General features: G+C 39.0%; 4 protein-coding genes across 9 annotated transcripts in view; 2 read left to right on the forward strand and 2 right to left on the reverse strand.

Annotated features, from left to right (window-relative positions):
• Positions 1-7,529: 7,529 nt before the first annotated feature.
• Positions 7,530-10,821, forward strand: si:ch1073-398f15.1 (cardiomyopathy-associated protein 5). The gene is made up of 2 exons (XM_053477964.1): positions 7,530-7,742; positions 8,535-10,821. The coding sequence occupies exons 1-2, from the start codon at positions 7,618-7,620 to the stop codon at positions 10,642-10,644; spliced, it is 2,235 nt and encodes a 744-aa protein (XP_053333939.1). The 5' UTR covers positions 7,530-7,617; the 3' UTR covers positions 10,645-10,821.
• Positions 10,822-12,962: 2,141 nt separating this feature from the next.
• zgc:86839 (Cyclin-dependent kinases regulatory subunit 2-like) lies at positions 12,963-16,922 on the forward strand. Its single transcript, XM_053477965.1, has 3 exons — positions 12,963-13,110; positions 15,212-15,339; positions 16,091-16,922. Exons 1-3 carry the CDS (start codon positions 13,052-13,054, stop codon positions 16,129-16,131), a joined length of 228 nt encoding a protein of 75 aa, XP_053333940.1. The 5' UTR covers positions 12,963-13,051; the 3' UTR covers positions 16,132-16,922.
• A 7,081-nt stretch (positions 16,923-24,003) lies between these two features.
• On the reverse strand, positions 24,004-84,406 carry sema4d (sema domain, immunoglobulin domain (Ig), transmembrane domain (TM) and short cytoplasmic domain, (semaphorin) 4D). 6 transcript variants are annotated; one of them, XM_053478545.1, is made up of 17 exons: positions 84,315-84,406; positions 64,437-64,553; positions 56,386-56,457; positions 39,324-39,457; positions 36,117-36,262; positions 35,048-35,110; positions 34,828-34,926; positions 32,434-32,527; positions 32,209-32,325; positions 31,582-31,733; positions 31,261-31,436; positions 30,847-31,003; positions 30,482-30,704; positions 30,265-30,380; positions 29,346-29,521; positions 27,916-27,962; positions 24,004-27,042 (listed from the first exon to the last, which is right to left on the reverse strand). In XM_053478545.1, the coding sequence occupies exons 4-17, from the start codon at positions 39,418-39,420 to the stop codon at positions 26,078-26,080; spliced, it is 2,628 nt and encodes an 875-aa protein (XP_053334520.1). In that variant the 5' UTR covers positions 39,421-39,457; positions 56,386-56,457; positions 64,437-64,553; positions 84,315-84,406; the 3' UTR covers positions 24,004-26,077. The 6 variants fall into 6 exon arrangements, with proteins under 6 accessions (XP_053334520.1, XP_053334522.1, XP_053334523.1 ...); XM_053478547.1 differs by lacking the exon at positions 84,315-84,406 and adding an exon at positions 72,935-73,131; XM_053478548.1 differs by lacking the exon at positions 84,315-84,406 and adding an exon at positions 68,758-68,793.
• A 16,899-nt stretch (positions 84,407-101,305) lies between these two features.
• The window catches only part of LOC128507156 (synaptic vesicle glycoprotein 2C), a 43,401-nt gene continuing 527 nt past the window's right edge, over positions 101,306-144,179 (reverse strand). The window contains exons 2-13 of the mRNA XM_053477827.1: positions 132,766-133,483; positions 123,566-123,746; positions 120,715-120,866; positions 113,528-113,661; positions 113,236-113,325; positions 112,057-112,167; positions 111,620-111,708; positions 108,269-108,433; positions 106,481-106,614; positions 105,011-105,214; positions 104,709-104,868; positions 101,306-104,052 (exon numbers count right to left, since the gene is read on the reverse strand). Of these exons, the coding sequence (XP_053333802.1) occupies positions 103,869-104,052; positions 104,709-104,868; positions 105,011-105,214; positions 106,481-106,614; positions 108,269-108,433; positions 111,620-111,708; positions 112,057-112,167; positions 113,236-113,325; positions 113,528-113,661; positions 120,715-120,866; positions 123,566-123,746; positions 132,766-133,348 (2,187 nt within the window). The 5' untranslated portion in view covers positions 133,349-133,483 and the 3' untranslated portion in view covers positions 101,306-103,868. The remainder of the gene's footprint in view (positions 104,053-104,708; positions 104,869-105,010; positions 105,215-106,480; positions 106,615-108,268; positions 108,434-111,619; positions 111,709-112,056; positions 112,168-113,235; positions 113,326-113,527; positions 113,662-120,714; positions 120,867-123,565; positions 123,747-132,765; positions 133,484-144,179) is intronic.

Here is a 144,179-nt window from a genome sequence, read left to right on the forward strand (position 1 = left end):
TTTTTTGTTTTTTTTTTATTTTAGATCACAGGCGGTGATCATCATACTGTATATGATATGCATTTCACTGCATATCATACCGTGTATGGCTGTGTACATGACAAATAAAATTTGAATATGATTTAAATTTGATTTTTGAATATGACTAATCCCCTTTAAGTAAATGCGTTAATATAGAAAGTACCAAAAAACAGAACTAAAAATTCACTGGAACTTTTAAAAACATTTAAAAGTTTAAAAACATTTAAAAATCTTAAAAACTTAAAACAATTTGCAGAATATGACAAATCCTCTTAAAAAAATGTGTTACTATAAAAATACCAAAAAAAAAGGAAAATTTTCAAAAAGATTTTTAAAAAAGGTGTCAAAAAAGCACTCATTATAATATTTGAGGAGAAAGGCTCTGGGTGGCACAGTGGCTTAGTGGGTAGCACTGTCAGGTCCTCCAGGGTCCCGCCTCGGTCTGTGTTTGGTTCTCCCTCTGCTTGGTGGGTTTCCTCGGGGTACTCCAGTTTCCTTCCAAAGACATGCCATTAGGCTAATTGGCGTTTCCAAATTGCCCATTGTGTGTGTCCTGTGATGGATTTTTTTAGAATTCAAACCAAAAAAATTTTTTTTTCCCCTTATAACTAATTTTATTAATGTTTATATAGCATATATCTGACATCAAAGAATTATAAATAATGTAATTACATAATCATATTATAATTGTTTTATTTAATGTTTTAATTGGATGTTTAAAAAAATGCTTTAAAAAAAAAAAATTAGAAAATATTACAAGTCCCTTAAGAAAATAAACAGGTCAATATTAAAATACAAAAAAATTGAACTCTTTTAAATATAATTTTTTTTTTTACAAATGCTTAAAAAAGCATGAAAAAAAGAACTTGTTATAATATTTAAAAGAGGAAACATAGCTGTAGGTCCCCCGGTTGTTGGGTTTCCTCCGGGTACTCCAGTCCCCACACAAACAGTCCAAAGACTTGCAGATAAGGCTAATTGCCATTCATAAATTGCCTGTAGTGTGTGTGTGCCCTGCAATGGATTGGCACCCTGTCCAGGGTGTACCCCGCTTCGTGTCCTAAGTCTCCTGGGTTATGCTCCAGGCCCCTGTGACCATGTATACAGGACAAAGTGTTATAGATGATGAGAGAATATGTAAGTGACACATCCCCTTCAAATAAATGTGCTAATTTTAAAATACAAAAAAGGTAAGTCTTTTTTATACAGAAATTCGCAAATGTTTACAAAAGCATGAGTGCTCGCTATAACATTTGAGAAAGAAATATGATTGACAGAGAGATGCAAAGAAAGAGATGCAAAAAAAGATAAAAAAGAAATGTTTTTTTTAATAATGTCTGCACTGTATTTCTTTTGCACATTTATACTCCCAGAAAATATATTATGTATCTTGCTTCATATAAATAAGGAAGGGGGGGGCAATTTGGTCACATATTGATCAAAGGTTGTTAAATCATATTGTATTTTAATCTAATAGTCGATAAGGATTATTGCATATATTTTTAGACATCTTCAGCATTGTTTTACATTGGACAAAGGAAGAAAAATCAGGAAGCACCAAGGAGTTATAGGGGTGTCCAAAGATTTAATTGGACCACTGTTTAGAATGTGTCGTCATCCATGCCATGTATCTTACTATCCAAAAATCTGATTAGTGTAAATCAAATTACTATATTGAAATTAATTGAATTAATTAAAAGTAATTATTGAATCAGTGTTTTTTTTAAAAAAAGAATAAGGGCCCTACAACTATACCCCACAGGGAACACAGGGGGAAATTTCAGTTTTTTTTATATTAATTGATTTATATTATCTTATTTTATATTTTTCATATTGTTTCCATTTTTATCTTCCCTAAATGTTTTTTTTAACAAATTAACTTAATCTTTTTTCAAAAATATGAACAAATTAGTAACCACACACACACACACACACACACACGGACCAGGCGGTTACTGTAGATGTAGTGAATGAGTCTTGTGGTGCGGTGCTGTATGTTCATGGTAATAAATGTGTCCTTTATCTGTTTTGCAAGCTTCATATTGTACTGCTTGATTGCTGCTGTATGAAAATAAAACCCTGCGCACTCAGCTTTTTTGTTGTGTCATGCAATAAGTAAATAAGCACCAATAGATTTATGATAAAATCTTAGCACTAAAATATTTTCATTAAAATTAAAAAACAAAAAATTTAATAGTAGTCCTTATTATGACTACTATTGCTTTCTTTCTTTTCAGACTTGATCTTTAAACACAGCTACAAGTGAAACTTCCAAAGATTCCAAAGACTTTCCCAGATTGTTGGTCAGTCTGAGGCGGTGTAGATCTTAAAATACCTCTTACTACTGTTAAGAGTGTGTGTGTGTGTGTGTGTGTGTGTGTGTGTGTGTGGTGTTTGACAAACAATTCATTTTAAAAAGTCTAATCATAAATAAAGAATTTGCCTAGACAATATTTGGTTTTTGTTATTGTTTACATTTTATTTATTTAAGAATAAGATTGTTTGTAATTGCAATTTGTAAATAAGGTTTAGTGTGTGTGTGTGTGTGTGTGTGTGTGTGTGTGTGTGTGTGTATGTGTTTGACAATTCATTTTAAAAAGTCTAATCATAAAGAAAATGCCTATTTTTTGTTCAAATTAGTTTTTTTGTTATTGTTAGTTTAAAAATATATTTCATTTTTTAAAGAATAAAATAGTTTTTGAAGATTGTAATCTGTGAAAAAGGTTAAGTGTGTGTGTGTGTGTGTGTGTGTGTGTGTTTAACAATTCATTTAAAAAAGTCTAATCATAAATATCTGCCTAGACAATATTGTTTGTATATGTGATTTTTGTTTTGTATTTTTTAAGGTATTGTATTTGTTTGTATCAATAATGTATTTCTTTAAAAATCTGATTTAAAAAATTTTATATATAATATATATATTTTTTACTCATTCATGTTTACTGGAATGGAATAACATTGTTTTCATTATATTGCCTGGGTTGTGCAGAGGAAAGGATATAATACACTTTATATTCTACTCTATAATGCTTTGAGTTCTGAGGATGTAACACACCAATGAAGTAACGACCTGGTCAACCTTGGGCTTTCTAAAGACATCTTCATGCTGTTTGAAGATCTGTTGAAAACAGATCATGCCAGTATCATGCCAGTATGCTTTTATCATGCCAGTAATAATCACAAAAACATCCTTGCTCAGAAATGAAACAAAATTTAATGCATGCATTTTATCATAAATCACTGGAGATCTGTTTATTCCTTGCATGTCGGTTTATCTTTTTGGCAGGCGGGTCTGGAGCCTATCCCAGGAGACTGATAGGCCCAATTCATTGTAGGATGCACACACTGTCACATGCACATTCACACACTACAGACAATTTAGGAACGCCACTTACACGCCTAATCTGCATGTCTTTGGACTTTGGGAGGAAACGGGAGTACCCCGAGGGAAACCCACCAAGAACACGAAACTCCATGTACGCAGACCCCAGGTGGGAATCAAACCCAGACCCTGGAGGTGCACAGTGCTAACCACTAAGCTAAATCACATTGTTCATTCCCTTTCATGTTTCAAAATGAATCGATTTGTTCAATCTGTTCGTTTCAAGGAGTCGTTCAAACGGATAATAAAAACAGTGAGAATCAGTGAGCATCAAAACGCGTCATTGCTCAGTAGGTGAACATTCACAGCTGACTGATGCCCACAAAATACTCACTGGTGTTTGTACTTCGCCATTTGCCAGACAGGAATTGGTGAAAACCACATTTCAGGCTTCTTTATCCTTTATTATAATAATCAGGATAATTATTGAACCATAATTTACCTCCAACTTCTTTTTTTAATCTCCCTGTTAGTATCAGTACCCATCATCACATCATGCCAGTTTTAGGGTTGCCAGATTGATCTCAAATCACATCCAATAGGTTGCCATATTCACCTGACATTGTACAGGCATAAATAGAATAAAAATCTAAAAACATAAATATGTTTGTAACATGTTATTAAAAGCATCATGATCTATGGTTCACGAGCAACATCAGCAGCAGCTCTGTTAATTCTGTCGCAGTGAAATTGAAATAAAATCAGATTATTCTAACACTTTGGCTCCTCTGTGACACTGTAAACTCCAGACTACTATGTGTTGGAAATTCTCAACAGACCATGTCATCAAAATGTTACAACAAAAAAGATTTGACCCCATGGATGCTTTGATTGATAAAGCATCAATTATATTCCCTATAATTTATTATGAGCGTTAAATAAATGAAAGTGCTGGATATTATAGCCACATAGTCATTATCATTCTAATTACTAATAAAGGCATAATTTAAACCCCATTCATTTTTCTTTACCTTGATAATTTTATCAAATCTGGTTTCATAGTTAGGGACATTTATATTGTCTTTTAATTTATTGCACTATTATATATTTAGTTATAGATATAGAAGTTAATAAAGATGTAATAAACATGAACTTCATCGTTTCCCTGCATAATTTGTGTTAATTGTGATCTGATTTAGAATCGTCGAATAAGTGCTCAATTTTGGATGACACATGAGGTTAAACTGTAGATATGCAACTAATGAAGGCCATCTTGTGGACTTTAACAGAATTACATCAATAAAGGAACCACCCACCCATCCATCCATCCATCCATGGATCCATAACTTCATAATCTTCTTGCAATATTAATAAATCTCCCTGCATCTTTCCACTTATTTATTACATACAATTTTTCCATGTCAACACTGGCAACTTATTAGAAACAAAAAACAAAAATTACCTTTTAAGCTCATAAAAAATTACAAGTTCAGAAACACACTTCATAAATGTCTAACACCCTTAATTTAAGTTAAGTTCAGCCTTTATTCATCATACATACATACAGTGAAATTCTTTTTATTCTTCGCTTATTCCGGCTAAACAGACAGCGCAAGGTCAGACATTATGCAGAACCTCTGGAGCAGACATGGTTAAGGGCCTTGCTCAAGGCCCCAACAGTGGCAACCTAGCAGAGCAGGGGCTCGAACCGTCAACCTTCCAATAAGTAACTTAGAGCCTTAACACACTGAGACCCACCATCAAATTATTTTATATGTTTCCACTTTTACCAAAATGCAATTAGCCGTTGCAAGAGTTGGCAAGCATCTTCCACTTTGGAACATCATTTGTAGGAGGTCGCATCATTTTTATATTAGATGTAGGGCTGAGGAAAGCAACAAAAAAAAAAAAAGTGTTCCACTGTGACTTTATTGCATTTCCATCATTTGATGATCTTTTAAAGGGCCAGTTAGAACTAGCAAGCTTTTCCTTTTAATGTCTGACCACAAAACCACTGCAGAAGCTACAGAAGGACTGGTTTTGACTGTTGGGGTTATTTTTCACTGGTTGTGTTCTGACTGTTGGGGGTGGAGCTTATTATCTAGGGCAGAAAAAAAACAGAATCTTGCAATGAAAAAATTTGAAGAGATGATGAATAGGAATAATTGAAACTAGAAATTAAACAACCAGACATTTTTATATACTGTATATTGAGAGACTTATTATTTTTCTCCAATAAGATATGGTCTTGGTGCTAAAAAGTGACTCACCTACAGTAGGTGAAAAAGTGAATTTTTAAAATGGATCAAATAACATTTTTCATAATACTTACATAATTCTTATCCTCTAACCATGCTTTATTTTTTAGTAAATATGCATATTTAGCACACTATTGCTAAATACAATTTCAAGCCCTTTCATGTCTGTAGTGTCCGTAACTTCTTTGAATTCAAATCTTTTAACAATCATAATTGTCATTCAGTTGAAACTTATGAAGGCATAACCTGAAAAAGTGTATTATTCTAAAATGAAAAAAAAAATTGTTAACATGAATTTGACATGGTTACGGACACTACAGATTTTTTTTGGTAACCATTTTTACAAGTCATAAATGTTTGCACAACTTTTAGCACCAATAGTCATAACGAAATATGAATAGTTTGCATTTTAAATAATTATCGTTTGAAGTGAGACAGTATATCACTAAAAAATCATCTCCTGGAAACCGGCTAAAGTTAGTACCATGAAATTTTTGGCACACACATTTTCTGTATTATACTGTAACATAAAAAAAATCAAATTAGCCCCAATAGTACATTTGGGCCATATCTTATCAAGAGTTTTCACTTTGTGTATAATCCAGCAGCAGATAAACACTTCCACACTCAGATAAACATATACACACATAGCTTTTGCTGTGTCCTGATTTCTTGCTCTTCTTCAATTACACATTCCCATATCTCAGACGACAGGCGCTAACAGGTGACACCATGAACCTCAGGCTCAACCCGGGCCTCCCGGTTTACAGTTTTGCATCTAGTTCTGACTCTATTAAAAAATCCCCACATGCTGATGTGTTGGTCACCTTATCTTAAATTACTGACTAATACACACTCGATACACCCTGCAGCTGCACAAACAGACACTCTCTACATCTGTGGCATTAAAACAAGTTATTACTATCTGTATATTCTCTAACCACCACTGCACTGGATGTACACGTAGGTCAGGTTTAGATACCGAGGACAGTGATAAGTGATGCAAGACATGCATAAAGGATTAAGTTTCTGTCCTCTGAAGGTCATGTCTCAGCTACCAGAAAATGTTATTGGAATGTTTGAGATGGTTTGAGCTTGCTTGGCGGTAACTTTTAAAGAGGAAAACACTTGGGGGTGTGACGTTATTGGAAAATAATCATCTGTGGATTAGTGTGATGCAACCCAACACGAACCAGAGTTACTGTTACTGGCTGAAATTGATTATTCTCCAGTTACAGCATGTCCTAAAGTGGTTTATTTCTCTTATAACAAGATGACAAATACAAATATTAGGAAAGAAGCAGCAATATTGTAGTAATGTTTATACAGAAACACATAATACAAAAAGAATTCCAGAAGTGTAATGCTGAAAGATTTACTATGCATGAAAGATTTTATGCCATCGGATTGTCTGATGTTATGAAAAATAACTAAATAAATTTTGGGATTTGCCCATTTTGTTGTAATTTTTTTTTTTTAGAATAGCGATGTGGGTTTTTATAGTTCCTACTTAGGTTTTAAAATAAAATCCCATTTTGTTTAATGCATCTGCTTTTTTCGATGTGCCTCTGAAGCCTCGGATAGATGTCCCATTACAGTAATATATTTTTAGCTGCAGTAAAGAAAGTGAGGAATCCCACACTACGCATATGTACGATGATACAAATATCAGAGACTCAAGGATATCTATAGCAACATATCTCTTTTGAAGTGCTTTGGCACACATAATATGTGAAAATAACCTTTTTATGTGCGAGTTATGAGAGCACGGAAGTGTTCACATTAAGGTATCAGCGGGATGTACTTTACAGATGGTTCTGGTGTTGAGATGAGAACTTGCAGGATGCCTATTTGGCTATTTAGAGGTAATGCTGAGCAAGAGAGAGAGAGAGGAAGGGAGGGGGAGAGAGGGAGAGAGAGAGAGAGAAATGGCAAAGACAAGAACCTAGCAACTTGTAGGTCTTCCAAGGGCTCGTGAGGTTATTGAGAAGGTGAAAAAATAAACAAGAAACAAAAATGGATTTGATGAAAAAAATTGATCCTGATAAGCAGGCGACTGGATTAGAAAGCTCAGCCATGGAGGAGGAGGAGGAGGAGGGGGATCAGAATATAAACGATGAATTCGAGGATTTGAGTAACAGGTGATTTACCAATTTGCATTAAAAAAATTAATTCTGTGAATTTTCTCAGATTTTCTAAATTATAAGAATCAAATGCAATGTAAATACAGTATTGTATTTTTACATTTAATCCCTAATATATTTTTCTAAAATGTGCGTATTATCAAATTGGTTTAAGTTTTATTTTCATTGTACTGTACTTGTTTTATATATATATATAAAACAAAGGTAAATTACTGTCATTGAAGAAGAATACTTTTTTTCATTAAGGATAATGTATTTTCATGTTGTAACATAAAAATACACTACTCATAAAAATAAAGGGAACAGTTAGTCCCAGTTTGACTTGAACACCTCTCATATGTGTATGCATGGCTCAGGTCAAACCAGGACTAAGTGTTTTTTTTGTTTTTGTTTTTTTAGCAGTATACTGTATATTGATATAATGTGAAAAAAATCATGGTATAATGTGAAAACCTTTTTATAAATTATTTATTTATTTTTATTTTATTAAAAAACGCTTCCGTAATACATAATTTTATTCTTAAAGTCCACCATATTGGTGAAGGGTGGATACCCAATGATACAGGATTGTCTGAACTGCCATGTTGAAAAGCTCATTGGACCATTTGGATTAGCTTAATGTGGAAAAAAAAAAAACAGCTGCAATTTGAAAGCAAAAACTAGCAGCTTTTAAGAATAATGCAAAAATGTTCATAACATTACTTAGGAACGCCTATCACTTCTTATTGTTTTTGATTTAATTAACATTTTGGTCGTTTAAACTGAATTGAGTTCTTCGATTTCTTCCAGTCTGAGAGCAGTAGTACAAGAAGATATAGTGAAGCCCAAGCTTCAGTGCCTGATGATGGATCCAGTTTTCTCAATGGTAACATTACAGAGCGAGGACAGCGGGATCCAATGGGAGGCGGCGTCTAGCCGCTGCTCTACACCCTGGGCTTCGGAAATCAGTTCTCCTCCTCCGGAAATCCAAAACGGCCTTGTTCCAAGACATTCAGCAAGTCCAGGTACAGAAACGGCGGGCAAGATCATCTTTGTATTGGACGAGGACAGTATGATCAAAAACAAAAAGAGAAAGCGGAATAAAGCACATGAAAAGCTACCAATGATAACAGATAATGTGCCAAGAGAACCAGATAGGCCAGCCATGGTGGAAGTCTCTGTTCCCAATGTGAGGGATGAGAAAGAAAATGTAGACACGGAGAAAGACTCGAAAGAAGCAAGAAAGCAACGTTTGTTCTGTCTGGTCTCTGAGGGATCAGAGATTCTGAACATTGTCGTGCCACCAAAGGTGTCTACAGTGGATGAGGAGGAAAGCAAAGGAATGGTGGATAACTTGTCTTACCTGGAAGAAACGCCTATTATTAAAACCACTGTGATCCCTGAAGAAACTGAAACATCTGAGAAGAGAGAAAATCTAGAACATCTTCAAGTTACAGTCCAGGCAATAGCACAGCCTTTACCTTTGCCCCCACTGATCAAGCCAACACACAAACAAGGTACATGTGAGGACTACTTTGAGAAGTTCACTCTCTTGGACCATCAGGCACCAAAAGGAGTTCCTACAGTAGACTCTATTGAAGAGCCTGAGACCACCACTGATCAAGAACTTTATAAGGGTGAAGATAATGCCATTAATGAAAAACCAGCACCAGAAGTTTCAGACGATTCTGCTTCTATCAGTGAACCGGAGATCACCAGTGAACATGTGGATGAGGTATTTTATGGAGGTGGACAAGATCCAGACTTTCAAAAAACAAGAAATGGGGGCAATAAAGGAGAGGAACAGCCAAGAACACCATTAAAGAAAAGTGGATGTGACCTTTTTGGTAGCCAGGAGACAATACTTACTCCCATTTTTCTGCCTGAAGGGCCTCAGAAAATCATAGATCTGGTTTTGTTGGAAGAACCAAAAGCCATGGCGTTTATGTACTCTGATTTGTATGCAGATGCTGTAGGAAACAGGATTAAGCAAGACGATACAGAGAGCATGACTTCAGAGAAGTCCTTCCACAGCCAAGAGTCTGACATTGAAGACAGAGGCTACTTGGAGAAATTTGTGCTTAAAGATGAAACTCCAGTGACTCAGACGGACGCACTACATGATGCCTGTAAAGAGGATGGCGTTAGGATGTGGTCACAGGATGCATTTGGCTTCACACAAAATAACAAGGATGACACAAGAATGCCGGAAGATGTGGATGAGGTCACTGATTTCTTTAGGGATAGTGCTAACTCTTCCCCATGTGAACCTATCCAGCTACGTCAGGTAGAACCAGAAGAAACAAAAAAGGAGACTAAGACTCGACGTGTGGTTTTCAAGGATGAAGAAATTGAAAGGACACCTGAAGAGGACACAGACATCGCGGAAGCATTTTTACCACTTGACATAAGCATGGATCCACTAGCAATGGAGACAAGCTCTAAAATTAAAGACTACAAAGCTGTCATTACTGAATATGCTGCCAAAACTTGTGCAGCCACACCAAGCAAGTCAGAAAAAATTAAGCCTTCCTCCAAAGCTAAACCTCCAAAAGATGCTTTCATCCCAGTCCATGTTCCTCAAACCGTAAAACCCATAATGCCTCGTCACAAACCCTTCCTGGAGCTGACTCCATTGCTTCCAGTAGAGATGCAGGAAGAAAACAAAGAGAAAAAGGTGAACCCAAAAGAAAGAGAAAAAAGTGATAAAGTTAAAGGCACAGAGGTATCAGTAGACACTCAGGACGGTGGACACTTCACCCAGCAGGAGGCAAGAGAATCTGCCCCCATACTCCAGCAATGCTTATCAACAGGAACAGAGAATACCAACAGCACCAGCCTCGCTACTAACCTGAGTCACCTGGGTCTTTATGATGCTGTCGAAGTTGATAATGAGACTGTAGGTATTCCAGTGCCATAGGTTAAAAATTCATGCTAGAAGAACCTTGATCTGTGTTTGTTCACAAAAACACTGCCTATGTAGAAATAGTCTCTTCTGTATTTACCTTGTAAATAGTTCAGTAACCTTTAATTCTACATGGACTGTGCAAACCTTTTATACAAAATCTGCAAAATAAAACAGAGAATTTCATTAAAATTCTTTTCAAATTTGCAAAATGCTTTGTCTGTTGATGTGAACCAAATTCTGGTACCAATTTCATTCACAAAATAGTTTAAAAACATGTTATTGTACACATAGTTCAGAGGTACTGGTAAGAATTTATTAAAACTACTTTCAATCCTGTTAATTACAATAACTATCGGTCATCAGTTCTGCCAGTCAGGGTTAATTAGTTCAGTCGTGGAGGGATATCTGCTGTGGAGAAGAAAAAAAAAACAGAACAATAAATAAACAAATCATAATCTGTTGATAATAAATTGTGTATGGAACTGTTGTGTAAAAGCAATATTACACTCGAGGTTGTGCTTTTGTACTGAATATGAGCACAGTTGTGATACAGTGGAACCTCGGAATACGAATTTATTTAATAAATAAAGTTCTTAAGGCGAAAGTCTGTATTGCGATACAAGTTGTCCAATACGAAATAATGTAAATAAAGACAATCTATTCCACCCACTGAAAAATATTACAAATATTTAAAAAATTAAATTAAATTAAATTTAAAAAGCGTTAAAAAATCATGTTGCTTTGAAACGCAACATTGATATCATGGGTTGATTTTTTCAACTTAGCTTTCGCTGAATTAAACTGAATTGTTAAATTCGTAAAAACAAGTGTTGAATGGCTCCCGAATGTACACACAACTATAGTCGGCGTTCAAAATTGAAATTCTTAAGGAGCTCTCTCAGAGGGGAGGGATGAGAGGTACTTCGTGCTCCCACATTAATTACGGCTCTACAGCCAATCAGGGGCGTCTGTGAGTTCACGCAAGCGGAAGAGGCGGATAGCACTGTCCGTGAGTGTTACGCGGCCCCAACGGTGCGTGAGATAGCAGTTCAAAAAGATGCGGTTGGCTGGCGTCACATGGTTCGTACTGTAGGTAACACGTGATAGTCTTCGGGGAGGAATTGGACACTGCTAAATTAGGGACAAAATCCCCCCCACCAACCGAAAAAAAAGTTCCACTGTATCTTTAGTGCTTACAACTGCATCTCCAACATCTCTTGTGATATCGCTTAAATATACAACTATATATAATATTTAATAAAAAGATTTTCAAATACATATTCTTCATTTATAAATACATTTATACTACATTTTGCAGCTATAACAGTTTCTACTCTTCTTAGAAGGCTCTTCACAAGATTTCTGTGGGAATTCCTGCCCATTCATTCTGTAGAACATTTATGAGGTCAGGCACTGATGTTGGACAAGAAGGTCTGCCTCGCAGTCTCCGTTCCAGTTCATCCCAAAGGTGCTTGATGTGATTGAGGTCAGGGCTCTGTGTTCGGGCCGGTCAAGTTCTTCCACACCAAACTGATCAAACCATGTCTTTGTAGACCTTGCTTGTGTTGCTCATGTTGGACTAGAAAAGGGTCTTCCCCAAACTGTTTCCACAAAATTGGAAGCATAGCTTTGTCCAAGATGTCTTGGTATGATGAAGTATTAAGATTGTCCTTCACTGGGGATAAGGGGCCAGACTGAAACACCTGAATTTAATATTTAACAGGGCTTAAAATACTTTTGTCCATATAGTGTGTCTGTCTGTCTATCTATCTATTTTACAATTACTTAATAAATGCAATTGTATTTATTGTAAATGTATTCTCCATATTATTCCAAATATATTTATAGATAAAAAAAAAACTTTATCATAATATCTACAAGATTAAAGATTTATACATTTTGCATCAAGTGTTAACGCGCAAATTCTTGCGACATCAACATTTAAGTGCGTTCCACATGGACATTATTTTGGACTTTGACATAGAGTCTTCAGAGATAGTAAGGACATACCATATATTTATGATCATTTACAAAAAGGACATCAGCCTTGACTGTGGTCCCGGGTCCCTGGGATAACGGGTGGGATTTTTTATATATATTTGCGTACGGGTTAACTCTTATATACAAGCATAGTGCACTAAGTAGGGTGTGTTTGCTCGCCATTTTATGCTCTGTAAAGTGCTGAAGGGTAGGAGCGATGGGGCGATTTAGAATTCTGTCGCGTTCCTTTGAAAAGTACGCGTGCTCAGTGGCGGTTTTCTGTCACGTGGTTGCTTCTATCCAATCAGATGCACAAAATCACATTTATTCGCGCGTTCAAAAGTTTTTTTTTTCCTCGTGAAAAAGTGCTCGTGCGGCTTGGGCGAGAACATTCCATCGAAAAAAAGACATCCTTCCAACCTTTGGTGATTAAACCGCCATGGCTCACAAACAGATCTACTACTCTGATAAATACAACGACGACCTCTATGAATACAGGTAATGTCAGAAATAAAGTTTTTTTTTTAAGGAAGAACGGTAAAGTGTGATTAGCATGTGAATGTTGTTAAACGACCCGGAATAGCTAAGGCTAGCTGTGTGAGATTTTCCACCCTGAGAAAGTTTGTAATATCGTCACCAGGTAGCGTTAGTGCTACTAGTTAGCGTCTCTCCGACTAACGGTTAAAGTTGAACTTATTAGTTGTTTGTTAATATTTCTCTTCTCTGAGGTGGGGATAACTCGTTGCTTCTCACAGGAATTAAGAAAAATAAACATTACAGAGTCGGGAATAAGTGTTTTGTAGTTAAATATGTTTAAGTTAAAATATTCTGAAGTAAATTTCGAGGTTAAGCTAAAGGCTAACTGACAGAGTTAAGCTAAACTAATTTGCTGCTGTGATTTGACCAAAACATCTTATCGCGATATGATTTTTTTGATGTGCATCATGATAATATAGATTTTATTTAAGACTGCTGGGGGAAAAAAACCTCTAATAGCAGTTTGATAAACCAGAATTTTAAGTTAAGAATTAAGGGTTGTCAAAAAGGTCAAGGTTTTGGAACAAAAAATGATTTTAATAAGATTAACCTTTGAGATATTTCTTGATTTTGAGAAGTCAAGATTTGAAAATTTGGACGTGTTAGTAGTTTGAGAATTCAAGTTTTTTTTATTAATATTTAATAAATACATTTTTAAACAAGTCAAAACATAGAGTTTTGGAAGATGGGGTGAGTGCCAGGGACCGGTGAGTGCCGGCGCCTGGGGGACGGGGTGAGCCACGGGGTGAGTGCCAGGGACCGGTGAGTGCCGGCGCCTGGGGGACGGGGTGAGCCACGGGGTGAGCCACAGTGCCTGGGCCACGGGGTGGGCCACGGGGTGAGCGCCGGTGCCTGGGTTAGGCTAACCCTAAGTCACAATCTTTAGATTTCAAAACAGTTCTGAGAAGTCAGGAGTGAGAATTTAGGGACATCAGAAGTTTAATGTTTAAGATAAAAATAATAATAATTTAAAGTCAGTATTTTTCGGTAAGTTAAAGCATGCTTTTAAGAAGTCAGGAATTTTAAAAAGTCAAACATTTAAGATGCTAGGCAGCAAGTTAGAAAACTGAGATCATACGGTAACCTTTTTAGATGATAAAAATGATTGCGATTGTAAGTAGTTTGAGTTTTTTTTTTTTTTTTTTTTAGGCGTTTAGTTTTTCAGGCTGTTATCAGATAAAGGCTCCATGGTGATTTCACCCTGGAACATTTTTATTTATTTCTTTATTGTTAATAAATGAAGTAATAAAAATATATACATATGTCTGTGTGTGTGGCACGGTTGCTTGCAGGTTAGGACTGTTGCCTTGCACCTTTCACGGCAGGTTTGATGAATCAGTTTATTGGACACTTATTATAGCTATATTTTAATAGTGATTGCACAAGGCCTTGTGTCCTTGCTAATGAGACTAATCAGAAAGAAGTCTTTAGATTGCTAGGGAGCATAAAGATTGGACAGTAGAGCAATGGGAAAAAGTCATGTGGTCTGATGAGTCCACGACCCCATTTCAGAGCGATGGGTGCATCATTTCTTGCCCTGATGCACTCATTATGCATAATCTGGAGGCGGTGTTGTGATCTGGGTTTCTTCAGTTGCTCAGTTATACACTCAGCAATGTTATGTGGCAATAAAATAAAGTCAGCTGACAACCTAACACGTCAGATCTATTGAGTTTTGCTTCCTTGATGTTACAGCCATATTCCAGGAAGAGTGTTTCTGGGAGTATGTGGAATCCTTTCACGAGTGAACTGGACACCACGTTGGGCACCGTAATCATGGTTTAAATCAGTAAATGCTAGTGTGTGGCTGAGTCCAAAAGTGGCTGTTTGGAACAACAATGGAATATTTCAGCCCCAAATAGTAAATAACATAGCTGTTCAGATTTTCTTCCAAAAGATTTAAAAAAGGCTGAATATTTCTACAGGAGAAAAAATACTTACAATGAAGTCTGAAATCTAACTTTTAAACAGTTAATGTAATCATAATCAGATTGTGATTGTAAACTAAGTTTTTAAATGTCTGTGATATTAATAACTAGTTTTCTGTCATTGTATTTTTTAGGCATGTTGTTTTGCCACGGGAGTTGGCTAAGCAAGTCCCCAAGTCGCACCTGATGTCTGAGGACGAGTGGAGACGGCTCGGCGTGCAGCAGTCTCTCGGATGGGTGCATTATATGATTCATGAACCTGGTCGGTATCACCGTGGCGGCTTTCATTACAACTTTTTTTTTTTTTTTTTTACTTTTTAAGTCAGCGCCACGATACGTTTGAATGGGATGAAACTCGAAAACACTTCGAGTGTCCAACTGTCCGTCACACCCATATGTTTCCTCTTTTGCTATTATACTAAGCTCAACTTTTCTAAAAAGGCTGTGGGGATAGTGCTCACTCTGCATGAACCTTATTGAGGTCAGGCACTGATCCTGGGTGAGGAGGCTTCAGCACCAGTTCATCCCAAAGGGGTCACTAAAGTTAAGGAATAACCACATATGGGTGTACACATACTTTTCCCTGTATAATTTTAAAAATGAGGGGGTAAATAAAATTAGACAAAGTCTGTCTGTTTGTAAAAGTCTTTTTTTAAACTAGCTCAACATCTGGTCCAGCTAATTAAGTGAACTGTATATGAGTGGATAAGCTGCATAAGAGGAAAACAAACAGTGCTGATTTGTGTTTACCGAACTGGAGTTTCTGAACTAAGACCAGTTTATTTATCGTGTATGTTCAACTCTGCTACAGTGAGGTGAAATCATCTCTCATAATAAAAACATTATGGTAATGAAATCCTTACTAAACAATTCAGTTTTAATCATCAGCTCTTACCATCAAATTACTTTTTTCAAATATTGCAATGATTTCATTTAATAAATTTACCCTGGTTTGAATTTGTATTATTTTACCGAATTTAAAAAGTCACTTCCTGTTTATCCTTTTCCTCCAGAACCACACATCCTGTTGTTTAGAAGACCGCTTCCAAAGTAGTAATGACCGTGAGACCCTCTGATTCTCTGGAGCCTTCCTGCGGATTATTCTGGTATTCAGTGAATACTTAAAGTGACCTTTAAGATTACGACCTCCTGTGCATTTAGCTGGATTTTTCTCAGCGCTTTACGCTCAGTCAGAGAATCAACCACGCAAAACTGTATTACATCGTTTTGTTTTTGTATGTTTGTTTTTTTTAAACAAAAATGGGAATTAATGTCAGTAAATGCTTCTATCTAGTTAAAACGATTGTTCTTTGCTGCAACCTCATTATAATGGAGGATTAAAGATGATTGAGAACTTTGTTTTCTTTTGTACCGCTTTGTAGTTAATGACCTGAGGTGCACATTGGCCAGGTTCGGAATAATACTTTAAGGAAGGAAAAGATTTACTTGATCGATTTAACTTGTGATGGATAAAAAGTTCTTGATTTGATTACTAAACAAAGCACTGCATTGTGGCGAGAACTGATTTTTGGAGTAAAACCACATTTTTTTTATTATTATTATAGGAGAAAAATGGTGCCACACAAGTGCCATATAAAAAAAAAAAACTGCTGTAACGTTGTAGGGATTAAACTGTAAATGTTGATGCTTGTGTACAAACCGTTCTACATGCCCAATCACATGCAAAGGTTTGCTGTGTGTAGATGTGCCTTGTAGTGCAATCGGTAGGAATCATTTTAAGGAAATGTTTCAGTAATGAGATATGACTGCATTTTATGTTGCCAAGCATTGTGAAACCAGCATGTCTTGTACAATCTAATAAATATAAATCTTTTTCATATTGAACATATTGTTCAAGAAAATCACTTCTTGTCATTTATCATGTTATTCCCTGCCACACCAGAAGGTGGCACTGTGATGCCACTGATATTAACAGATGAGTTTAGATTATGGGTGGAAACTGGAGATGTCTGGGGTTCAACTTCACATTGGCTTTCTGAATTTACTTTATGTCTTGACCAGTTAGTCCAGATTAATATTCAACTGTTTGGAGATGTCTGTTTTATGCAATGCTGTTAAACCTTTAGTTCTGCTTTCAGTGCTTTTGTTTATACACTATCAAACCTCAATTTTAAAACTGTGGCAATACACATTTTTGGTTTCTTCAAATTGTCATCTAGTAAACCACTCACTCCATTGCAGGGCACACACATACAGTGTATATTCACACACTACAGGCAATTTGGGAACGCCAATTAGCCTAACCTGCATATCTTTGGACTGTGGGAGGAAACCAGAGTACCCAGAGGTACAAACTCCATGCATACTGAGACAGGACTTGAGCCTGGACCCTCGAAGTATAAGGCAACAGTGCTAACCAGTCTTATCTAGTAAACTCATTTTAATTATTTATTAAAAGTGTAATGCATTTCCAGTCTCAGTATTTTCATGGGAACCCAAAGTAAATGCAAAGAAATATTTGTCTTGTTTAAAAATACAAAAAATGTTTTACTTTGTTGCAGCATGTCAAGATAGAATTAGAAAAAAAAAGTAAAGGACAACTCTTAATTGGATCTGAGGAAAAATAGATCCATTAATAAAATTGATTTAAAAAAGTAACTCTGTGTCCAGTTTATTAGATACATTCATTAAGCAAGTCATAATAGTGAAAGATCTACGGATATTTACCCTTTTTATGAGTGTAGGCAGGAAACAGTATAGTATTAACATAGTTGTAAATGATTTGTAACTAAAAACACTTATAAAACAAAATTTGTAAGAGAATATGAAAGTGAGGCCACCCTATACAAGGTTTATACTTGTACTTCCAGGTGGTTAGTATTTTTTATCATTAATAGTCTTCTTGATATATTCTCTGAATGAAAGAAAAAGGCATTAACCCATGTTTTACTTGAGATTTACCAGAAGGACCTTGCGAGTGTAGTCACCAAATTAAATTTTTAAACACAATCTGAATTTTTAAAATAAAATTACACAGTCCTCTAAGATGTCAAGTTTTAGGAGGACATTTTCTCTTATCTTTCTAATCACTAAATCCAACTCAAATCTGAAGTAAAAACAAAACCAATGCCTTTGTAATACTGATTGCGTTTCATGAATGTTAGGACTCGACACAAGTCTAGAGACTAAGTCTAAAGTTATGTTATAAATCTAGATTTATAACTTTTCCACTAGACCTGTATGTGTGTATATATAAAAAAAAATTCTCTCCACATAATTAAAATCTGTAAATTAGCCCCGCCCACTGTTAAAATATATATATATATATATATATATATATATATATTGAAAGGCCTCTTATGATGATCTATTGGAACGGAACATTCTAATTGCAGTTCCCATTCCAAGCAGCAGAGGGCAAACCTGCTCCTAGAACCAAAAACTAAATGTTTGACTTTATCAAAGTATTAGGCCTTTATTGAGATTTTAAAAATACTTTAAACAACTTGAAGCTTAAAAAAATTACATTCCACACAGACATGATATGATGAAAAAATAAACATAAACACATCCTCTTAAGTGCCCTTTTGTTAAATTGCACACAAGTGAATATAAATTTACGGTACCACCTCAGTCAGGGTTCGACCCAAACCGGTCTCTACATCACGGCCTGAAATCATTTGACTTTCTTCATTTCAAATGTCTGGCTCTATGAAAACACAGCAGACTGGAGACTTTTTATTCAGTGCACATCCTCCAGAGAGGAAGAGAGAAAGTAAGTGGATGTGCTGGATTTTCCTGGCTGGAGTAGAGTGTGTGCGCGCACACACACACAGACTCATGATGGTCTGGAAACTCATCCAGAGATAATGGAGTTCGTCAGAGTACACCTTGTCCATTGCAGCTTTCCTGTTGAGGGGAAACACACACACACACACACACACACACATACACAAAAGTTCTATTTGTTCTGGGTATTTTCTGCACTCATTAACCTTTGGTAGAACCTGATCTTTGGTCAAATCTGATTGGTCTTGTTATAAAAATTTACTGAATCTCTCAAGACTCTTAAAACTTTTATAACAAAGAAAAATAAATATATACATTTTTTAAATTCCAGAAGAAAAGTATTTTCTGTGAGAGCGAGCAAATGAGCAAGGATTATGAAGTTCTGAACCGGAGACTTTAAGAAAACACTACCATCTCAAAAATGCGAGCGGGAAAAAGAGTTTCGTGAAGATATTTCGTGTGAAGTCCAGCCGATCGAGTTTCTCTCATTAGTCTCATAAGTTCTCACAACAAGAAGGTAAGGAATTTATTAGAGAAGGAAGAACTGGGGGGGATAAAAAGGAGACAAAAGAAAAAGAAAAACTGACTAGAGCATAAAAAAATTAAAAGAGAGAGAGAGTTAGATGTTCACTGTGTGGCCGTTGTCTTCCACCCGTGCCTGATGGTGGTCGATGGAGGATCACTTTAAAAGAATGCAGTGGGCAATATCAGAGAAAATAAAATCATTCTGTTGATGTTGAATTTTTAATTCTACCGTTTAAGACCTACTGAGCCCTTAAAGGAACCCAGGACGAGAGAAATATATGCAAAAGTAAGAAACATTGTAGAGTGTATGTCCAGGTCAGTAGAAGTGCCACAATCACATCTGGTTGTTTTTTAGAAGAATTTTTACATGTTTGTTTTTCATTAGTTTGATTTAATTAAAGATATTTTCACTTATTTGTTAGGTTTAGTTGCTAGTTTATGTTTCACTTTTAAGGTTTTCATGACATGTAGTATATGTGCAAAAGTCTTGATTCCCCTTAATTTCCTCATATTTTTTGTCTCTCATTTTTAGTTCACTCCCTGTTTGTTTATTCGTTAAGTCGTGACCTCATGGACCATATCACGCCAGACCTTCCTAGATGTTGTCCATGTGATTTTCTTGGCAAGGATAATGGAGTGGGTTGCCATTCCCTTCTCCAGAGGACCATCTACATCAGCCTAATCTTTGGACTGTGGGAAGAAACCGGGGTACCCGAAGGAAATCCGCCAAGCACGGGGAGAACACATGTTCAGTCACGGAAGTTAGATGTCCGGAAGTGAGCACAAAAGCATTGACGATGAAACTGGTACGGCGAAAAAAAAGCACCGAGCAATAACGATGGACACAAAAGAGAAAAGAATTGAGAGAATGGAGCGAGGTGAAAAAATATCAGAGACATCGCTCTGTCTTTTAACATGAATCGTTCAAGCATCGACACGATCGTAAAGAACAAGGACAAGATCATGGAACATGTTAGTTTTATACTTTGTATAGCCAGTTGTGTTAGTATCCTAGTGCCTAGACAATAACTGTTGGACTCACAAACAAATTGGATTTACAAACGAGCTAACGGAACGCAATGTTAAGACTTTTACACAGTACTGTTTGCAAAATATTTTTCCTTTTCTCCTTTCTTCTGCTTTTTTTTCATGTCTCTTCCATTATGTAAAAGCGTTTTGCAGTCCTCCCTCTCCGCCCCTTAAGAGATAAATTAAAAGTTATACAAAACACCATAATTTCTAACTAAAAAAAAAAAAGAAATGCCTCATTTACTCCCAATTTATCAACAATATAAAGACAGTGATAACGTCCCTGGTTAAGTCGGACGCCAGTTTGGAAAATGCTTTGTTTCAGCCTTCCTGCTTTTAGACATGACAGGCAGAAGTTTAACGTGTTTGCCGTCTGATGAATAATTTACTTGCTTTCTCTCGAGCTGGTCAGGATGTCACGCAAAATCAGACACCACTCACTGCCCGCTGCTCTTCCTCTTTTCTCAGCATCGTAAGCAGAAAAATGTACCACACGCACAACCACATGGACACATGACACTCAAATGAAAAAAGACGTCGCCTGTAGCACGAGGAAGACATTATGAAGTTGATTAAATGAACAGATTGTAAAGTGGCATCGCATCAAAGTACTTTGCGTCCTCATGTGTGTGAGAACCTACCCAGATTTTCTTCCAGTTGTGAAACTGTCGCTCGTGTTCGGTGAGGGCGTCTCTCCACTGGTCCAGCTCTTCAGACACGGTGTTGGCTCCATCTGTCACAAAAAAAGCAACACAACAGACTTTAAATGGTGGTTTGATATTGGCTTGGTTTTTCTGACGGCAAAGATCCTCCTGTGTAGCTCCACCTCACTGGCTACAATCTGAATATCAGGCTTCGATCAAGCTGATCACCAATAATGTTTATTGTATTATGCAAGTTTAAAATAAGTGATTGTTACCATAGATTTCCTGGAACTGGAAATGTACAGGGCCAGTATGCTAGGAATTCTTGTTATTCAAATACAGAGTTACGAACGAGTTCCATTTTGGGAGAACGTTTGTAAGCCGGATTTGTTCGTAAGTCTAATACGCATTTTTAGTTGTGTCCAATACGACCAGTATTAGAGTCTGATGTAAAGTCTGGGGAAAGAATAATGATAGTCTGATAAACAACATACTTTTTAAATAGTATAATAGAGTATAAAAAAAATATTCTTTTTTTTTTTTCTTCCAGATTTTCTCCCTAATTTAGTTGTGTCCAATTCCTCCCCGTTACTAGGGGGCTCCCACATTAAGGCTACTACTATCACTGACGCCAGCCGACCACATCTTTTCGAACTACTTGCTCACGCACCGTTTGTGGGCGACGTAACACACTCAGAGGACAGCGCTATCTGCTCCTTCCTCTTGCGTGAGAGCCGTGATTAATGTGGGAGACACATCTCCCTTTCCTGAGAGAGCTCGGCCAATTATCTCTCTCTAGACCCCTGGCTGCGAGAGGTTACAGCATCACCTGGGAATCAAACTTGCGACCTCCCAATGATAGCGTGAGCACTTTACCTTTTCCTATAGCGTTTTTCTTACCTTATGTCCACCGTATGGATATTTTATTTTACTTAATTTATTACTTTATTTCATTGCTTTTTATTACGTTCCTCTCTTTGTCTCTGGCACAAGAACTTCCTATTAATAAGGTTTGTTTTTCTTATCTTTATCAACAGGTTAGCCACAACATTCATTAAAAATTCATTAAGTTTGAAACCACATTTTGGGGGGTTTTGGTTTCCCCTCATCCTCAGCAGGGCCTTTTTGGTTGGGGTGGGGGTGGGGGGTATCTGTGGTGTCTGGAACCAGGACGTTGGCAATGGACGCTGTGGGTTGTGGGGTTGGAGTGTTTGGTGCTCATTCGGATTGTGAAGTTTGGAGCCGGGGTCAGCATCCTTGTGTGGGGGGTAGGGTTGCCAGGTCGATGCCCGATTGTTATACACATTTGGTCCGGGCAATCTGGGAAAACCAATGCATGTCTTTAGACTGTGGGAGGAAACCAGAGTACATGGAGGTAACCCACCAAACATGGGAAGAACTTGCAAACTCCATGTACACAAACACCGAGATGGGAATCGAACCTGGACCCTGGAGGTGCGAGACCACAGTGCTAACCACCATGCCACTGTAAGGAATATAACAGTCTGATACATATAATGATAAGTACAGTACGTTAGAGATTGATACATTTACTGTTAACTTTATATATGCTCTGTGTTTGACCGAGAACCCACAAGAACATTAAATATTCCACACGTTTACTCAGACTCCATTACCTCTGCTACCAAGTTGGAGATCGATGTTGGATGTGTCATTTCCTGCCCCGGACACGGCGCTGCACCGGTATCGGGTGTCTTCACCCAAAGGCTTCTCCTTCACCCAGCTGCTCACCAACACAGCATCGCCGCCGAGGGCGTGTCTATACTCCGAGATGTTCATCATCAGTCTCTGCCCATTCGAGTACCACTGTAGGCTAACGTCGGGAGGACCTGAGGGACAAAACGGCACTTGCGTCTAAACAAAACGCACAAAACACTCGCATAACAAACCCACACGCGCAAACACACTTTATTAACAGGCGCTTTAATTAAAGCCATGCATCGGAGCGAAGCCAACAGCCAGTCATCCCCAAACACACGTGCATCGATACATTCAGGAGTTTTATACCGTTTGTACAAAGTCAGCGCTTCGATGTTATGGCTTAAACACACTCACTAAAACTAGCTTTTGAATAGACAGAAAGAATGTCTCAATTATGCATTGTGGCAATAAAATGAAGTCAGCTGACGACCTGAATGTCATATAGTACGTCATATTCCAGTGAAAGAGTTCTGGATATTATTCTGGATCGTGTATAAAACTTGGGGCTTACGTGTGTTTTGTATGATCGAGCTTTGTTGGTTTATTTATTCCCTTTTTTGGTGAGAGAATGGTGAGAGAACGACTCTTTATAGCGGCCATAACGTAAAAAGTAAAAAAAAAAAAAATTCTGCATATTTTTTACCACATTAAACTTTTATACTTGAGTAAAAAAAAAAAAAATCAATCACAATTTACAAACTACTGTTTTATAAGAATAAAACTCTACAGAATGTGCGGTTATTCAAAAAATAACGATCAATAACGCAGTAACGCTGCTCCACACCACATCCGGATCATTTTCTGGAGAGAGCATGACGCCAAGTGTTTTATTTCATACATTTCACTACTTAACATACGTACATCTGTTTTTCCACTTTTTGCATGAGGATCTGTGAAACAATATTTCTTTCATAGTTTTGCAAACGTTTTCATTTAACTCATAAACAAATGTTAAAACCGCTGCGATATTTATTAAAACATTAGGAAACATAACAGGGAACATTTTTTATATTGCAGATTCATAAGGCCGTAATTTTTTTTTTCTTTAAATAAATAGTTTTAAAAAAATCCAAAAGTAACTAAAATTGGTTTAAGTTTGTGTCAGGTACCTCACAGCTATTTAAAAATCTTTTGAACCTGTAAGAGAATTAAAAGTGTATTATGTTTTAACACAGCCCTGACTTTTCATTGAGACTCTTATAATATAATGTCAGGGATTGTAATTCATAAGTAAAGGAAGGAAACAAGATCTTCAATGTCAGTGAGTTCAACATTTATTAAGGGAGCTAAAATTTAAAGAACAAAAATATGTACAGTCAGAGAATATACATATGTACTTATATTTACACTGTACACAAAAATACAGGGGGAAAAAGTACAAGAACATCATACTGAAACAGGTGAAATATACACTGGGCTCAACATGCAGTCTGACTTTTAAATGTTTTTAGATTTTCTTCTTCTTTTAGTTTTTTTTTTCCCTCCCAGAGGCACGTCCAACAGCAAACTCGGTCTAACATGAAAGAAAAGGAAGTCTGATTTATTTCTCCAAGAACCGTCCAGGTAGAAATGAAATCAATTGTCTGTTGAGGTGTTGTACGGAATGTTCCAGAGTCGTACCGATACTCTACAACACGGAGCGCTCCAGGCACGAATGTGGTGAAGGAGGTAAGAGGATTTTTTATTATAATTTTTTTTTTTTATGCAGAAGATTTGGCAACATGCATCGTCTGTATCGTGTCAATACTCCTCAAGCGCTTCCTCTCCTTTCTAAGGTTTAACAGAACTGATTAATCAGACGGCCTGGAACTCGAGACGGCCGCGCCGAGACACAGATAAAGAGAAAGAAAAATACAGACAGGAAGGAAAGGGAAGCATTTCTGTGGAGTATCGTGACCAGAAAGAGAACAGAGACGGAGATGACGATACTGGAGGGGGGTGGGTGGTTGGGGGGGGGGAGACTGAGTGTGTGGGTGTTTGACAGAGAGAGAAATAAAGACAGAGAGAAAATGATCTTTTGAGGATTAAGTGCGTGGGTGTGTGAATGAGAGAGACAGACAGAGTGAGAAAGTGAGGACAGAAAGAGAGAAATAAGAGAGAAGAGACAAAGAATGGAGCAAAAAGCAAAGAGAGAGAGAGAGAGAGAAAAAACACCTCAACAGCAGGCATGAGGAGACTGCGAGCAGGTCAGGCAGACTGCAGAGGTCAAAGGTCAGAGGTACCACTCACCCACGGCCAGGCAGAACAGGAGGAAGGCCTGGTGGGAGTGAACGCCCCAAGACTGCTCGCTCAGCAGCGGGGGGAGCAGACGAGCACCTCCACCCTCCAGACCTCTCCAGACTGAGGAAGAGGAGGAGGAGGAGGAAGGGAAAGATGAGCAAGCTGTGCAGGAAGAGAGAGAAAGAGAGTGGACAAGGGGGAAGGAAAAAGAGAAAGACAGAGAGTAAGAAATTCTGATTACACACAATCACACACACAGGGGTGAAAAGGAACTAAATTTAGATTTTGTTAGTTAAAAAAAAATTATACTACATAAATTAAAAGAACCCAGGATCTGAGCTGTTAGAGGAACGTTGGAAGCTCTCCCACATCTCGAGAGTGAGTAAGAACCACATGGTAACAACAACCGAGAACCCGGAACACCAATTTTACGAGACGCCCCCAAGACTCACAGTTTGTCCATTTATTAATAAATTTGTGTCTCAATACTGTTTTTAGGCATTTTCATCTCCAGGTCCATAGTTCTGGATCTGCGAGGAACGATTATCCTTCACCGTGTCCATGTTCATTTGTCCATCCGTCCAGCGCTTTGTGTGTTTAAGAGGAGTGCCCCGGTTCTGTCCTTCATTCGTCAGCTGATCTGGAAAGATTTGGCAGAGTACGCTGGACGTCCCTGAGAGTGACACGTGACACCGCGACAAACAGCGCACAACAGGACTGTAGGGAGGGTGAAGTGACGCGGGGGGCGGGAATAATTTTTTAAAAATAAAATCAAATAAAGAGAAAACAGTCTCCGCCCACCTAAAAAATTTTTTTTTTTATTATTGCTCCAATTTGGAAAACATTGAGATAACTTACCAATTTGGTAAACCATGTTTCCAATTTGGAATCATGTGCTTTTTTAAAAAAATCTTAAAAAAAAAAATGTTTGTAGAGATTGAAAAAAAAAAAAAAAATGAGAAAAAGAAAAGGTGAGACAGCAAAAGTACAAAAAAAAAAAGGAGAAAAAAAAAGGTCGTGTTTCAGTACGTGAGGTTTTTGGGATTAAAATCTATGGAAATATCAGGAAAAAAAGTCATTTGTTCAGATTTTTTTTTTTGCTAGTTTCCGTTACGATGCGTCGGCGTCCGCGTACTCGATCGGTTGCGATTCGCAGTTGACGTCGAACGGTCCTTGTTTGGAGGCACTTTCGCTGTCCTGTTCGTAGCTGTTTGATGTCACTTTGCCGTTTCCGCACTCCGGTTCCGTTTCGTATCCCGTATCCCGTATCGCTCCGTTCTGACGCTGCGGTTCGGCCTGGTCCGGTTTGTCCATCAGTCCCGCCTCGCAGGCCGCGTACTCGCGCTGCGGTTTCTTCTGCGAGCCGAGCAGGGCGGCCCGGAGCCTCAGGCATGGACCCGGGAGGTACTGCATGTAGCAGTTGTACCCCAGTCCAAACAGGAAGAGGAGGAAGAAGAGCAGGAAGAGAAACAGCAGCGCTTTACTGTTGTCGTACTGGAGGTACGTCGCATGCGGATCTTTGATCTCGGGTCCTTGCTCTCGCGGGTCGCTGTCGTGAGGAGGTACATAATGTTTAGTGTCTGGTTTCGCGGCGTAGACGTTAGCCGTGGTAGCGGGGCGGGTTAGTGGGGGCGGAGGCACGCTGGACAGGGCGGATGGAGTTAGTGGAGAAGCTCCTGCGGCGTTATTGTTGCCGTTATTACCTCGCGGTGGCGCGGTGGTGGTGGCAGCGGCGGTGCGTGATGTGGGTGGATCGCCGTTTAAGATATCGGACGCGAGAGAGATCTCGGGAAGCTCCAGTCGTAGGTCGTAGGAGGCCACTAGCCGGGTAAAATTCTTCCCAGCGGCAGACTCGACGGTCCAGCACTCGTAGTGGCCCTGGTCCTGTGGAGAGACGCTGTAGACGAGCAACCCCTGGTCGGCCATCAGGAGGACGTGAGGCGACTCGGTCAGGACATTGCCGTTGACCTTCCAAAACACCTGCGCCAGCTGTGAGCGCACGTCGCAACTCAGCTCCGCCGAACTGCCCGGCTTCACCACCATCTGATCGGGCCGGTCTATGGAACGTGGTCTTGCTGTGGGACAGAAGACGACACGAGAGACGGGTTACAATACAGATACGTGCTTGTGTCCAAGTCATGAAATGTACAGTGTTGCATAAATGTCTTAGCGCATACAAAAAAAACTGCAAAGATATCTGTAAAACAGAAATGATAATAAATAAAAAGCAGTAAATGGTAATTAATGGGACAACGTCAATAATTTGTGTGACGACGCTTTGCTTAAAATTAGCAGTCAATCGATAAAATTTTTTAATTCTAGATTTATCACAGTCATAGTCTGATTAATCATGAATTTAAAAATACTGAGATTTACTTGTATTATAATCGTGCAACTTTGGAATAAAGAAATAAATGACACACTGGTTCGAGGAAAGGTTTTATTTTAAATATCTTAAACAGTACCGTTTAACCAATGGTAAATTAAAATCTCTTGACCGGGGTTACCACGCCGCGATTATGGGAAGCCATTAAGGTCAAATTTGGTCATATGATTGATTTGCATAAAAAAGAATGCTGCTCGTGATGCGTAATTGACGTGTACATGACGTTACTGAATTAGTGCGTGCAGGCAAACGCGCGCTGTTAAGAGTTCGCAGTAGTTCTCACATGCAAACACAGCAGATCTAATCTACTCAAACATGACTCTTATCATCATAAAAACCTGCACGTAACTCACACCGGTGCGTCAACCATCGGCCTTAACTGCATTACGATCAGAACGGTTACGGTGACGGCAGTAACTTCAGTCACGTTATAGCGTTGCAACGGTACTGATCTACATCACAGGAAATAAAACTACAGGAAGTAGTTTATATCCTCAGGATTAACTTACACACACACACACACACACACATGATGTGATGATGGTTCATCTAAAGCACCTACCTGATGGACATTCTTCTGCATCTCCTCTCAGGTTCTGAATAAACCTCCTGTTAGAGAAAAAGAGAAAGTAATAATGAATAATAATAATAAAACAGTGTGCATTAAAATGGTAAATGATCTTTGTTCAAATATAAATAATCAGGGGATGAAGATGATAATTTGAGGAAGCACATCAGGTTATTTCTGTTTCACAGAAACGTGACCATGCTAGAGGTCCGTTTGACGTTTATTAGTACTGGTGTAACAAAAATATTATGATATCAGAATTCTATTTATCATCCATCTAATATAATCACACAGTTTGTGCAAATATAAAGAGAGCGAGGAAGCTGGTCACATGATCCTGATATGTTCAGATTACGGCAACCGACAAGTGTTTATATGGATTATAGTATATGCTCACAAAATGGCATAATTATCAATTAAAAGAGAACCTTAACAGCTTTAAAACTGGTTAACCATATTCAAGCTCTATTTCTGGTTAACAATATATTATTTTTTCTGGGGCAGAGACAGAGAAAATTTAAATTTTGAAATGAGACAGAAAATGTATTCATTAAACATGATAATATACAATTCATAGATTTACAGCAGGACCTTGGCATACGAATGTTATTTGTTCTGGAGGCGAGTTCTTAAGGTCTTTTGCGTTACAAATTTTCCCTTAAAAAGTACTCCAAAAAAGAAAAAAAACCTCCACGAAAGAAATCCATAAAACTGTAATTAATTTTTTTGCCTAGCTTTTCAATGATGCGAACAAGTTCGATTCTGATGCCAAAAATGCTTCGTATAGCTGATACAATTCTTTTTGTAAAATCTTAATTCTAAAGGTGAAAGTTTCTTAAGAAAGGGCATTTGTATGCTGAGGTTCTTCTGCAGTGTGTGATTTCTAAGATACGTTAAAGTAAGGTTTGTGTTTAAAATTATTAACCTCACAGTTTGTAGCTATTTATTTATTTAGACTTTTACAGATAAAATGCACATCATTTTAAAAATCTCATTGTAATGAATTAAATCAGCAGATTAGTTTTGTTTTGAATCACTCAGAGTTTAATGTTAAACCTCAATAATTTAGTTTAAATGAAAACCTAGGATGCCGTTTCATCGATTTTAAAATGTTCACTTTATGATATTCCTGTACAGTAAATATATCAGTATCAGGCACAGTATTTTAAAACCTAGTCTCTACATGACATCACTGTTAAAACTAGTTTAGTCGTAGCATTGAGCAGATAGCCTTTATTTCTATGAGCAAATTTTTATTTATTCCTACGTACTGCTGATGAACCGATTTCCAAGAACCATGCCTCAAAAAACCCTTAAATCTAGCGACACTAACATCATGTTCACAAATTCTTAATTGAAAATCTTGTGATAAAGTGTACTGTGATCAGGGTATTTCTGACATCATGATCAAGTGAGAAACTGACCTGTGGTGTCTGTTATCCTTCTTCTGAAAAACGTTAATGCAGGAAACGGCGTGCGTGTCCCAGGCACAATACGGGTCTCGAGCAAGAATGCAGTCCTCGCAGGTCACGTATTTATCGCAGAACGCAGTGGGAGACTGGACCACGCCGGAGTCCGACCCGGCGTACAGGAAGCTGCCCTGGAGAGAACAAAGTCGGGAGTTGGTTCAAGTGAAGAAGTGTTTTTACAAAAAAAAAAAAAAAAAAAGAATTATACATTTTCTTTTCTTGGTGGATCTTTTCTTCACAGCTGGAGATTTTCCTTTTCCTCAACAGCTGAGAACATATGATTGTTATTTCTACGTTACAAAAATAAAAAAAATCAGAAAGCTGGATTTCCTTGAAACACTTTTAATAGAACACAATAGACCTCTATCATTTTTCACTCCATTTACTAAATCTAAACTGGAGTGATGTTGATAAATTTCACTGTGGGTCGTTGAAATAACATCAAAGTAAAGTGTGGTTATAAATCATAGAAGTGACAGCTTTCTGTTATAGACCAACTGTTAAATTGAGATGCTGCTTAGACCAATCTCTAGATATTTTTATGTTTGATTTTGCGCGAGAGTCAAACAAAACAACTCAGTGCAGTCACCACAACAACGTCTGAATTAATTCTGAGATTAAGTTACAACCAGGGTTGCCAGTTCACACTTAAAAAATCCTGCTGAGTCACTGCTGAAACCTTATCCATAAAAAGCAAAAAAAAATTAAAATCTTATATTAATCTCATTATATTATTTAAATAAACATCTCACTGTCTGGAAACATTTACATATACTGTGGTTCTATAATCAAGTCCTCAGATACTAATCTGCACCTGTGTGTGTGTGTGTGTGTGTGTGTGTGTGTGTAGCATTTTTGTCAGATGTGCCTTCACCTCTTGTGTTGAGAGCAGCAGGGTTTTGATTGGCTGTGCGCTTTTCAGCAGCTGGATCTCTTCGATTATGTGTGGCCCGCCCTCATACACCACGGACTTGTGCAGAAACCCTTTATCTGATAACACAAGGACAAGAATTTAAACAACAGATTTCCAAATGACACCTTTAGAACTTTCCGGACCTTTTACACAGAGATATCGGACATCCCATACACACCGGTGGAGGCGAAGAGGACGTCGTAGACGTTGTTGTCGAGGGCGGTGACTCTCTCCACGACGATCTGTGTGTAGTTGACGTTCTTGGCGATGAGGCGCGGCCCGTGGCCGATGGGCAGCACGGCGTCGGCCATGAGCGGGTGGTCCTTCACGAACTGCAGCGTCTTATCGGGCAGCAGCAGGGAGTTGGTGATGTTCTGCATGCGGTTCTGGTTGTTGATGCACTGTGAGAACACGAAGAGGAGTCAGATTTACACAGAACCTTCAGATTTTTTTTTTCATCTGAGATGTTACTTCAAGCTGTGACAGTATGACAGAGTCGTGTGTTAGAGCTGTGTGTGTGCGTGTGTGTATATATATACGCACTGCTCCGGGTCTGGGAGAGGGCGTGATGCCGTTGTACTGGACCCACTTGGTGTGGGATTGTTCCACTGTAGCCTTCTGCATGTACTTCCCTTTAGAGAAGACCTCGTCCACTGATGTCATGTTATACGCACACACGGCAGAGAGGCCCATGTTTCCCCTAAAACACACACACACACACACACACACACACACAGACTATTAGCTTTGTGTGGGAAAAAACAAAAACAAAAACAAACAAATCTCACTTCCTCATTCCAGACGTCTGACAGATGACTAAGTCGGTGTGTGTGTGTGTGTGTGTGTGTGTGTGTGTGTGTGTGTGTGTGTGTGTGTGTGACCGAGGTGGCGATTGTGTGAGTGACAGGTATTTAAAAACAGGAAGAAGCGGATTAGCCTTTCGACATACACACTTACCACTGCGAGGTAAAGACGCCATAGATGACGGTTTCTCTCCAGTCAGAGGTTTTAACGATGAACACATCGTGGATGACGTTAAAGACGAAATTCAGCTCGGGCATGGAGCAGACCAGCTTGGCTTTCAAAAAGGATGTCCACTTCTTCTGCAGAGTCCTCTGACCTCCTAAATCCCCCTGAGGTTCAACAGGATATAAAAAAAAATTATAATAATTACATTTTTTATTAAATTGTAATTAATTACAATTATAATAGATTTGGAAATAAATTGGATATAGTATCCAAGAAAATTTGTGAAGGAAGTAAGTGCTTTCAGCTCACCTTGCAGACACGGGCTATACGGGGAATCAGGAGCTTTCCGAAGAAATCGTACTCCACGGAGACTTCTGTGAAGAAGTAGTAAATCTTGTCGTCGTCCCCGTCCGGACTGTTGCTTCCCTCCCGGATCACGTCTGCAAACACGAAGCTGGGCTCTGCAAGCACAGGACACGCGGCTCAAAACTTCAGCACTGCGTAAAAAATACTGTAAACCTCTGAGTGTCATGATGTTACAGGAAAATAATCAACAGTGTGGGTGGGTGATAAAGAGAACTAACAGCTTTAATTAATACGTTTTATTCCCTTTAAATATGTACATAACGGAACATCTTATAACGAGCTCATACGTTTATAACAACATCTTATAACGAGCTTAAACGCTCATAACAGAATGTCTCATAATGAGCTCATACGTTTATAAAGAACGTCTTATAACGAGCTCATAAGCTTATAACAGTAAGTCTTATATCAATCTCATATGCTTATAACACAACGTGTTATAACAAGCTTGTGCTTAAAACGGAACGTCTTAAACCAGTGATGCGCCTTAAAGCTTGAACTACTGTCAGTGTGTGTCTCCAGAGTGATGTGTAACCGATCAGAACCGAGCTGTGGTGTATTGTGGAGTACCGTTGAGCCAGGATGTGGAGTATTCTGTACGCAGGAGCCTCTGAGGCCACGAGAACCTGGAGATGATCGGCTCGCTGCCCAGGAAGTTATATGCCGTCCCTGAGTACAGCTCACCGTCTGGACAGTGAACACACACAATGATATCCAGATCAACACACACTTACAACCCAGACAATCAGACGTCTTGTTAGGAGAAGATTTTGAACCTGCAGAATGGACACTCACCGACCATGACGGAGGTAAAACTATGAGTGGGGTCAAATGAACACTTCCCTCTGCCGTCGTCCTGCTTCCCCATTAGCGTAAAGTTCTTTAATGACTACAGAGCAAAACAGTGTACAGAAGAAATATAAGATTTAGTCTTCAATTTTTTTTTTTATTAATACAGGTATTCTCCGACTTATGAACAACAAGCATGTTCGTAAGTCGAATTTGTTCTCGAGTCCGACAAAGTGAGTCTTGTACGCTTTTGACACGAATATACAATATAAAACATACCAATCCACCTGACCAAATTTTTCCCCTTTCTCCACACTGCCATCATGTGGCCAAAAACCATAACCGCGCCTAAGGAACTGTGAAAGCTAACAGTGTTGTCTCTGCGCCTTTAAATCACGAGGAGAATCCCGGTTGGGATTTTGTCTCAGAGCTGTTTTCCACTAATTCAGACTGTAAACTTTGCCACACAAACACACACACAAACACACATACACACACACAGCTGTGAAACCACCAGTGAGACCCATCACCCAGCTCTCTGTCCTGCACATCCTTTATGAGTGCTAACAGCGTGTGTCTGACAAACACACACTAATAAACAAATAATAAAAATAAATAAATGTTACAGACAGTCCAATAGGCTTCTCCCCGACTCCTCCGCTGACTCCTCCCTCAACTCTGGTTTTGCAGAACATCTCATATCTTGCTCGAGTTAATCTTAAACTGCCCAAGTTTTCCATTGTGTCACACAAGAGTGTTTTTGGTCACACAGATGAAACCAGGCACTGAGAATAAAAGTCTGAAGAAAATCTCTGCATACAGTCCTCGTTCAGCTACACTTTATAGACTTGTGCAGCAGTTTATTCATGAAGGATCGTTCTGTATGGATGAACTTATTTCTCTTCTGTTTAACCTCGCTAAAGGGTTATTTATTGTTAAAATCTTAAAAAATCATGTAGAAAAGATTGCACAACACTGTTTACACTTTCTTGTTGGTTATAAACAAGTTAGACAATTTTAGTTGGAAAAAACGCTGAAATTTTAAACTGCTGATTAGGATATTTGGACTTTGAGCAAAACTTAAACATTTTTTTTTCTATAAAAAATATATATTTCCCATATTGGGAAAAAAATCGTCTGGTTTGTCTGAATTTTGAAGCAGAATTTTGACTCACTTTTAAGGTTTTATGAGTAAAGCTTATTAACATATAATCTACAGGATACAGTTAAACTCCTTCCCTGATCGCGTAAAATCAGTTCTTAAAAACGCTAAACGTCATGGCAAAGTGGACCGTTTAAAAAAACGTGTTTTTTAAAATAAAACCATGTTTGGTGTGATAGATGAGTGAAATCAGAGAGACTTTATGCTCACTCTGTAGAAATTTTTATTATTATTATTATTATTTTTTACAGGGAACACCTTTGAGCTTAAAGACATGGAACTGTTCTGGGAACTACACATTCAGAATAAACTGCTACAAACAACTAAAGCACCTGGTTGTCATCACCGTCTCAGGAAACAGGTTTGTCGTCTGGTCTGGTCATGATAACATGATATATAAAAATAAAAATTTACGGTTCCTGTTTTAGCATTTTTAAAACATGAAGACGGAAAAACTAGAACCAGAGTAAATTTATATATATAGTGTGCAAACAGGGGCAGTTTGGCTGATCAGAGAGTGGAAATGAAATGAAGTGAAATCGAGCCAGACTCGAGTACTGTTCCCGAATATAAAACGACTGTGTTCTCACTGATCAAAAATAACCAGACTTTGGGGACAAGCATTCTCGAAAATCATCCCACAAACGCTCTGATCAGTTCTCCAACATCAATCTTTCAACCTGCTGTCCTCCATGAACTCAACTACAATTAAAAAGTGTTCGGTGCCACATTAACTGGATCTGTTTCTGTTTAAGTTGTGTGTCTCTCTCTGTTCGATTCCATGTTTCTTCCTCATTTATTATAACGAGTCACATGACTCCAGTCATTCTGATTTGCATTAAAAAAATTAATACAAAGTTCTTTCTATATTTTATTAATTTATTTGTAGGCTTTGTCATCTTATACAAACAGAATAAACAGCTAAAAGCAATCTGAGAGCACTTGTTAGTTGACTGGATGTCTCTGGGAAACGGATTTCTGCGGTGATGCAAACACAATAATTTTTTATTATTTTTTTAACAGTTAAAATCAGGCTCTCACGAGACTACGATCTAAACCATCATGTTTATTATTTGCTGCATTACGAAACCGCAACATCTGATTAAATAATGTTTAGTCTTACAGAGCCTGGGAATTGGTTCCGCCCCGGCGGTCGATCGTAAACAGTTACGAGTGCTCTAGAACCTACAGAAAGCATGCGCTGAATGAACATAACCACACATACTGTACATACGCACCAGGTAATCACAGAGTGGCTGAAAGGCATGGGTTCCACAGACGTACAAGCGCTCCTCGTCTAAAATCTGAAGAACCCGGATGTAGTTTTGACAGTCCGTCTAGAGAGGGGGAAGAAAAAAAAAAAAGTCAGGATAAAATACAAGGTGGATATTTACACACTATATAATATAGTTATTCTATAGTCTTTAATTATCTTTTTTTTTTTTTTTTTTATATTACCTCTGCAGATTTTCCTTTTAAGGTGCACAGTCTCATGTCACCTTCTGGAACCTTCCACAGCACCTTAAAACCACACAAGAAAGAAAGGAACGGTTTAGTTTTGATGAGGAAACATCATAAACCATCAGACTCAAAACTCAGTTTCATTGATGTATTTAAATTACGTCAAGTTTCACGTTCATTCTTATGATTATGATTATGAGCATCGTTCCACTAATTAAATATAGAACTCCCCGACATCTAACAGTCCTTAACTTATTACAATTTTAATCTGCACAGCCTGATTAGGATCTTAATCATCAACATAAATTACAGCAGTATAGAAAGACTTCACTAAAACATTATACAGCGTTGAAATAGGGTACGTTATAGTGTTTCTCCAAACTGATCTACTCCACCTGTATTATGTACATGACTACCTAAAATATTACCTGTGACCAAACCTCTATTTTAAAGTCCATGAATAAAAACTTTTTTTTAGAAACACTTAAAAAAGTTTACCCGTTTAAATTCTTTATTCTGATTCGTCAAGAAGGTGTGCTGTTCAAAATAATTAAATCAAAGGTTGCAGTTAAGTTTTTTTTAACACCTTGTCATTTAAAACCTTATACACACAATGAGTAAGATATTTAATAAATACACACACTAGTTAGGAAAGTATGACTTATATCTGCGTTTCGAGGACAGTTTAAGCACTAAGAGTTTATATCTTAAAGAACAACACATTCATTGTTTTTTTTTTGGTCACATTTTAATTAAGTATTAATTACATGAATTAAATGTGACCACAAACTGATTAAAAACAATGAATGCGTTGTTCTTTAAGACATAAACTCTTAGTGCTTAAACTGCTGTGGTATAAGAGGAATAAAACATTCAGGGAGACGTGCTGCAGTTAACATGACTGAACAGGCCATGTAAGTGTTTTACTTCCTACGCTCTGACCTCTGGACATTTTGTGGTTAGAGCTCACGGATAAGCTGACGGTTCTCAGTAAAGAGAAAATATTATAAGTTTGTTTCCGTGGTAAACCCACACATAATGTTAGAATAGACCTCAGAACTCTCACCTGGTTCTTTTTGATGGACACGTCACTGAGGTCGAGCTGGAAGACGGCCTCCCTGGCTCCGACATACAGCGCGCCACGCTCCTCGCTCAGCAACAGAGTGGAGTAGTTACACACACCCGGCTCGGAGAACTCCGCCAGGCTAATCTCTGCATACACACACACACACAACAGGACAGAAGACAGGTTATAATACAGATAAGCATCAGTTTGTTAAGGGGAAAAAACAAACAAACAAACAAACAAAGCAAACATTGAGAAAACTGATAAGTGACTGTCAGGCATGACATAAATATATGCTGTGTGTGTGTGTGTGGGTGTGTGTGTGTGTGTGTGTCTGTGTGTGTGGGTGTAAGTAGCAATAAAGGTCATGTCAGAGGGTTTATTTTTTACATGCTAAAAGTATCCGCTTGCCTGCTTTCACATGCATATGAACTTGAGTAACATCTGATTCTTAATCCATAGGGTTCAATATACTGTTGGCCCCGCCCCCTTTGCACCTATAACAGCTTCAACTCTTCTGTGAAGGCTTTCCACAAGGTTTAGGAGTGTGTTTAAGGAAATTTTTTCCATGTTGGACAAGAAGGCGTGGCTCGCAGTCTCCGCCCTAATTCACCCCAAAGGTACTCTATCAGATTGAGGTCAGAAGTCTGTGCAGGACAGTCAAGTTCCTCTACACAAAACTCGCTCATCCATGTCTTTATAGATCTTTCTGCACTGATAGCCAGTCATGTTGAAACATGACGTCCCCAAACTGCTGCCACAATGTGGGAAGCATGAAATCGTCCAAAATGTCTCGGTATGCTGAAAAGACATTCAAACCCAACACCAGTTCCGACAAGACCGAGCACCACCGCACAAAGAAACATCCATAAAGATATGGATGAGCGAGTTTGGTGTGAAAGAACTTGACTGTTCTGACCTTAACCTGATCGTAAACACCTTTAGGATGAATTAGAGGCGGAGACTACGAGCCATGCCTTCTCGTCCAACATCAATCTCTGACCTCACGAATGTATTTCTGGAAGAACGATCAAAAATTCTCATAAACACGCTCCTTGTGGAAAGCCTTCACGCAAAAGTTGAAGCTGTTATAGCTGCAAAGGGGGCGGGGCCAACATCATATTAAACCCTATGGATTAAGACCTGGATGTTACTCAAGTTCATATATAGGCAGGGGAGCCAATACTTTTGGCAATATAGTGTGTATTTATGCCAGGACCCAAAACAAACAAACAAACAAAACACCCTCTCTAACGCCTTGTTTTTTTTCCTGATTTTTCATTCTTTCTACATAGTAAAAAAATATTGAAAGCATTCAAAATATACAATAATCTCCTTTGAACAGTTGATATTGAGATGTACTTATACTGATGCTCTGTAAATCCTTCATAACGGCTCTAATCTGAGGTGCATGTGTGTTATTTCAAAGTTTTGAAATCCCCAGTATTGTTGTAGAATGTAGAAAATAAATCACTAAACAATAAAAAACTTGCAAGTGATCCCAAACTTTTGAGCAGTAATGTGTATACAGGTATCCTAAAAAAGTCTTTCTGTAGTTGTCCGAAATCTCTTTGAAGCTTTGCAAAACAGTTTAATAAACCGTGAAGCGTGAGTGAGAAAAGAGAAGTGAGGAAACACTTTACATGTTGGTGGCATGTTTTTTTTTCTTCCTCATCCGCATGCCTTGCACTCGTTTGTGCGCGCACAAGTTTCATGTTGATTGTCTATTCCGATGCCAGAAAACGCACCTCATTCCACTTCCGGTGGTATAAATACAACCGAAGATCTTTGAGAAAGTGGGTTTTATAAGCAGCAGCACATGCCATGGGAAAAAAAAAAAAAACCAAACAAAACACCACATGTCGGGTACAGTACGTCACTGCAGAGAGATGAGAGAGATATTCTCATCTACGTCTTTATACTTTATTTTTTTTATTTTTTATTTTTTTGGTGTGTAATCGATGTCACAATGATCCAGATACAAAACAAAAATAATGGAAATGAGATCAAAACCTCAAGTTTGCCAAGAGATGGCGTGTTTCCAATTGAATAACGTTGTGATTTTTTTCACGTTTTGTTTCAGTAACTGGTGTTCTCGTTCTCACACCTCTCTCTTACTCTCTCGTTCTCACACACTGCCTGCTCTTGTTTTTTCTCAGCGCTCTTGGTTTCCTGTCAATTTGTTAAAAAAAAAGGAAATTAACACCTGTGTGTCCCTTTGTGTGTGTGTGTGATGTTCTGTATATATACATGTGTGCGTGTGTATTAATGCTATCAGATGTAAATGTTATTTTCTGCTGATGTGTGCTTAAATATCAAATATTTAATATCAGTATATTTAACTTAAAATACTGTCTTAAAATTTTTTTAACTTGAGATACCTTTCTTTTCACGTAAAAGATTAAATGATTGCTGTTGAATGTGAGCGTCTACTTCCTCCAACTATTATTAATTCTGAAACACTCAGAATTTTGTTTCTTTCCTAAAGCAAACTATAAAATGTTAAGACGAGCAATAAGCAATTGAGCAACATGAGTTATTTTCTTCAATAAAGAAAAAAGGTTAAAAAATAAATAAATAAATAAAAAAACCTTACATAATGGTGACTAGGTCATCTTCAGTCAGCACTTTTTGTGCATCGAAGAAAAAAAAAAGAGAAGGAATAATTTTTTAAAAAAGAGAGCGGTGTGTAGGTGAAGGAATGATGTTTATGTAACTTGTTTCACAGATACTCCAAAAAAAATAATAAATAAAAAATAAACATTAAAACATGGTTTAATAAACATTAAAAATAACAACAACAAGATGGTTTTAGGGAAAACACTAGACTTGATGGTGGGAACTCCGTCCCTGTTTCATCACACTGTTTATTAATTACACTGTTCTTGTTTCTGCATTAGACAAATTTTTTTTTTTTATGCGGTGATTACCCAGACAGTCATCGTGTATTACTCGTATTTGTTCATCAGGTACTTCACACAACTCTGACTAAACCTTTCTACACAAATCATACATAAGGAACTTTCATAAAACATCACTGCTTTACATTAAAAACCTTTGAAAAAAAAAAATTACATTAATATCTCAAACAGTCAACACATTTTTTTTGTATTTGCTCTTTAATTCTGCTCGATAAAATTCATATGAATAATGAAAAAGTTTTTATTTTTATTTATTTATTTATTTTTTTATGAAATGCGGTTGTACCTTCATGTCTCCACAAAGTCCTGGGGACGCTGGACGGTCCGTGGGTGGAAACTTCCAGAAGCAATCCCAGGAAAACTCCCAGCACGCTGAGAGCCATGTTAGACTCCGGGATCTTCGGTAGCGTGAGGTTACCTCTGTAAGAGACACAGTGACATAACTGATCAGGGAGAGAGAAAGTGAAAAGGCAAGTCAGAAAGAGCGTGAGAGATAAACAGAAAGAGAGAGAAAGATAGAGACAGAACGAGAGACACACAAAACCTACACAGTCAGTCAGTGCCTGAGGTAAAGAGAGACTCATCGAGCTGCTCACATGCTTATAAACACTACTTCCTCTGTGACGGTTTTACCCGCGTGGACATCAGTAAAAGGAGAACAGAACTACACACACTTACTCGCCTTAAAGATGAAGTTGAGTCGAGTCAAGCGGGCTTTTACTGTCATTTAAATCATATGCTATACAAGAATAAAGTGAAACCAAACAAACATTCGTCCGGGACCGAGGAGCTACACAGGAACATGAATTAACAAAACTAGCAAAGACAAATAGTATATAGGATTAGTTACCAAACAGCAAAATCATATACACACATTAGTTCACAGACACACTATTATTAATGTAAATGATTTTATGATCTGCTTATAATTTATTTCTTATTGCGTGCAATAACACTCTCTACCTGTAGGGGTCACACCACACACTAAATCCGCCACCAGGTAACCCTACCACCACCTCGACCTCAACAGAAGATTATTTTACAGTATACAGAGCGAGCGAGCCAAAGAGAAAGAGAGAGAGAGAGAGAGAGAGGGAGGAAGAGAGGAAGAGGGTTACAATCCAGTCTTTCGCCAAACACGTTAACGCGTCTGCTGTCTCATATTTAGTCTCCACGCTTCGGTTCCACGTCAAACTCTGTGGCTCGTAGTTCTAGATTATACACAACAAGATTCTGTCCAAGTACTGTATACTCCTAGATTCTGAAGAAGACTCCGCGGTTCTCGAGTACACCCCAAAGTTCTGGAGGAGGCCCGAAAGCTGCACTCCATGCTCTGTAGTTATAGGAGGATAAAATCTGGAGCAAACTGCATCATAACTCCATATCTACAGGCAATACTCAGGATATTTAAAAAAAAAAAAAAAAGTAAAAAATATGCTCCAATATACACCACACTTCACTTCATATCTTCAGACTTCAGTCCCGCATGCCCCAGGTCCAGCCATTTACAAACGTTCTGGTTGGAGATCTCACCAGATGGTCTTGGACTCTCAATAGTTAGTTTGTGACTGACTGAGTCTCCATTAACGACTCCATATTAAATTAAAAACTTCTGTCGTTCTGTTATTAGATGGGTTCCCTATGAGGTCTGGTTCCTCTTAACATTTTACTTCCTGTTGCCATCTCAGCACCATCGTCCTCAGCTCGCTCATCAGGGACAATCTTTATGATTATTATGATTCCAACTCATTTCCTCACACACTTCCATTATTCTTGGACACACACACACAAAAAAAGAAAAACCTGTAGCTACAAACGGATAATATAAAGCATGACTTCCTGTTCTTTGATAAATAGCACATTTTAATGTTGGTATACGACTGTGGTTTAATAGACATTAAACGCTTCGTCTCATTATTTATTAACTACATTGTTCTTATTCCTGCATTAGACAAATTTATTAATTTTTTTTTTTTTTTTTTTTAAATGTGGTGATTTTCCAGTCATCGTGTATTACTCGTGTATGATCATCAGGTACTTCACACAACTCTGACTAAACCTTTGTACATAAATAAGGAACTTCCACAAAGCATCACTGCTTTACATTACAAACCTTACCAGTACCTGTCCTATGTCCTCCGATCTTACACCCCCTGATGCCTGCTTGTGGGGAACGTTAAAGAAGAGTTTCACACGACGTGCAGCTCGAATGGCCCGGCCTCGGGCCAACGCCAGGGGTTCAGACAGGTCAGTCAGGACACATGCGAGGACAAAATTAGCATTGAGGATGATAAAGAGCTCTCGCTTTCCACATACTGTCAGGTCTGCTGTCACACGGATCAAGCGGTTCCCACACACGTAAAACTGTTAAATTTCAAGCCCCGCCCACACGTACTCAGGTTTATTTATTCACGTGTTCAGAATCATAATATTTTCAACTTAGATTTGTTTGATTAGTGCTTTTAAAACCGATCATCTCGTGTCATCTCAAAACAGCTTCACAATATCGAAAGAAGATTCTGGAAAAGTGTGAGAAAGAAGTATATAAATCATAACGATCAGATCGTCCCTGATGAGCGAGCCAAGAGAGAAAAAAAACTCAGAGATGAAAAATAGGAGGAAACCTTGAGAGGAACCAGACACAACAAGGAACCCGTCCTCATCTGGGTGGAAACAATAATATTTAAAATACAATATCCACACTACACTGTTCAGGCTTTTTGTTTATCATCTCGGTTGCTTAATTTCAATTACTACAGATGAACAGAATCCACGGCTCAGATGGAAGAATCTGCATTACGAACGACCTTTCTTAACAAGACGGGTCTGATCCAAAAGGTTTCGAGACGGCGTCCGGTCAGAGATACGTGTAGCTTTTCCAGGGGAAAAATTGTCCAAAACTTTTCTCTATAACACGAACATCAGTGTGATATCGATTCGATTTAGGGTGGTAAATAAAAATAAATAAACAAGTATAAATCCGATCTCGTCTGATGTTTCCAGCCTGGTGTTGTTTTTGTTGAGGATGAGAGGATGAGGTGACGGAGGGGTTCTCCAGAGGCCTGCGAGGTTTAAAAAGGGCTCAGGTAACTAAACTGGCTGTGGTCAAAGCAGGGTGTGTTCACGAACACGGCCGCTCTTTATGCTCGCGGCGGGAAGACGACACCCGAGATTAAAACTCTGAGTGAGCGGTTTCAGATTCGTCCCACTGCAACCTGTTACTCAGCAGATTCATGGAACAAAGGCGGCGCTTTATGTGAAACTTTTCGTTAAGAAGCGTCCGAAGATACTTATAATATTAATGTCTATGAAATATGACTTACTTAATTGAACTTGGAATCTCATTGATTTAAATGTTTTTCATTAAGTTTGCAATCATATATTTGAAAAAATAACATTAGCACAATATTTGCATCACGATATCAATCCTATAATCAAACTATTATGGAAAAAAAAAAAAAAGAACTGACAAAAAAACTAAACAAATCAAAAGGAATGAGTCTGAGTACCTTTAACTTTTTTACGCCTGGCGAATCCTCACTCGTTACGCAATCCTCAGGTAGGGTTTAAAAAAAAACAAAAAAAACCAGGACACGCGGAGCTATAACTCTGTCAGCAGAGCGTGCCGTGTTTCACTTCAAGATGACATCGTGATTAAAGGAAAGCGAAGCCGGCACGTTCTTCAGTGTGATTTTTTTTTTGACAGAGTGTCAAAAAACAAAAAAAAACAAAAAAAATAAAAAAAATAAACACTGCTAATCCATCACTTGTAATTTGACCGCAGGATCGAGTACCTTCACTTTATCGTTCCCTAAAGACATTCGAGCGCATCCATGCGCGTTATGTGTTATCCAGGAAAAAAAAAAAGTACTCGCCATAACTCCACGATGGTCCCTTTGAACTCGGGAACTTATCTGTGGTTACTGACGGCGCTGACTTTAAAGAGACTCTGCGGAGAGAAACGTGAGACGTTCGGGCTTAAAAGGTGGGAAAAAAGCATGAGCATACGGAATCAAATCGGTAATTCGAGAACGTGAACTAGGCATTGTGACGCCTTCAAGACTTTTTTTTTTTTTCCCCAGAAGAAAAAGCTGTACACGTACTGTATTAAAGATGATGATATATTTAAAATGCTTGTTCTTTATTTTTACAATTTATTTTTTTTCCTCATAAGAGGATCAGATTGTGTTGAACGCGAGTGCTCGTCCCGGTCCGAGTGCTGTGAATCCTGTTGCGTGTCACAGAGGAAGGGACGGCGGTGAAATCCCGTCGAACAGGTTTCTAAGCTTTTACAGTTCACTGAAAGGATCTTTGCAGTTCTATAGAGACGAGAGCCGTCGTGTTGGCGTCGAAACGCTACGAAAGGAGGAAAAAACAAAAAAAACAAAAAGATTGTTCCGGCTCATTCTAAGCTGATAAGGGTTATGTGTAAACCAGTGCATTGAACCCTTTTAAACTCTGTGTGTGTGTGTGTGTGTGTGTGTGTGTGTGTGTGTGGAGTAAAGAAATCTAATCTTTGACAAGTTCAGGTTACAAGATAACTACAATTCTTTTTTTTTTTATGTTCAGAAAAGCTTTAATAATTTGCAGTGTCGTTTTCTATGTGTGTGTGTGTGTGTATGTGGTTGCGTCCGGAACAAAAGCAGCTCTGTACACACAAACAGCCATACGCGCATCAAAGATGAGACAAAGAAAAGCAAAGAGAGAGAGACCGAAGGGAAGAAAAGAAAAGAAACAGAAAAAGAAAAAGAAAGAAAGAAAGAAAAGGACGAGCTCAGGCTACATGAATGCCCAAATGGAATTCGGCTCAATAGAAAGACGAGCGCGTTGGCATGGACACCTGTTGCCATGGAAACCGATTCGTCGAGTCGTCGTTTTGGCACTGAGATACAGGTGAGACTTATTGACCGGCTGGATGGGATCGCCTGGAGCTAAGAAAAAGCTACAAAGCTTCTTGTTTAGTTGGATCGCTTTTCATCGTCACCTCGACTTTTATTGAGTCCAGAAAATTCCTCCTGGAAAAAGATCAAAGCTTACAGTCACCAAAAAAAAAAAAAAATCCTAAAATTACTGTAGAAAAAGTACCAGTTACAGGTACTTTTTTTTTTTTTTTTTTTTTTTACAGTTACCAACTCATGTATAACACCTCATACGCTGGAGTGAAATTAACTGACCCCAATACAATGCAACGGATGCAGCATCAAAAGAACCGGTGTTGAGAAATGTTTAAGACATGAACACCTGGCCTTTATAGTCATACCAACATTAGTGCCGAGCATAAACCTGGAACAAACTTTACCCCACCGTATAAACCTCACCATAACACCCTCGTTTCTGACATACTGTTTACTTTCCTTGGCTTCACTCACAATTATATCTCCTATAAATTTACATCAAGCACTACCTTTTCTACCTGCCGTGTTTTGCTGTTTAATTTGACAAGACTTTGGGTTTGTCTTTGTCCATTGCTTGTACACTGATTTTTTTAAAGCAAAGGTTTGGCAAAAATTTAGTCACCGGTCAGCTTTATGACCTCACAAACCCTTAACCCAGACAAACCGCTCATAAGCCGTAACCTCTCAGATGACTGTGATTGGCCTCTGTGATGATTGACAGTTACTGTACATCATCCCTCCCTCCCTCCCTCCCTCCCTCCCTTTCACCAGTGCTGATGTCTTTGGACCATGTCCACAGAAGGCTAAACTCAAACTCGGAGATGAAGGTATGAAAGGCTCATCAGTTTTTTCATTCACAATCGTAATTCTCTAAACAAGAACCTGTTCGCAAAGTTAAAAACAAAAACATGCCCGTTGAAAGAAGCAGTTAATGAATCTTATTCGTCATATCGCAATGGAATCAGAAACTAAACACACACTTTATATACAGAGTCTTAAATAAAGCGCACACAAAAAAAAATCTTCTGAACGTGTGTCCTGGTTTGTTTGACGTTTGCCTTGTCCACGCTGCTTTTAGGACTGGAATTGGGTCACAGCCGGTGGGGCCACGCCCACTGGGCAAGTCATGTGACTATTTAAAACATTCAGCTCCTGCCAAAGCCTCTTTCGCACAATATCCACCCGGCAGCCGCTCACTGTTCAGGGGAATCAATATGGTGCCACTCAGACTCGACCCAAAATGCCCTTTTTGGCAAAGGAAGGATGCGCTTTCTCGCTCAACTCTCCCGCAATCTTTCAGTCTCTCGAGAGCCTGTGTGTGCGTGTGTGTGTTGGTTATAGAGTACTTATCTAGCATTCTATACACATTCTAAAAAAAAAAAAAAAAAGTATCTGGCTGCTGACGTCTGCGGCAAATTACCAGCTGTATAATGAGAGAAAGATGGGAAGAAATCTATACCGTCGCCATGACGACGGGCCTTCTCCACAGATGTCTGATTATAGATATAGATGTCTTCCTAATGAGCAAGTCGAAGGTGATGGTGTTGAGGGGGAGAAGAAGAAGAAAAAAAAAAAAGAAGAAAAAAAAACTCACCACGTGAGGGAAAAACCTTGAGAACACACAGGATGATGCATCCTCTTCTAAAGGACACTGTGAGAAATCATTTTTTACGCTTTAACAACTACAAAGGCCATAGGAAGGAGTTAAAAAAATAATAATCATCTTTATCGATCATGAGCACAATCAAACTTCTCACAAAATCATTCTCTCTCTCTCTCTCTCTCCTCTTAATGAAAGCAAAAAAATATATAAATAAAATAGGCCAAGGAGGTACGCCAAGAAAAGAGTTACTGCAACTAATGTAACTGATCTGTGGGTGTTAACCTGGAACGGTTGATTATGTAAACCGCTGAAAAAAAAAAAAAGAAGCCTAAGGGCACAAAACAGGAAGTAGAAGAATGACAATCGGTATTCAGCGTGTTCCACTTGTAACTCATCAGGAGTCGAAAGATTTACACAGGGTTCGATGCCTTGGGGTCGATTCCAACTATGGGGTTTTTATTAAAAAAAAGAAAGAAAAAAAAAGAAAATCAGCGCTTCAGGCTTATAGATCAACAAGTCTAGAGGTTCAAGAAACTGAAACACCCGAAAGAGCTACTGAGAAAAGTTTTAACAATAGAAGAGCGAGAAAGAGAGAAAAAAATAAACATAAAATAATGCCAACTAAGGACATTTTAAATTACTGGAACTGAGTTTAGAGTTTAATACATTACTGAATCATTAACTTCGTGGAAAAAACGTGATCAGAAAAATTTCTCATGTATCGAGATCACTTAAACACTTGATGAAGTTGCAGGGTTAAAAATAAATAAATAAATAAATAAATAAATAAAATCAACAGTAAAATCAGAGTGATGTAAATAGTGAAAGTAAGATCATTTCCACACACACACACACACACACACACACACACACACACACACACACACACACACACACACACAGTGATGAGAGCTCACAGGATTGAGACTAAACAGCTGTGTCCATAAAAAAAACATTTGTTAGTGAGATTCATCAAAAAAAAAAAAAAAAGGCTTCAGTTTGTTAGGGAACATGGAGACTGGACTTTGGAGCAACGGAAAAAGGTCACATGACCTAAGGAGTCCAGATTGAGTCTATTCCGGAGCAATGGGCGCGTCCAGGTGAGGAAGAGAAGCTCATGAAGCGATGCACCCATCATGCATAGTGTCCACTGTACAAGCCTCTGGAGACAGTGTTATGATCTGGAGTTGCTTCAGTCGCTCAGGTCTAGACTCATGAGCCTCTATGGAGGTTTTCTTCTTCCCTGATGGAACACGGCAGTATTCCAGGATTTAAAATGTAAAAAAAGAATAATCTTTATTTATTATTACTATTATTATTATTATTTATTTTTTTTACTCATGAACTGTATCGTATGTGTGTAATCAAAGCTTAAAGGCGACTGAATGAAATCTTTTTTCATTAGACCTGAAATCGTCACGGTAACAGTCCTGTCCGCTGTTCACAAAAACAACGTTTTACAAAAATCACAGGCTAAAATTTCAAGTCGCATTTAACTAAACAACCCCGACCCTTTCACCTTTCCGAGTTTGGTTTTTCCGCCAGGTTTCTTGCTTGAGATGAAAAAAGCAGAAAAGCATAATTTTCTGATCTTATTCTTGTTCAAGGAGTTCAAAAACCGTAGACACTTCGATGCATCTCGCTAATTCAGTGGCGCTACACACCGGACTGGGTCATTATTGCCATTCTATAGCAAGGCACTGATTTTACACAAAGGGGAGGGAGTATGAGCGTACTTGGCAACACGGCGACACAAAATAGCTACTTTCACATATAATTACAGCATACAAAGAGGGTGCTGAGCTAGCGCAGGCCTGGCGTGACCACACTAAAGACACATGCAGAGTCAGGTCAACTACAGTAAAAAAAAAAAAGAAAAAAAAAGAAAAGAAAAAAAAAGCCTATATTTAGAGCCCAAACACAGCATTCCCTGTAAAACTCGTACGAGCTCAGAGAGAGGAGAACAAAGACACGACTAAAGACAGGGTGACTAATCCGAGACACGGACACAGGTTAGAAAATAACTTTTCCTGGGGTAGCCAGGATTTGAGCTAAGTCACTTAGACACTCATCCTGCACTTGTTTTTTTGCCACGCGTGTAGAAATATCTCAGCATGAAGACAGCATGTAGGACTAATTTCCCAAATCAAAGAGAATCTTAAGGCTCAGATTACGTGCGAGATGGTTGCATCCACCGTGGGTCGTGCAGGTGATGTGTGGGAGTGATGATGATGCTGCAAGTTGTTGGTGCCAAAACAACAACGTGAAAATAGTAGCGAAAAAAAAAAACCTGTCAGTCATTAACGGAATAATATGTAACTCAAGTTTCAGAATATTTACCGATTTGAACGTTTTTAAAAGTTCCAAAGACAAGATCTTGTTGCTACACATCCAAATGGTGTCAAGACACAGCCTTCACACACACATCACTTCACCTCAATCACAGTAAAATATAATTACAAGCCTCGCCAGCAAAAAAATTTTTTAAAAAGTCTGGATTGGAAAAGCCCTAATTTAACCATCTGCTCACACTGATGTAAAAGCACTCTTGCGCTCCAAACGTGACCGAGATGATTAAAGCTCTCATGCCGTCTTGAAGCAGGAGTAACGTAACGGAAAGCCGTATTTAGTCTAATTATATCCTCGACGGAAAGAGGGAGAGCGGCAGAGTGCTGCTCGGATCTGTTACTGTCATTCACACTGGACTGCGCTTCTCATCGCCACCTGCAGCGGACGCTTTTAGACAAACACGATGGACATTCCCTGTGCCACGCATATCATTCCCGACTACGTGTGTGTGTGTGTGTGTGTGTGTGTTTAGAGGAGAGCATCGCTTCCCATCACTCAGAACGTCAAGAAGAGAATCTAGACTATGAGAAACCCGAAACCCCCACGTGGGGTGGTAAAGACACAATCGCAGCGTAACGCTGGACAGTGCAGACGGGGGCCGCAGGATCGCGAATGGCATTTTCGAGCCATGTGGCTCCGCTTACAGTTCGAGGAACAGGTGTCCGAGAGGACTAGGAAGAGGAAAAGGAGACTCTTTGGAGCTCAGTAACGGTGCCAAGTCCATGAGGTTTTGTCTACGGACAGATGGAATGTTTCGAGACGTCTGGAGAAACCATTCGTTTATAGCCGCTTATCATTTAAAAAAAAAAAAAAAAAAAAAAACAGGTGTCTGAGTAAATTTCTATGAAAATGGATGCGTTGGATCTTAGCTCTACCATTAAATGTTCATGACTGACAGAACTTCAATCCGTTGTAAGGAATGGGAAGACGTACAGTGTCCAAAACAGTTAAAGGAAAACCATCAGCCAGTACTGGGATCTGAGCAATGGAACCTCTGCAGCTACTTACCCTTAAAAGTTTTTTCCTGCAACATGAAACCAGTTCAAAACTTTTGAACCTTTTAGACACCAGTTTGCTTCTCCATGGCGTACAGGACCAAATCATTGTGTCATTCTAAAGTGTGTGTACGTCCCAGCTTTTCCTTAACCTATCCTTAAGTGCTGAGCACATCATCATCATTATATTCTGTTGTTTCGATTTCACGTCCATTGTTTTTCTATTTTCTTTAACACTGCTCAAAAACTTAGTCTCGTTATATCATGAAAATCCCAGCCTTAAGGCGATAAGAGCGGTTCTTAGTTGTAGTCCAGCAAATAGTTGGTGTCATTGTGGAACCAGTTTTCCTGGTTGGGTCTGCGAGTGATGAAATGTGGAGAATCAGTTGGCGTTGAGGCTCTGAACCAGTCCGTGAGCTACCCTGATGGAACAGGGGCAAGAGTGAATTGAAAAGAAGTAACTTGGAACATCAGGTTGACATCCAGTGTACTTCAGCGCAATCTTCAGCATCTTCTCAGTAAGAAAACAGGAATTATAGGTTTTAAATTAACAGAGGTTTACTGCCTGAAGTAAACCCAGTCCTATGAGACTGATTAGACACTATGAATCCTTGTTGTGGTTCACCAGGTCCATGATCGGACGAACACCATCGAAGGTTTCCGCGCTTCTCTTTTTAGGAACCTTTGCTCACAATATAGACAAGCTTTAGGGAAATTAAAGATGCACTTTCCCTACCTGCATATACACTACGTCCAGGTGACACTAGAATGACACTACGGCGATCTGAGCAACAAAACATTCATTAAAACAATTCTGTCATTGTGCGAGTGAATTAAAAGAAAGGAAATACAACACTTTGGATATCGGATTTAACGTCCTCGCTTCAGTTCAATCTCTTTCAGCAAACGAGAGAGAACTTGATTACAGGGTTTAAAGGGACACAGAGATGACGCGTCCTTACCCGCATCCAGTTGTCCCAGGTGTTTCCGCCTCTCTGTAGATCAAATCCCTAGAATCTTCTCATTGGAGAAACATGCTGAGAGTCCGCGCACTGACACACCAGGCTTGATTATGGGATTTGAGCAGATCTCAAAAGTGCTGAGCGATTAAACATCTCCGCTCACTTACCGTTAAAGATCCAGGTGCCAGATGAACGAGAATGAAGAGCTGTAATCTTGAAAAAATGGCCTGATTGTCACATCTGCATGTTTCCTGCTGGATCTCCTTCTCTCTTCAGTTTGATGCAGGGAATCCTCGCATTACGCGCAACGAATCAAAGCGCATCGTACAAAGCGCTAATCGCGCGGCTATAAAGGAACTGTCGCGCTACCTACACGTATGGTACGTCCGGCACTTCTTACACTGCAGGAATCTGAAAAATGAAACTCTCATAGGTGGACAAACAATCGCTCTTTATTTGTATTTTGTTCTTTGTTATGACCCAACCCAAACATTTTCACAAAGACCGGAAAAACAAAACAAAAAAACAAAAACCTGAAACCAGCCGTCAGTCGCAGGAAGCTTTCTCACAAATGTTTGGATCATTTTAAAACTTTAAAGAAACTTTGTTTATTTTATATGCATGGCTATCTATAATAGTTTTTTTTTTTTTATAAACATGAACGCTGTATACTGTTCCATAATAAACAATAATACAAGACAATGTGTGTTTGTTCGTTCATATTTGTCTGAGTCCTGGTTTGAAAAAATAAAATACAATACTGTCACATCTTACCACCTTCCTCATACCTCGACTTATTACCCATCAGCCCCTACCTTGGATCTCCTACCCACAGGAAAATTACTGGCTTGAGAAAAAAAACCACAACTTCCTCATAAGATCATTAAAAAAAAAAGTCCATGTAATGAATTAAACAGGAACAGATGAATTGCACAAGAAAAAGAGAGTTTTTTTCCGCTATTAAAAAACTCAAATCAGGAAAGAGAATTGAAATTAGCACACAAATTCCTGGATGAAAAATAAAAAATAATAATAATTAAAAACAGAATGTGATCAGTAATTAATATTAATTTTATTATTTTTCTGTATGGACCAATAAAGTTACTGATTCTCATGTGCCGAACTGTGTGAAAGTCTGATGCATCCTGTGTGTGTGTAAAAAAAAAAAAAAAAAAAAAAAACAGTTTTTACAGATATTTCTGCCTTTATGAAGTAGACATTTTATGACTATGAGTTGGTACAAAACATTCCTGATGTTTTTGATTAAAAGTTACAGAAATATATTTGTATGCCAGAAAGGAATGTGACACATTATATAAAGTGACCACTTTTCAGACAAAAACTAAAAATAGAAAAAAATAAAGGAAGTTTTGGGGTTTTAAATGCAAAAAAAAAAAAAAAAAAAAGCCAGTGTGACAGTTAACGTCCCCAAAAGAACTGTGGCTGGTTCTGCAGGACGCTTAGATAAACTCAGTATCTAATTTCCTCTAACTTCACTAATTCCACCTGAGACTAACTAGGTTCCTCACACTCAGAGGTGGAATTAACGAATTACATTTACTCGTGTTACTGTAATTGAGTAGTTTTTTTGTGTACTTCTACTTTTTAAAGAAATCTGTAATTTTACTTTTACTCATGTATGTTTAGTGAATTAAGTATTGTACTTCACTATATTCACTTCACTTAATTCACTGAATTAAGTACTGTACTACACTACATTTAAAATCATATTCGCTGCTGAGTAAAAAAAAAAAAAAAAAATGAATGAAATTTAAATTGATTAAATTGAAGCAATGGTGAAAATAAGCTCTTTTTCCCCTCAGCTATCCGGCATAGAGCGTCACACCATATTTAAGCGACGCTTAAATATGGTTTTAAAAAAAAAAAAAGTAACTAACTTTTACTCTGAGTAAATTTTTAATGCACTACTTTTTACTTTTACTCAAGTAGATTTTTATACTGGTAACTTCACTTGTACTTCAATCAAATTTCACTAAAGTTTCCTCCTCTGCCTACACTGCAGCATTTATTTGCATGCGCTCGTATTTTTGTACAGTACTAAATAATTCACCATTTAACTGCTTCGAGCACATTTGGAGACCTTGTGTGATTTGTAATAACTGCGAAGGTTGTCTGTGATCTTTATCCTATACGAATCAACAATTTCAGTAATTTGTAAAGTACAAGATTCCCCCCGAATGATGACCTCCCATATTTCGCCAAACATCGAAGGCGTCCTGTGATATTATTATTATTATTATTAATATTATTAATATTAGTCCGGTGCAAATCAGCATGTCTGTGATTTTAGCCAGGATGTTTGGGTGGGGTTGTATATAAATCTTTTAAGGTTTTTGTTTCCTTTTTGTGAACTTTTTTTCACACATCCTATACAGTATATGGTGGGCTTCTCCAAACCCGTCCAACAAATTAGGAAGCACACAGTTGCAAACAGCGTCATTTTTTTTTTTTTACAGTAACCCTGTAATATTAGAATTTTAACTTCGATTCACTGCAACTTAGAAAAGAAAGGGAAAAAAGAGAATAACTTAAGGGTCCTGCACTGAACCCTGACAGAAGTTAGATTTAATGTAACAATAAAGCTAAAAACAGTCCTCGTCTCTCTCTCTGATGTTTTTTTTTTTTGCCTTAGTCAGTGTGTGCGAAATTATACAGTAAAATATTGTTATAATTCCCATTATTCTACTTATGAATGTCTATAAGAAGATATTAACGGAGGCAAGGACAGAAGACTGTACAAATACACTTATTTATAATGTGCCTAAAGCTGAAAATAAATTCATGTTAGGTTGATTACATTTAATCAGTTACAACATTAGACTATTGTACTGTTACATTTTGGGAAGGAGACTCCAGTGTCATAATTTTGTAATAACAAGGGAAAAATAAAGCTTTGAAGTTTTTCAAACGCTGAAATAGTGTTAACTTGACCATTGACATAATTTGGTTTATTAAGCAAATACAAAGAGAGAGACACACACACTAGTCAGACAAGCACTGTTTTTAGCTTTAGTTTAGATTATTTGTTATATTAAATTTAACTTCACTAAAAGGTTGATGTTGGGTTTCTGTGCAGGACAGTCGAGTTCTTCCTCTCCAAACTTGTCCTTAAACCCAATTCGCTTAATGCGTGGAGCATTATCATGCCAAAAAACATATTTTTTATTTTACTTTTTCTAAGTTGCAGTGAAGGGAAGGTTGCAATGCTAATGCTAAAGCATATAAAAATATATATATATATATGTAAAAAAAAAAAAAAAGACGCTTCCTAATTTGTGTGACCAGTTTGGACAAGAACCCAATGTGCGACAGTCAGGGGTGCGCATACTTTTGTCTGTTGCGTGTACGACAGTCTCGCAGATGTGTTACTGTAAAAATAAACCTTGTGCTAAAGTCTGTGGTGATGGGAGACAACCTGATGTTCGGAAAGTCATTTACATCAACATGGCAACAACTGAAAAATGGCTAATTTAAAAAAAAAAATAATAATTTTAAGTGGAAGTTACATTGTGAATAAGTTCCCAATTAAAAAGCCCTTTGTTTATGGTGTGTGTGTGTGTCTGTGTGTGTGTGTGTCTGTGTGTGTGTGTGTGGGAGAGATAGAGATGGGGCTATTCTGGGAGCCACTAAAGATCAAACACAGAATGGCAGGCCTGGCTCTGTGATGTCCTACCGCAGGTGTCCGTTGTGTGTGTGTATGTGTGTGAGTGTGTGTGTGCACTTGGAAGACAGATCAGGTTTTAACCTCAGAAACACCGGATCCCTTTTAAAGAGTGCCAGTAACCGTGATCCTTTCCCTCTGTGTGCGTTTAAACCCAAGGAGCTTAGTTTCCAGTTTCCTGTTCTCTGTAAATACTCGCGGACGCCGGACGAACGCTGGCATTTAAGAGCAAGAGCGTTTTACCGAATGCTCTTCCTTCCGCGCGCCGAGCCTGGCGTTGCTGTGATGCCGGTTCTGCGCGACAGCTGGGTCTCATCCTGGAGCGGGTTTAGCGTGTTGTAACTCCAGCGCTGGAGGACGCGTTATTAATACACGACGACCGGCGATAATTTAAGACGTCCTAAACCAGATTAAAAACCACTGAAATGTTGTGGTTTATACTAGAATGCACCTTCCAGCCTGAAACACGTTTAATACGTTTATGTTAAGTGCCGCGTGTTTCGCGATTGCGGTGCTAATTTGTTTAATGCTAGAGAGACGTCAAAGAAGGAAAAAAAAGTTTGGACAAAGACAAACAAAAAGCCCGTCTTTTCTTGGTCTACATTTTCCAGTGATGTCATAATACAGGTCGTCCTCGACTTACGAATCCTCGAGTTACGATTTTCTGCAGATATGAACAGACTGCGGTCCTACTTCCAGTTCAATCACAGATGTAGCTCACATGTATTGTACAAAAAAAGTGCACCAGATACCAATATTTACAATTATATACAATATTTTCAGTATAAAAAAATGATGAAATTGTATGCAAGTGTGGGTGTGCTGGAGAAATGAGTCGGCCTCACCGGTTTCAGTGAATCAGTCCAGGAGAACGATGATAAAAAAACGTCTGTTCTGTAAAGCTGTCCTGACGTTGAAAAATCTAAATTTTTATTAAAAAATCCTCAACAAAACAGAGTTCACAATCCAATACAGTGGAAAACAGCACTGAGACAGAATGATGTCTGGGATTCCCCTCACGATTTAAAGGCTTAGAGACAACACTGTTGTACATTTCACATTTCCTTAGGCGTGGTTAAGTTTTTTTCCCCACATGATGGCAGTGTGGGAAGGGGGACAGATTTCAAGTCAAGTGGATCGGTTCGCTTTACGTTGTATATTTGTGTCAAAGGCGTGTAAGACTCACTTTTTCGGACTTAAGAACAAATCCGACTTATGAACGTGATCCTGGAACGGAACATGTTTATAAGTCAGGGGCTACCTGTAATGAAAAAAAAAAAAAAAGTGTAGAAATCCAGTGCGGAGACTGATCAATCCCAGAATGCAATGCAAGAGTTGTATACAAAGAGTTATAGCCAGTGTATGATCTACAAGATGACTTCTTGTAGTATTAGCAAAAAAGTCATGTTACTCTGGAGCTAAATCCCTCTGCGTGATGTGAAAACAAGATGAAGAACTCTTTAACGTGGTTTAATCACACGCTCTTCAGTCTATAAAAGTCGTCTCTCTCTCTCTCTCTCCCTCTCTCTAAACGCCCGTCGTAAACGCAGTGGTATTCCCTGCGGTACATCGGCTCGTTTCCTTCTCTATAACCCCATAACGAGGTGGTGACGCCTCCCACCTGCAGCTGCATGCTGATGTCGCGCGCTGATTTAGGGTCAGTGTGCACAAAAAAAAAAAAAAACACACAGAGCATCTTTGAGCACGGTGTCCTCCGGCACTACCAGAGTGTGTGTGTGTGTGTGTGTGTGTGTGTGTGTGTGTGTGCGCGTGTGTTTGTGTAAGAGAGTGTAAGTATGTGTGAATGAGTTTGCCGGGCCTGAATGCTGGCAACCACACAGAAAAGCAAAGAAAAGATTTAACACACACACACACACACACAGGGTGTGTTACAGTGAGGATCTGACTCTTCATGCCCATTGGCAGCAGGATGTGTGTGTGAGTGTGTGTGAGAGAGAGAGAGAGAGAGAGAGAGAGAGAGAGAGCTCTCGCTCTCTCTCTCTTTACTGTGACGTTTTAGTGCAGAAGTTCTACACTTCTCTTACACAAACACACACTCTCACTCACACACACACACACACACACACACACACACAACAAAACAGAAGAACGAACAATGACATTTATCCAGGTGAGGTCAAGTGAAAAAGAATAACAGAGACAGAAAAAAGGGGGACAGAAAAAGAGAAAGCGTAAGAAGAAGACCACACAGACACACAGTGTCGGGAAGAGAGAGAGAAAGAAATATGAACACTCAGGAGAAAAAGAAAAAGAGGAGAGACAAAGTAAGAAGAAGACCACACAGACACACACAGTCACAGAGAGAAATAGAGAGATTAAAAGATGAAGAAACTGAGAATGAGAGAGAAAACAGACAAAATAGTAAGAGAGAGAGCGAGAGAGAGAGAGAGAGAGAGAGAGAGAGAGAGAGAGAAAGATCGACCACACACACATACACACAGTCACAGAGATTTAAACGGAAAAGAGAGAGGGAGAGAGACTCATGCAGAAATAGAGACAATTCAAAAAAAAAAAAAAAAGATACAGAGTACAGGAAAAAAATAATTAGAAGAGGAATTCATCATCATCATCATCATCATGAGCTGAACCCGACAGAGTGTAATGGAGGAAACGTGACATGATCAGGAGGCCTGAAGGAAACCCAAATCCCTCTGTAACAAAAGACTGAAGTGGAGGAGGCGGAAGAAGATGAATTTACTGGAGCAACTTGGATTAAAGTAAACTCCAGAACAATGAGCACAAAGAACCCAAAGGGAACGCAGGTGAGGAACCTGAGAGTGAAGAGGCAGACAAACATGCACACACACACAGGACAAGGCAAAAGTGGGAGGAGCTTCTGACCTGCCGCTCTTATGCGACGCTGCGCTAGACCAGGCGATCCGTCCTGCGGGGGAGATTTATACGATCCTCGGGCTAGACAGGTAGAGAGAGACAGACAGAAAGAGAGAGAAAAAGAAAGAGAGAGAGAGAGAAAGAGAGAGAGAGAGATAGATAAAACAGTAAGATTATTATTTTTTAATGAGTTTTTAATGTGTGAGAACGACATGAATAAACTTTAAAGCAGCATGCGGGATGCACAAAACACACATAGCTTCATGCTCCACGCACACACACACAATCGGCTATGGGCATCTCTACTGACCACTGCACAAATCTTGATGCACCTAATTCTAACCAAACTGCCAAAAGAAGGAAAGAGAAACAGGCAGGGGCACAGAGAAAGAGAGAGAGTCAGAGACAGAGAGAGAGAGAAAAAGAGACAGGGACACGGAGAGAGACAGGCAGGGACACAGAGCAAGAGCGAGAGACAGAGAGCGAGAGAGGGAGAGAGAGAGAGAGAGAGAGACACAGAGAGAGAGAGAGATAGGGAGACAGAGAAAGAGAGAGAGAGACAGGCAGGGACAGAGAGAGAGAGAAGACTGAAAAGGAAGTGAACAGTCTGAATGGGCAGCTGTGAGTAAATGAGGGGTTGATGAACTTTTGAGCCTCGTAAAATTCTCACACTGACACCATCTGGGTGTGTGTGTGTAGGGGGGGGTGCGCATCTTCTGCTTTATACAGGCAGTAGTTTTCCACACAGGAATCGTCGTCGTCATAATGAGAGCAACGTGTGACAGCATGCAGGTGTAAATGTTTTCCAAAAGCAGTGAGATTACACTCCTGGCGTTCGTTCATGCTGACCCTCATAAACCGTAAGAAAAAAATGCAAGGCATCCACCCAGTGAAGTGTTAGCCAACACTTACTCACTCACACACACACACACCTCACATTTATACTCAGACAAAGGGAGAAGGAGGAGCGTGTGACAGGAAAAGTGTTAATCACTGTGGTTTCATCACGGATCGCTCCTGAACTGCTGCTCTAATCGTCCATCAAGATCCCAGCAAAGTGCTGTTTCAGATACCAAAGGGGCAACAGAAATACAGCTCCATGCTCACATCATAACTAAAGGCGTTTTTACATAAGGGGCCCGAAATCGTTTCCGAGAACACTTAATCCCAAATTCTGGTTCGTTTTTCATCAGTGAGAAAAACAATCTGAGATGTCTGGAGCAGTTTCTCAGCTAGGTGACCCCCAATGGCTCACACAAAACCCGTCTGGAACAACCACGAAATACTGACTCCAAAGCTTTACACACCTGCCGCTCCAGGCCAGCTGTTGGAGAAATTAATAAAAGCTTTTGGGTGAAAACTTTAGGAGAACCTGGACGAGGATAGTAGGAGAAACTCCAGTAAAAATGTTCAAGCACACAATGTTGCTGATTAGAGATGAACAAAACATCCTGGCAGTGTTACCTAGCTAGCTAGCTTAGGATTGTAGCAGTGCTAGCTAGTGAGTTTCATCTTAGCTACAAGCCTGTTCGATTCTCCCTGAGCAAGTCGACTTGACCGAAAAATAAGAAAGTAATTTTTATTTTGTTTCTAAAAGTTTGCTATTACTAGAGATGAAACTCCCAACAGCACATGACATGATGTTTTGAGTAGAAAAAAAAAATTATATATAAAAAATTTGTCCCCCCATCTGCTTTGTTTTTGCAACCCTGGGGGCGTGGCTGACATCAGAGTGAAGTCGTTCTGGAATTTGATTGGCTGTTCGAAGCTGTTACGAAGCTCCTAGGGGCGCATCGAGATAATGGAAATCTGTACTCTTTCACCAGGAAAGCATCGAGCCCTGCTGTCTATGTGATATATTCATCTCTGCCTGTTATTGTTGCTTAGCAACCACAGTGACTACACTGCGTGGCGGAAGAATTGTTCATTGCAAAAAGCATTAGTGATAAATTACTATTTAGGAAACGCAATAAGCCACTCGATCGAGAATGTGTTTTTACTGAGAGTGTATCTTAATCGGTTTATTAATTTATTTAGGAATAACCGACGACTCTCTGACTTAACACAAACATCTGGGCTAAATTGTACTTTGAAAAAAAATAATAATTAAAAATATAATAATAAATTAGAGGACAAACCACAACGTACCCCTCCCTACACACCCTCTCTCTTTCTCTCTTCCTCACACACACATACACATACATACACAGACAATTACAAACCAGCCATTGTTTTCTAAATCGCATGCAAATTAAAGCGTCTCCCACAGGAACCCAGAAGGGGAAAAAAAAAAAAAAAACTATGGCCGTGTTTACGCTGAGCTCCATCACGCCTCGTTAAACAGCTGGCGATAAAAACACCGTACGAAAATGGACAGGAAACTTTTGTTATATTAAATAAAATGTAGCTTTAGGAACTGAAGAGCAAACTGATCTGATCTGAGATCACTCTCGTATCATCCGGAGAGACATACTGTAGATAAATGAAGTATATATAAAATGAACCTGGGAGCACACGGAGGAGAAAGAGAGAGAGAGAGACATGTCGGAGACGTGTCGTCTGTGGTGTCTGGCACACGTTGTACTCGTATTCCCGTTCCAGCAAAGACCTCACCTTCTTCTGTAAAGGCATGCAGGGAGACGCGGACTGACCGAGCGACCCGGACCCATGCAACAGAAAAAAAAGAAGAAAAAAAAAACAGGTTTGCGTGCTGAAGGCTCGGCTGCCAGACAGCCACATGTAGGTCAGAGCGCTTTACGGACCGCTTGGTTCCTTGCGATTGTTTAATTGTGTGATTATTAGAAGGAGGGGTCCATCGATTCAGATTATCAACAATGGATTCAGTTTTGATTTCTGGTCCGGCTTTTTCTCCAAACTTTGAATTAGTGAATTATTCTAATCAGTTATATCGTACCGGCTGGTGACTACAAGTAAGATCCAGTGATAAATCTCTGACATTTAGACAGTAATAAAGTACAGGAGATATAAGACTGCAGGTTTATCTACAAATCTAGACACAAAATGCTTTGGGATCAAAGAACATTACAGTGGAAGGAAAAAAAATTATATATATATATATATATATATATATATAGATATATATATAGAGAGAGAGAGATATATATATAAACTGACTTTATAATGGCCCCTTTATCCACCACATTAACTTGCATTTTCTTTCCTAATAGACTCCAAATGTAGGAAAGTAGGAACACCCGTGTTTCCACTCCCGACCCCACGCCAAGTAAGAGTCCTCCCACGTGCACTATTCATCCGTTTGTGACTTGGGAAGTAAAAAAACATGCTAGGCGACCAAATACTGTGAGCACAGCAGGACCAAAAACTTTTCCAAAAGCGCATCTGCCTGAAGAAAAATCATTGACGTGTCTAAGGACTAAAATTATCAGAAAGGGAAAAAAAAAACAGTAAGTTATTTAGTCTATAATTTTCTTGAAGAAGGGGAAAAGCAAATAAGCGTTGCTGAAAAAAACAACAACAAAAAAAACAACACATAGTAGCAAGTGAATTTAATCTGGTCTTAAAAAAAAAAAAAAAAAAAAACCTAGTGGGTATAAAAATGTGATTTTTAAAATAAAACTTTCTTGGCCACGCCCCCTACCTGAGTGATGCTGCCGGACTGGCGAACTATTCCTGTCCTGCAGCTGAATCCGGCTCTAAAGTCAATACTGAACGCGTCGACACGCCGTACAAACTTTTTGCGGCTTTCACGTTGCTGAACCAGTGACTTCCTACTCGCAGGACGTCCCGATGTCTCATACGTCCTTTTCAAAAGTGCTACTTCAGCTTCACATCATACAATATCCCGTCCGTTATGCTAGGACCGTCCCATCCCCCGACCTTTTGTCAGCAGTTCACAATTGTCCCCAATTATCCCCCTCACCCTGTTTCACACACAAACACTCTCTCAGTCTCATTGACTCCATCACTCTCACACACACTCCTCCACGTCAGGTGTCAGCGCCTTGCTCTCTCTCTCTCTCTCAGCTATCGTGTACTTCAGGGGGTCGACAGGACGCAGCCTTAGATTGATGAGTTAAAGGTCAAAGTTGGCGTCTTGCTCAACAGACGGAGGAAACGCGCTTCTCTTATGATGGAGGGGCCTGAGAGACAGGAAGAGGAAGTGGTGAGGTCACGGGTCGGGCTCTTTATAACGTCCGACTGTGTTGTCTGAAGTGACGGAATGACGGTTCGATTGTGGAACGAGGAGATCGGCGCACAATGATGTCTGACGGATGAAGAGATGCAGATGGTGTTTGAGAGAGCGAGCACTTCTAGATACTAAAACCTCCACTTACTGAAGTCATCTGGTTGACGTAATCATAACTTTGGGAAACGGTTTAATAAAAAATAAATTTAAAAAATGGGGGTGGAGCTATCATGACAATGATAAACAGTAATGGCTATTAGCTTAACTCAAAATTTAAATAGTATCAGAAAGCTTTTACCATGGTAGCTTTTATAAGCTAAAACTTAGACTGTTCTAACCTCAATAAACACAACTCCATCATAATTACAAGTGTTCTCAAACGTTACGAAGCATAATACTCACTTTTAATGTAAATAATAATTAATAAATAATAAATCATCACATACCCCCTTAACATAGCTGTAGTCCATGAATAATATGTTCACTTTGTTTTATTTTAAAATTTCCTATTCTCGAGCTTTCTGCCAACAATACAGTACACACTGGGCCTGAGTTGACGTTTGGGGTTTGGGTCCCTAAATATAAGTTGACGTTCGTCAGATTTGGTCCAATTAACCTGATTGTTTTTTCTACTCGCATTGAGCCGTCAATGGTTGATTCATAAGTATATGATGAAAAAAAAACATTAAAAACAACGTTGATGTCAGAGACGGCGAAAAAGTCTGATTTTAAGCCAAAATTTCTAAACTACAGCGTCACTTAAACTTTTTTTTTTATTTTAATCTGAGCATGTTTGATTTATACCTCGACACACCCAGTGATCCAAGAAGCCTTCAAATCATCCCTCCCTCAATTCCCTTTTCATTCAAAAGATTTGAGCTTGTTTTTCAAAGTTTTTCTACATGACTCAATTTTTTTTAATTAAAGACCTTTATTAAAGTGATTGATAAATGCTCAGGGACTGGACTGCACTCCTACATGAAATTCGCTTTGGGAGCGGGCGTGGTCCTTTGATCTCAGTGTTTTTGGGACGTGTTGGTACTTTTACACAGATTATGTCATGGTTTTCTTTTTCCTTTTTGCATGACTCTGGAAATGTGCTGGTGTGTAATAGTGATGATCATTTATAGGCTTAAGAATCAAATGGAAAGAGAAAAAAAAACTATTTATTTAAACCAATAGAATATAGAATTAATGATGAACATGGGAATAAAAAGCGCCATATAAATCCAGATTGTAGATTTAGTCCTCGTCTGTGTCTCTGGGAACCGGAATCTCAAATCTGGATTTTGTTGCACAAGCAGCATGGTGTTTGCACAACAATTGTGCTGGAAAAGCCTGAGCGCCAAGCCTCTCAGCCCTGACGGGGGCCCTGCTTTTCCAAAAGCGTCAGAGTGTAAAGACGATCCGGAAAGGACAAGTGGCTCGGTGATCTTTCTGCTATGGTGCGTTTAGACAGACAGACAGACAGAGAGACAGACAGAGAGTCAGACGGCGAGACGGCTCCTTATCCGTCCATAAAACCGTGGCTTCTGATCGAAGATAGAGAGCATATTTACAGAACTGAGTTTATTTGGATTGCGGGACTGTTATGCCAAGAAAAGTTTCAGAAAGGTTTACAGAGGCTGGGACGCTCAAATAAACGCCTGCCACAACTGACATCATTTGTTGAGTCATGAATCATAACACGGCAGCAGGATGCCTGCGGCTCAGGTGCGACTGAAGAAGGGGGATTAAAGAAATGAAAAAAAGGAAAGAAAAAAAAGACAGAGTAACTCGAAGAAACCTTTCGTCATCAGGTGAAATGAGCAGAAGACGACAAGTAAAACACAAGCGCATGAATGTTAAGCAGGGAAGGCTTTGTTCACAACTCAGGATATTTATCATTCTTCCAGACAATTGCACACAGAAAACAAGCCTGCACGGAAAACACAATGGTCGACTAAAACATGGGGGCCTCGGCTAAGTTGCTAGGAAACCTTTGATGCTACGGGATGATGCTTCAAGAAGCTCATTGCTTACGGACAGGCCTGAGGAGGATTTGTGTTTGGATTTGGTTCCATCACTAGCTAATAGAAAGTCCTCTCATCTGTGACACTTCAGTTGTGATAAACGTGTAAGATCAGGCCGTTAAGGCGAGACAAACAGTATGCTTCATTCTGAAAGGGTTTTGCGCAGAGAATTTTGAAAACATGTTTAAGCCTAAAGGGCGTTTTTCACATTAGGGACACGGGATCCTTTCTGATAACGTTTGACCCCCCAAACTCTGGTTCATTTTGATTAGTGAGAACAAGATTGTTCCATTCTCGAGTCCGCTGGTAAAGGGTGGACTCAGGCACAGTATGCCAATCAGATAAGGAGCGAAGGGCAGACCAATCTCATTCTTTACCTGCTCTTAACAGTTTTCCCGAAATATCATTAAGTATATCACGAAATTTCCTTTTTTTTTTGTTCTCTTCTTCTCTTGTGTTGACTGGCGACTCACAAACCAAGTATATGCATACTGCCACCTGCTGTATCGGAGGGTGTAAATACCCGAGAACAGAGACCAAAAAACAAACAAACATGTAAACGCTGTGCAATGGAGAAGCAGGTTGGAGGGCAATCACTCCTAAACATAGTAAACAAGTCAATCGTGTCTAATGTGAAATTAGGAAGCCAGAAAAAAAAAAAGAGAGATCTATGCTCGTTTTTTTTTGTTGGTTAGAATGTTATTTTCTGTTATTTAATATATTTAAACTTTACACTTTTATACATCTGAGATTTACAGTGTCAATAAATGGCAATAATTTGCCTTAATTTGTGTTGAACAGTTTTTCAGTTCAAATAAATTCAGTTTTTCAGTTCAAATAATTCAGTTGTACACAAACAAACTTTCCATATCAGCTTATACTTAAAAGGAACCTTTTATTAAAGGGAACCTATTATTTAAAGGAACCTATTATTTAAAGGAACCTGTTATTTAAAGGAATCTATTATTTAAGGGAACCTATTATTTAAAGGAACCTATTATGCCAATTCATTCTTAGTCATGTTCAGACGTTTACATGAGTCTCAAGTGTAAATGTGTAAAAGCGAAAAAAAAATATGACAAAGGGGGGAAAAAGGTGCTTTTTCCTTGTTCGTATTGCACAGAGTTTAAACAAACCAGTTAGATTTTCCCTCCTATGTGACCTCATACAAGAAGATCCCCTCCACTTAGCTCTATTGTTCTGTGGAGGGGTGTCGCTCAGGAGTAGCTCATTTACACAGACACTGAAACAACATGTTTGGAATTATCTAAGGGGCATTTCAGCTCTCAGAGTCATATGTTAAAAAAAATAGTAATACAATATGGGACCTTAAAGGTTTCAGAGAAGGTTTCTGTGAGATAAAGAATCATGGAAGCTTATAAATACAGTACTTCCATGCTTACACAGCCAAAAGAGATTTTTGCCTTGTTTCTCTCTCCCTTTCTCTCTCCCCTCATGTTATATGATGAATTCGTGGCCTACATTCTTCTTATTGTCTTTGTAAAAGCTGCAGCTCACTGAGTCTGGGTCAGAATAACTGTACTTAGATCAGCTGAGAAGAAAGAAAAAAAGAAAAAAAAGAAAAAGGAACGGTTTCTAACGGAGATGAGCAAACACAGCCGAGCCAACGGGACATGCAAATCGGGCTGCATGCAAATGCCATGCGTAGCACTGAGCCCTAACAGTATGGGGCTTTATATGCTGCTGGGGCAATTTTAGGGCGAGAGGAATAAGTGCCCGAGTGCACGGAAGACGTAATTGCAGGCTAGAACCGTGATGCCATGCACTCGTGAGATCATGCAGGGAAAAAAAAAAAAAAAAACAGAGCAGGCGCTTTATTACAGAGTGAGGCAGCTGGGAAACGGCAAACAACCACCTACTTGTACGTCATGGCGTCGAAAGGCGCTGGGTGATTCATTAAAAAAAAAAAAAAAAAAAAGTCCCTCTGGTTCCACGTCTTAAACAGCTGAGAGGGGAACTGGATGCTCCTGGAAGATCTGTGGAAAACAGAAAAACACACGGGTGTTAGGAGGGGAAACATAAACACAGTATTGTACACATGGTGGAACATACGGATAAAATAAAACAAACAAAACAAAATCCCACCACCACTTGTATCCGTCAACGTTTCCAATACAACGCTTAAATAAAAAAAAAATTTTTTTTTTTTTTTAAGTTAAAAAAAAAAACACTCATTTTGTGTAATCCACCCTGAAAACCACACCTGACAAACATACACACGCATCTATGATCTACTGTATACGCACACACACGCAAACAGACAAACACACACACACTGTGTGCCTGCTTCGCTCAGACCGCTAACCCGAGCCAAAGCTTGGTGGAAAGAGAAATCTGCCATCTTCATGGGGGACTCGGTCGTCATGGCGACGGGGAGCCGAGGAGAATAAACGGAGCGCGTTGAGGAATTTCACCGCGAATAACAAGTGTGTCATGAGCGCATAGCATCAATACTATACATTTCATACACAAATACACACACACAATAATGTATTATTACTATAGTTTTAATGATGAATTCTCAAATGTAATATATTTTTATGTTAAGTGATGATTAATAACTTTATGAATCGTTGGTCTCAGAACAAGCGCTAGTTTATAGAAACACAATGTTGTGTTTCTATAAACTATAAATGTATAAAAAGGAAAATGTGTGTGTCACTCTTTAAGACTTCTTGTATGAAAGGAAATAAACATTGATTATTGGATTGCGTGACTGGTTTAGTTTGCTGCCCTCGCACTACGTCACAATTTTAGATTTTTTTCCGATACCTCCCAAACAAAATGTGTTCTGTTCCTCAAGTACACACTAAATATTTATAGATAATAACCTCGGATCAGCCCTGCGTGTTTCCCGACATGCAGAGCCTGACTTAAGCCCCCTTGCTTATCTCTGCATTACGGATTAAAATAGCAACAAGCTATTATCTTCGTAGCGCATAGTAACACGCCTCACGTCAACACGCTGGACTACGCTCGCAGGAGCTTGATGGGAAATGATAAACAAACTCTAATGCTCCAGCAAGGAATTAATTCTTTTCATTTACTGCCCATCCCTCTAACCATATTATCGATCGTGGAAAAAAAAAAAAAGGAAAAAAAAAAATAACAAGAAAGGAAGACGGGCAGATGTAGTATTTAATGATGTTATTCAGGACACGGCCGGCCTGATTTGATTTACTGCCTCATGATTGCATTGATCCGGGCACAGAGCTGAGAGCTGGACGACTGCGTGGCCACGTGTCAATATCAGATTACATTCACGCTGCCAGGATGAAATCTATTTAATGTGAGACAGACCTCGAAGGACACGATTTTATTATTATATATATATTTTTTCATCGGATCTGATCCAGGATCGTACGCCGTCCAAGGCCGCATAGTTATCTGATACGAGACATAAACTCGAGCAGCTTTTTTTTCTTTTTTTTTTTTGATGCACATACAGTACAATACTGTGCAAAAGTACTAATCCCCTTTATTTCTTCATATGTTCCCTTTGAAGACTTTCTTGTATTTTTAAAGAAGTCTTGAAGAATAGTTCTCCAGACTTCCTGAAGAATTCTCATTGTTCAGTCCAGTTCCTGTACCTGAGCAGTTTTAGTGGAATGTTATTCGTTTTTTAGCATTAAAAAAAAAAAAAAACATTTCATTGAAGGCATAAACCAGTGAGAAACAGGTGCAGATGATGACAGATGATGATCAGGACAGTGATTAGTCTACTGATGATACTGAATGCTGAGCGGTTGGAACAGACGAGAGGGGAAATGAGGTTGTTGCTGAAGCTGTTACATAAACAACCAGTTTTTAAATTGTATTTTTAGGCAGTTTGCAACCTGTAATCTAATCCACATCATTAAATTTAATATAAACGATACTGTACGATGCACCATCGTGTCGTTGCCTTTCAGAACAATATGGATGAAGTCTACAGCAGAGCAGTAAAAGGACGAAAAAAAGTAGGAATAATTTTGTGCAAAACTACCATGTGAAACAATTCAACAAGACATCTGGGAGGTTCAAATTAGACCTGCAAATTTTGCTCTTTTTTCCTAACCAAAATTTGAACATGTTAACAATTAATAAATTAAATAACCATTAATAATTAAAAGTAACAAGAAGCAATTTTTTCTTTTTTTTTAAAAGTTTGATTTAAATTTAAGTTTACACAAATTTAATTTCTAAAAAGAAGGCTGTTAAAAAAAAATCCTGCTTGTGTCTCAGATTCAAAAACGAGTTAGAGAAATATTTTTCCAAACAAACATCTAACCTGAGTTAATTTTTTTAACAGCAATTACAAGATTAACAATTAATCATTAACATCCCGAGTTCACTAGTACGGGGGTCCAATCTATCTGCTCCAATCTAGAGATATTTTAAAACTTCTATGTGTTGTGCAAACTCACAAAACATTAGAAACAGAAAATGAAAATTAGAAATGACAAGAATGTTATGCATGTGTTTATGCCAAACCCTCTCACATCTGACACACACACATACTTGCTCAATCTCTATACCGCTCACTCATTCGGGAATGGCAATTAGGCTACCCTGCATGTCTGTGGACTGTGGAGGAAACCCGACAGTGCTAACCAGATCAAAATTACCACACATTTATTGCTGCATATCTGACGAGGCTGTGTTGTAAAAGCAAGCTTGCATCCTTTGATGCAGGAAAATGTAATCAGTGGAAGCATCACAGCGATAAACTTGAGAAGAATCTTGCCTGTCAGGTCTTTGGTCAGTATGTCTCTAGGATTTTACTCCGTGTTCGTTTTGTTTTGCCAACTTTTAAATTACAGAATTACCCAAAGCACTACTCCCACTCGGGCCGCTCCTCCCAGAAGAAAGAGGAATTCATTATGTAACTGTTTGTCCAGCTGTGACACGCACATCCAGTCTCGTTCTGCTAAATGATGAAAGATCTGCAGGAGTAAACCGGGGCGTGACCGCGGTCAGAGCCTCGGCCAAGGGCCGACCGCCTTTAGGCTCCTGAGTCTCGGGGGAGGAATCGACCGCTGGCTTCCTCTCATTACAGTTTCAACACATCTGCTTCATAATCTAAAGCGTGACACGCAATCAGACCGAATGTTTGAAATGATAATGAGTGTATTTTGACTGGAACGATGTGGACAGGAGGTTCATCCTGACTGAAAGGCCAGGAGTGAGGAGCTGGTCCTGAGTGATGAAAAGACACACGCTGCTGTTACTACTACTTAAGCCCCTGGTGAGGGGAAAGAAAAAAATAATCGATTTCCCGGGGCTGTGAGCCAGCACTTCTGCGGAAAGTAGAAATGGGCGTGGCTCACACGGCTCTGTGGGGGAGGAAGAGATTTGTTTAGCCCGCTGCATATACCTCAGAGTCTTGTGTTAACTGCGCTAACTCCAATCAGAGGAAAGTGCTCTCCGTCCTCTTCCACATACACGCCCAAAACTGGATCGAATATTTGACTGACATTGTAGTATCTAAACATATAATAAGACTGTAAAGTGTCTGTACAGGTATTTGTAAACTAATTATTCGGGGGGGGGGGGGGGCACAATAAGATGGTCTTGGGAATTTTTGTTTGTCTGTCTGTCTGATTGTGCACGCATCACATGATAAATAATAAAGAAATTTGATCACAGGTGTATTTGGCCGAGCTTGAGGTAACACAGTGGTTCTCAAACATTTTCTGTCATTCCCCACTTAAGGGGGTGGGTGAATTTTCAATCCCCACTTGTCAACAAAATGATAATGAAATCGGTCGAGTTTACTATTTATTGAAATATCAATTTTTAAACCAATAAGATCAAATAACGCCAAGTTCAAAATAGATCAAATACACGTGCAATTGTTATAACAGGCTTACTTTGTCACTTATCTAGAGCTTTCTTTCAAAGAAGTCGAGTGGCTTATTAACGTGACTGGGGTGTGTTGTCTCTAAGTGTCTTCCTACTTTGTTTGGTCTCATGCTGTCTGCTGCCAGCGGTTCAAGACACAAAACACACACGGGTCTCTCCTCTGCCCCCACCATCCCCACCATGAATCCAAGCGCAACATAGGCATCATCATGTTTTCCTTTCGGCTGGCTTTTTCAGTTGATTAGGCTGATAGTGCTGAATCACCTGCTTTTTTGTGGTCCATGTAACAAATGTATCATTGACGTTATTATGCTCTACATACAGTACGCTACTGACCCGGTTTGTGTCTGTGGTAAAGTTGTCCGCCACACTGGAAACTAGAAATGCCAGACTAGTACTGCCTGATAACACAGAACAAAAATACAGAAACATCAGCATACATATTGGAATAAGTAAAATTACATATATAAATAATATCAAATGTTTCCTTAAATATTGTTCAATTAACATGCCGACGTTAAACCGTTATTGTTGCACTATGGTTCCACTTTTTCTAAATTTACTTGTATTAATGATCAATTTCTTTGCATGTGATTGTTTAGTTTCGAGTATTCGATCTTTATTATCAATAAAGAATAGCATGAATTAGAATAGGTACTTTCCTATTATTTTCCACTAATTCCCTCCCATTCATTGCGCCCCACCTGTCATGTCTGTATTCCCCACTAGTGGGGCGTGCCCCACACTTTGAGAACCACGGAGGTAACATCACAATCAGCCCACAGGAGGAGATATGTTACTTTAAAAATCTAAATGAAAAACGCCCTTATATCATTAAAAAAATAATAATAAATGAATAGGTAATTTAAAAAAAAACAATAACTCATCTCAAAATTTAACAGATGGCGCTGTATATTTTTTATACACGCTTATGAGTGTGCGACTAAAATCTACTTAATAAATGCGACCTCAAGCCTTCATTCCGCACACTTCAAGGTAACGTAAAAATTGTAGTTCATTCCAAAATCCAACAGATGGCGCTGGAAAAAAATTTAAGTGCACTTGTGTGCGCAATTAAATTCCATACTGATAAAGTAGGCAGCAGTATAATATATATTAAAGATTAAAAAATATATATAAGTTATATAAATATGTAAATTATTCAACGATGTATCATGATTCTTTGTTGTGGCAATTCAGGCAATTTACACTGACTCCAAAATTTGTTTATTCGTTTGTTTTTTTAAGTATACATCTTTTCCTTTGATGTGGTACAATGTTGCAGTTCCTCTATAATCCTACAGGTGGTGCTCTCTAAACTTTACAGCAGGCAGCACTGCAGTAGGGGAACTAAAACAAAATCTAAAAACAAAAAATAATAATTAATTTACTTACAGAATCGCAATACAAATCGAATTGGCACCTGAGTATCGTAATAGTATCGTACCAGACCATCCCTGGTGGTTCTCATCCTTAACATTTTTTATATGTAAACACACACACATGCACAGATAAGATAAATAACGTTTAAGACGATCTAACAATTCAGAGACCCTTGTAGTGCGAGACCAAGTTGCCCAGCCCACACCAACTTTTCCATGCCTTTATGTAGCACCCCCATATTTCGCCTTAACGCTGCCTTAGCGCACTGCTGCTGATGACATCACAGCATGTTGAGGCGGTAAAAAGTGAAGTCACAGTCTTTAAACCATAATGGTTTTTAGCAACCAAAAAAAACTTATCATGAAAGTGGGAAATATATATACATTCAATTATTTTGTATTCACACACACACAGTCCACCTTTTTATCTATCTCTTTCTAAGCGCACTCCTCCTACATTCATGACTCAGCGTGCTAAGAGTAACTGGAAACCAGAATCAAAGAAACGCTGAAATGACATCACAGGGATCACGCGTGTGCCACGCCCTGTGATGATACAATGGAGACCTGAGCCGCGTGGGTGACACATTAGATCTGAGAAACCAAAAAAAAGAAAAAGAAAAAAAGTGCTCTCTCATGTTTGTATATTTAACTCAGGGTCACTAGTATGTTTTGTGTCTGAGTAAGACTCCACTCTCAGACCATGGTGCTACTGTATAAGTAAACGCACCCGAGTCTGTCAGCACGCGCCATGCAGGAGTCCTATATTCACATTTGGCCTTTTTTTTTGCAGTCGACTAATTACACGTCCCTCTGACCACAGGCGGAGAATATCCGCTTCTGTCCGTGTTCGTGTCGTCGCTGTTCTCTGCTTGTGTCTCAGCGAGTCTAAAGAACAAGAGTCACGTATCCGGATAACGAGACGTCCAGGAATGACGTGGACACGCTGGAGATCTGAAAAAAAAAAAGTTTAATCCTCTTCTAGTGCACAGGAACGGCAAAAAAGGAAGACGAAACCCTGTGGGTTTCCATGGAAACTCTGACATACAGCCTGATGTCGATATGGTGTAACGGGAAAATCAGGAATTGTGTTTCAATGTTGGAAAAGCATTCCTGGAAAAAAGTGATAATCCTAAAACAACTGGTGTGTGTCATTTCACACGGTGTAGAGTTTAAAACCCTGGATTATTACAATACATCAGCATCACACTGAGTCAACATCACTAACAGTAACGTAGAGAGAAAATGAAAAAAAGATGGAAGGAAGGATGAAAGAGAAAGAAAGGAAAGAAAAATCATAAAGTCAAGAAAAGGAAGAAAGAAAGAACAACATGACATGGAAGGGGAAAGATGGATGAAGAAAGAAAGCAAGAAAAACATGACATTCAAGAAGAGGAAGAAAAGAAGGAAGAAAAAAGGTAAAAAAAATTATGAAAAGTATGAATGGAATGGGGTGAAAGAAAGAGAATCAAGAAAAAGAAAGAAAGAAAGAAAGAAAAAAAAGAAGGAAAAGTAAGTCAAGAAAGGAACATAAAGAAAGGAAACCATGGAAGTCAAGGGAAGAAAGAAAGAAAGAAAGAAACAAAAGGAATTGAAAAGAAAAAGAACAAATGAAGTGTAGAAGAAAAAAACTCAGAAAAGTAAAAGAGAGGAAGAAGGAAAGGAAAAAGGCAAAGGAAGAAAAAGCATGGGTAGAAAGAAAATAAAAAAAGAGAGAAGGAAGGATGAAAGAGAAAGAAAGTAAACCATGGAAGTCAAGGGGAGGAAAAAAGAAAGAAAAAGGAGGAGTAGAAGAAAAAAGAAAAAAACAGGGAAGTAAATGGGAGGAAGAAAGAAAGAAAAAAGGGAAGAAACAAATTAAAGAATGAGTAGATGCAAGATACAAGAGAAAAAAAAAGAAAGAAAGAAAGAAAGAAAGAAAGGATGAAAGGAAGGAAGGATGCAAGAGAAAGAATGAAAGAAAGAAAGTAAAAGAAAGTGAAAGGAGGAAGGATGCAAGAAAAAGAAAAAACATGGAAGTCAAGAGAAAGACAAAAAAGAAAGAAAGACAGAAAGAAATGAAGGAAGAATATAAAAAGAAAGGAAAAGAAAGTGAAGGAAGGGTAAAGAAAAAAAAAACAAGGAAAGAAAGACTAAAGAAAATTTACTTGTTAAAAAAATTGCACCATTTTTTTAATTTATGAGGAAATCTGATTCCAGTCAGAATGTAATAAAACTGAATAACTTTCTGTAATATTTCAGAAACATGCACCGTCTGAACACTCATAAATAAAATCTCTCAAATAAAAAACACATTTTATCCTCCTTTTTTCCCCCAACATTCTGTGTTCAGTCGTTTCCCCGTTTCCCCTCACGCACATTCCCTAGGCTTTTTTAAAAGCCCATATATGGCAGTGATTGGGCGTGGCTTATTAAATCCTGGCTGAATCTGTTGCACTGCGCTGAGGTCTTTATTTGCATGGCGAGCTAATGAATTTCTGAAGTGTCCACTTCCACTCCAAACCCACACACAGCAAAAGGATAACCTCCTCAAGAACAATCAGACACTGTCTGTGAAAACTAACACCTGACTGACATCGCTGACAACACGCAGAACCCGAGATCTGAAGCCATGCAGCACTTTCTAACCCCCCCCTACACACACACACACACACACTTCCTCCTCCTCATATTGCCCTCAGTCACAATCTTTATACAAAGCTTTAGAGAAGTCAGTCTTGTGCATGTCGGGGGCTTTAAAGCTCTCGTCTCGTGTGTCCGTAAACCCCCCCCCCCATCTGTGTCACCGTTGCCTGGGAAACCCTTTGAAGTCTTAGATACCTTAATAAGATGTTCTTAGATCTAAAACTGGGCGGAGTCATCATGAGGACAATTTAAGCACAGACACAGTGCTCTGCAACGGACAACCGTAAGAGACTTACTTAATAATTTAACACAACACAACACGCACACACACAGGTGCTCTAGATGGTGTTTTCCAGCTCATCCACAAGTTTATAGCAACGAACAGATACACAAGCCGGTGCGATGACGTCCACGCCTCTTCTCGTTTATTTACCCCTAAACTCTCTCTCTCTCTCTCTCTCTCTCACTAATGCAATGTTTTCATAACAGAGCTCATGTTCACTCACCACCTGTGCAGGCATCCTGATGGGAAAAATAAAACAACAGATGCCCAAATGCATCCTGGGATTTAAAAAAAAATTCCAGAAGGAAAAAAAATAAAGAAGAAGAAGTAGATCTTTCCCGGGGAGAAGTGCTGACGTTCCTGGTCTAACAGTCGAGTAGGGATCTCCTGAGCGAGAGATGTGTGAACACACACACACACTTACACACACCCTTCTCCCTCCCCCACGTGGGTGAAGGTTACTCCAGCAGAAGGAAAAGCCCTGACTGAAGACACGAAGAAGAACGAGTACAAAATGTCAGACAATTAAAAAAAATAATAAAATAAAAAAGGAAGGAAAAAAAGCTTTTAACCTCTACTGCTCACTTTCCCTTTTCCTCTCTCTCCCTTTCCTTTCTCCTCTTTCACGGCTAAGCCATAATGGAATATGTAATCGGGAGAGACGTCTGCAGCGGAGAGACAGAGAACTGCATCGCTTCACACACATGTGCAGGGTTCAGAGGGGAGTCGCTGTGACAGCTTTAGACAAAAGCACTCAGATCAGCTGCTGTGTGTGTGTGCGTGTGTGTGTGTGAGAGAGAGAGAGAGAGAGAGAGAGACAGACAGACAGACAGCGACAGAGAGTCACAAAGAGAAAGAGGGTGACATACAGAAAGACGTGACAATCAGAGAAAGAGAGGGGCACAAAGAAAGGGAGCGAGAATAAAACACAGGGATAGAAAGGATAGAGAGAGAGAAAGACAGCGACACAGATAGCGAGGGTCGAACATGCAGCAAAAAAGGCATGTAGAAAGAGAGAGACACACAGAGAATTGAAGACACCGTGAGACAACGAGATAAAGAAAGAGACAGACTCCAGATACAGCGAGAGAGACACTGACAGAAAAAAAAACAGATCAAGACTGACAGAAGAAGAAAGACAGATACTGAGACGAAGAAAGAGAGAACAGAGAGAAATACAGAGAGACGAAGAGAATGAGACATGGTGAGACAGACATGATGAGAAAAACATAGATAGAGAGAGACAGACACTCCAGAGTAAGAAATAGAGGGGGGGAGAGAGAGAGAGACAGACAGACACTCCAGAGTAAGAAATAGAGGGAGAGAGAGAGAGAGAGAGAGAGACTGACGGAGAAAAACAGATCAAGACTGAAAGAATGGGACAGACATGTATAGACAGACAGATACTGAAAAAAGGAGCTGAACAGAGAAAAAGAAAACAGAGAGATGAAGAGAATGAGACACGATGAGATAAACAGATATAGAGAGACTCCAGAAAGAAAGAGAGAGAAACTGACTGAGATAAACAAAGGTCAAGACTAAAACCTAAGAAGAGAATAAGACATAGTGAAACAGATACAGAGAAAGAAGGAAAGAGAAATACAGAGAGACAAACATGTAGAAAGAGATAATAGAGAGAGAAAAATCAGAAAGCAAGACTGACAGAAGGAGAGACAAAAAGAAAAGACAGACACTGAGACAGAGAGACAGCCAAAAACTGTAAAAAATAAATGATGAATCATTAACCTGCATTTATGATTAACAGACTGATCTCTCCATCATTTCATCACAAGACCAGAACATCGGCACTTATAATGAAATCACGACTCAAATAAAGAAAGGAATAAAATGTGGAACATCTTACCGCGTACTTTAATGTACTAATCGTTGAGAGATCTGTCCAGCCATGTAGCTCTACTCTTACACACTCCACTGAAAAATATCAACAAGCAGCAAGAACACACACTCCTTTACCTGGGCCCGTGTGCACTTTGTATGTTTGTGTTGTTTTTGTTCTTGAGCTGCAGCTCAAAACACCAGCCCGAAGTGTTTTCACCTGCAACGAGGGCGGGGCAAAAACAAAGCCTGGGACGTCTACACACGTGACCTCGTCAAACAGCGTGGGGTTGGAATGACGTGACACTTTCCCCAACATCCATCACGATAAATGTGCTCTTATCATCCTAAACGATGCATCAGCTGAATCTTGTGCTCTGAATCAAATCTTAATTGATTCTTTTGATTCGGTTGCAGGTGCGGACGAGTGTAAATAAAAAAAAAAAAACGCCATGAATACGACGACGGAGAAAGTGCAAACTGCAAGTGCTTCTATACCTCGCATCTCTCTTTTCTGTCTAAAACTCTAGCGCACACTGTGTTTCCGAAGCAATATTTAAGGAATCTGTGAATTTTACACCATTTGTAGGTTTACCGAGAACAAGTTAAAAAGTATTACTTGAGTCACATGAAAACGATTAAATTGCAGAACTCGTCTAATGAAAATGAATACGATCCGGACTCACATTCACGGGCTATTTCGAAAGGAGCGATTCAGAGTTGAATCACTATCTCACTCCGTGTAGGCGTTTAGGCTTTGAATCAATTTGATTGAAAAAGGACATGGTTCAATAAAGTCGATAGCACAGGGAAAGTGATTGGACTCTGAATCAACTCAATTGAATAAGACATTTTGAATTCTTAATGTATTTGCAGCAGTGCAATTAAATCCAAACTCTCTGCGTTTGATTCACATCCTAATTACATCCAGTTGAATCGCTTTTATGTAGGGCTGAGACGATTCCTCGAGTACTTTGATTGCAAAAAATGATTGAGGCAAAATCTTCTGCCTCGAAGCTTCTTTTAAATAACACTGAAAGCTTGCGTTGTGTTTTTGCGCAATTATTTGTTTGGCGTGACACAGTGCGCTTCCGGATGCAAGCCGCCAGTAAACACAGACGAAGAAGAAGCGTTTACGTTATCCACAAAGCGGAAGAAGACGCAAACAGTTTTTTTTTTTTCATTGGAGGGAGCATTCTGTTGCAAAATAGAAGGGAGCGATAAAATTGAATTAAAATTTATTTTAATGTGTGCCTTAGTTTATTTTGATACTATAAGTCATTTAAAATACCTTTTTTTTTATCTGAAGAAAAGGCTTTAAAATAAGAATGTATGGCACTTAATTCATCTCAGGCAACTTTAAGCTGCTCCTTGTATTGTGTATAATGACCTTTTACTCGATTAAATTTTCGTAGAATACTGGATTACTAAACTATTCGATAGCTAAGCCCTACTTTTATGTTGCATGCGACTCAACACTCAGGCGCACCAATCCTTACTGATTCGAGGTGTGCCTGAACACGCCTGCTGCCTAAAGAACCCGAAAAAAACCCTCCACAATCCAATTCTTTATTCCCAGTCCTCTATTCCCTGCTTTCCCTAAATCCGATTCTCTGCAATTAGCTACAACCTCTATTCAGATCAATAACCTTGCAAAATCGTTCTGGAAGAGTGAATACGGCTTCCGAATCGGTTTTGTTCACGCACCGTTTAGATGACAGGTCAAAAAAGTCAATTGTGCAGAAGTGCTTGCCCCGTCCACACTGGTCCTCCTAATCCAACCCCCATCCACCGCGCTGCGTGTTTTTATTAAAGGAAAGGCTGAAAGCGTGGAACGTTGACAACACATTCCAGCGCACGCTCACAAATATTTCCACTGGACCGGCTCTTGGCGGCGGCATTGTGCGCAGACGTGGGCCAGCTCTTCCAGGCCAATAAAAAGACGATTATCACCACGCGTGATCTGACATTTAATTCATCATGATTAGAGTTCCTTAAGGACAGTTCGATTGAGGATTGATGGCCCTGTTGCACAGGCAATGAGCTCCAGTGATGAATAAAACACTGTGAGTGCAGCCTGACATGTCGACACCCTGATCTAATTAGCGACGGTTTTCTGGAACAGCTACAAATCCAGCTCCTGCAATCACTTGCATTAGTAAAGCTAGGACTAGGCGTTCCCTCATCAGCCTCTCATCTCTCACGGGAGGTTAATGATAAAAAAAACTGTTTCAAAGCTGCTCACACTGGAGACTCCTTACAAAAATGTTAAACAAACATCTCCTGATTAAGCTGTTACCAATCAGAAATGAAAAAAAAAAAAGTTTTTTAATGTAGATGTACTGTAGGTCGCTTTAGAGAATGGTGTCTGCGGGTGTGGAACTAGCTACGGTGTCTTCTTAGCAGGGGTTAAAGTTCAGGTCAATAAATTGTGGCAGTCTGCGTGTGCGCATGCGTCCTACGTGACAAAAGAGACAGGTTGAAACAAGGCCAGGTCGTGTCATCTCTCCTCCCCCCTTCTCCTACACCGCTTTTAGGTCTTCATGTTGCAAAAACGATGTCGACCCAAACCGTAATTCTGGCACAGATTTTTTTACTTTTTCCTGCAATGCCGTCACACAGGGGAGGAGGAGGATGAGAGCAATAAAAACCCATCTTTATTTTTTTGGTTTATATACACGATGTGTGTTAAGAATGCAGACGCATCATTTCCATGCGAGTTCTCACTTCTGGTTAAGTCATCGAGTTTTCCCCCCACGACGAGCCACAAAATCTAATTTCCATTCGTCGCTCATAAATCGTGGGCTGTGCGCGAATGTCAGGCCGTATTCCACGTATCATCAGAGGATTTAAAACATAGCCTGGAGGTCTTTCTACCAGGGGTCTTTCTCTCTCTCTCCAAGTGTTTTATGACACAAGGACGCTCCATGTTTTGTTAGTGTTTTCATTTCACAAAAAAACACTTTAAATTCCAGACGCGTCACCCAGACGCACTTTCTTCAACGACCTGGTAAATGTGCTATGGATATACAGATATAAATTAATGAATGACTAAATAAATAAATAAAAGGTCATAGATTAAATAATGCTCATACTAAGTAAGGAATAAAAACTTTTGAGTGTTCTATGATAGAAAAATAACCAACCACATGGGGGCGGAGTTACAGTTAATTATAACACAACACATCCAAAGCGTTCCTCTAATTCAACAGCGATTTTGTCAGCGATTTTGTCACAACTAAATAATTTGCATTATTTAAAAAAATGCCACAATGTATTTTTTAATATGTCTATATCTACTACAAGTCTTAGGCTTAAATAAAATAATGCAGCTTGTAATGTTACCGAAAAAAACCTTGACAGTCCTGTCATGAGCATTTAGTTATAAGCACTGGCACTGGAGACTCCTTCCATAAATGCTAAACAAACATCACATAAAAGAATAATAATTTTTAAAAAAGTGAGTATATCAAAACATTTATACCTGTTTATATGTAGGATCTACTGTTACTATGGAAACAATAACATCTGTAAAAGTGCCCTCATTTAGAATGAGTCATCTGGTGTCATGCATTAATTATTTACATTACAGAATGGAGAATTTAAATAAGCTACTGCCATTAAAGACTCGCTTCAGGAGTAGTGTTTCCACGTAAAAGGAACAAATCATAAAAGTAGATTAGTAGACAACGACACATAAAAATCTATTGTTTAATCTGACTTAATTTAATCTGATTTAACCCCGTCCGTGGAGCTCGGACAGACGAGTGTGTCATGCGAGCATGAAGTCTTGAAGCCCATACGTTGGTTTAGAGATTCCTTCAAATCTAATCAAATCAGACTTCTTTTCCAGGACTCGTAACCCAATCAGTGCTGAAACAAGGCCAAGTCTTTTGAGTTAAAAAATTCATGATGTTCCTAATGGCACTGGACGTGGAGTGGGATCCCAGAATGCATCTGTGTAGGCCTCGTGCTTCTAACGGAGCTCGTTAAACTGTTTACTTATGTAACAGCTGAAGCTGTGGTAAAAACTTCCAGAAGGTTGGCATTACAGTTGGGTAAACAGGCACTCATGTAGCCCTTATCTCTACTGCTTTTTACACAAACTCGCTGTTTGGAAAGCAGACGTTCCCATGGACCACTGCGATCTTTCCTCCTCATGCCAAAATCTCATCATTGTGAGTCGACTCAGAAAAAAAAAGGAAAAAAAAAGAAAATAGCCCAAAACATTCTTTACATCTTATATGCACAAGGTATATTTTTCTCCATTAGTCTGATTTCATCTAGGGCGGAGATCTATCTAAAAATATCATAATAACGTTTTTACTATCCAGCGTTGTCATGGTAACCTGGCTCTCATTGATCGCGCTGGATGATTTTTTTTTCTCTCGCCTCGTCCTAATCCTTGGTTTAAAAAAAAAAAAAAAAAAAAAAAAAAACAGCATTAAAACAAAAAGGTTATTATAATAATAATAAAAATGGCACAGCTCTGGAAACTCAATGTTTGATCACATGATCGCTCTCTCTTTCGCTCGCTGTCAATCTCTCTCTCTCTAAAATTGCTTGTTATTAGAGGAAAAACCTGGCCTGAGCAGTGTACGGCAAGCCAACAAAGATAAGAGTATTTATCAACAAAGAAATCAAAACAGCTTTAAATAAAGGATAAATAAATTACAATCCTGTAATCTCTACGCTGACTTTGCATAAAAATAAATTCATTTAAACAACCAGTGTACTAAATGGTAGTTTTCTGTAGCATAAATAAATTTAAATGAAATGTTACCATAATTCTGGGTGATATTAAACCCTTTTTGCAAGACATTTCAAGTTCTCTACACGAGAATTAGCGCTGATGACATTGTCAAATTGTTGCGCTGTAATAAAAACTCAAATAAAACAAATAAAACTTGCTGCTAAATTAAAACAAAAATAATCGCACCCTGTGAAGAAAAGACAAGATTCGGTGTACAAAAACCTCACGTCACCACAAAATGTTTTTTTGTTTTTCTACAAAGCTTTTTTTTTTTTTTACTGCACAATTGTTTTTGTTGAAAGAAATTAAATTAGCTAAATTATACAATAAAATCGTAAAACACACTTTTGAACTTTTGTGACCTGCTGATGTGCAAAATAAATATGGGGCAACTAAAAAAAATTCAGGGGAGGACAAACAAACAAACAAACAAACAAACAAACAAAAAAAACCTGAAGTCCTGAACACAGAGCTCTAGCATCCTTCACCTGAAGTCTCACTTGGGACGAGAAGCTGATTGCGTATTAAAACCTGCTGTGGTGACGTTACACGTTGAACAAAATGTGCATGAACAATAGCTTCCTGCTAACAACAAACACTCTGCATATATTTCATGGTGTAGCATTACAAAAATGTGAAAGTCTAACAGAGCTTAAAACCGTTTAGGAACAGCTAAACTTTAATAACCACGTGGTCTGAGGAGTTTTGCCAAACGCGTTGTTACAAGCTAAACGCTGAAACCGGCCTTTGTGGTTCCCTACGTTGAGGTTTGTAATTTGTCTAATAATGGATGCGGCTGGCCCTGGAGCGAGGACAACGGGGCATCTTTAGAGCAGCGGGTACTTTCCAGCATTGTAACAGAATAAGGGCACACACCTGTCTCATCGCTGCTGTTCCCACTACTCTCTGTACACACACTAAAAGACGCTGGCAAAGTGACACAAAGCCCGCCTCTATTCAGTAGAGAAAGAGACACTGAACTTGTGCCTTTTCCTGGCTAAATAAAGTGAGAGAAAGGAGAGTTAAGTCGCTCTCACCTGATCGTATTCGCCTAAACTGACTCTGGAGCAGGGCTCAGCTCGCTGTGCCCTTTTTTTCGTTGAGATAATTTTTTATTAACACGTGATTACTGGTGGATCGAAATGGTGTGATGACGCCCCTTTACAGAAACATCCCACCTTGATTTTACAGACTGATTACAGTCTGATTAAACCCAATCGTTTTTAACAAAAAATGTGTGTTAAATTTTCTACTTTTATATGACATCATTACAGGATAAAAATAAAAAGAGGGTGGAGAGAGATGACAATTGGCATCATCACTCCTCAAATCATAAACACCATTTTTAGGGTGTGTTCTGATTAGCTAGGAAAATGCACATTCACAAAGGGACAGGGCAGATTGAGGGTGGAAGCGCCTATGCGTTTAAAAATAGCTATGCATCTATAAACAGTGCATCTGAAAGAGGAGTGAAAAAGAAGGATAATCTGAAATATATCTCAGCTGAAAACACCACTAAGACTAAATGTTAACTTGTTAAGAAGGAGTTTGATATGACCCCTTTAATGATCCCGGTATTTGTTCTGAGCCACGATTGAAACTTAAAACCTGCCTGTGACTAACCTGAAATGTACATCTACTCCTGATATTTAACCAAATCCTAGTTAATTATTTTTAAAAAATACACTGACATTACTTTTTTGGAAGTCGGTACTATTTTGCGCAAAAAAAAAAAATTTGGTGTAACCTAAAACTAAAAGGTTTAGTTTGTTAGCTGTGATGAATTTAACTAACAAAAACAGCACAATACATTTTGATCTGAACTTTCACACTTGTGCACCAAATGTTCTACTTACCTGCTTCCTGTTACAGGACTACTTGTGTATTATCCTTTTCCCACCTCTTCGTGTGGTTGGGATTGTTAGATTGTTAGAAATTAACACCACTGGCAACCTTTGAGAAGGTGTGTTGAGTCCATCGTGGGGGTTTTTACCCTGGATTTGTGTGAAACACTATCTCATAGATTCTAAGGCTAATGGTTAACTACTTAACAGAGCATACAGAAATGTAAATCAAAAAAAAAAAGGGGGGGGACAGGTCTGTTTGAGCCATGGACAAAAACTACACCAACCTGAGTGGCCTTTTCAGAACATAAAAAACTAGCAGAACAAACACAGAAACTAGAGACTCCTTCTTTTGTAAAATCTCACCACAATGTTTCAATCCTATTAACCAACATCATAAAGTATTCTTCATCCTCTCAGTAAAACTCCAGTGACCTGAAACCAGCTGTGATCATCGATTAGCTAGTCGATGTTGTCGTGTTGAGTTAATGGTATACCAGGCGTCCTTTTGGCTGCTAGCGTTCTGGATAACATGAGACACGTTACATTGCCTCTGTGTGAAAATAAAAAACGTAAAAAACTAAGTCAAGGACATGCTATTGACATTAAAACACAGGCCTCGCCTCATCAAAATAAACCGCCTCGGGAGGGGAATCCGAGGGACGTGAACTCGATGTGGAAAGACGAGCACAATGGCATGCGCTCTAATTAACTTTCAAGTGACTAGAACGATGAATGGAACAAAGGGTCAAGGGCCGTGAATAAGAACGAATCATCCGGTGAATAAAGCAGGAACCAGACGGCATAGGCCGAATCCCGAATCAAATTTCCAACTTGGAAAAACGAGATAAAAATCAAGCTTGAGCTCAAGCTTTTTTTCTCTCTCTCTCTTGTCTTTTTTTTCCTTTGGAAACTCACACGCTGATGAGTTCCATGGACTTTTCCTTGGAAAATATGCAAATTCATCCCTGGGACAAGTTAAGTGGATCCTGAACATATCAAAAGTTAAAACTGGTCAGATGTCTTTAAAAGTTTTAATCTTATAAGTTAAATAACCTTCAGGTTATTAAGGTCTTAAAAAGGTCCCAAATAATAACCACAACATGTTAAAGAATTTTTTTCAAGACGTGTATAAAAGGAGTCTCCAGTGTCAGCGCTTTTTGTACCATCCACAGAAATGATTGCTCTGCCCTCCCCACTCCCCTGCTGGCCAGCGTTCACATTATTTTCGCTCTCGGTTCTTGAATACGCTTGGGTATTTACTCTTTCCGATACTGCAGATGGCTTAAAATTGGTTTACCGGCTGCCGTTAAACACAAGAGAAGAAGAAAACGAGAAAATTACCTTTCGCGCTATGCCTGATATTACTGACATTTCGTGAAAAAAAATTGTCAAGAGCGACGCTCTTGCGTGCCTTCCCATTTTACAACCATGGCTGTGTAGGCCATAGGATAAAATTGGCAGAGATTTCGGAGGGGGCAGATGGCACTGATGACTTTGCGTCTAAACAGCGATCTACTTCAATTGTCAGGTACGACTGGCCTCCACATTTAGATTTTGATTAGATCCATGTCTGGAACCAGCTTTTATAGCGAACTCGGGGACGGTTCCCGGAACGATTGTGTTCTCACTGATCAACACGAACTAGACTTTGGTCTATTAAGTGTTCTTGGAAATGATCCTGGGGTCCTAATGCACCACAAAATGTTGTGGTATTAGTGGAAGGAAACACATCAGGTTATTGGAGAAAAATCAATCACAACAAACCACCTTGTTATTGATTAGTTTCCTACAACACCACATCCTGAATGTTTTATAATAGATCTGACTTCTTTTTTTTCCGCAAGGAAAAACTAAACCTGACTCGACCATGCAAGTGTCTAATGGTTATCCTTTGGGTAACGTTTCTTTTTTTTTTTCACCAAAATTTTCCCAGGATTTTACAGATATTTAGTCGTAGCCAATTCCGGCACTCCTGCATTAGGCTTCACAAACAGAAACAGACATGTTTTCCGATTCCTGGTTTCTGGTCCATCGCAGATGTCAAATAAACCATAGAATACGGATAACACGTAAAGGACTCAGGTGCGATGTTCTGGTCATGTCTGTGAGTTTGTTCTTCTCGTCCAGACACGCTCCTGCATGGCAGAAATGCAAACCTTGAAATGAAAGTTTAGAGATGACACAGACCCCTGGTTGGTTTGGCATTAGTAATATCTGACATGACCCAGAAGACAGATGGAAAGATGAACCAGATGCGTCTGTTTTGCAGTATTCGTCACGTAAACAGGTTATAACACGACAAACTGGAGACGCTCACGGCCTTGTTAAACTCATTTACAGGACATGGTGTCGTAAAACAGTATTATTTTCCTATACTGACACTCACTCTGATGTGTTTTATTCCTCTTACGCCACAGGACTTTGCACTTGTCCACGCTTTTGGACGAGTCTGACTTTCCTCACAGGTTGAATTGCTTTCAGTTCGAGTTAAAGCCCTCTAAACACACACCTTGAGCACTCACACTACCCCAGCGCGCACACACACACTCCTGACACAGAGCCTTTTGTACTAGTTTCAATAAAGGGGTCGGTAATTTATGTGAAAAACACCCTGAATGACCTTTAAATCCCGGACAGAAGGATAGTCAATGGTTTTAAACAATAAACTGACGCAAAAATATCCCTAAAACCAGAAAAAAAATCGAAAAATCATCCGAATTTTACATTACCTCAGGAAAAAAAAACTGTATTAGCCAGTTAGCTAGTTGAGACACATAACTGTTGTTATGGCAACCGAAAATACCTCAGGAGAGAGAAAAATCACCCCGAGATACTACAAACACAGTTCTGAATTAATAAACCGTACACAAACTGGTCTTTACTGCAGCCTATTTCTATATTAATGTCGCTATATCTATATTAATGTCGCGAAAATAAAGAAAGAAATAAAATGAAAACCGTTTAATTAAAAAAAAAAACGCTGCGCGTGAGCACCCAGTCAGTAACAAGTGCACGCGAGCTCAAAGTCCAACTAACACCAGCTCGCGCGCAGCTCCTCCTCAAGTTATTTATAAAAACTGAAATACATCAGAAACAGTACAAACAATACAAGCCAAAAACCCACGCTAGAATAAAATCTTAAATAAGCCATAAATATCGTCACTAACCTGGTGATTAAAACGCGTTTTCCGATATCCACTGGCGATTTAAAACGGCTCGCGCTCCCTTGGCGTAAGCGTGACAAGTTAGCGCGAGCGAGCGACTCAGCATGGCGGAGTGGATTCAAACCAGGGTTGCCAGATTGGACATAAATCTAACACATGATGGTGAATTTCTTTCTTCTCTTTTTTTTCTTCTCCTCATCTGATTAGAAAATGTGTGCAAGATTGGGACATGAAAAGGTGACCCATGTCTGGTTCCATAACTGGGCATCACTCACTTATCTTCTATACCACTTTATCCTGTATACGCACTTTGGGCACGAGGCGGGGTACACACTGGCTGGGGTGCCAATCCACCACAGGGCACACACAAGCTCTTTCACACACTATGGGCACACCAGTTAGCCTAATATGCATGTCTTTGAACTGGAGTGCATGAAGGAAACCCACCAAGCACAGGGAGAACATGCAAACTTCACACACACAGACCCAGAAGCTTGAATCAAACCCGGATCGCGGAACTGCAAGGTGAACCTTCAGTTACTCACTCAATTATCATCTAAACCACTTTATCCTGCATACAAGGTGGCTTGGAGCCTATCACAGAAGACTTAGAACAGGAGGCGAGGTACACCCTGGACGGGGTGCCAATTCGTCGTAGGGCGCACACACACACACACACACTATGGTAAATTTGGGAATGTCAATTAGCATCCTGATCTGCATGTTTTTTTACTGTGGGAGGAAACCGGAGTAACCGGAGGAAACCCACCAAGCACAGGGAGAACATGCAAACTTCATGCACACAGACCTGAAGTGTGAATCGAACCCGGACCATAGAGGTGCAAAGTGACAGTGTTATTATATTTTATGTGTATTATAGCTACAGTATATTCTACCAGATTAATTAAAACATGCTTAATTAAATAAATGTAGTATTTTATTCTTATTACAAAACAGTACGATACTTGTGGCACTAATAGGTTTCTTTACAAACCACCTAACATGTTTTACTGTATATCTCCTAGAAACAACTCACATTTACCTGGGGTTTCTCCAATCCAGTGTGTAGATGAGGTGATCCATTTTTTTGCACTGCCCACCTCAGATGACTTTTAACACGTTTAGAAATGATAAATGTCCAGTAAATTGCAGAGCTCAGTTCTGTGTTGTATGAAAAATGAACGAATGCTAAGCCACCAGGCCGTTCTTAAGTTACTCTTGTTATTATATTCTTGATGAATTTTTACACTTTTTCAATTGTTCAGAAATGTATTTACTCATCTCAGGAAACAATCGGTTTTATTGTTCAAATAGATAAACAAGATTTTTCTTTGTTTTCGTGTACTGATAAAATATGGCTAACTAGCATCTATATTAATTAAATACAGACAGTAAGGACTTTTTCTTCTTCTTCTTCTTTGTCTTTCGGCTTGATTAAGGACATTATATTTCGATAATGCTAAAGTTTTCAGAAAAAAGTGTTTGAGTAAAACATGTTGAGTGAATGTGGATGTTTTGTGGAAAAGCATGTTTTAAGTATGAGATCTTTGATAGATCTCACATCAATGCAAAAAAAAACATTTGGTTTTACCTTTGGTTTTATTTTGCACATAGTTCCTCTGAAAAGCACTTTAATTTTTTATTTTTTTGGTTGGTATGTAAGTGAATCAGATGTCCTTGTGGAAACAGGTTTTTATGTATATATTGGCCTCTGGTGGTACCTGGGTACTTGGAATCTGCCTTTTAACTGTTAATAATTAGAAATATGTGAACAGCAAATATTTTACAGTTTCCTCATATTTTTTGTTGATACATTTTTTAGGCCCTTTCTTTCAATGTGAGAACTGGTAATTGCTACTAATAATGCATATACTGTAATAATAATAATTTGGCTGTTCTTTATAATCCAGAGATACTGTATAAAGCACCATTGTGTGTTCAAAAACTGCAATTAAATTGTAATGCCTTTTCATACCCTTTAGAATAAAACTACATATTTCTCAAGTTTTAGAGCCTTTTTTGGGGGCCAAAAAAAGGAGCCCCAATCCTGGAATGCACAGATGAGTATTATTAGTTAAACAGAAACAGACAGACAGATAGACAGATAGATAGATAGATAGATAGATAGATAGATAGATAGATAGACAGACAGACAGACAGACAGACACAGATATATAGATAAACTAATTTATAAATCATAAAGGGGAATTGTAAAAGTTATTTAACCATTCAACCTTCACATATATACTTGAAGTGACTAGACTAGAATATAATAAAATAGAATAGAATACTGATCAAATCTATGCATAAAAATGTGTTAAAATGTAACAAGTAAAGTGTAGGTATTCATACATTTTTAATACTTTTAGACATTCAGATTAGCGGCTTTAGGAGCAACTCTCTTGGACATAGAATGAAAGGATTGTTCTCAACAGATCTTTAAACAACATGAAGATGTCTTTCAGAAGGCACAGGCTGACCAGGTCTTGACTTTGTTACAGTTTTACCCTTTTCATTGGAACTGAACAGTGGAAAAAGAGAGGTCAAGATTCCTAGCTATTCGCCTCTGGGAGAGTTCACCCTCAGACTGGCTAACAATCCAGCCTTCTTGAAAATCTGAAATGTTTTGGAAATGTCACTTCTCCACATGCTTAAAGAACGGTCTGTTCCAATCTGAAAAAAAGAAAACAAATGAAGTTTATTAGCGTGTGAATGTGTGTGTGCCCTGTGATAGATTGGCACCTTTTCCAGGCTGTACCCCATCTCAAGTCTACTGGGATAAGCTCCAGGCCCCTGTGAGATGATGAACGAACGAATGAATGGATGAATATTTGTGTACTCTGATTTACTCAATCATCTTCTATACCGCTTAATCTTCTATACAGGGGCCTGAAGCCTATCCCAGGACACTTTGGGCATGAGGCAGGGTACACCCTGGACAGGGTGCCAATTCATCACAAGGCACACACACATAAATACACACTTTTAACACAATTCATGCACTACAAACTGACACACTTCCCACACAATTCATGCACTACGGGCAATTGGAAACGCCTAATCTGCATGTCTTTGGTCTGTGGGAGGAAACCAGATCACCTGGAAGAAACCCACCAAACAAGGGAAGAACATGCAAACTCCATGCACACAGGTTGTGTCACAGGTTCTGGGATTCGAACCCAGACCCTGGAGGTTAAAGGTGCTAACCAAGCCAACGTACCACTAACTTATCTGTGTACAAATAAAAAGAACATACGCTGCTAGACACTTGGAGTCCTATTATTACTAGGATTTAGATATAAAAAAAAGAAGAAAGAAATGTAATATAGATTAAGCGGTAAAGACGATGAATGAGTGAGTGTAGACAAATATTCATTTATTCATACAAACCCATTGCAATTTTTAAAAAGCCAATGATCAAAGAAATGTCATAAGATAAGCACAAAAGCACAATCTGGCAACCCTAATTCAAATTCCCACCCCCCTCTCAGGTTTGAGTGTGGTGAATGAAGAGGGGGAGGGAGAGAAAGAAAGAACAACTGCAATCAGAAAGGTGGAAAGGTAGAAAGGTGAAGTGCCTGGAGCTGTAGGTCAAATAAAGAGCTGTTTGGCTTCATTCTAAGCCGCGAGAGAGATTAGGTTACAGTTAGAAGGAAATCAAATCTACATACATTTAACAGTCAAATTCAATGAAGGCAGTCAGCGCACACACTTTGGGTATCGTGTTATTGGAAAATAATGCACGATGAGGGTGTGTGATGCAGGAGGACACAAAATGCAAAAAAATCATGTTAGTAAAAAAATACATAAATATAAAATGAATAAATGTGATTAGAGGTCACTGGAACACATGGGGAAGGTGCATCATACAGTAATTGAATATTCAGGATTGAATTTGTCGATAGAATCAGCCACCACATTGTGCGTCATAATCCAAGCTAGAGGCGTCGAACTAAATATTCTAGCCTGTGACTTTATTGTGTATCAACTATCGGTTTATTGTTACACTAGCGTTAGTACGCGTTGGCGGGAAATGAGTTTCAGGAAAAAGGTTAAAGCTAAAAATAATCTGCTGAGCTTTAATGTAATTAGTGATATTATTATTATTATTATTATTATTATTATTTCAGGTTGAAGCCCACGTACACGTCTATCTGTCTGTCTTTCTGTACAGCAGAAGTCTCTGTCTAACTTATTAATACAAAGAAATCACATTCTGTAAGGTTGAGTATCGTACGCCTTGTTTACACCAAGTTGTCCTTCTTTCATCGGCGGCTAAACACACTCCCTGGACAGAATTTACTGAAAGATTGTACTTAGAGTATTGCAAAAGTTTCAGTAAACTTTGTCTAGCCAGTTATGACAAAATTCTGGGCGGACAGACAGACAGACACACAGACAGACGGATGTCCAGACAAAAAATCTTCTGTCTGGTTTTAGGTCCTCCAATATAAAAAAAGTAAAGATATCATTGAAAGAGTGAGTCCTGATCAATGTACAGACAAAACCATGTCTTTATTAATGTGGATTTGGTGTCGTAACACATCCATAAAAAAACTAGTTTCTATTATAGCGTCAATAAACAGCAATAAACATTTCTTCATCAGCATTATTTGAAATTTCTCAGAAAGTTTCTTAAAAACATTTAGATTGTGTTAAAATCCACCCAAAACCATAAAGACTTTTATGTGGTGATAGCCAATCAGATTTAAGAATTAAACTGTGCCGTAGCACAATATTCAAACACTATTCAAACCAAAGCTGAATAATTAGTCCTGATTTTCTCTAAATTGTTCTTTCGCCATATTAACATGATGGAATTATAATTTTTTTTTAAACCCCCTCCGTGCATTCGCTTTAATGTCCTACGCTGCATGCGCAAACCATTACAAGCCAATGAACCTCTCTTGACTCTTTTATTTGGAGCAGACCGAGAGCGAAAGAGAAAATCAACCTGACAGGGTTTTTGCCACATAATTATAGATCGGACGCTGCGAGTTGATCCATCTTCCAACAGCGGATGGAAAAAGTCTGGAAAAGTAGGATGACAATGATGCTTCTGAAGATCGTATTCAGCGTGTTATTGGATCTGTAACCAGGTCATGGACATGGGATGTTTTTCATTCAGATCGTTTTTTCGGGATGTGTGATTAAATAAAATGCATGGTATAATTTATATGCAAGTTTCAAATAACAGAAATGCTGTTTCAGTTCCATTTTATTTGCATTTCTTTTTGCAGAAGGGCTTACTGACTGACGCTCATTGCCGTTGTGGGGAAAACACAAAGTCAGCAGAAATACAGACAGTGACATAATTGAGAAATCTGCAACCAGGTAAAAAAAGCTAGAGAAAGAGAGAGAGAGAGAGAGAGAGAGAGAGAGAGAACAAATAAACATTAGTCTTTTTCTTCTTTTTCACAAATGAAAACAGGCATGCCATGAAGAGCTCTTTGTCCTGAAGGTCAAAGGTTATGTGATATTTCTGCTAATAGTGAAGTGAATCGAAAGCAAAGCAGCGGAGGTCAGGCGGGACAGAGCCGGCTTTGTCTCACCATCCTGAGAGACAGAAAGACAGAAGAATGAATTCATAGACTGAAGGAGAGAGCGAGAGAGAGATGGAAGGTGACAGACTCCTTCGAGTGTCTGTGAGGAACGGCTGTAAAAAGTTTTTATGAAACGCAATCAAAATGCTTAATTATTTAAAACTTAAGCAAAAATACAGCACTTATTATTAGTAGCTAGTTTACCTTCCGTTAGCTAGCCTGTCTGTCTTTGTTGCATTATTTACACCATTTGGTTGACGCCCTAATCCAGAGAGTATATTGGACAACTGTCCAGGGTGTACCCCGCCTCATGGCCTAAGTCTCCTGGGATAGACTCCTGGCCCTCCATGACCATGTACACAAGATAAGCAGTCTGAAAGATAAATGAGATTTGCTCAAGGGCTCAGCATCTTGGCCTTGCTTGGCAGTGCTGGGATTTGAACTGGCAACCTTCTGATCAGTAGTTTAACCGCTGAGCTGCCCACTTGATTGTGTAATAACTTTTGGCACTTGGTCTTGTGTATCTGATCCATGATAATAAAAAAGTTATATTTTTTTATTACAGGAAAAAAGAGACACCATTCTACTCCCTCGTTCTGTTTTTTTTTTTTTCTTCATTGGCTCATGTTTACAAGATTTCTGAGATCACAAGGTTAAGCTTGTGAATGTTTTATACACTTTTCTGGCATCAAGCTTTAGGAATATTCAGAAAGTTACAATACAATCAGATTTTCTCCATCAGGAAAAAGGAACTGTTGGACCGTTGCATCAATATGGAGAGATTTTGGCTTTGGTGCGAGAATGGCTTGAAAAGGATCACAGAAATGATCGGTTTGTGGTGGTAAACGAACTCCATGCACACAGAGGCGGGAATCGAACTCAGACCCTGAAGGTGCAAGGCGACAGTGTTAACCACTAAGCCTTTGTACTGTCTTAATTCTAGTTACGGTACAATGCATAAAAAACATACAATTTAATTAAATTAAAGTAAATAATAGTTGCAGGAATAAAAGCAAAATAGCAATCTATAAATAGAAAACGTAACCATAGTAACAGTCAAGAGATTAAAAGAAGATAGCGAAATTACAACACAAGATTTTATTAATAGATATTTTATATATATAGATATTTTTTTCATGGGAATGTTTGAGCATAAAGTTTAAAGATCTCAAACATTTTCCTAACATCTGTACGCTTTAAAGACTATCAGTCCATCTCTCTCTCTCTCTCTCTCTCTCTCTCTGTTTCTCCATTTGTGTAATCTCCTGTTATCTCCTGATCCCCTTGATCCTAAGAATGTTTTATAAAAAACACTTTGACCCCAGTAGCTCTCCATTTAGACAGTCTCTGTTTGCTTTTAAGGCTGTGGTTCAGGCCGGATCGTACATATCGTAAATTTTATTTCAGGGCTTTGCTACAGAGTACACACTGCTGTACTGATAGTGAATAACTCTTAGGTGGGGTCAAATGATATTGTATCATTATACTGCGTATGTAAAGCAGACGTACTACAAACACACATGCACTGTACTGGCATATTATATAACCATAATAAACAAGATATGTCTATTTATCAATATGTGAAATTGATATGCCGGAGCAACATAAAAAAAAAAAATAGACATCCATTTAATTATTTTACATTTACAATATTATTTACTATATTATAATTATAGTACACAGTGGGGCCCAAAAAATGTATACACTCTTCAACAGTTGTTATCTATGCTTTTTTTATTATAAGATATAAATATTATATAAGATTAATATTTTTTGGTGGCTGATTTCTATTGAAGGTGTTTTTGAGTGTTGGCCTTTCAATCACACGTAAATAAGTCTAAAACTTCCAAGGTGAAGATACACTGCCTGGTCGCAAAAAGTTCAGAAGGGTCAAATTATTGGGCTGCGTCGAGCAAAAAGCGAAAAACAACTAAGGAGATTTGAAGTGACTGGGACTGGATAAAAAACCCTTCGACATATTATCAGAACCTGGAAGGATAGTGCATTAAGTTCAACACTTGGTGAAGTTGCATTAACAGTAAAAGGCAGAAAAGCCAGAGCTGTTTAATAGTGAATGTAAGAGAATTTCCATACACACACACAATGTGATGAGAACTCACAGGATTGAGACAAAACAGCTGTGTGTCCATAAGAAAACCACATGGTAGTGAGACGAGAAAAAAAGGCTTCAGTTTGGAGAGAGCATAAAGATTGGACTTTGGAGCGATGGAGAAAGGTCATGTGACCTGATGAGTCCAGACTGAGTCCTATTCCAGAGTGATGGGCGTGTCAGGGTGAGAAGGGAAGGACATGAAGCGATGCTCCCATCATGCATAGTGTCCACTGTACAAGCCTCTGGAGACAGTGTTATGATCTGGAGTTGATCAGTTACTCAGGTCTCGACTCAGTAACGTTATGGCGCAATAAAATGAAGTCAGGCGACGACCTGAATGTACTGAATCACCAGGTATCACATCTATGGAGGGTTTTTTTTCCTCCATATTCCAGGACATGAACTGGCCCAACTAATCAAAGATAATGAATTCTTAAAGTGTGCAACTTTCTTTTGGCCAGGTAGCGTATTTACTGTAGGAACTCAGGTTCCAGTATAGACATTAGGACAGTTTTTGCCGCGCACCTCCCTGTGTCGTTTCATGCAGTACATTGGGGTGTGATGTACCAAGTAATATAAATTTAGCAATGTTGCTTTACCAAGCTCTTGACAGCGTGTTTTGGGTTTTCATATGGACAAAGATTTTTTTTTTTAAGAATGAACAGTGAAAACCTCCATTTATAGTAGGGGTACACCCTGGATGGGGTGCCAATCCATCACAGGACACACACACACATTTGGAAACACCATCCTAATCTGCTTCTCTTTGGACTATGGGAGGAAACCGGAGTACCCGGAGGAAACCCACCAAGGACGTGGAGAACATTTAAGCTCCATGCACACAGACCCTGAGGTGGGAATCAAACCTGGAACCTGGACCCTGGAGGTAACTGTGTTACTTTTACTTTTCTGTAAATCGTCCATGAATTCAAAAGTAAAGTAGCTTCCAACATTACGTCGACATTTAACATTTGCGTTTGCATTTACGGTTCTACGTAACATTCCCACGACGTTAATAATACAACGTGCTTTGGTTCCAAGAACATTAACACTACTTCATGTGAGCAACATTTTAATACTTAATTATACACATTTTTTCAAACCAGATCTTTTTGCAATTTTCTAACCTTAGAACTTCTTAAATACTTTAAAAAAAAAAAAAAGAAAAAATCCTAACCACGTTCTACCCGCATTCATCCTGCACAGGAGGCCTGGCTGAGGCCTGGCGAGTGCTCATACTGTAGCAGTAGCGCAGATCTCAGCCACCGCTCGTTATTAAGCTATGCCAGTGGCTTTATCATGACAACCTCAAAGCTCCAGTTAATCGCAGCCTCGACTTTACTGCCAATACGCCTCCTGTTAGCCGTTAGCGCTGATAGCATCTCCACAGGAACGCATCAGAGAGAGCAGCTGTGTGTGTGCGTACAGTACAGTATGTGCCTGTGTGTGTGTGTGTGTTTGTAAGAGGAAGCAGGTGACTGAGGAATGTCCTATGAGACCAGACTCGATTTAACGATTGCTGGCTTTATAATAATTAGACCTGCGGTTCTCAGTCTCGCATGTGCTGCCTCACGTTGACATTTAATTTCATTTCGTTTCATAATATAAGGGGTCGAATGAGACGTGTTACAGACGTGTTACGGAAATTAGACTGGCCCGGACCCGCAGGAGCACAGTCTGGGAATTAAATGAAGGAATCTACGTCTTCTATTTCCAGTACAGACAGGTGATGCGAGGTCCTGAGGTCGGGTTTGAAGGCGACTCCGAGGTGAGAGACGAATATCGAAATCCAGGAACGCGATCAACTTTATACTCCAGCACTCGTTAAGAAGACGCCGATTTAGTTTTTTTCTAAACAGCAGCTTTGTCTGTAAATCAAATGTAGTTCAAATGTAAGTTGTTTTGTCTATAGCAACAACAACAGAGCTGTTTATTTGACTCGTACGGAAGGAGTCTCCAGTGTCAGAGCTTCATAGCAGGTTTAGTTTCAACGACATCTCTCTCTATCGCGCAAAAGAAACATACAAACAAATAGCTTCTGTTTACTATCCCTCCTTCGTTCCCCAATGTGTGTGTGTGGGTGTGTGTGTGTGTGTATGGGTGTATGAGTTATGCTGACAAGCTAATTTTAGTACCACTTGTCTACACGTATCCAAGGTGTTGAGCAGAAGACTGAAACTCAGAGCCAGTTCTGAACAGGAGACTCTTTAAAAATGTGTGTGTGTGTGTGTGTGTGTGTGTGTGTTTGTTCCCCATGACCCACTTCCTGATCACTTGATGCTTTGTGTAACTTATTTATTCCATTCAGACCTGATTTTCTTTTTACCTAATAAAAAACCCTTTCTTATATTTAAATCCTTAACAATGGAGTCGGCACCGGCGATGTGTTTCATGTGGGTTTTGGGTTTCAGTGGTTACAGGATGGCTGGAGTTTTATTTTACTTTTACTTTTTTTTTTTATTTCTAATTGTTGTGTTGTGTTCTTTTGTTTTATTCTTATATCATTTAGTGTGCCTTCGGAAATTTCACTGACCTTTTTTTTTTCTCATTATGATCAGTTTATGATACAAATGAATATAATTGATTATATATAATTATTTATTATATAATGATCTCATCATTTTTAATTCTGTCAAGAGAATAAATTCTTTATGAATAATTATATTTATTTATTTATTTATTTATTTATTTATCAACAACAAATCTCCAGCAAGTGTCCCAGACTGCTTCGCTTTTTATTATAGAATAAATATTCACTTTTTTCCTTCTCTCTTACTTTCTCTCTCTCCCTATCTTTCTCTCTTTCTTTGTAAAACATTTTAAGTTATTTTAAAATAGAGGTCTATCATTTCGCTTTTATTACTTTATCCCATTTTATTACGCATACCTTATTACACATCATAGTCTAGTCATAATCAAACATTTTTGGAAGGAGTCTCCAGTGCCAACACTTTGTTTCCTGACATGGAAAATTCACCAGGATGTCGGACATTGCGTCTGGTGCTTTGTTTTTCTTATTAACATGAAGAAAATGTGAAGGAATGTGTTTATAGCTGCTGTAATGAAGGTCATAATAGGAAATTGCCTAAATAGATATAAAGTATAACAAGTTGTTTAAAATATAAACTGCAATGATTTCCCTGTATAAGTACACAGTGGAGTGTTTCATCCCAAATCCTCAAACAAACATTCATCTTACTCCGAACTTTATCCACCCTGCATTAATTATTCTAGTTTTATCATTTTTGCTTTATCCATTCCATCTTCGTTTCTATCTCGATCTCATTAGGAATGTATCTGATCCTTTGACCTTTAGTTTGGGAATCTTTATATCATCCTTAGTACAGATTTATTGTGCTCTGAATGTACGGTACAAGGATCTGGGTTGTAATCCGACAGAAGCCACGATGGTTCTGTGATTGAGGCCCAGGTCATATCACAAACACTTGTGCTAAAGTTCTCTTCATCTCTCCAGCTTATCTCTCCAGTAAATTACAGCCTACTGTACAGTAACTAGACGTTTTGCCACATGCGGGTTTGAAAAGGCCGTAGTTTTGGTTTTTCGTCAAACACGACAAACAAAGAGGACGGATTAAGACAGAAGCATCAGATAATTACAGAGCGCTCTAATTTGTTTCATTTGTTTACGGCTCTGTCAGACTCGCGCACATCTGGGATACACTCGCGCGTGTTACTGACACTCGCACGTGACTTCAGCTCCGGCTGGTAGATATGAAACAGAGACAGGAAACTGTTCACCGCGCCGACATTCAGAGTCTCCGGGAAAATTGCAGATCTGGAAGTTTTCAGCAAAAACCACGTACACTGCGCCGATGTTCAGGAAACCAGTTCAAGACATTTTAAAGTCCTGAACAAAAGTCCTGCACATCCCCAGCAACTTTGTGTAATAATTCATCAACTGAAAAAAAATCAGCAACCTACATGAGTTTAATTTAATATTACGTTAACATAACATTTCTCGGCCTTTTAGTCCATAAAAGGATAATATTAGTCTCACTTACATTTACGCATTTGGCAGATGCTCTTATCCAGAGCGACTTACATTTTTATTTCATTACACATCTAAACAGGTGAGGGTTAAGGGCCTTGCTCAAGGGCCCAGCAGTGGCAACTTGGTGGTTGTGGGGTTTGAACCTGGGATCTTCCGAACCGTAGTCCAATGCCTTAACCACTGAGCTACCCCTGGCCCCTGGCACTTACATTTTGACATTTTAATGATATTATTAAAGTCTTTATCATAATTTTTTTATAAATACTTTTTTATACACACGTGGCAGTGTAACTCAGTGGTTAAATAATTAGACTATTGATCAGAAGGTATCATGTTCAAAACCCGCCACCACAAGTTGCCACTGTTGGGCCCTTGAGCAAGGCCCTTAATCCTGATCTGCTCAAATGTATAATGAAATAAAGTAAACGCACTAATGTGTAAGTCTTGAATCCCATCCCATGTCTTTATTTTTAAGTGAATTATGTAGATTAAATAAAAGAAATGGCACCAAATGTTTTACTGCGACAGCAGTGACCTCGTTTCCCCTCTCGTCTTCTCCAATCACTCAGCGTTCAGCAGCAGCAGGATACTTACAGTACGGCACCGGCCTGATCATCTGTCATCATCTGCACCTGTTTCTCACTGGTCCAGGTCTTAAGTTAGATCTTAGTTTTATTTGCTTGTATGATTCTTGTATGAAAAAATCCTCTGAAACTGTTTAGGTACTGAAACTGAGAGACGAAAAAGTCCTTCAGGATGCTTGGGGAACTATCCCTCAAGATTACATTAAAAATAAAAGAAAGTCTGGCTGTTTAAAGGGAAAATATGATGAAATGGGGTGTAATTGTATTAGTATTAATATTGCTGATGGTCTGTCTATATGTTCTTATTAACACACTTTTTGTGTAAACTGTGTAAATACAGTGGATGGGTACAGACTGCCATCTGGTGGAAAAATGGCACACACACACACACACACACACACACACTCCTCCTATTAAACACAGAGCAAGTCCAAGAACCTCTGAATGTTTTACCCATCAGACTGTTTTAATATTTAATCTCATAATCATAAACCAGCTGCTTTAGAATTGATCTTCTCTGCCCTTTACACGACTTCTCTCGCTGCAAAACAAATCATATCCAGAGGAACTATTTCGCCTAACATTCGGACAATTCATCAGTCCTGTAGAAGCCGAGACATACTGTAGCATCCTGATAGACTCGCGTCATTCACAGCCATCCATACATTAACCCATCCGTCTGCTGTAGGAACCTCCGTAGTCCAACTAGGGACCGTGGAGGACAGGGGTGACCACTGTATTCAATCCCATTTTGTACAACCATGGTAGGACCTCTAGTCAACATTCACACGTGCATTCACACACTCTGGACTGTGGGAGGAAAACGGAGAACCCGAAAGGGAGAACAGGCACACAGACCCCGAGGCGGGAAATCGAACCCGGACCCTGGAGGTGGGAGGCGACAGTGCCGATCACACACAGCAAATCACCAAAATCATACACTCTGAACTGCTTTGAATGCTGTACCATGAAGGTCCATCAGACTACTTTAACATTTAATCACAAAAACACAAAGCAGCTGCTTTAAAATGTAACTTCTCTGCCTTTGCTCAGTGGTTTGCATGGAAACTGGAAAGAGTCCATTAAGGCCATAAAACAATCACACAATCACAATAATCTGCTCTGCTGATCCTCAATGAAGTCTCAGACGACATCCTACAGTGTATACAGTGAGGTCAATAACTATTTGATCACCCTGTGATTTTGCAAGTACTCTTACTTAGAAATCATGGAGGGTCTACACTTTTCAGCATAGGTGCATTTCCACTGTGAGAGACAGAATCTAAAAAGAAAAATCCGGAAATCACATCGTATGATTTTTTAAAACAACTTATTAGTGAATTACTGTGTCAAATAAGTATTTGATCACTTGCTTGTCAGCCAGATTTCTGACCCTCAAAGACCAGTTATTTTGCTTTCAAACAGTCCAGCTACACTCTGCTCATGATTCTGAATTAGTAGCACCTGTTTGAGGTCGTTAGCTGTCATAAAGACACCTGTGCACCCCACAATCAGCCAAAGTCTAGAATCAGCCCAGAACTACACGGGAGGAGCTGGTCAATGCCGTGAAGAGAGCTGGGACCATCATTTCCAAGGCTACTATCAGTAATACACTAAGACGTCATGGATTAAAATCCTGTATCGCACGGAAGGTTCCCCTGTCCAGGCCCGTCCGAAGTTTGCCAGGGACCATCTGGAGGATCCAGAGAAGTCATGGGAGAAAGTCCTGTGGTCAGATGAGACCAAAGTAGAACTTTTTGGTCTTAACTCGATTCGCCGTGTTTCGAGGCAGAAGAATGATGAGTATCATCCCAATAATACCATACCTACAGTGAAGCATGGGGCTGGAAGCATCATGCTCTGTACAGGTGACAGGACGACTGCACTGTTTTAGAGAGAGGATGAACAGGGCCATGTATTGTGACATATTGGGCAAAAACCTCCTTCCCTCAGTCAGAGCATTAAGGATGGGCGTGGCTGGGTCTTCCAGCGTGACAATGACCCAAAGCACATAGCCAGGAAAACCAAGGAGTGGCTCCGTAAGAAGCATATGGACTATTTAAAAGCAAAATAACAGGTCGTTAAGGAAAGAAAATCTGGCTGATAAGCAAGTGATCAAATACTTATTTGACACAGTAATTCACAAATAAACTTAAAAAAATCATACAATGTGATTTCCGGATTTTTCTTTTTAGTTTCTGTCTCTCACAGTGGAAATGCACCTATACTGAAATTTGTGGGCCACTCCATGAACACATGAACTGCTCCGATAATAGTTAGTAATTGTGATATTTTTCCGCGCACACTATATTAAATAACACCACAGCACTGCTGAATCCCGAGTATGTGTTAATGTGTTTTTCCATAATAGCAGCTCTCGCTCCTGGACAATATATCTCAATTAATAGAATAATATAAATAAAGAAACAGATTCATGTTTGTTCTTCTAAAGACTTTTAATTTTTAGTTCAGCCCGGGTCCGAAACCCGAATCCACTTCGAAACCACGCTACAATTTACACGACTTTTCTCTCTTCAAAATAAATCATATCCAGAGGAAATATTTGGCCATTTAGACATTTAATAATCTCTATAGAAGCTGAGCCATAGCATCCCGAGAGACTCAGTCACATCATACACAACATATCAACAAAATCATACACTCTTTTTTTTTTCTTCCTTTTTAAAATTCTGCTCCATATCTGGAAAAAACACGACACACATTAAGCCGAAACACAAGGAAATCTCCGTAACACGCATGCAAGAGGCGGTTTTTGTGATAAGACAACCTTATAATTATTAATATTATAATTTGTGCGGTGTTGGTTTATTTTGCATCTGTTCAGCGGTGGAGAGAGAGAGAGAGAGAGAGAGAGAGAGAGGAGGCAGTTGGATGGATTGTGTTGACTGAGCTGCCACATGTATAAACCGTGACTACTCCAGGGTTCCAGGTTTCCCCTTCTGTGGTGATCTACAGTTAAGACACCGAAGGCAGAGAATGGTTTTGTTATTTTTAACACATGTGACTCGAACCAGGTGAGTTTCACGACGCCCAGGTCTGTAATCTGTGGCACTGAAATGGAAAATATGGTCAAATACATACAGGTTTACAGGAAGTTTCATCACCTTTTAAAAGGGGAATCTTTTATCCACTGTAATACAACAAACTAATGGAGCAAAGGAAAAGAAAAAACTATCTATACAATATATTTATACTGTATATAACATTCACTCATCAAAGACAAATGAAATAGAAAAAAAATAAATCAACCCTGCATTGTATTGGAAATGTTGTATGGCAGATGGATTTATAAAAGAAAAAAACCCCTTTGAAACAGGACACGACGAAAAGTAATAAACCAAATCAGGTGTGTGCAGATTTATTGTTTATTTAACCCTCTGTTCTTACACAAGATGGTGCTTGTATACGAGGGTGACGTTCAGCCAATCAGGTCAACTTGTACTATTTCTCATGGAGAAGACCAGAGAAGAATTTCATACTCATACCACTACAATTAACAAAAATATCACTAACTAGACCGAACATTTTCCAGAATCTTTCCAGGAACCATATAAACAAGAACTGTGTAGAAATCCATCCTGAAATTTTTGTGTTCAGTGTGCACTCCAGGAAGTGTTCCGGGACACAAACACTGCGATGGTGACAGCATTTAAAAAACGTGCACCAAGACAGGAGACACGCTGGTGGTTGAACTTAATGTTCAGGGATTCTTCAGAATTTCCAAAAAACATCATCAAAGATCATACTTAAATGGTAGAGCGAGTATTACATTGAACACTCTCTCACCATTAAGATGGTCTGAACTATACATCTGATGTTTTTCCTGGAAACTACTGCGCTGACATTAAAGGTGCCACATTGTGGTATTTAAATGGCATTATTAAGTAGAAACGCGCTTCCAGATGAAAGACCATTCCAATAATAATACATTCTAGCATTCATTAAATTCTTCCTGTTTTACCGTCTGGAGCTTTAAATGCAAACGACCCTTTGTGGAAGTGCATTTCTTTAACCAATCTGAGAGCAGAAACTGAGACTTTACTAATAACGGTGTTGTAGTGTTTGGCACTGTGGCCTTGCACCTTCAGGGGAAAGGGTTCGGGTACAGCTTTTGGGTCTGTGTGTGGACTTTGCTTGTTCACCTGGTGCATTTGGTGGGGTTTCTTCAGGAAAACTCTGGTTTAAGCTAACTGGTGCTCCCAAATTGCCCGCATTGTGTGCCTGTGTGCGTTTTTATGCCCTGCAACAGATTGGCACCCCGGACCTCGTGCCCTGAGTCCACTGAGATAGATAGGAGCCAGGCCTCCAATGCCCCTGTGCAGGATAAGCAGTATGGAGAACGAGTGTGAGAGTGTTTTTGTTCGGCTGGAGACCCGTGTAAATATCCAAAATCCATCAAAAGTGAAGTTTGCATAATAGGTGTGGTTTAATAACCACATGTGAATGTAGTGCGTTCAATTTAGTTCCTTCAAAAATGTAGGTTACAAATAACAGTATAAAGTAAATATTAATAAATGTAATACTTTTAGGTTCTAAAATAAATATTAATATACCTACATAAAGTATGTTATATCTACTATTAGGTGGACAAGCAAAATATAACCTGAACCTTATTTCTAAATATTCAACCGTACTATGCTAACTACAGTCATTTGTTAAATAATTGCTTACTATAGGGTCTTTTTAAAAAAAATTGTTTTAGTTATTACTGTATGGTAATGCACAAGTTTGAATCCTGGTGCGGAATTAACCTAAACATGATTATGGCCTTTTTTATATTTATTTATAATGTCTGTTTTACTACAATAAATTAAGTTTGTAAATATATTTAATTCAATTAAATGAGTTAAACATAAACCTAACATTATTTAATCATTAATAAACCATAATTATTTATTTTGTATCTAAGCACATGTTTTACTTGAGTGGAAATTCTGCACTAAAAGAAGTTGATATGTGACTTTTTTCTGTTAGCTCTGAAAGAAAGAAGATGAAAGTTATGAGCTATGTTTGATCTTTTTTTGTTTATTTTTAAGGGTTCTCTCATGTGTATCTCCCAATCAGTGAATGAAAAAATACAATAGAATCGGTTGTAAGTGTAAAACTGATGTTTCAAATGTCTTTAAAGCAGAAGTGGGCGGTAACTGGGTACATTTATTTAATATATATTTTACTTTACTCCAGTAGTTTTATTAGAAGCCACTTTTTACTCTTACTCCGTTCGAAAGTACAGCAAATATCTGTACTTTTACTTAACTGCCTTTCAGCATGCCGTAGTACGTCATGACAGCGGTGTGTAGTATTTGAAGCAGGAATTCTGCCACCTGCTGACTAATATATGTAACTGCGTGACTTGTCTTTCCTTCAAGACACGCCAAATATCGTATAGTTTCACAAACCAGAAACAGCACAATCGGGAAGCAGATAGAGAGATTTTTCACTATGGTAAAGGCTACTGTAAACTAATGCAAGCCCTGTACTTTTTAATACTTCAGTAAATTCGAAGGTGAGTCCTTCTGTACTTAGGACTCAAAAGCTAAACAAGTAGTTATAAAGTAGACTTCTACTTTTACTCAACTACAAGATTTTTTTTTTTACGTTTCCCACCTCTGCTGTAAAGTAACTTGTAATAAACATTTTAAATATATAATATTTCCATAAGGACTGTCTGTTGTTTTTTTTTAATATAAATTCTGTAAAGTTTACAGAATTTACACCTGCACCTGACATCATTACAAAAACCTCCATGTCATAGGTCCTGCTCTGTCAGAAGGTATCTCTGTAACACAGTAAATGTAAAAGGTTCCTGGAACTGCAGTGCAGAAAATGGCTTCACATCCGCATCACACTGGCCGGACAGAGTCTTCCAGATCGAGTGACCTGCTACTCATTTTGACCCGAGCACCTGTTACACGGCTGTCTGTCACGTTTAGTCTGACCGCAGTTGAGTTCTTTAAAGGTTGTAGGGCAGGTAGGAGATTCACACACAGGACAGCGGGATGAAACACTGACGTGCAGCAGGCATCGAGAAAAGCACGGATGAAATAATTGAGGGGAAAGAGGCACGGTGTCGAGAAAGAAGGCCATTCCGTGATTAGAGGAGACTGAACGCAGAGCAGCACGACTGAGAAACACTACAGCATAGCAGCGTCGCAAGGGCCGTCGGACGTACACGCGCTCGGACACACATGCAGACTCGGATTAGAGGAGAAAACACACAGATAGATGGACACACCGAAGAGAAATGAAACAACAAGTACTACGAAGCAAAGCCCTTGCAAATAAGCGTACGTAGATTAACCACACGGCTCACAAAGACAAAAACGAGAGCAAAGGCGAAAGCCTTATCGCTGCTTTAAAACGTCTTCTGCTTTTAAATAAAGACAAATAGAAAAAGAGAGAGGTTCTTTTCTGCGAGGTTCTAGCAGAGATCAGATGCGATTCTGCTGACGCTAATAGGAGTAGCTGCTGTTTTTTTTTTTTTTTCTTCTGTGGCCTTGGATCGACTCGGGTGTGAAGGCTTTAACATCGTCCATAATAATAATAATAATAATTATAATAGATTTGACAGAGTTAAATAAAAAAATATAATAATGAAATCACAGATCTCTGTTATAAACTTGACTGGGCTAATATTTTCATCAGATGACTTAGTGTCTCCTTTTGGCACTGTAAGATTTAGGATAGCTCAGCTAAGGCATTCTGTATGTTTTGCAAAATTTTGGTCAAGATTGGGCTTTTTTTTACATCAATAAAATAGCCATAAATATGACTTGAGCTTAAAGCTGCAGTAAGTAACATTTCGCTCTAAACAAAGTTAAAGAAATAGTAAGTACTATTGGGCCTAGAGAGGAAAAAGAAATGGATGCAATTTAGGAAGGTCCATGCGTTCGGGTTGTGCTTCCCTCTGAGATTTACTTATTCATTATTACTATTATTATTATTATTATTATTATTAGATTTATACATCATCGCAAATCGACGCCAAAACATTAGGCACGAAGAATGTTCAGCTGCTATCAGAGAATTGCCCCAGGGTCATCAAAACGTTCTCAAATGTAAATTTGGTAAAATATATTCACCAGAGAGGTCTGCAAATGTTACATACTGCAGCTTTAAATGAACAAACAAACAAATAAATAAATAAACTACAATAATACTGAGCGTACAACTCAATAAATGATCAGACGACGTTGCGGCCTGTTGCAGCTGCTCCAGCCCGGAGTGTCCGTCCCGTTTCCGTGGCACCTCTCTGGTTGGAGGGGAGCGGTCAGAGGTCAGAGGTCACATGAGGACGTTGTCACGCGTGTCAGGGAGCCGGAGTCCCACGAGGCCACCGGCAACCAGGACACAGGATGCCAGGAGGATGGGAATGGCTATAGTAATGCCCACCAACGAGCCGAAGATCAGGTTCCCCAACACGGCCGCCAGCTTACACATGGCGTTGCAGAACCCAAATCCGGTACCCCTGTAACACAAACACGCACACACACACACACACACACACATAAAAAATTTTATACAATTATAAAGATCTATTTACCTTTTTATATTTATCGGAAAAGAGTTCATGGATTGAAAATAATCGATCACACAGGTCACAGGCTTTTATTAATAACAAGAATAAAATGCTATCCGGTGATTTCTTTCTTTTTTTTTAAGAATTGAAGGAAGAGTCAGCAATCCTGGAGAAAGATTGTTAATATTTGACTTCAACAGCACAACATATACACCTCCCCTTTAGCGATAATGATGACTGTGCTAGCTGACCTGTATTAATATAAAACCTCTTCATGCACAAACACGCCCCCTGCTGCTGATTAGTTGTCACAGTGTTTTGAGGAGCAGCCTGCACCACTTCATTTATTTCCCTTTTACAGATCCAAGGATGTGTATGAACTGCAGATTTATGTCTTCTTTTGGCAGCTAGTGGAGCGTGAGAAGATCTCTGCTGAATTTGAGAAAAAGTTTTTGCTATCGTTTACTCCAGCTTTAACTTCTGGTCAGAAGTGAATGTTATTCCTAATGTGTCTCTCTCTCTTTCGTCAGTGTGCCATACTGAAATGCAAACACTGTACCCCCGCAGATTAAGCTGTACTCTGGTGTGTGTGTGTATGTGTGTACCTCCTGTCTGTGGGATACAGCTCAGCTGTGACTACATCCAGAGAGTTCCATGCGGATATGCTGAGGCCGTTATAGAGGCAGAGCATGGCGATCATCATCGACTCGCTGGTACCGAACCACAGGAAGAAGCAACTGATCCCTGACAGAACCATCGAGCCTCCTAAACAAAACCAGGCAGGAAACAATGACGTTAAAACCCAGGAAATCGATCAGCTCAAATACTGTACTGCTTAATTGACCTTAAATAGCCCTCTGAGTATGCTTCGGTATGCGTGCGCGGTCGATAGGATGGAACGACTTACCCAGCATGCTCAACCGCCCGACTTTGTCCATCAGGAGGGCGGAGACTATGTTGCCTGGTAACACAGCCAGAGTCCCTAGGAAGTTGATGAAGTACACCCAGTAGGCACTGTAGTCGTCATCGAATGTGACCTGGCATCCCGTCTTGTTTTGGGTAAATGTGCTGTTGATCAACGACGAGCCGATAAACTTAGAGTCGTCGATATCTGTGTACGAGAACTTGCGATTAGTCTCCTTATGTGGGAGGAAACCAGAGTACCCGGAGGAAACCCACCAAGCACGGGAACGAAATGCAAACTCCATGCACACAGAGACGGGAATCGAACCTGGCCGGAAGTCGATCCCGGGCCCTGGAGGTGCAGGGCGACCACCATCCTGCCCAGTTAACGATTTACTTTATTTTTATTTATGATCCATTGACACTATTCATGTTGGTGTAGATGGTTCTTTCCCGTCCAGTGATTTCCGTCATCTTTTGCTTTTTTACAAACAGCACCCCTCCATTTAACCAAGCATGGGACATATAAACACACTACAGACAGTATGTTAACTTGCAGCGTTTTTAGCGTCCTCATTTTTTAATAAAAGCATTAAAGGATGAGTTAAAAAACAGCCGACAACTTGTTCCGAGCAACACATGGAGTCATGGTTTCAGTAGTTAATCTGCATCCTTTCCTCCACGGAGAGATTAAATATTCTTTACTATGTACACACTGTCCAAAACAATATTACTTTCTTTGGTTTCCATTGGCAGCAAATCCATCAAACCGACAACCTCTATTATTTCAGGAAATACACTGTTCAAGATATATTGCTGGTGTTTCCCACAAGACAATATTTCAAATATAGGAGAGCTTGTGTCCTGCTGAACGCTGTTTGTCCGTGACTGAGATCTTAATCAGATTAACTCTGCGATGGCTTCGTCCTGAACCACACTTCTATTCAGTCGCTTCCTTCCTTGGATCACAACACACTTCTTTACCCTGAATGCCAAATAATACAGGCAAAAACAAACTTCATTTTACTTAAATGGCAACAACTGTCCCAACTAAGTTAAGTAATGAAAGGTTTCTAGCATAATGCTAATGCTACAGCCATCCATAGCCAGGAGCCTAAAGACAGCAGGTTGCCCGTGATCTCTCTGCACTCCCACGTTAATCACAGTAACAATAACCAATCACGGGCATCTGTGTGCTTGTGCTCATGGAGGGGGAGGATAGCACATTACATCATCCCCGAACAGTTCAAAATTATATGTTTGGCGTCTTCATGTGTGTCGGTGCACCCTCTCTGATTGGCAGCTGTCGCTGAAGTACACCACCACCACCACCACCACCACCAACAACAACAACGGTGGGAAATGGAGAAAATCAAGGCAAATTTTCCAACTTGTATCTACACATCTCAGGCTTTAAAAAGAGCACATTCCAAAACATACATACACACACACACACACACACACAATCACACACCTGTATTGTAGAAAAAGGTGTCCATGATGGTGCAGTTCTTGAAGTAAGTACCAACCGAAGTGACGTCCTCGAAGAAGCAGTTTTGGAAGATGGAGTCTTTAAAGGTGACCGATTTAAACTTCATACTAATAAACCTGAGGACCAAAGTTTTTTAATTTAAATTTCTAATTAAAATGGACATCCAATATAATTAGACACTGGAAATTAACTTTGATATCCATAAGACCTCAAAAAAAAAAAAAAAGAGAGTAAAATGGTAGGACCTCTTTTGGACGGTTGATTTGATGGCGATAAAACATTGTTAAAAATTGCTCAATTTAAGTTTTGTATTTTTTTTAAAGAGAGGCCTTCTAATGTAAATGTGTTTGTAAAAAGCTTGTTCACTAGCACCTAGCCATCCAGATAGATATTTAGAATGGGACTCAAAACAATTTACCATTTTACTTAATGGTTTCATGCTTTACCTTAACAAGAACTTAACACTGAACCAATGTCTGGCCAATCAGAATCAAGCATTCAACAGTTTCCCACATTATCACCTCCCTAAACAAGTTAAGAGAATCACAAAAAGAACACACACAGTGGTGGGATAGCATGACATTACATAGTTTCCCCTGCTTGTGTTGAATATAACCTCAAGATCCATGCACCAGTCTCGGTGGACTAAATAGGCAAAACGAGAGATATGGGATGAATTACCAGATGAATTACAACACATTCACGTGTGCACTTAGAAAAAAAACGTCGAAAGGGACAAGTGTAAGAAACAGATAAAGGCTTTTTAATTTCCTGTTTTGTTGTGGTGTAATGTCATGCTACTCCACCCCTGTGTGTGTGTTGTTTTTGTGATAGGGATGAGATTCTTAGATTCTTAAAACAGTAAAACAGCCCATACACAAAGACACACACAACCTCTAAACTTGGTGGCCTTAATTTTGAAACAGTGTTTTTACATCATTTATATTATCTATAAATAAATAAAGGTATACTAAGAAATAAACTATTTAAAGTAATTTTAAATAAGTAAATAAAATTATATGATGCCCGTATATCTTAAGGTTCAAAATACTTTATTTCTTACTTGTCTATGATACATTTTATGTTCATTTTTATAACGGACACCAATAGTTCTAGAAGCTACTGTAAGATTACTGACTTTTTAAAAGTCCTTTAATTTCTCTATTAATCCCCTGCTACACTAATGCACTTATCCCAGTGTTTCACTAGTGCTTGGATACCATCAAGGTACTGTAGAAAGTCATGACTTGCCTTTCTACACTGGCCTCCCAGGAACTTCTTTAATGGCCCAAATGTGAAAGTGCATTAGTGTAGAAGAAGAAAATTATATAGAAGAAGAAATTTTTACTCTTATAACTGTGTTCTGTTTTTCTGCACAATCAAAAGTCCTGGTTTGACTTAAACCGCTCACATAGTTTATACAGGATGCCAAGAAATCTAAAACGTATTCTAGTCGTCATGTAACACAATTAAGTTTCATGACTACAAAATGCGTATTTAAGATTTATTAAAAAAAAAATTATATGGAAAAATTGTTGAAATGTCACATTCTAATAAAAAAAAACACTCTAAGTGGAATTTCAATGTCAGAATGACCACAAAAATTAACATATTATTTATTTATAACATATTATTTATATTATTGTATTTTTTTTTACAAATGCTAACTATGTTTAACAAAGAACCTATATGTCTAGCATTTTTTTTTTCAAGTTGAAATCCTAAAAGTTTTGAGGTTGCAATGAAGGATCCTGGACGAGCCCTCCTTACCTGTCATTGATGAACGACCCATTGTTGTGCACCTGGTTCTCCAGCGTGAAGTTGAAGGTGAAGTCTTCAATGCGCTCGTTTTTGTGGATCTTCACCCTCGACGCGTACTCGTCCGCTTGAAGGTGCTTAATCACATCAGGAAACCACACTGAGAGGCCGTAGTACCTATACAGAGGATGTTACAGCACATGAAATTGGGTAATTTTAAGAGAAGACGAGTGGACAAAGTGTTTGTATCGGGTGTTTTAAGCTACACGGTGAGCTGGTTGAATAGTTAGAGTAACATTGCTAGGCACGTAAATGAAAAGCAGTGTGTACAGCAAAGTGTAGTTGTGATGTCATACAGTCAGATTTGTGATTGACTCTGCCCATGTTGATTCAGGAATGCAATACAACCTACAAAATCATAGCATGTGTAACATAATAATTTTGCATAATTGTTGCACAACAACTTTTTCATTTCTGAACATTCCATCTACACACTCAATCAAATTGCTGCATTGATGTCAAATGTGGAAAGATGTACTTATCACTTTCTAACTGGGAATAAAACGTCCATGTTGACATCTGAGTGGGAATTCCGAGCTGGAAGAGCTTTCTAAAACTAAAATATTTTAATAGATAATTATAGGATTAGCTGATGTTCATGACCACCCTTTCAGGTGTTATTTAAAAACCTTATAATAAAAAACTTTAGGGGAAAAAAAGAGAAGACCTGAAAGAGCAGCACTTCTGGATTGAGACAAAAAAGTGAGAGGATGTGATTTGTGGGGAGAAGAAAGCAGAGAACGAATGATGATGCCCCTCTACAGTCCACCTACTCGAGCGTTCCCTGACAGGTTTAGTACATGTTTTACATTTTGAAAGAGAGATGTGTTGGTCTCTTCCTGTTTTAGTGGGTGGATAAACACACACTCACACACAAGGGAAGACAAAGGAGAATAAAACAAAAGAATTACAGCTCCTGTAGATCAAAAACCTCGGAAACGTTCTGTGTTCGTGCTAGGATAAATGCTCGGGGGCATAGCATATCATACCTTACAATTTCAGCAAACAGAGAAGAAATGGAAAAGATTTCATGACAATTTAACAATTAGCTTTAATATTTTATGTAATAAAATACATGTTATCTAATTTAACTAGCTAATATAATACAATACTTGTTGTAGGCTAAGTTTAGTAAATATAACCAGCTAAACTACGTAGCTGATGTAGTTAAAGCTTGGTAGTTAGTGGTTGTTTTTGCATATTTATTTTCGAATTGCATAAAGTTGGTTAATTTAAAATCAGTCCAGCTAGCTAACGTTTTAGTCGTATGGTAATTAGAGATAGATCTGTCCTCCTGGTGCAGCTCCGCCTCTGGGCACATCCACACAATAGCTATGATGACAACAGTAATTACACTGACATTGGGCCGTCTTATGCAGCTTCACCTCTGGGCCCATCTACATTAACGACAGCTACCGTTAGTGCAGCAATTACGAAAAGACAGCACCTCATTACGCTGCCACAAACACACTATCACTGTGTTTTTGTTTGTTTGTGAGAGCAAGTGTGAGTATCTGAGAAAGTTACGTTTTCTATTTTATTTTCATTGGACTTTTTTTTTTAATAAATCTATATACACACACACGCAACCTGTAAAAATTATACAACTCTTATATGTTAATTGCTACAAAAAAAGGAAAGATTTTGTCAAATGTCCCCTCAGATTTGTTTATCTTAGAAAACCCTGTCAGGTACCTGTCATGCTAGTTAGCTAGGTATTGCTAACGGTGAACATTCACAACATAACACATTCCTGGAAGTTCGGTCAGTTTAGCTCATGCTAGCTATCTGATAAGGACGATTTTCAACATACATGAAAATAACTTCTGAACATTCACCAGGTTATCTCATAAAACCTGGTTAACTTATATTACCAATAGAAATCACTATATGTACATTTATAAAGTTATATTCTCCCATAAATCCTGTCAGGTTACCTCACATTAGCTAACGCTGAACATTTATGACATAAAATCTTAGAAATCCTGTAAGAATAACTCATGCTAGCCACCTGGGAATTAAATTTAACCTACTGAACATAAATAAGACCTAGAATCCTGTCAGGTTAGATCATCTATATGTACATTTATAACTTCTTTCCTAAAACCTGTCAGGTCACCTTATAATAATAATAATAATAATAATTGGTTAGTTAGTTAATAGTAAATACTTTGGATGTAAAACCCAGACATCCTGTCAGATTATGTTGGATGGATGGATGGATAGATACAGTAGATAGATAGACAGATAAATAGACAGATACTTTATTGATCGGGAAGAAAATTCCGGAAAATGCATGTTATAGCCGCCTGACGATGAAATGTATTATTATATATAAATATGACACAGAAATCCTGTCAGGTTAGATCATGCTAGCTATCACTAATTCTAAACACTTAACCAGTTACCTCATGAAACCTAGTTATTTATTATATCACCAACTGAAATTTCATTCCTTTAAGTGGACATGGACTTTAAATACCCCAATAAATCCTGCCCGGTTACCATAGCTAGATAGCTAACATTAGCAGGTCAGATTAGCTTGTGTTAGCTACCTAAAAACAAGGTTTATCAACATAAATGAATATGGCTCAGAAGCCCTGCCAGGTTAGCTCATGTTAGCTAACTGTTTGGGGATATCAGTAAAGATTATAAACATAAATGAAACTTAAATCTTCTCAAATGACCTCACGGTAACTGGCACTGGGTGTAAAAATTCCAAATATTGATACACCAATCAGCCATAACATTATGACCACCTGCCTAATATTGAGTAAGTTCCTTCCTACTTTTGCCACTAAAACAGTAATGACCTGTGTGTTCTGACACCAGCATTAACCTTTTCCTCAATTTGTGCTACAGTAGCTCTTCTATTTGTTCGGACTACATGGGCCAGCCTTCGCTCCCCATGTGCATCAATGAGCCTTGGCCACCTATGACCCTGTCACCAAAGTGGATCACTTTTGGTATGTTGGACACACTTGGAGCCTGGGAACATCCCACAAAAGAACAATGCCACTTTTGGAGTTGCTCTGACCCAGTTGTCAACCCATTACAAGTTGGCGCCTCTCACAGTAAGTACAGTTTCAATATCTTGCGAAGGTGGCAGTTAGGGGGAGACCTACCCAATATTAGACATGTGGTCATAATGTTATGGCTGATCTGTGTGAATATGACATAAGAAACTTGATTTCAAGTGCGAAATCGTATTTTACACTGTTTATGTACCAATGTACCAATGTAGCCAACGATGTGTACATACTGTATGTGTAAGAGCAGGAAGGGACAGGAAGTGTTTCTTACCCAAAAGACAGCGAGAACCACACTATGGCCAGCTTCACTGTGTTGTCTTTAACAGGGTAATCCCAGCACTTAAGGAATGTTAGCCAAATCTATGAAACACACACACACACACAAAAATGAATTTCATATGCATTGAAGCTACATATTCATATTAATTCATAGCACACAGAATTGACACAACAGTACCTAAACTTGATATTCCTGTACTAAAGCTGCTGTAAGATGAACCAGCATGCTGTTCAGCATGTATTCTCATCTCCACGCTTCCAGTGTTCCCAGTGTAGATGCTGGGAACAACTGAATTATTAATCTACTGGAACCCTGACCAGGATAGACTGCTTACTTAGTATGACTGAATGAATACTGTATAAAGCTGACAGCTAAACTGCTGAAAGTTCAGCTGAGGAAGATGTGTGTAAACGCAGGTCCAGACTCACCCCGCGGAGTTCACTTCGGATTCGGAAGAGAACTTTAGCTGCAGGGTTCGCAGATTCGGACTGCATCTCAACAAACTCATCCAACTGCTTAGGGATCTTTATACGGTTCACCTGTAGGGGGAGACACCACACCAACACCACTGTGCTGTAATAATAGTCAAGGACTCAGAGACCATGTCCTAAAGCTTTTTCAGTATCACGCTGCTAACTACAAAACTTTACAAACACTGCTTGTAAAACAAAGTTGTTTTTTAAGCATAATTAATTTTTAAAGGTAAAATTGATTTTTAAATTAGGGTTTTCTTTCCTTTAATACTTTGTTCAAAAGAAAAATATATACCATATACTCACTACATTTTCATACATTTTTCTAGAATCATATATTTGTAGAGTTATAAGGTGAGTTTTAGCATTAGACAGGTTTTTAAGGAGTTGATCTAAACACCTAACTAAATTTTAAAGGGGGTGAAAGTGAGAATGGGACATGTCACTATAGTCTATTTGCTGCCAGATACACTACAAAAAACTGGCTTTAGCATTCATCTAGACTGTGTGTGGTTAGCATTATTATCATGCCAGCTACCTTTTTATTACCTGGAATGAAGCTAATTGTCTACCCTTTTTCCTGGTTCCTTTGTGAAGATTGAGCAAATTTATTATCAGGATCTAAAATTACTTTACTTTATACACTTTAACTTGAGCAAATAATTTTATGCTGTTTTTTTACTTTTACCAGAGAATACATTTATTCAGTTGATTCATTGCACTCTTAGTAGGTAATGTGGCTAATTTGCGTATACCGCTAAACAAAGAGATTTTTTTTAGGAGATATTTTAAAAAGGGTAGAGGATAAAGAATCAATCAAAGTTTGTAATATGTATTATTCTGTTCTTTGTGATGACCATAAAGTCCTCACAATGATAGGAAAGGGTCAAATGTCCTCTCAATTAACCTGTCCTTACAAAAAAAATGAGTGTTTACATCTTTCATAGGAAAATATTTAATTATCTATATTTATATTTTAAAAGCCAATATATCTCAATTTGGCCGATGAGTTTAAAGTTGGGAACAGAATTAATGAGCTAAAGTAATAAATAGCATTAGTAGTGGAAGGTCCCCACAAGGCTCAAATACCCGGAATGTGTATTTATACACTATAGTATGTAATATAAAACTCACAGTAAAAACTTTCTCTGGTTCTCCTCGTGCACGCATGTTGGTGTCATGGACCTGTTTCAGAACCATCCACGCCTCATCGTGTTTCCCAGTCTACAAATAAAAAAAAAATAAAAAAATCATACACACTTAGAAACACTTTTTGATGTACTGTAAGGTACTGTTATGTGAAAATAATTAAATGTTAAGAACACATCAGACTTATCGCACTAAACTAATGTGGCTACCAATATATTGCCCTAATGGCAAGCAGGAGTGTTTTAATGAACATTATTCTAATACACTCCCAGCTTACCTCTAGGAAGTAGCGTGGACTTTCTGGCATGAAGGTAAGAGAGACGACTGCGCAGACACACGGTAGTGCACAGACGACCACGAACACTCTCCAGCTGTGGAACTGATACGCTGAGCCCATGCTGAAACTCCAGCCTGCATAATTATAATTGCAAGGACAATATGCAAGTGTGTGATTACAATATGGAAGTGTATATACACCCAAGTATTCTAGTTTGAAGGTATGCCAAGATATATATATATATATATATATATATATATATATATATATATATATATATATATATATATTACATGTATATGCTGACACACACAGATAAACAGAATGAGTACTCACACACACACACACACACACACACACACACAGTGTACCCTCTGGGGTCTAAGTGTCACAACAATGCATAATGCAATTATACTTAATTCTTGAGTCAAGAGGTGGTGTAAGAGGCACTTGTAGAGTACTCCATATTTTCTCCACTAGTCTCTCTCAGTCTCGCTCCGTCAGACTAAAATTAAAATGCTGCGCTGTATTCCTCCTAAGATAATGCCCTCACAGTAACTCACAGAATAATGTACGAAAAACTCCAGCTAGCAAGCTAACATCAAACTAACATCCACAGTACGTATGTAAACAAACTAGCCCACTAACTAGTATTGTGTTAAACAGACTAGCTAGCACATGGGCTACCATCACAATGAACCACCTAACCATTAAACTAGCATTTAAAGTAGTCTATAAAATAACATTACAATAAATAACCTAGCCCACAAACCAGTATTTTATCAGTCAAACACACAAACTAGCATTATATGTGTATGTATTATACTGTATGCAGCAAACAATCTAACCACAAACCAGTATTATATCAACAACAACACAGGATATGAACCAGAGCTACGGTAAACAAAGCGTTAAATTAAACAGAGTGGCATATAAACTAGAATTATAGCAAAAAATGCTAGCATTGTAGCATACATACTAGCAAACGAATTTTGTAGCAAACAAAGCTAACCCACAAACTAGCATTAATGTAAACAGAGTAACATACAAACTAGCATTATAGTCTTGTATATAGAGTAACTTATGTACAGTAATAACATTACAGTACAAAATCTTGCCCACAAACTAGTATTATATCAAACTAGCATTATAGTAAATATACTAACCCATAAATTAGTATTATAGTAAATATCATAGTCTATAAGCTAGTGCTGTAGTAAACAAAGCTAACACATAACTTAGCATCATATTAAACAGAGTAGTGTATGAGCCAGCATTAAAGTAAAGATGCTAAGACACAAAACTAGGTGGGAATCAAACCCTCGACCCTGGACGTGCAAGGCGGCAGTACCAGCCACTAAGCCACCATACCGTCATACACACACACAACTAACAGGGTTTTACTGTACCTCTGTAATAACAAACTAACCAGCAGACTACCACATAAACTATATAGATTATAAATTAGTGCTGTAGTTAACAAAGCTAACTGACAAACTAGCATCAGATATGAACTAGCATTATTGTACATATGCTAACCCACATAACTAGCATTATAGATATCAGACCTACAGTAATTAACAGAACAACACACCTCAATATAAATGTAATTCCTTTTTTTTTTTCTTTTTTAAAGTTTTATAGCTTTCATTGGTAACATGATTGAAGGAAACAAAGCGTGAAATTACTTTATTATTATACCGGTTGTATGGAGTGAATATACTGAATATACAGTTGGGCGGTTAAACAATTAGGCTGTCACTTGGAGAAGATAAATTATTACCAATTTGACTGATATTTTAAAATAAGAACAAACTTCTTGGTGAACATAATGGCAGATAAAGCAGTAAAGCATTGCATCTAGACACTTCTGTTTAAAATCATCACAAGGAGTGAAGAACCGCGGTACCGTTCATGTACATCCGCTCTCTCACACACACACACACAGATCTAAGAACACTATCTAGCCGCCCTGCCTTCTAACTTCCCACTGAACCTGAAAGTCTGGATCTTTATCTGGTACCTCAGCATCTCTATACCTATAAAAGCTGAAGAGATGGATACTCATGAAGCAAAGATAATGTCTCTATCCTCCAGGTTGGATCATTATCTGGCAAAGCACTGTAACCATAATGTAAAAGACTAAAAAGAGCTTAGAGATCACTATCTGCCAGCATTACTATCTCTGAGGGGCGTTATACTGTAGCGCGTAGTGATGTGTTCGTTGCCCCCTGAAGACTGGGTGTGTTTTGGCATGTATATGAGTTCTCAGGAGAGATACAGTATAAGGTTTAAATAAAGAGTTGCATATTAGAAAGAATAAAAGTATAGCCATATATAAAGAAGAGGTTTACAGAGAATTACAGCAAAAATAGAAAGAAGACAGCTAAACAAGGACTGTTTTTTTTATTTTTATAAAAAAAACATTCACATGTCCGTAAATTAAACCGCTAAATTTTTCAATTAAATTAATTTATACAGAAATGTCCAGGTCTGCTTTTTATTTTGAGCTAATAATACATTATGTTTGCTCTTTATAAACAGTTTTTTAAATTTTTCTTATTCATAGTTATTATTGTTCTCAAGCATGCATGGATTTAAAGCAGTTTTAAGCAAATATGACTTTTGATTGTGCAGAATAACAGTTTATAATCCCAGAATAACTGACTATAATCTCTATATAACCCCCTGCTACACTAATGCACTTATCTCCGTGTTTCACTAGTGCATGTGACTGGAGCCATGATTGGACACGATTTACATTTAAAACCCTGGCCTCCTAGGAACTCCTATAATGGCTTAAACATGTGGAAATGGCTTGGAGCAAAGTTCGGACTGTATGGAAAAAATGGTAGTAACTCCCAGCTGAGTTCCTGTAATGTGCAAGCTGTGAGCAAAAATGCCAAAAATAGAGCACTTTTGTTGATCAAACCAGGTTGTATTTTTCCATTAAAGGAGTTCCTGAGAGGCCAGTGTTTCAGACATGAAGCAGACTGTCCGATCATGGCTATTATTTTGATGGTGTCCAAGGTCTAAAGACTGGTCTTGTTAAGTTAATGATTTCTTTGCATATTTTTATAATTTTTTGTATGTATCTATTCTTATTTGCTGTTATTGTAAAATTCAAGATTTTTTTACTTTGTCCTAGTTTAAGTGCAGCATTTTAAATTTCAATTTTTTAATGTTAATGATTTTTTTCAATTATAATTTTCAAAAAAATCAGCAACATTAAAAGATATATATATATATATATTTTTTTTTTTTTTTTTTTAATTAAATAATTTTCTTCAAATCAATTTTATTTTTTATTATTTTCTAGTTGAAATTTTGCAGCTTGGTTTGGTTTAAAATTTTAAGTTGGTTTTACTTTAGTTCTAGAATGATTTTATTATTTCTTAAATAATATTAGAAGGCATGGGATTAGTTTCCATTGTTATGCTGATGATACCCAATTATACATCTCAACAAAACCAGATGAAATACCCAAGTTGTCTAGATTAACAGAGTGTGTCCAGGACATAAAAGATTGGATGACCAATAACTTTCTTTTACTAAATTCAGATAAGACAGAGATATTACTCATCGGCCCAAAAACCAGCACACAACAGCTTTCACAATTCAGCCTGCGTTTAGAAGGATGTACTGTTACTACTAGCTCAACAGTAAAAGACCTGGGCGTGATATTAGACAGTAACTCGTCTTTTGAAAATCATATTTCCAATATCACAAAAACAGCCTTTTTCCATCTTAGAAATATCGCCAAACTTAGGAGCATCTTATCCGTATCTGATGCAGAAAAGCTAGTTCATGCATTCATGACCTCCAGACTGGACTATTGTAATGCATTACTAGGTGGTTGTCCTGCATCCTCAATAAACAAGCTTCAGTTAGTCCAAAATGCAGCCGCCAGGGTTCTCACTAGATCCAGAAAATATGATCATATAACACCTATATTATCATCCCTGCACTGGCTACCTGTTCAGTTTAGAATTAATTACAAAATAGTACTACTTACATACAAGGCTTTAAATGGTTTAGCTCCCTCATACCTAACCAGTCTTTTGATACGCTATAATCCACCACGTCCCTTAAGATCACAAAACTCCGGACTTCTGGTAATTCCCAGAATTTTAAAATCTACAAAAGGGGGCAGCGCATTTTCATATTTGGCTCCAAAGCTTTGGAATAGCCTTCCAGACACTGTTCGGGGAGCAGACACGGTTTCCCAATTCAAAAGTAGACTCAAAACGCATCTCTTTAATCTGGCATACGCGTAACTCATCCCATAACCTCATACTCCAGTACACCTATCCTGAATGGCAACTACGCTAATTCTCTCCATCTTTTCTGTATTTTTCTACCCATCCTGAGACATCTGGAGATTGTGCCAGCTTTAGTAGACAAAGGCCAACCCTGGGAGGTTTCTAAGGCATCTTGAGAAGGACCTGCTCCAGCTAGATTCTGCTTTATGATGGCTGGAGCTACCATCCTGCTCCTGTGCTTCCAGTGATCCAGACGCCATCTGCCCTCTGCACCTACTGCTGAACTGAATCTACACAACTTCTGTTATATTGAACTTTCACCTGCACAACACACTTGATGTTATTTCTATCTGTTATCACCCAGATGAGGATGGGTTCCCTGTTGAGTCTGGTTCCTCTCAAGGTTTCTTCCTATTACCATCTCAGGGAGTTTTTCCTTGCCACTGTCGCCGTCACCCTTGGCTTGCTCATCAGAGACATTTCATTCATCATTCATTCATTTCATTATTATCTAGACGCATTTTTCTCACACATACACACTTCCAAATATTTACTTTTCTTTTCTTTTCTAGAAAAAAAAAGCTGTGAAGCTGCTTTGAGACAATGACCATTGTTAAAAGCGCTATATAAATAAAATTGAATTGAATTGAATTGAATTTCTTAAAGAAAATGGAAATATTTTTTTTATGTTAAGTTCATGTTAATTCTAATGTTGGTATAAACTTTTTATATTTATTATGTGTGTGTTTGTGTGTGAATATGTGTGCACACTTTTTGCTTTTTGCCCTGTATGTGTGTGTGTGTGTGTGTGTGTGTGTGTGTGTGTGTGTGTGTTTGTGTGACTCGCACGTGTGTGTGTTTGTAGCTGCAGCTGTAGAGAATCTCATTATATGGATTAGCTGTATAATAGACTGGAGTGTATGGCTCGCTGCCTCAGCTGCTGCTCATATTGATGTCGCATCCCACGACACACACACACACACACACATTAATCTGCATACACATTTACAGTATATTACACATCACTGAAGCAGCAGAGGCTTATAAACTGAAAACAATGCAGTGTAGCACAATGCAACATAATGGAGAAGCTGAGCTGTGAGGCCACTCCAAATTCAGCACAAAATGCACTAATGTATCTGCTTAACCATCGAAACAGTGAGGGAAAGGCACACACACACACACACGCACACCCACACGAGTATTCCTCCCTCCCCAACTCCACAAATGTGAAAGCATTGCGGCAGAACCACATTTACACACTCACACACACCAGTGCCTCTGAACAGGGTGTTAAGAACAAGACAGGCCAATCAATTGACCTCAATTATGAGTACAGTCGTTTGCCAGACTCAGTGAAAGGGAAAGGGAGGAGAGAGGGATGACAGGGAGGAGAGATGAATTAGAGAGGATTTTGTTCAGAAACGTGTTATAAAAGGCGTTCAGGGTGAAACTGAGACGGAGAGGACAATCAGCTGTTCGTTTATTTAGCTAAATTTAACTCTATACTCAATTTAAAGGTTAAATCTTCCACAATAACTGCTAGAACGATACAGTAATCCCGATTATTAAGCTTAATACTAAAACCATGACTATTTATCATTCTGGTTCAGAGAGAACCTATAGAAAGAAAACTGTTTAATTATCTATATTGTACAAGGGTTGGTCAAAAACTATCCGCACTCTGGCTGTAAAATTGATTTTCGATTTAAAATTTTTAGAAAAGAAAAACACAACATTTTTCGACATAACCTCCTTTCTTTTCAATACACTTTGTCTTTTAACATGCTTTTGTATTCCTCACTAAAAATGTGAGCCACAAATGCACCGCTGTCTTCACTTCTTCATCAGGAGTGAACCGTTGTCCTCGTAGGACTGCTTTCAGGGGACCAAACACTTGTGCTTGCTATTGTGTTCAAAGTCACTGCAGATAAAATCCCTACGCATTCTGGAAACGTAGACGGACCGAGTTAATTTCGTTCCTTATGTGCCACCTAGTGAACATTATTTTTAATCCTCCAGATGGACATAAATTACACAGGGAAGTCCGTCAACATTGCCGCATCCAACCTGTAAAATTTTCTGTTTTTTCTGTTGTTAAACTTGTAAATTCACATTGTTTTTCTTTGGTCTTTGACCTAATCTTAGTACATCAACAAGGACATTCATTCATTTATTCATCTATGGTAAACACTATTCTGGTCGGGGAGGAAGTAAATCCAACTCTCAACCCAGGAACACACCCTGGACAGGTAGGTGAAAAATTTGTACGTGGAAAGAACATGCGACATTCACTTCTACCGTTCCTCTCGCTCTCACTCCCTCGCTGCACCTCTATCCTCTGTTTTACCCCTTTTTTTCCTCTGCATTCACTTTCATTCGGTATTGTGTGCCTTCATCCTTTAAATATCCCTAACGCAGCCTACCATTAATCATTTTCACTCTCTCTCTTTCTCTCTCTCCACGCTCCCTCGCTTCCATTCCTACCCTTAAACGACCTCCTCTCCTCTTCTCTGTTCCAGATATCGCCCTAATGCCGCTATATCCCTTGTTCTTTACCTGTCTCTTGGTTTCTATAGCCTATAATCCTCCATTTTACACACATTATGGAGTACATGGACCTTTAGTGAGATTTCTGCATAATAAAGAGCAATTACATTTCCCGGTCTAGTATACTTTTAATTACGCTGTGGTGTAATTATGTGACGTAAGAGCGAGCAGGTCTCTACTACTGTACATGAATGATTATAAATTTTTTTGGACTATATGATGCGCCATCCAAATTCGTTCTGTTTCCATTTGTTCATACAACTTTGGAGTCTGTTATAGTCACAGCTAGTTTTTCGCCATGTTGGTGCTGCAATAATTGACCACTGACTAAACTAAAACACTGCTCTGTGATTGGCTATGGCTGCCGTCACTCACCGTAGTGAGGGATGATGGCCCAGGCCATGGCTGAAGCGTAGATGCCGCCTATCATCCAGAACATGCAGAGCCAGCTCAGGTGCTCGCCACGCTTCTCCCTCGCCAGGAACTCTGCGAAGTACGAGAACACGATGGGCACGGCCCCGCCAATCCTGCAGAGGAGCAAGAAATACATGTAACATACAAATACATGCGTGTGTTTCAAGCATCTTTACATACACCTGAATATGACTTTAAAGCAAGTGGACCGTTTAAAAAAAAAAAACAATGAGGGTCGTTCAAGTCAAACCGAGACTGGTGATGACATTTCTTATGAATGAGGGTGTAAAAGCCATTGACATTTACAAAAGATTTCAAGCACAGTACGGGGATGAAACTCTTAGCCCGAGCGGTGCAAACCTTTTTTTTAAAGGTCGTACGTCCATGAATGACGATCCCGGCCGTGCTGGTTCAGAGCCCACTGCAGTCGTATCCGTGAACACTCAGCAAGTGAAGCGCCTGATCCTTGAAAATCAACGGATAACTTTTCGACAACTTGTGGAAGAGACACATCTCTCTACTGTATGTGAACTGTACCCACAATCATTCACTTGCATTTACAGGAACTCGGCTGCGAGTTACTGCCACATCACCTGTACAGTCCTGACCTCGCCCCAAGCCATTTCCCCATTTTTGGGCCATTAAATGGGATCCTGGGAGGCCAGCGTTTTAGACGTGAGGCAGGTAGTCTGTTCATGGCTCCAGTGAGAACTTTCTACTGTAGCTTGATGGTGTCCAAGCACCACCGTAATATTCATTTCCAGACTGATTTGTACCCAATTTATTAATGACGGTTAGAAGAAATATCATGTGTTCTTATAGTTATAACAACAATACCGTGTTCCTCAAATAAATCCACAGCAAAATCTAAAAGATAATAATCTCAATGCAAATATTTCTCAGTTCTGTCATGGACAGCTCCTGTGATGTACAGTGTTAGCGTTTAGAAAAATTAATATTTCAGCCTTGCGCTTCTAACAAAGCAGAACTCAAGGATCCGGTTTCTATACAAGGGTTGAGAGGCGGGTCTTGTGCGTTATCGATACCTCAACCTTAGGGTCAGTGGATACCATTTCTGTCATCAGGTAAAATATAATACGGCTAACTCAGTTAACTCAGCATTCAGCAGTCATCTTGGGATGACCTTTGACCCTACCGGCCTTCGTGAGATCTCAGAGACGTTAACGGATAGTGAAGATGGAGGAACGGATAGAGAGTGATGGCTGGGGAAGCAGCACTGCTGAGGATCAGCACTCCACAAGGACAAAGCACAGACTGTTCATTCAATTAGCAATAAAACACACTGCTGTACTTATCCTACTGCAATCTCCCCATCTCTCTCTCTCTCTCTCTCTCTCTCAGTCTCGCCCTCTCTCTGCTGCAAAGTCAGATCTGAACACTGCACACCAGCATGGCTGAACCTCCTGGCACTGACCGATCACTTAAATCAGGAGTGACGTAAAGGGAAAAAGAGAGGGAGGAGGGAAAAAGTACTGAAAGGGAAAAAAAAACTGAGAGGGCTAAAGTGTGTGGTCTGGAGAACTGTGTGTGTCACTCACAGAGGAGTCAATCTCTGAGTAAGACTGAATGTTCGAAAAAAACCTGGCAGGGCTCTAAGTGTGTGTGTGTGTGTGTGTGTGTGTGTGTGTGTACACAGACCGCATAGGGAGACAAAAGGACTTCACTACCATCCTGAGGTCAAATTGAGGTCAGACCCCCACTGAAGCCCAATCAAACAAAAAAAAACTGCACCCCGGGCCGCTGTAAAGAGCACTCGGCTCTGGATGTGGATAATTAAAGAGCGCTCGACCTTGTGGAAATCATCGCTGATTTTATCCTGCTGCAAAAAGAAAACCGTACCTTGGATACCTAACGTCTAGAAAAGCTGAATGTTTATTCTTGCATCTTGTCACAGCTTGTGTGACTCGGACTGATTCTGGCTTGCTGGAATCAAGCTACGACGTTTTATGACCCTCCGTAGGTCCATCGCATATCACGTAAGCTCATCTCTGATCATTTATGGCCTTTCAATAGTCAACCCTGAGCAGGTGATCAGCCCAGAAGACTGTAGAAACCCATGGAGTGTAATTATGGTAGCACCTATGGGGAGTTGCGGCAGGCTATGACAATAGATGCAACACGTATTGGCACTTGTGACACCTGGATCGTGAAAGTCATTTTATTGGTTACTGCAGGTCCCTGTAGGGATCCACAGCCCCTTGCAATGCATCTTAGAGCTACTTCTAAGTGGCTGAAGTTATCTATTTCCTTGCCATACAAAATAAATTACTTTCCCGTGCTTTAAAAGAGGGGGCCTGGAGTTTATCCCTGGGGTACACCTTAGATGGAGTGCCAAACAACATTCACTCACTACAGACAATTTGAAAACACCAGTTAGCCTACTGTGCATATCTTTGGACTGGTTGAATGAAACCTGAAGGAAATCCACCAAGGAAGGTGAGAACATGCAAACTCTACACACACAGACATGAGGTGGAAGAAAACGTAGCTATTCGAAGCAAAAATCTGTCAAAGTGGGAACTGGGCACTGGGTGGAAGAAAATGTAGCTATTCGAAGCAAAAATCTGTCAAAGTGGACACTGGGCATAAGTATGATTTATCACATCAGCCAGGACACCTGGCTGTGTGTTATTCCTTACATAAATGCTAAGATATACAGGTATGATATAAATGCTTTTGTAATCAGACATACAAATGCACAAGGATGCACTTGTACCTGCCTAATCTGTGCAACACTGTAGCTTGTTTTCAGTTTCAATGTCCCAAGGCAGCTTAACTTAGAGACACTTACCCAAATCCCGAGAGCATCCTGCAAAAGAGGAATGTGCTGTAGCCTTGCACGAACGAGGACAGGAAGGCAAAGAAGCCGTTCACGGACATACACACCAGCAAACACTGCCTCCGGCCCACTTTATCTGACAGACCGCCCCAGAAAAACGCTCCCACCATCATCCCCAGGTACACGATACTACCTGTGGAGCACAGAAAGAGAGAGAGAGAGAGAAACAGAAAGAAATAAATTGAACAAATTTGATTTAGCAATTGAAATTGAGCAATTTGTTATAAGAAAGTATTTTTTTTTCTGTTTCTTTAACCTCTTTAAAATACATAGAAATATGAAGCCAAGCACCCCCTTTCTAGGACTCAGAAAAAAACACACCCACTTCAGGAATGACAGACATAGACCCCGCCCTCTTTGATTAGGGATGGACACAGACTAAATCTCATTCATTAGGAGTTGCAGTCACAGACGCCCCCCCCCCCCTTACATTATGAATGGCAGACACAGATCACACCTCCTTCATTAGAAGTCAGAGACGTAGGCCACACCTCTTTCATTGGGAGTGGCAGACACAGAACACATCTCTTTAATTAAGAGTCGCAGACGCAGACAAACACTTCCTTCATTGGAAGTAGAAGACATAGACCACACCTTCTTCACTAGGACTGCTAGGCACAGACCACACCTCCTTTATTGGGAGTCATAAACGCAGACAAAGCAAATTCTTCACTGTGAGTGGCAGACACAGACCACACCTCTCTTATTAGGAATGGCAGATACAGACCAAACCCCCTTTCATAAGGAGTCACAGACCACACCTCCTTTATTGGGCATGGCAGAGACGAACCACACCTCCTTCACTGGGAGTCGCAGACACAGACCACACTTACTTCACTGGGAGTGGCAGATAGGACACACCTCCCATGGTTAGAGCGGCAGATGCTGTGGCCACGCCTCTTTCATTAATCCTGACATCTACTGTACACCATTCATCCTATAGTACAACAATTACAACTTCATTAAAACTGCCAGCCACTGTCCTTTCATGGTATGTTGACCCCGCCTTCTTTTTCTTCACTGAGACAACCAGTCATAGGCCACGCCTTCTTAATTAGAACTGAGAGTGAGCATAGACATACTTCTTTAATTTAGACTGACTCACACACACTCTGGCCGCGCCTTCTGCACTGGCGACTGACAAAGAAGCCACGCCTCCTTCATATGAACGGATATCTACCTTATCCTTGTTCCTTTTACCATCTAGGTACAACAGCTCATACATAGTTTGGGCAAAAAAAGTTTTTTTTTACAAAAAGAGATGAACCAGCTTATCTTGACGTTCAGATGAGTTCCAGATGTGCAACTATATTCAAGAGCTTATTAATTTCGCTACATATTCTACCCGCTGATAAAGCCAAGAGTCCCATCTGGCCCAGCAAATACACACACACACACACACACACACCCACACATACAGAAAAGTGCAAAATGCTGACTATAAAGACTAATATGTGTTAAAACAGCATACAGAGCAAAGCGTGTTTTAGATTCATGTCGCAGCACGTAGTTGCATTGTGATAAGAATAAAGCTTGCAGACTCTTTTTTCACTGATCTGTCCTATCAAAACAAAAACGGGAGGGCAGAGAACAGACAGAACGAATAGAGAAAATGAAAAACCTTATAGCGTTATCAACACGCAGCTGGATAGTACATATGTGAGCTAAGAAAAAAAAATAGTCTGTAACCATAGCAACACACCATAGCAATAACAAGAAGATGGATATCTGGTGTAACGTCATGACGCTATCTTGTATCGCTTAAGTGCTTTAAATATTGGGATCGGAAATGGGCGTGGCCCAAACCAGAACCACAGTTAGTATGATTCATAGTCAGCTTCAGCTTGTACTAACAGCACAATATATGTTCTAACAAATGTATTTTCTTTAAAGATCTAACCAAATATAAATCAATGCGAATTAAGTAATTGACCTTGAAGATGCAGTGACCATTATACAAGAAGCCCATAAGTGCCGATATCTGATCATAAAAGTACAAACTTCCTACTTATTCAACTTTTTTATCACATTCTCAAGCATATTTCTACCGAAAAAAAACAGCTGCTCCTATTAGTATCTGTTTTTGTATCTGTTTAGAACGCCTCATCTGTTTATTCCGAATAATGTATTTGTCTACGCTCCATGGAGGAACAGCTGTCATTCTTCACGCCTTTTAATTGTCTTAGTGCTCAGTCAGAATAAGTGAGCTGACACAGCATCTCATCCAGTCCGGGCCTTCTCCATCACGTCCCATACGATCGTTCGTCATATTTGTGCTGACTCTGATTGATAAACCTCATGATGCATAACGTCCATGATAGAAGTAGATCTCCTTTCCATCACTCGGCAGCCCGGGATGCTGTGAATGCCAGGTTTCTAAAAGGACATCCTTTTGCCTAGTGGAAGACAGAGTCTCTGAGAGATTTATTTTTTTTATCTTTATAAAATAGAGCTAATGAATTTCTCACAGGAGCACTGACGCTGTGTGTAAAGCTGCAGGTTGATACGGTATTACTTCATGTGTGTAATCACTGATACCGTGGTAGTTCTGTGTGAGATGTTTAGTTAATGTTTAGTCCTACATTTTACAATTTCTTTATTATGTTCACACAGGTCTCAGGATGTCCAAAACCTTGTCTTTTAATGCTCCAGGTGAAAATAATGCATTTGTTCACCCCTTTTCTTAACATTTTGTTTCAGTGTCTATGTAAATGAGCTACTTCTGAGCCACTCCCGTCCAGACAACATCAGAGCTGAGCAGAGGGGCTTTTCATATACAGTATGAGCTCACATTAGGGGAAAATCTAATTGGCTGCTTTAAATCCCAGACCAATACAAAAATAGAAAAAGCAGAGACAGAAAGCAAGGAAAGTTTTTCCTGTACGATTTAAGTTTCTACAAACACACTGGCGATCCATCTGAATGTCTAAACATGACTAAACGGGGCAAGATTGTCCTTCAACAACAAAGGACGAAATATAACGCCATACTGTACCATCCATCTAGGAACCTCTGTAGTCCAACTAGGGACTGTGGAGGCCGGTGGTGACCCTTGTACAGTATTTATTCCCATTTTTATGACTGTTGTAGAACCTCCAGTCAACATTCCAAATCCCATACATACACCATGCTCAATTTGGGGATGCCAATTAGCCTAATTGGTCTTTGGACTGTAGGAGGAAACCAGGGTACCCCGAGCAACGCATCAAGCACAGGGAGAACATGCAAACTCCAGACCTTGGGGGAATCAAACCTGGACCCTGGAGGTGCAAGGTGACAGTGCTAACCACTATGCCACCGTGCCACCACTATACAGCAGCAGATGAACTCTATTTCGCACAATGATGGTTAATTTCACACTAGAGGTCTGTAAGAGTCACGGATCCACTATCACTTTCCTAATGCTGAGCTACATGATTATCTGAACGTTTCAAGGTTTATAATACCAAAGAAAGGAGATGGAACACCACAGTTATGTATAAAATGTGTCTTGCGTCAGCCCATGTTGCTAAACATGTGTGGCTCAGTCATAGGTATTGCACGCATCCGAAATTGTTTTACATGCTATAAAACTTTATAAGCCCCGCCTCCAAACTGGCCAAAAAAGTCTGAGTGCAAAGCCAGTCTTATAGAAGTAAGTCTTCTAGTGATTGTTGTCAGCATTGATCTTGGTTTTTCCCATAAACCACCACCCACTAATCAAACACACCTTAAATTATAATCTAAATTTAAGGAAAGTATCAGGTTTAGGTTTGGCCTAATATGGTTGTCTCTGGTCATCTGAGGCTCGCTGAGTCGTGTCTAAATTTCATCTGCCTTTACCCTAATCCACTTGAGTTAGTATAAAAACAGGGATGATCAGTCATTCAGTGCACACACACACACACACACACACACAATAAACCCACTGACCACTCCCCAGCCTAGATGCTAATAAAAATGCTAATTTGTTCTAAAGAAGAGAGGAACGACGGTTTGTCGTCCACTTCCTCCACGGTGAAGACACGCACGCTCGAGTCTCTCTGGCTCTCATTGTGCTCCCGTAATGTTCTGGTGCTTTCTGAAGCCTCTCTGATGGGAGCTGATATGCAGAAAGCAATCCGTGTTATCTACTCTTGCAGGCATGATGAGGAACGGCAGGTGATTCATTACAGGCTGACAAAGAGAGAGTGCAGTGCTGTTTTACACACACACACACACATACACACACGCACACACTGCTAGAGCTAAACGATCCATCAGGGAGATGTTGTTTCAACCTTCTAATGCCCGAGATAATCTACTGTAACCGAGAAACCGCATACTCGATGCTCCGTAGTATTAATTCAGCTGAGTTAGCTAGAGGCTAACACACTTAAAGGGACAAGTGCATTTGTCTTCCCCTGGATGTAAACTCGATAGCGTTTTTTCGCTAACACGATTCCTATCACGACGCGTTTCACCTTAACATAAATGCCATACGTTTCTTATTATGAACAACAACATGCTAAATGCTAAACTAGCTGTGTTGTCTTTATTCTCACTTGTTGTATTTCATAATGAACAAAAATACAGTCAGGGAAATTAAAGTAACTTTCCTTCTCACTCATAGCCTTTAGCTAGCACTATTAGCATTTTGTATATGTGGTGTTTGGTCAGTATTCTACTTCAAATGGTGTCTTAAAAGGAAAAGGTATAAACACAGCTCTTCAACAGTCATGCTAGGCGTCTAGCAGTGCTAGCTATAGTTAGCTTAAATGTGAGAATGTTTTTAAACTAAAAGAGTCTCAGGAATGCTAACAATTCCAATTTCTGACAGGTATGTCGTTAAAAAATGAAATAAAAATATCACAAGTTGAAAACGCTTTTAATGCACCACGCCTAACTGAACAAACATCATAGCTTAGCCTAGCCTAGCTTAAAGGTTCTCAAAGAAAAAAAAAAACACAATCAGCCTACACCTTGCAAAGTAAGACATCGCAACTCCAAGCATCTGCAACATATTGCTGTGCTACTCAGTAACCAGGAATTTAGCACATCTGGCTTCCTGTGAAAGCTGCACCCCTGGAAACATATAGAAAAAAAAAGTGCAAATTTTTGGACCCAATTGAGCATTAGTCACGATTAGTTAATTTCGTAAATAACTGATCATTATTATAACCTGTTGATAATAGATGGTGTTCATGAATATCCAGCCATCCAGCACTTCCTCCCATGTGATATTGCTTGTGTATGATCAAGCTAGTATGTGTACCTGCTGTCCAGGTGGATAGTAGCATCCCAGAACACCTTTGATGCTTTAGTTTGACAGCAGAAAATAAAATTTAATTTCAGATCCAAGACAGAAGCTGCGAATTTAGCCGACTGGGATGTCTATTAGCGCCCTGCTGGCGTGTATGGGATGTAGTTATACTGACTCAATGAAGTGTACAAAGACGAAAGCACAAAGATAGAAGAGAGCTATCTGTGAGTGCAGTCTCATCGAGATGATCACGCCTCACAAGGTCAAGCTTGGGTTAATGCTCCTGTTTTGCAGTCTTTCTGTGTTCAGAGGCCGGTTCTGTTCTGGATATTTAATATAATTTCTTCTTTCCAAAAAAAAAAAAAACCCAAACAAAACACAAATCAGTATGGTGTTAAATATTTGTATCTTTATACTGACGCTATAAGTTCGCCAACCTAGCTTAGGATAGATAGCTGCAAATTTAGCTACTAGACCATATGGTGTTCCTCCTCCAGTTGTTTATCAGACATTCTCATACTGGTTTGGACGCTGACTCTTACTGTTACTAATAAAATAGATAAAGGGATATTTAGCTAAGCTAAAGCAATGTAAGGTTAAAAGGCAGATTTGTTCATTAAAATATTTTTTTTTACATTCATTTTGACTACAGAAATATATTATCATTTCCTATCAGTATACAGATAAAATAAATTAAAATATTATATTTTTAACCCAAAAAATTAAGTGTTGAAAGAAGTCTCAATCGTCAGTGCTTTGTAACAATATACGTCTTTTATGGAACGTCTGTGGTACAAAAGGAAAGAACACATTTCACTGTATTTCGTTTCATCCTGTCCTTCAACAGCTTGACCTCAGGTGTTTTATTTCTCCTTTATTCAGCAGTTTAATGAAACAGTTGATGTATAAAATGTTTGCTGAGCCAAACAACACAGTGTCACTCTCTTTCTGCCCTTTTTATGGCAACAATAAAGAGAACCTGTTTTATTTTCTTCTTCCTTTTTCGTTACAGCTCTGCGGTCTATGAGAGTTTATTAATTAAATTCGGCTCAGCGTGCATGATTAGTTCCTGCCGAGAAAACATATTCCCTGACATCTACCTACAGTATTCAGTCTCCTTGGATTATGGCTTGATGACAGACGGAAACATTTCACTGACTCTCGGCGAGTCCCCCGGCTCATACCGATTTCTCTGGAGTTTAAAGTGAGAATGATTGCATGGTGCAGTCATTAAAAAGGTACTATACGGGTACATTTTGCTCCCTAATTTACAAACCAACGTGTGCTCCCCAAGGTCCTTACACCGCAATTTTGTAGCTTAAATGAGTTTTAGAGGTATAATACGTCCACTTTTTCAGGTGAAAGCTAGAAAAAAACTTGGACCCTTCAGCAGGAACACCGTGGTGACAAACGTTCGTACCTGGGGAAAGGGACTTATTTTCTGAGAATGCAGTTTTTGTAAGGTCAGCTGCCTGACCCAAGTCGGACTTTTTTCAATACATTTTTAGGCAGTAGGAAATTAACTACAGCACAATGTATTAAAACAACACTGTCTGATCACTGTTTTAAATAAAGGGCCAAAGTATTGGGCTGCACACTTTGTGAAGTTGCATTGTAAAAAAGGTTGACAGTAGAAGTCAGAGCTACGTTTAATAGTGAAAGTAAGAGCATTTCCATACATGCACAATGTGATGAGAACTCACAGGATTGGAACTAAATAGGTGTGTATATCAGAAAATACACATTATGTTATACATATATTATGTTAGTGGGAGTCATTAGAAAAAAAAAGCTTTCAGTTTGCTAGAAAGCATAAAGATTGAATTTTGGAGCGATGGAAAAAGTTATCTGATGAGTCCAGATTGAGCCGATTTCAGAGCGATGGGCGTGTCAGGGTAAGAAGTGCATTTGCACATTTTGCACACCATGGAACTTTGTACTGTGAACTTGACGTTGCACATTATCCTGTGAATTCTGCACATTGTCTTGCTCATAACTCGACATGGTTTCTGTATCCCAATTCCATTGCTATTACTTTTTATTTCATTGTATTTTTATTTTATTGTTTGTACATAATGTACATTTTTTTTTACAGATAATATCTATATTAACATCTATATTTCTATATTCTTTATTGTATATTTTAATATTTATATAACTTTTTCTCTTATTTTATACTTTAAATTCTCATTAAAAACTCATATTTTTCCTTATTTTTTAGGTTATCAGCGGTCGTAAATGCATCCCACTGTACAACATACTATGCATGTGACAAAATTTTAAATTTAAACTTAAAGCGAAGCACCCATCATTGGCCATGTTATGATCTGGGGTTGCTTGAGTTGCTCAGGTTTAGGCTCAGCAACGTTATGTGGCAATAAAATGATGTCACCTGAATGTAACAGAGTAAGGAACCATTTTTACACATGAACACAAGGCGTTTGAGTACCATATTAAAGTGTGCAACCTTTTTTTTTTGTATAACACTTACGTTAATGTGAATACATAAATGTGAACAAAGCCTGCGTGATCAAAGCCTCTGACTTTTGATCATCTTTAGAACAGTTACAGATCCATTAGGGCATTCACTGCACCATGAGAACCTAATCTAATCAAGGACTTTTGTCAGGATCAATAAACGTAAAGAATAAACAATATTACAGCTGAATGAGTGTAAAAGCAGGACAGGTCAGGAACGCTGAATGGGAAAATGGGAATATTTTTTATCTGCTCGCCGTTATAAGACTGTACTAAACCCTAGAAACACTTGTGTACATCTTGCACCTGGTACTGATGTCAGAGCCGCTGTTATAGAAAATGTATCAACCCCATTTCCACCAATCAGATTTGAGAATTCAGTAGATAGAAAGAGGACAGAAAATCTAAAAAGTTGATGCTTTTTTTTAATGCTGCAAGTCATCGTTGACGAAACGTCTTCGCAGAGCGGGCCAGCTGTTCTCCTCAGAGGAGCCCTAGAGCCTGGTTTTCTGATTTCATGCCCTGATGCTTTTTTCCACTTTCCTCTCCCGATTTCCTCTCTCTCTCTGTCTCTCTATCTCTTTTTCTCTAATAGCACAAAATGCATGTGCAATTATTAAGCATCTTTGGCGAATCAGATGTGTGTGTATGCGTCTTCCTGCCCTAAACGTCAGACAAAACAAGAAAAGAAATGCGTGTCCAGTACGAGGACAGAAGAAATCTGCAACACTGGTGGTTTTGATTTAGAGACACAAATGGTCTTGTTTCTCCCAGTAAATACAGTATACTCAACCTGTCTTTCCACCTGTGTTGGAATCCTTTATGTGGCTGTGTGTGAGAGAGAGAGAGGCGGGGGGGGGGGGGGGGGGGGGGGATTACAGCTGCAGGCGTACATTTAATGTTAAAAAAATAAAACTTTGATATACAATCCCATAATCTCACACAATTCAGTTTATTAAGTAATTAAACAAAGACCTGCAGGGCTTGATTTGAGAAAGGATTCATTCAGGTGTCCCTGTGTCAGAATGAGGACACACACTCACACACACACACTCACACACACATAGACATGATCACGAGGAGAACCCAATATAACACTACCCACTCATGTACTCATACTGTACCTGGTGCCATGACAACACACTTTCTAATCCATCCCAATTGGATTACTAAGCATACACACACACACTCACGCAAACACACAGCCATCTTTTTTTTTGTTATTTTAGATATTGTTATGGATCCCAGGACAGGAAATTGTTCAGGAACTTGGGAAGTAAAGCTATTAGTCTGAAAAAACATTTGTCTGTTGCTTTTGCAAGTCAATTCTTCTAACACTTTGGGTCGAAAATGAACTAAATTTAATCTTTACGTTTTACGTTAAATTTAATGTGTTTGAGTGACCGTATTTGTGTGTTGTGTGTCTAATTGTTCTCATGGACCCTTCACTCACCCAGCCACCCTGCTCCAGAGTTGGGCACGCACATGTCAGTCTCAGCACTCGGCAACACGAACCCAACAACGAAAACCTCCACGCCGTCAGACATGAGCGCCAACCCCAGCACGAAGAAGAGCTGCCACTGGAAGCGGCCGTGTCCGCACTCCTGGATGATCAGCTCGTACTGTTGCGCTAGCTCCTCCTCCTCCGCCTCCCGCTCTTTCTCCAGCTCTTTCTTGTCCTTCGCTCCATCTGCAACCACCCGCCCCAGTGCCACCTGTCCGTCCCCTGTCCCGGGCACACCCTGGTACTCGCCCTCGTAGATCTCGTCTTCGTCGTCATGGCCTTCGGTGGCGTCGCTGGATCCTTCGTCATCCTCGTGTTGCTTGGCCTGACCGTCCTGGTAGTAGTAGCGGTCATCGTCTCCGCCCTCGTCTTCCTCGTCATTTTCGAAACGGTGGTACGTACGGCCTGAGTACTCGTCTGATGCCCGGTCCATGGCTTTGTTCACTTTTTTGACTGCATGTCGTTTGGCTTCTTTGGCGATATCGCGAGCACCACGGGCAAGAGAAGTTCTCTCTCTGTATGTGTTCTCCATTGTTAACTGTGGTTTAAATGACTCAGAACTGACGCAGAAGACGGTGTCTAGTTTGCAACGTAAAGATCGATGTCCTCTTTACTTGAATCCGGGGTGAGGCTTCGATCCAGCATCCAAAAGAGCCAGAGATACACACTGTGAAGGAGAGAAAATGAAACCGGGTTATATTTACAGTAAAGATCAGAACACTAATAAAATGCAGGATAAAGGTGTCTTCAGAGTCGTGATCTAGCACAGGGTCATCAGGTGATGGATTAATGTTGAGAAAGCCAGTATTTCACCAGGCGCAAATCTCACACAGATAAACACATGGGGGAAAAACATCAAAGTAATTCTACAGTAGTTCTGCAAACATACAGTAACCCATCGCCATAGGGCTACATTTTTAGCTAAAAAATGGGAATCGACCAAAATGGGTATCAGCGAGGCCAGACTTAAGGCCAGAAAATAGATGCATCTCATCTAGTCAGAGTGATACAACAGGGTGAAACAAAACAACTTTTACTATCAAATAGTTTTTAAATCTTTTTTAAAATAAGAGAATCTCGTAATACAGGAAAGACCAAAATACTGCCTCCAGAGGCATTTCTTTGTAACTAAAATTCGAAATATTTTTATTCCAGACAATAGAAGATGGAATACATTTACAGCATTTGGCAGACACCCTCACGTTTTTATCACATTATACTTCTGAGCTGATGAGGGTTAAGGGCCTCGCTCAAGGGCCCATCAGTGGCACTTTGGTTGTAGAGGGGTTTGAACCTGGGATCTTCCAATCAGCAGTTCACTAACTTAACTACTAAGCTACACCTGACCTGGAGTAGAAAAAGACCCGCTTAACAACAACCACTTTTGTCTTGGACTTGAACGATCGCCCCATTAAAGGGAGAAATCATCTACATGGAACAACATCAGTTCTGCTAGATTAAGAAAAGTTAAACATTTGTTACTCGTTGCCACCAAGTCAGAACATCTTCGGTAAAATATTTTAATGTTAATTAATTATTCTTTAATTGATCAATTCCTGTTAAGAATTGATTAACCATCGTTTGTTTGTTTTGCGTAACATTTCTCTGTAGATCTGTAAATTCCCAACAGTGTGTAATTCATTCTGGTATATTAATATTCCTGTTAGGTATTTATTTATTTATTTTTACTTAAGATGCCAGCGACAGTAGCTAATGCACTTGTTCAGCTTCCAAGCTGAATAAATAAATAATAGCGGTACATTAGAGATAATGACTGACGTTTTTAAAAATGCCTTATTTTTTGAGCCCAAATAAATTGTTGGAGATCTACAGCACTTTCTGTACAGTGAGCACATGAGCACGATAAAACCCCCGCCCCCCCCCCCCCCCCCCCCCCCCCGACGTGTCTCATGTGTGAGCTTTGACGGAGTAATCACACCTTTAGCGCCCCGAAGCCTCTACAATCGACAGCTACTCATTACAGCCTCCTCTCCCGTGTTTGATGAATAATTAATGATTTAGTAAATTAGCTTCGGTTAAGTGTTACTTAATGAAGATCGAAAGGGTATAATGTAAAATGAAATCAGGTTCAATGCTGGATTAGGGAGGGGGTTTCTTGTTTCTATAAATCTGCAATCGCCTTGGTGCCATTAACACAGATTTAAAAAACAAAAAAAAAAAAAAAAAAAAAGGAGGAAAAAAATCGGATAGAATATTTTTATCACTCAGATGTAGCAGACCACCCCGTTGCCATGACAACCACCAGAATGGACGGGGGCAACTCCTCTTTTTAATATTGTCAACCGAGATAAAAGAGAAAGAAGAGAGAGAGACAGGGCAGAAAGCAAAAGATGAAAAGAACGTCAGATGGAGATACGGAGATGTACAAGATGTTCAAACGAGCAGAAAGAGAAGAAAGGATTGAAAGATTTAGAGCTCCAGTGTCAGGCAGAGGCCAAAGATGACACTAGCACTAAGGTCTTCTCATTACTGATGTAACTGGTTGGAAGTTTTGTCTTTGACAGTAGTGGGCAGCTTTAGAAAGTCACACTGCAGCAATTTTTTTTATTTATTCATTTATATTTTTAGAAAAAGAATCATTTGTTTTCCACTTATTCCAAACGGATTTTCAATTAAAAGTCCTCCATTGTTCTCCCTTGTTAAGCTGTCGTAGTTTTAAATGAGACTTTATTTAAATTAGCAGTAATAGTCTGTACGTAAATCAAAATAGTGCTATTACTGTGGAATACAGCATGAGGAATAATGCACAATGATTTAGGAAAAACAATCAACAGCAGGTTGGAGTAATGAAATGGCAAAACAGGCACTATGTAGAACTTATCTTATACATTGCCCAAGAAAAAAAGATCAGCATTTGGATTTAAACACACACACGCTTTATTAATAAAGGAAATGTGGTCATGAATAATCATGATCAGAGATCACTTAAACGCTTGGTCAAGTTGCATCGTAAAAAACTGGGCCATTTAAATTAGAAATCGAGAACTCACAGGATTGGGGGAAAAAAAGGTGTTGTGTGTCTATTGGAAAATCACTTGTTTGTGGGACTCAGGAACTTCAGTTTGCTAGAAAGCATAAAGATTGGACTTTGGAGCGATGGAAAAAGGTTGTCTGATGAGTCCAGACTGAGTCTATTCCAGAGTGATGGGCGTGTCAGGGTGAGAAGGGAAGCGCATGAAGCGATGCTCCCATCATGCATAGTGTCCACTGTACAAGCCTCTGGAGACAGTGTTATGATCTGGGGTTGATCAGTTACTCAGGTCTCGACTCAGTAACGTTATGGGGCAATAAAATGAAATCAGCTGACAACCCGAATGTACTGAATCACCAGAGCATCACATCTACGGAGGTTTTCTTCCATGCTGGAACAGCCGTATTCGAGGACTCTTGAAGCTTGTAAAAGAGCGCTTCTGGAAGCATGAGGAATCAAACCCATTGACAGTCTTAGGAAGAGCACTTTATAAAGCGGTTAGACTTTCTGAATCAACAATATAAGACCTCGAGCAAAAATCAATGCAACTCTGGACAGGATGTGACATTGCATAAGGTTGATGAAAAGCTACGAGTGGTCCAACAAAATATTAAGAGTCGGTTTCTGTTCTAGCAGCTACTTTATATACCGTATGGTCCGTTAACCCTAACCCTAATACCAGCCTTTACAAATAAGTTAATAAGACAAAAAAAAAAAACATTTCAAATCATGTTATGGAAAGTGTAAACCTTTCCACCTTGAAAATATTATTTATTATCTACAAGCAATTCATTCACTTTCAGCTTTCTAATACAATTCTGCCTTCTAGTATTAGAGTTTATCGAAAGCTCTTGTTTTAAGGAGAAAACTGATTGATTTGTCTGCTTTAACACCACAGCCACTTCTGGTACTCCCCATAACCCTACAGCCATTCTGGACTAAAACAATCATCAGATAAATCCCACACGCGAGTGTGTAGAGAGTGCGAGAGACAGTGTGTGCGAGAGACAGTGTGTACGCCGTTTCTCTGATTTTATACACAATCGCTGAGCAAATGCTCCCCAATACCTCTCTACATTGGGTTAAGCTGAAAAAGTAACATGTCATAACCCGGCGTATGTGTGTGTACTGTATGTGTGTGTACTGTATGTGTGTGTACTGTATGTGTGTGTTTGTGTACAGAAGCGGGGTGTTGTCAGACTCAGGAGGACGTCTGAACCGCCGGGGGAATACGAACAGCTTTTCAAAGACGACGGCTCCACTGATGCCACGCTGATGCAATGCAGCTCACATTTACACACATCTACCCACATTCACAGTCAGACGAACACAACAGTGTACACAAACACAATACACACAGACACAACATTACAACACTACAGTACGCACCGATACAACAATCCACCCGGATACAACACTACACATCAATGTAACAGTGCACACTAACACAATAATACAACAAGTACAGCAAACACACACACACACACACACACACACACACACACACACACACACACACACACACACACACCATGCTTTGTAAATGTTTTGAAATCCAATTAAAGTGATGAAGTGGTCTAGTGACATCAGACACAGACAGACATTAAATCAAAGAGGGACAAAAAGAGGGAAAAGTAGACTAGAAATAAGTCAAAGAGACAGACAGAGTAATACAGAGAGACTGTAAACAAGAGAATGGAAGGGAACGAGAGAGGGATGGACAAAGAGACGAAAAGAAAGAGAGATAGGGAGACTGGGTGAAAGAAATACTGAAAGAGACTAAAAGTGAGACACTGTCAGGTTCTTTTGCGAAAAAAGACTGACAGAAGGAGAGAAAAGGAGAATAACAGAGTGTATGAGACAAACAACGATAAGTGAAGAAAGAGAGAAAGAGACAGAAAATTAGAGACAGTCATTCTGATAGAAAAAAGATACTACTAGAGATAGTGGGAGTGAAAGAAAGGGAAGGAAAAATAAGATTAGGCTTGAACTACCATGATACGATTATTAGTTAGCTGCATTTTGATTTGAAAACATTTTTTATTTTAGTCTTCTCTTTATTCTTCCTTTCTTTAAATCACATATCCAATCTTTTCTCCACTGCTCCTCTTTGAGTAATCACCTCTCATGGTCACAGACTCTCTGTCTCTCTCGCGCTCTCTCATCTACGATCATCTCTGGACATCGAGTCTTTCAGTCTCCAACATATTAATGATCATCATAATGAAACAGACATTTTCCATCCATCGCTCACTCACACACACGTCCACAAAATTGAACACATAAGAAAAAGAAGAACTGGCCATGACATGTCTCCGTGTCTCCGTGTAGGTCACATACACACTCGGGCTGCACATTACAACCGTTCCACATGCTGCTGTACCTGAGAATGCGAACACATTTTCGCCTGTGAATATACCGTACACACACACACACAAAAAAAAAACAACAACACTATGTAAAAGACTAAATATAAGACAAAAGCACTTCCGCGGTCCGCTTGCCGTAGGAGGGTGCTAGCGGGTGGCGTGTGAATCATTTCCTCGGACGAACGCAGCAAGTTTTACGGAGTGATTTGGACCTGTTCTGGGGAAAAGGAAAATGTTTTTTTCCAACACTGCTGCTTGTCACGGGCCACTAGAGTCCTCGCTGACCCTTTCATTAATCACGAGACAAAAAAAAAGGAAAAAAACCAAGAAAGAAACACTGCAGCGCATAGAGGACTCAGGGTTACACCCGAAACACAATCCATCACAACGTCTTCTGCGACTAGGGATAGAAAAGTCCTCGCTAGTCAGCTAAAATTAGCTGAGAGAGTAATATTTGTACAAATATTACTATACAGTGTGTATTACCCACTATTGGTAGCTAACACAACTAGCTTAAAGGTACACTGATGTCACCTTAATAGGTTAAATAGGTGCTGTTCAATAAAGAAAGCATGACTGTTTCACTCCGTTTATTTATTTATTATTACGTGGACAAAGCTGCTCGACCGTAAGCTATGCGTAAGTCACTGCTCATTTTTAAAATTTGTGATAAGCTCCCATGAGATCTATGCTAGGATATTAGCATATAATTACGATTAGCATTGCTGCTTAACACTGATATTCACATGTCGTTATTGAGCTGCCAGTGATCCAGACTCCCTCTGCCCTCCGGACCTGTCTGACCCATCCTGGTGCTTGCTTCTGGTTGTTGATCTCGTCACATGCATGCCCCGTGTGTGCCCCATTGGGATGCGTCCGGTGTCTGGGGACGGTTTCACTCCACCATGAAGACGGTTCTGGCCTCGACTGTTGTGGACAGCTGTTTCTCTGAGGACTTGACTTGTCTGCAGTTCCTCGATAGTTCAGGACTGGAACTTCCTACAAGTCTACCTGAGCCTCCAATAACTAACTGGACTCCATATTAACATCAACTGTTATAGCTGAACTGGCTAATACACCTAACACACTGTATGACTGCAGATCAATCCCTGCTCTCTGTTTCACCCAGATGAGGATGGGTTCCATGTTGAGTCTGGTTCCTCTCAAATAAAATTGAACTGAATATTCACATTAGCATTCCTGCCTAACTCTGATATTAGCATGTTAATGTACATTTAGGTAGCTCTTATCCAGAGCGACTTACATTTTTATCTCATTACACATCTGAGCAGTTGAGGGTTAAGGGCCTTGCTCAAGGGCCCAACAGTGGCAACTTGGTGGTTGTGGGGTTCGAACCTGGGATCTTCCGAACCGTAGTCCAATGCCTTAACCACTGAGCTACCCCTGGCCCATGCAGTCTTGTTAGCATCACTTTTAAAGTTAAAATCATCAAGTTTAAAAACATGTTCGTAGTCTTTCGGCTGATCCCACAGAGGGGTTGCCACACAACTTTGGCACAGGTTGTACACTGGATGCCCTCCCGTTTTAACCAGGCTGCATCCAGTGACAGGGAATTGAACCTGCGCATTCCATATGGCAGACAAGAAACCTAAAAAAAACCTATAATAAATTATAAATATAATAATAAATAATAAAATATAAATAATAAAAATTAATCATGATAATTTATGACCTTTTTTCTATTATAATAAACTACTAAAAGGTAGCAGCTCTGATATTAGCATGCTAGCATAACAGCTAGCTAGCGAACAGACAGGCCATTTAGCTGCTTGAATGCTGTCGAGATATGTATACAGTAACACTCGAGAATTTGTCTCAGCGATATATGCAAATGCAGGAAGGATATTACGAGTTCTTAGATTTATTGAGTCAATTTGAAAGAAACCCTTAGCTAATGTTTATTCTACTTTTTATTTTACAGTTGTTGTTTTTTTTTAGTTTTCTGTGCAATTATTTGACTGCTCTGCATGTTTCTTGATTTTATGCTAATATGTTAAATGAGAGACGTAGGGTTGGGTGTCTATAAGAGTGACACAAGCACCCGGAGGTTGTGGTTTAAACAAAAAAAATTTAAATCCTGTTCTATATATTTTTCTTTCCTGCACCTTAATAATGAGAAAGAGACGAGAGAGCGAGAGAGAACAGAATTTGACCCTTCTTTATGAACGAGGCTGTGCTACACTACACATGAACACAAGAAGACGCATTACTGCAGCAGTCGAGCCTCTTTAAGGACGCTCTCACAGGAGCCTCTGCTTCAGGCTCACGCTGGCAGAACATTGACGACAACATTATCGGGGAGATTTGATTATTCGTTTATTTACTTTTATTCAGTTAGCTATTGCAAAAAAAAAAAAAAAAGATAAAATGGTGTTTTTTTCATGTAAGTTTATTTCTCTATATAATCCCCTGAACTTTAATATTAGCATGCTAGGTAGCATACCGCAGTATAACAGGCAGGCAAGCTTACAGTGCTCTGAACACACTTGATTAATGAGTGCAGTCTCTGTCCTTTTCGCCTTGTAATAACCTACTATGAGGTCAAAGCCCTGATATAATCATGCTAGCATAACAGCTAGCTAGCTAACAGACAGGTCATTTAGCTGCTGATGCACTTTCTGTATCCCAGGGTTTCAGTAGTGCTTGGATACCTTCATGGTAGAAAGTTTTCTCAGTATGCCGAAGCCGTGGTTCACATCTGAAACACTGGCCTCCCAGGAACTCCTTTGATCGCCCAAACATGTGGAAATGGCTTAGAGCGAGGTCAGGACTGTAAGGCTGATGTGCCAATAACCCCTAGATGAGCTTATGTATTGTGCAAGTGGTGTTGGTGAACGATAGTGTTCCACAAGTCGTTGACAAGTTACTTTTAAGGCCAAATGAGAAGCTTCTCAAAATGCTTTATTCGTTTTACACAATGGCAAGTGTATTAGCCAATAAGTAAAAAAGTACAGCACGTTGTAATTTTATCTCTATATAGTTATTCTAAATGCTGTCCATAAAACACATTTGTTCATTTTATAATTACCGATATAACAGCTAGAAATATACACACAATTCTTACAGAAAATTTCATCATTTCAACAACAATCTGTTTTTTTTTTTTTCGTTTATGTGGCACATCGGATAAATTGTTTCTATAGAACAATAATGTATTTGAATGAGTGTATTGATATGAACCTGTGATTTGCAGCTCCACTACTTTCTGAGCTGCTGTCATAGGAAATTAATCAACACCTTCTGACAATCAGTATCGAGAATTCAACAGCGCACAAACTTGTGCACTCAGGCAGAACCAGAACCTTGTCCTACGGCAGTATGATGATGGATGGCTGTGGGGACCTCCCCAGCAGCTGCTTGTGTGTGTGTGTGTGTGTGTGTCAGAGTAAGAAAAGACCAAAAGACAACATACAGACAAAAGGAAAGCAATAATAAAACGTTGGTTTCCATCAATGCATCTGATGCCCTTTGACCTCTGCTGATGAAACATCATCATGTGTGTCGCAAAGCTGATAAACCTCCCTGCGCTTCTGCTGAACGAGTCAGAATGTACAAAGCATGAAGTTTCCCTCATAAATTAATACGTTGCTTAGAAAACATCAGCTTTATTACAAAGATGCTGAGTTATCCTGACGGCTGCAGATACAGGGTTAAAGGTCATGACCTTTGAAGCAGCAATACTAGAGCAATACTTTCTTAGTGTGCATTAAATCAGAATATTTGCCTCTCTTGTAATATAAATCCTTTACAGAACAATCTCTGACAGAACTCTGAGCAATGATTCAGTTATTTAAATTGATTTTTTTTTCATGTGATTTATTTCAAATAGAATTCACTTATTCTTACACGATTCGATATTTTTCACACATTTTTTTTTTTTTCTCTCTCGTAAAAACGAGGTGTTTTAAATCGGGAAATATGTCTGTTCAATATGGATTAAATATTTATCCAGACATTTTGGAAATACATTTTTTATTCAATTTCATCTGCTCTTTTATTAAACGAGAGAAAAAAAAAAAGAACTAAAACATAAACCCAGAAAATCTACAGACTGTCCATCACTTACGTACTGTAGGTTGTGCATACTGACTGAAATAAGCTTATATTTTATAATCATTATGTGTGTGTGTGTGTGTGTGTTAGAGCAGGATTACAAAGTCTTACTGTAATAAAACCCGTTGGCTAAACAGAGGAAACGAGGCTGTGTGATAAAGCTGGAAAGGCTGCGGTATAGTACAGTACATGCTTTTGCATTCGGTTCCTCTCTTCTCTCTCTCTCTCTCTCTCTTTCTCTCTTTCCAAGCGGCAGCACGATGGAGAACACATCAATCACCATGCACGGCTCTGACGCAAGCAGCATCCCCTTAATGAAATTTCGGCTCTCCTCACTGCGTGTACACGGGAATCAATTTCTCTCCTCATCTCTCTCGCCCTGTCTCCCTCTCCCCTGCTTTTCTTTTGTGCCTCTTATACTACAGTTCAGTGACAAAATGTGGGCCTTATTCATTCATTCACAGAATAAAAGATAGGGACCAAACGCCAGGCTTCCTACAGTACATGCGAATATGATCTTCCTTCTAAATATTTTTTTAAGGTACATACAGTAAGGACTATTAATGTACCTTTAATAAGCTTTAATCTAAAATTAATCTGTGATTTACAGACATTCAACTTAAAAAATAATTTAAGCAGACCTTAAGACTACTAATGTACATTTAAAGCCTAACCTTAAAGCAAATTACAGGTACACTACATGCACCGTCCCAGGTGAAAGATGAAAAGCTTTATTTCTAAAAATCTGCCAATATTCAAGGAAACTGTGAAATAGGACATTTAACAGTACTTTTACAGTACACAGTAATAGGGTGTTTCGCTTCCTAGTAGATATTCAGCACCTATTATTCACCTGCGAAAGTAAGTACAGGTATGTAATGGTACGCTATCATTAAGCATCCACTTTCTAGTATATAACTAGTATAATATCATCATGTACATAGAAAAAGGTGCATTAAACCTTTAAATTGCAGCCCATTCAAGTACCTTACAGTAAATCTTTTTCTGCACACCACATTTGGATAGAGTGTAAAAGTGCATACTGTACATATAAGAGCTCCAAATGAAAGGTACAGTGACACAAAAATGTCTATTTTTCTCCTATAAGTCTACGGTATATGAAACAAAATGATATTTTTGACCAGAGGGCAGTGTTAACCTTTGAGCTACGGCAAAAATCATTAAAAAGGTATCACTGTGTAGTTTTCAGGATTTCCTAGGGTGATACTTTCACAAGTACGTCTTTCATCGATTTAGAGAGTATTTATCATCTGCAATAATAATTTAAAAAAAAGAGAACTGAACTGTACCTTCTTTGCAAAATGTGCTCGTGTCATGCTTTTGCAAAACTGGCAAGATGTACCTTGAACTGTAATGCAATTTTTACATTACATTTTAGGCATGTACATAATAAAGGCACAGGTCAGTATATGGGACAAAATGATTGTATGTGTGTGTGTGTGTGTTGAGGGGAATGAAGCAGTTTATGTAATGTCAGCAACTGCAAAAAACCATACACTTGGTGCCAGGGTGGTACTGCCATGAGTATGATGTCTGTGTGTTTGGTGCAGACCTGAGAAAAGTAAATGTACCCTTGTGCAACTTGTCTATCAGTTGAAAAACAGTTAAATTTTCCTTGGTGCAATAAAGAATGTGGAAGAACCGCGGTTCAGCAGAAACGGCTAAACCCTTAAATAACTCATCATCCTCATCATCATCGTCGTCGTCTATACCTTATCGCTTTATCATAAGGGTCACAAGGGGCCTGGAGCCTACCCCACAACTATCCTTAGGGCACGAGGCGGGGTACACCCTAAACAGTGTGCCTATCCATCACACACACTACAGGCAATTTGAGATCTGCATGTTTTGGAGTGTCGGAGGAAACCAGAGTACCCAGAGGAAACCCACCAAGCAGCATACAAACT

Source organism: Clarias gariepinus, chromosome 19 (assembly GCF_024256425.1).
Source record: "Clarias gariepinus isolate MV-2021 ecotype Netherlands chromosome 19, CGAR_prim_01v2, whole genome shotgun sequence".
Classification (NCBI taxonomy): Eukaryota; Metazoa; Chordata; class Actinopteri; order Siluriformes; family Clariidae; genus Clarias; species Clarias gariepinus.

Coding starts and splice junctions, on each gene's coding strand:
- si:ch1073-398f15.1 (XM_053477964.1), top strand. CDS start 7,618: ATGGATTTGATGAAAAAAATTGATCCTGATAAGCAGGCGACTGGATTA. Junction 7,743..8,534: donor TTCGAGGATTTGAGTAACAG/GTGATTTACCAA, acceptor GATTTCTTCCAG/TCTGAGAGCAGTAGTACAAG.
- zgc:86839 (XM_053477965.1), top strand. CDS start 13,052: ATGGCTCACAAACAGATCTACTACTCTGATAAATACAACGACGACCTC. Junction 13,111..15,211: donor GACGACCTCTATGAATACAG/GTAATGTCAGAA, acceptor TGTATTTTTTAG/GCATGTTGTTTTGCCACGGG. Junction 15,340..16,090: donor TTATATGATTCATGAACCTG/GTCGGTATCACC, acceptor CTTTTCCTCCAG/AACCACACATCCTGTTGTTT.
- sema4d (XM_053478545.1), bottom strand. CDS start 39,420: ATGGCTCTCAGCGTGCTGGGAGTTTTCCTGGGATTGCTTCTGGAAGTT. Junction 31,734..32,208: donor CTCCACATCCTGGCTCAACG/GTACTCCACAAT, acceptor CTGTGCTTGCAG/AGCCCAGCTTCGTGTTTGCA. Junction 30,705..30,846: donor CCTCTCCCAGACCCGGAGCA/GTGCGTATATAT, acceptor GTGTTCTCACAG/TGCATCAACAACCAGAACCG.